The sequence below is a fragment of the Coregonus lavaretus genome (genome assembly GCF_964263955.1).
Source record: "Coregonus lavaretus genome assembly, contig: HAP1_SCAFFOLD_911, whole genome shotgun sequence".
NCBI classification, from domain to species: domain Eukaryota; kingdom Metazoa; phylum Chordata; class Actinopteri; order Salmoniformes; family Salmonidae; genus Coregonus; species Coregonus lavaretus.
In genome coordinates, this window is record NW_028163519.1 from 19,542 (window position 1) to 163,720 (window position 144,179).

The 144,179-nt window shown below is 46.3% G+C and overlaps 2 protein-coding genes and 4 long non-coding RNA genes across 6 annotated transcripts; 5 read left to right on the plus strand and 1 right to left on the minus strand.

Moving 5' to 3' along the window:
• The first annotated feature begins 3,320 nt into the window (after window positions 1-3,320).
• Window positions 3,321-10,985, plus strand: LOC311118035. The gene is made up of 4 exons (XR_014611747.1): window positions 3,321-3,398; window positions 10,435-10,515; window positions 10,674-10,746; window positions 10,935-10,985. It is a non-coding gene; the product is annotated as an uncharacterized lncRNA (long non-coding RNA).
• A 2,638-nt stretch (window positions 10,986-13,623) lies between these two features.
• LOC311118032 (uncharacterized protein) lies at window positions 13,624-67,620 on the plus strand (the record flags this gene model as incomplete). Its single annotated transcript, XM_084192914.1, has 31 exons — window positions 13,624-13,632; window positions 16,078-16,179; window positions 16,307-16,507; window positions 27,333-27,420; window positions 27,837-27,979; window positions 28,955-29,167; window positions 29,551-29,629; window positions 29,889-30,003; window positions 30,274-30,420; window positions 31,742-31,810; window positions 32,147-32,287; window positions 32,656-32,731; window positions 57,300-57,491; window positions 57,875-57,953; window positions 58,163-58,277; window positions 58,546-58,692; window positions 59,109-59,177; window positions 59,517-59,657; window positions 61,527-61,638; window positions 61,855-61,881; window positions 62,058-62,132; window positions 63,300-63,501; window positions 64,040-64,127; window positions 64,350-64,467; window positions 64,691-64,910; window positions 65,766-65,931; window positions 66,145-66,290; window positions 66,417-66,499; window positions 66,594-66,676; window positions 66,805-66,896; window positions 67,102-67,620. The coding sequence occupies 31 exons, from the start codon at window positions 13,624-13,626 to the stop codon at window positions 67,392-67,394; spliced, it is 3,831 nt and encodes a 1,276-aa protein (XP_084049040.1). The 3' UTR covers window positions 67,395-67,620.
• LOC311118041 lies at window positions 51,987-52,442 on the minus strand. The gene is made up of 3 exons (XR_014611749.1): window positions 52,408-52,442; window positions 52,171-52,274; window positions 51,987-52,028 (listed from the first exon to the last, which is right to left on the minus strand). It is a non-coding gene; the product is annotated as an uncharacterized lncRNA (long non-coding RNA).
• Window positions 67,621-69,372: 1,752 nt separating the features above from the next.
• On the plus strand, window positions 69,373-76,529 carry LOC311118033. The gene is made up of 3 exons (XR_014611745.1): window positions 69,373-69,449; window positions 73,950-74,032; window positions 76,500-76,529. It is a non-coding gene; the product is annotated as an uncharacterized lncRNA (long non-coding RNA).
• An 8,654-nt stretch (window positions 76,530-85,183) lies between these two features.
• On the plus strand, window positions 85,184-92,567 carry LOC311118034. Its single transcript, XR_014611746.1, has 4 exons — window positions 85,184-85,261; window positions 92,017-92,097; window positions 92,256-92,328; window positions 92,517-92,567. It is a non-coding gene; the product is annotated as an uncharacterized lncRNA (long non-coding RNA).
• Window positions 92,568-102,918: 10,351 nt separating this feature from the next.
• Window positions 102,919-114,363, plus strand: LOC311118038 (serine/threonine-protein phosphatase 6 regulatory ankyrin repeat subunit A-like; the record flags this gene model as incomplete). Its single annotated transcript, XM_084192915.1, has 21 exons — window positions 102,919-103,006; window positions 104,918-105,060; window positions 105,297-105,509; window positions 105,897-105,975; window positions 106,211-106,325; window positions 106,600-106,746; window positions 107,443-107,511; window positions 107,854-107,994; window positions 108,644-108,755; window positions 108,972-108,998; window positions 109,175-109,249; window positions 110,139-110,340; window positions 110,879-110,966; window positions 111,189-111,306; window positions 111,530-111,749; window positions 112,605-112,770; window positions 112,984-113,129; window positions 113,256-113,338; window positions 113,433-113,515; window positions 113,644-113,735; window positions 113,941-114,363. The coding sequence occupies 21 exons, from the start codon at window positions 102,919-102,921 to the stop codon at window positions 114,231-114,233; spliced, it is 2,700 nt and encodes an 899-aa protein (XP_084049041.1). The 3' UTR covers window positions 114,234-114,363.
• Window positions 114,364-144,179: the final 29,816 nt, after the last annotated feature.

The following is a 144,179-nucleotide window of genomic DNA, read 5'->3' on the forward strand; positions in this document are numbered from 1 at the left end:
CAACCTGGCAGCCAGAGACCTACTATCGTCTCTGGTAGAGACCATTGAGGACATGGATATCTCTGACATCCTCCGGGGCCCGTCGGCCATTTTGGAGGTGGCTGCTGTGATAAAGCACCCAGAGATGTCCACCTCGACAATATACAGATCTCTGCTTCTCGACTCATCTCTCGCCTCCTCTAAGATGGTCACTGAGAGCATTATCTTCAACAACCCATGCCCATCAGAGGAGAATGTGAGTATTCAGAAGGAGCTCCCTGCTGATAAAGTTGACATCCTCCATGGTCAACCAGTGGAGGAGTATATTGTCAAAGCTGAGCAATGCATCACTCAGGTCATTCAGGATGCAGCTGTGACATATACTGCTGCGCTGGATAAAACCGACACTTGTGGGAAACTGTCGGAAATCCTATCTGTCCATGTTTCCTCAGAGAATATTGAGGAGGCATCCTCTGATCTCTTTGGTGGAATTATTTCCGACCTGCTTGAGGTATATGAGGTCAATAAGGCCTCCAAGCGTACGAAATCAGGTCGCAAAATGTTCTGGGTGGAAGTGAGTTCAGGTTCCCAGAAGATTTATACCAAAACCCTGGACAAACTAAGGAAGCTGTTCACCTCCCACCATCTCACTGAGGGAAAAAATACTCCTGTGCAAATCGAGCTTTCTGCAACTGGACTACTTGTAACTGAGGCCACTGTGCAGGAATCTCCTGTAACTGAGGCCACTTTGGCAGTGTCTCCTGTACAGAAGACAAACAGTAAGACCCCTTCTAAGTCCTCAGCCTCAGCCTACCAGCTCACCCTCGACACCTGCACTAAAGGGGTAATCAAACAGGTGATCTCGGTGCTGAGGGTGGACACTTCAAAGGAAAACTGCTCCGCTTCCGTTGGGGAGAGCACGTCAAATTCATCCTTCGACTTCAACCAGAAGTTGGACTCGATAATTTCGAAATTGGAGGACCTCACCATTTCGAGTGATGTGACGTCAGCCGAGATTGCCACACTCACGCGATCTCTTAGTGCAGCCAGCAGAACCTCTAACATTTCTATCCAGAGCTTTCACAGTGCTGAGTTCCGAGCTAAGGCCAAACACATTGTGAATGAGACCATTCTCAGAGCTGCTAGCAAAGCCAGCCATTCTTTGCTACAGAGCATGCCTAGCACCACCTTCTCACACCATGCGGTTTCTACAGCCGAAGATATAGTAAATATTATCATGCAAGACCTTGAAAGTGTATCCCAGTACACTGTGGACGACGCAGACTCCTTCCCACTAGGAGAGAAAAAGCTGGAGTTCCAGCTCAAACCCAGAGTTGTCTTTGACAACTTATTGGATGCTGCTCAAACCATGTACCACAGAGTAAAGGATAGACTGAACATCTTTTTCTCTTTTCCACCAGTGTCAGTCACCACAGCCAAATATGTGCTGGACTCCACCCCTGTGGAGACACTCAGACGTTCTAAGTCCGCTGACACTGCTCTTGTTGAGGACAGGAGCCGCCCTCCGTCTGTGAGAAGTGAGAAGCCTTTGTCAAAAGTCTGTTTGGCTAAAAGGTCTAAAACCCTTCTGTCTTCGAGTGGCTCTTCAACAGACCACCATGTAATTGACACATGCAGTGAGGATGTCACTCTGCCCACCAGGAGTATGTCAGTTGTGAGCAACAACAGTTTGAAGAGAGCCTCTCCTCTCCACGGCAGTGGATTGAGTGAAAGTTGCAAACCTCTTGTGGCTCTAAAAGACGTAACAGTGGCAGTCAGCCAAGAAGGCTTTAGCAAAACTGCAAAGAAGACGCTCAGCTTGATCCTAAATGTGATCAAGTGTAGAGTGGCCAACTCTGAGAGTTCATCTGTTGGGCAGATTGCAAGTGAGGAGTGTCTGATAGCCACTAACATGTTAGACTCTGTACTGGAGAGCCTTGACCAGTTGCCTGACATGAGCGCTGCCGATGAGATCACAAGGACAGAATCCCATACCTCTATCGCAATGGACGAGACAGGTTCACGGTCAATGCTTGTGAGCCAACAAGAAATAAACATATCTGACACCAATATCATAGTTAAAACTATAATGGACACATTGAAGACGGACGACCCAGAGATGACTTCAGCAGAAGAACATCTGGATAGGCTCCTGTCAGTTGAAGCCCTTCAAGGTGCATCTGGCAACCTGATCGCAAAGGTCCATGGTCTCATTCAGGAGATAACCATAAACCGTCAGCTTCAATCCATGGTTGGCCACAGAAGCCTCTCTCAACCAGCGCTGCCTAAACCAGCCCTGAGGAAGCTGTCAAAGGACGATGCCTCAGAGCTCATTTACAACTTTGCCCAGACTTCTGTTAGGAGACTCCTGGGGCAGTGTATGGGAAGGCCTTTGCCACCATCAGCTGAAATGGTTTTGGATCAGGTCATCAAGTTGATGACAGACGTGGTGATGGACAGCCTGACTTATGTGTCCAAGTCTACAATGGAGGATGGTAAGTGAAAGTACCTATTTTCATCTGCATAGGACTTAATTGTAACATGATGCTCAATACATTGCGTTTTATGATGTAAAATTCACTGGTTGTGTCCAAAATGGCACCTTCTTCCATATTTAGTGCACTACTTTTGACCAGACCCTATGGGTCCTGGTCAAAAGTAGTGCACTATAAAGTGAAGAGAATGCCATTTGGGATGCAGTGACTGACTTCAATGGCTGCGTCCTCTTCTCCCAGTTATTGTACACAGGTCGGTCACACTAGCGTGCTCTTCTCACTCAGACACCAGCAATGCCACAAGTGACATCACTCATGGTGTTGTAGCTGACCTTAATGCTACTGAGGAATTCCCTGCCAGGAGCCTTAGCCCGGCTGATGTAAAGGCTGACGGCATGGCCCGCCTTCCCTCTGCCAGAGGGGAAGAGACTAAGAAGAACAGGAAGTGGCGTTTCCTACCGAAAATGCATAAGTTTCCAAAGATCATGATTAAGGTAGGGTGCTCTGTGTTTTGAGATTACATCTGTAAGGCAGGGCTGAATTTTACCCTACAGATTCACTACACCCCTATTGTCTCTCAGCATTAGAACAAAACTGTTGTCATTGTCTTTAGGAGGTTGAGTGAGGACGCTGTAATGCAATCCTAATACACATGGGAGAGAGTCAATGGCTATGTCCCAAATGGCACCCTATTCCCTATATAGTGCACTACTTTTTACCAGCGCTCTATGGGCCCTTTTCAAAAGTAGTGCCTTACGTAGCGAATAGGGTGCATTTTGGGATGCACACTCTGTATTTTACACAGGCTCAGTTGTCCTGATGTGTTTTGTCAACAGCTGTTCAAGACAAAAGGGGAACCGAAGAGCCACCCTAAACAGGATGCACTGCCTACCAAACGTCTCAGAGAGACTCATATTTCACAGGGTAAGTGATAAGCATCGATAATGTCATATTGATGTATCACCCTATGACAAGCTTGTTAAAACAGTGACAACAGATACAGGCAGACCGACGGACAGACAGGCAGACGGACAGGCAGGCAGACAGACAGACAGGCAGGCAGGCAGGCAGGCAGACGGACAGGCAGACAGACAGACAGACAGACAGACAGACAGACAGACAGACAGACAGGCAGACGGACAGGCAGGCAGACGGACAGGCAGGCAGACAGACAGACAGGCAGACAGGCAGGCAGACAGACGGACAGGCAGACGGACGGGCAGGCAGACAGACAGACAGGCAGGCAGGCAGACGGACAGGCAGGCAGACGGACAGGCAGGCAGACGGACAGACACAAACACACACATTCATTTTCTGATTATGAAATGTTCTTATGACAGATGCTGAGTGTGAGGTTCCAGAGGTTCCATCCACTTCCCCTCCCAAGGAGGACCTGACAACCACACCGGCCCCTGCTCCCCAGGAGTCCCAGTCCCGTAAACGCCCACTCATAGTCAGGGTGTTACACGCTCTCTCCAGAGCCATCTCCAAACCATTCAGAGGAGCTTCTGGGAAGAAGAATTAGCCAAATGCCTGATTTTATTAATATTATATTTTAATCAGAGCCTTTATTTAATAAAACATTACTGCATTGATTTCTGTCTATAGTAGTCTTCATGTATGTGCAAGATAACGGTAAAGTACTTCAAATCACATAGTCAAAAGTATTCATAGTGAAGTACCGTTTATGATTATTGATTGTGGAAATACACATAATACAGAAAAGTTGTTGTCACATACAAAGACAGACATAAAGGAGAACTCCGTAGACCAGTCACATTCTCAAGCCATAACTAAATCCATGAATGGATCTCCTATAAGATGACAGGAGAACATTTGTAACACTTTCTATGAATCCAGGCTCTGTCGCAGCCGGCCGCGACCGGGAGACTCATGGGCGGCGCACAATTGGCCCAGCATCGTCCAGGGTAGGGGAGGGAATGGCCGGCAGGGATGTAGCTCAGTTGATAGAGCATGGCGTTTGCAACGCCAGGGGAGTGGGTTCGTTTCCCACGGGGGGCCAGTAAAAAAAAATATATACATATATATATTTATTCACTAACTGTAAGTCGCTCTGGATAAGAGCGTCTGCTAAATAACAAAAAAAAAAAAAAAAAAAAAAAAAAAAAAGCCTATATCTATAATGCATACACTCAAGTCATTTACATTTTACATTTTAGTCATTTAGCAGAAGCTCTTATCCAGAGCGACTTACAGTTAGTGAGTGCATAATTTTTATTTTTTTTCATACTGTCATACACTCATAATGACTTAATTGAGTTAAGTGTTAAGTTAAGTGCAGTTATAAACACATAATGAGGGCTTATTATGTATTTCTTGCAATAAAAAAAGAAAAATGCTACTAGTTTATTAAATATTCATGACTGCTATTGCACGGCTCATGTCCACACTTCTGTACAATAGGGGGCAGTAATGCACCATAACGTTGGATGCCAACTGTCTATAAACCCCACTGAAGAAGAAAAAGCTACTCATGTAATGCATGCTGGAAAGCAGACAAAAACTAATGATTTGCAAGAGATCTAAACACGATTTATAAGCTACTGAACAACAAGTCCAAGAAAGCATTGCTAACCGCGTTTGCACTTTGAACAGATTTCTCGACAATAATAATGGAAGATGTGACTGGGGCTCAGCTCATTGCAGAGGCACTAAAAGCTCAGGTGAAGTGTGTGCAATTTATATAAAACAGTGTTATACTGTGTAACCGTGTTGCTAAGAATATATTAGTCGCTGATCATGTCCTTGGCAGTGAGAATGTAGCACTACGAGTTGTGAAAGTGTGCCATAGGTCATTGCACTGGTATAGCTAACTATTAATATTGTTGTAGAAAAACATTTAGATGTTTATGTGGAATAGCATATGTTAACATAGTGAGTTTTTGTCCTGGGTCCGCCTGGGTCCTGCAGTCGGTGAAAAGCAATTGCACTGCCTGCATCTCAGAACTGCGGCTGCCTTGATCTCATGAGGTTATCGTTGCCCGCGTGTGCATGACGTCAGAGAAAGTCGGGATCAAGTCGGACACAAATCTAACCAGCATGCATTGGGCGGTGATCGCTGGTAATCGATTCTGCGCAGACCTGGCTCATCTCAAATGGGCCTCTTGTCTATGATCTGTCGGCATGGTTATACTGGCCTGTGGCCTTCTTGGAGGCCTTGATGATATCGGAGGGGGGCTCCCATTTGAAGCAGGGCTCCAGATTGGCCATCTTTATGGTCATTATTGAGGACAGGGTGCCATCCAATGCTAGGCTGTTTCTTCTCTTGGTTTTGTTCAGTCCCACAACTGAAAACACCCTCTCAGCATCTGCGTTTGCATGGGGCAACACCAGGACAAGCTTGGCGACGGCAGCAAGCCTCTCGAATTCTTTGGCTCCTGTCACCTATGGAAAATGCACCAAAACACAATGGAAAAACATACCTTGATTTTTTATTGATTAATACTGTGAATATACTGTAGGTTGATCCATTAACAAAGTTCAGATAAAAACATGCATAATTTGAAACATGCATGACACATATATGCATGCAACAATTTTAAGCAACAGATGTAGCCAAGCCACACCTGCCAAAAGAAAAGACAAAAAAGGAAAAAAAAATTACATTATGCTTCCGGGTTGCCATTTCAGCCCAGAAGCTTTCCATTTCAGTTTAGTCCTGCAGGGATATCATTGGCATGGTCTGATAATTTAGAAACTCCTCACCCAGAAGGACATGCTCCTCTGGCCAATGGTATGGGAGGAGATGGGGAAACCTATTTATGAAAGTAGAGTTACAAGTTGTTACGTTTTAGGTATATAGTCATCAACCAGCAGCAGTTCATACACATCTTTGAGGAGAATAAGAATATCTCATGTGCAGTTTAGGAGTGAACACACCTCATCATAAAACACAGGGTATTTTAGCTAAGATGAAAGACAATAATTAGAGAAAAAAAACGAACCTTTCAACAAAGTACAGGACATCTTCGATGTCACTTTCAGCCCTCTGCCGTACATCTACAAATTGTGCGTGCTTGATCAGTGGCTCTTCCAGTGGCAGCTTCTTAAGTGCATAGTCCACAGCACTTGTTAGGAAACACAACACAGCTTCATGGAATGAATCCACCTGCTGTGGTGTGATGTCACCCTCGTCGAGTAATCTGTTAATTTTAGCCCTGGTTGTGAACCCAATACAGCATATCGGTATAATGTACAAGGCTAAATATCACATATCACAGTGTTTGATCATAATAATAGTCAAATACTAACCTGGTAAATGGTTTGCCTTTTCTTCAAAGGCAATTTCACAAGGCTCCTCATGGCACTGCAGAGCTGCTGGAACCATAAACTTGGAACATAGCTTGCGTACGAATTTCACCATCTATAACAGACATTTACAAAAATAGTAGGTGAAACCTGTTTTAGAGGACCCCTGCAGATATCAGCAAGAAACACAGAATGAAAAAAAACTGCAAAATCCAATCCCACCTCATCATGTAACAAAAATATTGATGACTGCTCTCTCTGAAGCAGCAAGTTGAAAGAAGTGAAAGTTGGTACGGTGGCTTGGAAGAACAGCAGGTACACTTCTGTCATGGGGACAGTGAATGTCTGCACAAGTCTCTTGAACCTGGCCTGATTTTCATCTTGAATCAATCAATAAATAACACAAAACAAGAGGTTGTCATTAATACAAGTATGTGACTAACAATCCATGTAGTTGCTGCATAATGAAATAGAAAATTGATGACCATACTAGCATATTTGTAGTAGCTGGCCAGAGGTTCATACAGCCTCAGGATCCTGGTCACACAACGTTCAAGGCTTAGCCAACGGACCGAGATATGCAGGAGGACCTCCATGTACTCCGCTTCATGGAGCTCACAAAACTCTGTTTTAGACATTAAATCCATATCATATATTTTCTACAGCTCAGCATTTCAGTATTACACTTAATAGTATCAAACATGCATACCTGACAGGTATCCTTTCCGATTTGTGCTACCCTTGAACCAGTAACCGATGTCCACTACCATATCCTCAAAATCAAAACCGGACACCTGCAATGCATAAATCAATCGTAACGCATTCAGTCAATGCACGTAATTAGGATACAAATAAAAAGTTACATGTAAAGATAAATCAGGCCTTAACTCACTTTAAAACATCTTTAAAAAATCCCACTCCTGCAGCTTTGGCGGTGTTATGTGCCACATGACAAGGATAACCATGAATATAGGTGTTGGGATGCTTCTGGAGCACCCTAGAGGCAATGGGATTACGTGGTCCAATGTTCACAGCTGCATTGTAAACTGAGAGACCAATGCAGTTCTCCCAAGGGATGCCATGCTCCTCTATGGTGGAGTTCATTTTGGCGAAGATCTCACTTGCTGGCCCACATCTCCTCCCACTTGTTGTGCACATATTTAAGAACTGGTGGACAACTTTGCTGCCCATGAAGACCCGGACAGTAAGCGGGTTCATCTTTTCCACTCCTATAATGACAAGTTAGAATCATACAGATGTTCATGTTATTAGATGTTTAAAAATACACAAAGCACATGTTTTGCAGATGAGAAAAATCTCAAATAGTTTGTGAAATACCAGTGTCATTCGACCCATCCGTAACAAGGGTATACAGGGCTTTTTTCATCTCCTTCACAAGCTCCTGTGTGAAATATGGTGCGAGTGCTTCATTGGTAATGCAGGATGACTTAGTCCTGGCACACCTGTACTCCTGCGCTGTCTTCGAATCTCCGAAACATTCTTTTAGGAGAGGCCCCAGGTGGTCCGCAAAGGCTAGGGGGACGTTGTGAACTACCAACCCAGCTGTCATTTTGACCTCAGCCCTTGTCTGTAAGAAATTAAAAATTATTAATCCTCCCAAAAGACCATAGTTTATTTAAAATAGACGCCTGCGATAATAGGGCACAGGTAAAAAACACATTCAGCAACTAAGATCTCAAATTAAGAAAACTGGACTGTACTACACTGAAATACAAACCACAAATTAGTCAAAACTATCAACCATGACTTTACCGTGATCAACTAGAACACAAAACTCTTGATTGAACCTTGACAGAATCATTACACATATCATACCTTAACCTCTTGTGCAGACATACCCCCAACAGATGGAACGGCCATTGCATATTGGGATATTGTGGCTGTGGACAGGAGAGCTCGTTGCTTATCTTGGTGGCCTTTTGCTTTTTATATGGCGCACTACATCTGTCACACCCTGGTGGCAACATGAGTTTTCAATACGGCAGACTGCACACCAGTAGTGCATGTTGAGGCTCCCTCTGGTAATAAATGGCCATGAAGAGGTCCACTCATTTTTGAAAATGGATCTATATGTTGCTGCTCCAGCCAGAGCACGACTCTTCTGGCCCTGCTGTTGGATTGGGGGGGTCTCTTCTTTCTGTCCCTCTGTGTCTTCTTCCATCTGCCCTGTTGGTTGTTCTATTTGTCCTGTCTGTTGCTCCTCTGCATGTGCGTCAATCTGTCCTGTCTGTTGCTCCTCTGCTTGTTTGTCAGTCTGTCCTGTCTCCTGCTCTCTCTGTCCTTTGTGTTGCTCCTCTGTCTGTTGTCCTGTCGTTTCTATCAATCGTTCTGGCTGTTCTGTCAGTGTGTTTGTCTGTCTTTTCTCACTTGGCTGGTTCTTTAAATAAAATAAAAGGTTTTGCTTTTGTCCTGGCAAAGGTCTCTTACGGGACATCTTTGAAACCTTAAACAATTAAAATGGTCATGTTGGTTTAATAACTCTACTCTCAGTTACAAAAACATACCTACTTCTATTGCACACATTTCCTGTATTTATGTTAAATTCTTTGGAATACATCTTACCTGTTCGAAATCAGCTGAGTTTACATTCACCACACTAAATCATGTTCACACGCACAAACAAATAATTTATTTCAAGATTTAAAGTTTAAGAGAGTGAGTATTCAATTGGACGACATTTCATTGTTACATACCTAGTCTCAGCTCAGCTTCTTATCAGACTTCTTCAGGGCGGCAGGTAGCTTAGTGGGTAAGAGCGTTGTGCCAGTAACCGAAAGGTTGCTGGTTCTAATCCCAGAGCCGACTAGGTGAAAAATCTGTCGATGTGCCCTTGAGCAAGGCACTTAACCCTAATTGCTCCTGTAAGTCGCTCTGGATAAGAGCGTCTGCTAAATGCCAAAAAAAAAAAAAAGGTAGTGACCTGCTCATCTTATGTTGACTTTCACGGCAATGGTATCTCTTCTTCTGTCGCTAACTTCGGGGTGCAGCACATATGGTTCATTGGCGCTCATCTACCGTCGGGGAGTTTGAAAAAACGAACGAACGAGTCTCTGCCGATTTTTTTTGCTTGAGAAATTGGATGTGTGGCGTGAGTGCATGTGAAAACAGGCAAAAACGTGTGTCACACGGCGAAAGCGTGAGAGTTGGCAGCTCTGTGTTAACACCCTTGTTGATGCATGCCAATGTGTGTGTCAATGCAAAGAAAATCTAAACTACATTGTAACAATTCATATACAATTCAGAATGAAAATGTATGCACTCACTAACTGTAAGTCGCTCTGGATAAGAGCGTCTGCTAAATGACTAAAAATGTTTTAAAAAATGTAAATATACTGTATCTACATGTATCTCTCTACAGAATGTAGAATATATGTTTGGAATAGTTGGTGTTCCAGTCATTGAAGTAGCTATGGCAGCTCAAGCCTCAGGAATCAAGTATGTGGGAATGCGCAATGAACAAGCCCTAAGCCACCTTTTTATTACTAAACCAGCTCTCCCCAAATCATGTGATATTAACTACCCTTACATAGACTACAGGAGCGTGTAGTGTGTGAGGGTCAGTTTCATAGCTTTTTTGCATTGCTAATTATGTCTGCCTGTCTGTCTGACCCTTTGTGTGTCTGTCTGCCTGTCTTCCTGTCTTTCCCTCTGTCTGTCTGTTCCTCTCCAGTCCAGGTGCATGTCTGGTTGTGTCTGGACCGGGACTCATCCATTCACTTGGTGCAATGGCCAATGCTAACATGAACTGCTGGTATGCTAGAACTCCACAAACAGAAGACCCTACTACTCATGTTCAGTGGCCTTTCAAAAGAAGGGATGCTATCCGCACACTGCAAAAAATGATCTGAGGACTCCAAACTATCTCAGCTTGTCAGTTGATGTCATTGTGTGATACCTCTCTCTCTGTAGGCCTGTGATTGTTATTGGAGGCTCCTCTGATCAAAACCAAGAGACCACTGGGGCGTTTCAAGAGTTTCCACAGGTACCGATTCAACCATGACATTTCTGACTATTGAACATTAGGGGATGGTATCCCGGGACACAGATTAAGCCTAGTCATGGCCTAAAAAGCAAACTCAATAGAGAATCTCTGTCTGGGAAACTGGCCCTAGCAGTTTAATTGCTGAAAGAGGAAATAATTTGTTATTTGTGGTCCTCTTTCTCTGTCAGGTGGAGGCATGCAGATTGTACAGTAAGTTCTCTGCTAGGTCTAGCAGTCTGGATATGATCTCCTCAGTGGTAGAGAAGGTATACAGTCTACTCTGACTCCCTCTGTGTAGTCCTCTTCATATCATTTGGTATCACCTGCAATTGTCTGTTTTCTGACCTCTAATTTTCCAGCTTAGCAAGGTACCTTAACTGCTTCATAAGAGCACAGCACAGCCTTAATTGATCTGAATGGAAGGGTGTTTGGTCTGTCTAAGGCAGCACGCACTAGCATGTATGGACGTCCAGGTGCTGTATACGTAGACATATCTGGGGACATGGTCAATGCTAAATTGGACAGGAGCAGAGCCAGGTTAGTGGCCATCACTGTCTTTCATCCATTTAAAATGTATACTAATGCGTTACTGTTGAATATGTATACCTCTGAATTCACATCACCGTAGTCATTTTTATTTTATTTTGTTATACCTTTTAACGTCTGAAGTGAACCAGAAATTAAATTACTTAGAAAATATAGCACTATATCAAAATATTCTCATCAGAGAATAGCAATAAGCCTCGATAGACCTTCATGATGTATTTACATATGCAATACAGTTGCTAGGTAACATGTTTAATGTTTGACCTATTATTTATTATTTCCTTTGTCAGAGAGGTGCCCTGTAGTCCACCTCCTCCTGTGAGTATGGCTGACCATATGGCGATCACAGAAGCACTGGCGGTCCTGAAAGGAGCCAAACGGCCTTTACTCATCATTGGCAAATGTAGGCATTGCTTTTTTAATAGCCAGATAATCTGGGGGAAACAGAACTAAAATGTTGCATAATTGCGTCAGATACTTGGTTAAGGTCTGGGGAGATGTTAAGAGAAAGATACTAACGCCACTTGCGAAGTTTCCACCCCCCTAAACGGAAACTCTCTGCAAGTTTCAGGCAAGTTTATGGGCCAAATGTCCCCTCCCCTTCTGAAATTGAAAAGATGCGAGTACCTGCGAAATCGTGATTTGTCCAAATGATTAGTGGTGAAAAATCAGCGTACCGGAACAAAGTTGTCACATCCCAGTCTGTTGACAGATGCTACTTCCAGTTATGTTACGTGCGTCTGTCCAGGAGAGATCAATAGCCAGGTGAGACGCACTGTAACACATATAGCACTGTACCACAGCCGGGGCGGCAAGTAGCTTAGTGGTTAAGAGCGTTGTGCCAGTAACCGAAAGGTCGCTGGTTCTAATCCCCGAGCCGACTAGGTGAAAAATCTGTTGATGTGCCCTTGAGTAAGGCACTTAACCCTAATTGCTCATGTAAGTCACTCTGGATAAGAGCGTCAGCTAAATGACTAAAATGTAAATGTACCACGGTTCAGTCGAAAATAGGGCCACGTTCAGTCGACAAATGTTGTTGACATGATTTCTCATTCTACCTGTCCGAGAGGCACGTTCGTTCTACATGCTATATTTCTATCTGAACGTTGCACAACGTTTTGCTCAGCTGAATGCATCCCAGTTGTGAAGGCCAGTCTGTTGAAATCCGTGTGGCAGTGCCCTCTGTCTGTGTCCCTCTGCAGGTGCAGCCCATGGAAGAGCAGAGGGGGCTCTGAAGGAGCTGGGGGAGGGGTGTGACCTTCCCTTCCTGCCCACCCCCATGGGTAAAGGGGTGCTGCCTGACAATCACCCCAACTGTGTTGCTGCTGCCCGCTCCAGGTCAGCCTCTCCTTCTCTCAGCTGGCATCATATTCATGTACAGACCATTGACTGTATAAGTAGGACCAAGAATTTCCCTGACCATTTGAACAGACCAGGAAATTCCTGAAATCCCTATCTATAACTAGTCTCTCCTGGCCAGGTCATGTCAATGTAAACTGGTGTCAATCAAACAACTACACTACTCCTATAACTAGCCTCTTTTCATTACATTTTGTTTTGTTCTATCTGATTGTGTTATTTTCCCTGCTCTCCTCCTCCTCTCTTCCTATCCTCCTCCTCCTCCTCCCTTCCTATCCTCCTCCTCCTCCTCCTCCTCCTCCTCCTCTCTTCCTATCCTCCTCCTCCTCCTCTCTTCCTATCCTCCTCCTCTCTTCCTATCCTCCTCCTCCTCCTCTCTTCCTATCCTCCTCCTCCTCCTCCTCCTCCTCCTCCTCCTCCTCCTCTCTTCCTATCCTCCTCCTCTCTTCCTCCTCCTCCTCTCTTTCTATCCTCCTTCTCCTCTTCCTCCTCCTCCTCCTCTTCCTATCCTCCTGGTTCTATGGTCTTGGTGGGGACTGCAGAGCTCTGCTCCAGTCTGATGTTGTGGTCCTCCTTGGTGCCAGGCTCAACAATATTCTTTTTTTAAGAAACAAGCATTGATTGTCCTGCAGCACAGCTATGTGAATTATTATATGGATTATAATTAATGGACATTTATGTAAGGGTCGATAGGGAAAATGAAGTCTGACATTTCTAAGAGTACAAACTTCAGAAGCCTTTTTAAACCTCAAATACACTACACGTTTTAAATGTCCTGCATTGCAGGAAAGTTCTCCTGCAACAAGGTGATCAAATTAAGATCCTACATCTGTACTCGATTCAGTTTGTTTCGTTTCTACTCCTCATCTTTACGTTCAGCTCCTGGAGTACGTTCACAAAGATGGCTGGAAGTATCCAGCTGATACAGAATGGTGGACCACGTTGAAAGAGAAGATGGTTGCTAACGCAACAATGACAAAGGTGTGTTGGTGTGTCCATCTGTGACCTGTGACCTAAGCAAGTTAGATTCTGCCTGTGTGTCTGTATTACTGACTCTTTGTTATCTGTGAAATAACTTGACTTAAATCCAACAGGTAGAATACATTATGGTACATATGTAGTATTGCTCATAAATCCAACAGGTAGAAGACATTATGGTACAGATGTATTCTGAGTCTTGTCATAGGCATGTATGATCCCGTCCGGTCAATTCCCTCCTATTTTTCCAGCACCCGGCCTGGGATTCGAACCGGCCACCTTTCGGCTACAGGTCCAACAGATAGGCAGCTGCCTGCAACGGTGTCCACTTCTCATTGTCCTGTAGGGAAGAGCAAAGAAGTGTTATAGCCATTTCATATTCAGCTAGTATGGATACAGGAATACATTTGATTTTAAATCGTACTAGTTTAGCAATACATTCTTATGGCTTGGATAATTCAGCTGGCAGCTGGATATTTATGGCTCTAACTAGCCTATACTGTAACTAGGCTACATACTGCAACTAGGCTACATACTGTAACTAGGCTACATACTGTAACTAGGCTACATACTGTAACTAGGCTACATACTGTAACTAGGCTACATACTGCAACTAGGCTACATACTGCAACTAGGCTACATACTGTAACTAGGCTACATACTGCAACTAGGCTACATACTGTAACTAGGCTACATACTGCAACTAGGCTACATACTGCAACTAGGCTACATACTGTAACTAGGCTACATACTGCAACTAGGCTACATACTGCAACTAGGCTACATACTGTAACTAGGCTACATACTGTAACTAGGCTACATACTGCAACTAGGCTACATACTGCAACTAGGCTACATACTGCAACTAGGCTACATACTGCAACTAGGCTACATACTGTAACTAGGCTACATACTGCAACTAGGCTACATACTGCAACTAGGCTACATACTGTAACTAGGCTACATACTGTAACTAGGCTACATACTGCAACTAGGCTACATACTGCAACTAGGCTACATACTGTAACTAGGCTACATACTGCAACTAGGCTACATACTGTAACTAGGCTACATACTGTAACTAGGCTACATACTGTAACTAGGCTACATACTGCAACTAGGCTACATACTGTAACTAGGCTACATACTGCAACTAGGCTACATACTGTAACTAGGCTACATACTGTAACTAGGCTACATACTGCAACTAGGCTACATACTGCAACTAGGCTACATACTGCAACTAGGCTACATACTGCAACTAGGCTACATACTGTAACTAGGCTACATACTGCAACTAGGCTACATACTGTAACTAGGCTACATACTGCAACTAGGCTACATACTGTAACTAGGCTACATACTGTAACTAGGCTACATACTGCAACTAGGCTACATACTGTAACTAGGCTACATACTGTAACTAGGCTACATACTGCAACTAGGCTACATACTGTAACTAGGCTACATACTGTAACTAGGCTACATACTGCAACTAGGCTACATACTGCAACTAGGCTACATACTGCAACTAGGCTACATACTGCAACTAGGCTACATACTGCAACTAGGCTACATACTGTAACTAGGCTACATACTGCAACTAGGCTACATACTGTAACTAGGCTACATACTGTAACTAGGCTACATACTGCAGGCACCCTATTCCCTACATAGTGCACTACTTTTGACCTGGGCCCTGGTCAGAAGTAGTGAGCTATAAAGGTAATAGGGTGTTGTTTTGGACATATCCTTTTCTGTACTCCAGCAATTTAAAGGATGTTGCCTCATCAACCCCAGTGGCCTAACTAACCCTATAGTCTCTGTCCCCTGTCGGTCTGTCCCCTGTCGGTCTGTCCCCTGTCGGTCTGTCCCCTGTCAGTCTGTCCCCTGTCGGTCTGTCCCCTGTCTGTCTGTCCCCTGTCGGTCTGTCCCCTGTCAGTCTGTCCCCTGTCGGTCTGTCCCCTGTCGGTCTGTCCCCTGTCGGTCTGTCCCCTGTCGGTCTGTCCCCCTGTCGGTCTGTCCCCTGTCAGTCTGTCCCCTGTCGGTCTGTCCCCTGTCTGTCTGTCCCCTGTCGGTCTGTCCCCTGTCGGTCTGTCCCCTGTCGGTCTGTCCCCTGTCGGTCTGTCCCCCTGTCGGTCTGTCCCCTGTCGGTCTGTCCCCCTGTCGGTCTGTCCCCTGTCAGTCTGTCCCCTGTCGGTCTGTCCCCTGTCGGTCTGTCCCCTGTCGGTCTGTCCCCCTGTCGGTCTGTCCCCTGTCGGTCGGTCCCCTGTCGGTCTGTCCCCTGTCGGTCTGTCCCCTGTCGGTCTGTCCCCTGTCGGTCCCCTGTCAGTCTGTCCCCTGTCGGTCTGTCCCCTGTCGGTCTGTCCCCTGTCAGTCTGTCCCCTGTCGGTCTGTCCCCTGTCGGTCTGTCCCCTGTCGGTCTGTCCCCTGTCGGTCCCCTGTCAGTCTGTCACCTGTTTTTCTGTCTGTGTCCCAGGAGCCAGAGTAAATGCCAAAGACAACAAGTGGCTCACTCCTCTGCACCGGGCCGTGGCTTCCTGCAGTGAGGTATGTGTACTGATACTGTCAGCCCTCACACACACTCCTGTGCATATGTGTTTGACTGTTAAGTGTGTTGTGATTTTTAAATGCACTTTAAACAAAGTTGAACATGATTTGAACTGTGTTCCTGTAGGAGGCTGTCCAGGTGTTATTGAAACACTCTGCTGATGTGAACGCCAGGGACAAGAACTGGCAAACGCCGCTCCACATCGCTGCGGCCAATAAGGCAGTCCGCTGTGCTGAGGCCCTGGTCCCTCTCCTCAGCAACGTGAACGTGTCAGACCGGGCCGGGCGCACGGCGCTGCACCATGCAGCCTTCAGTGGACACCAGGAGGTTAGCAATTAGCATGGACATGATTACACACTGTAGTCTACACTTTATACCTGTCCTATCCCCACGTTGAGCTTACTGTGCATCCGATTACTTACAATGGTTGTATGTAGGGCTGTGACGGTAATTGGATAACCGTGACATTGACGGTTTTGGATGAAGAACGCCATGAAAATAAAATTACCGTCAAAACCAAAAAGAAGTATGATTTTCTCTCCATAAAATGTTTTATCACCTTTATTTTAATGTAGATATACTTTATCCATAGCGGGAGTGTTAACTATTGATTATATGGTATTGTTTTGCTGACTTAGTTGGAGGAGATATAGACAGTTTAATAGATGGACTATCTTTTGATGCACCGCAATCACCAAATCTGCTCTATGCGCGAATAGGAGAGAATCTTTGAAGGTCAATTCAGGTTAATTGAAGAGGGGGGAGTGAGGTGAAAAGTGGGGACCGGGGGTAACTATAGTATCTCTAGATCTATAGCCTACAGGCTGGGGGTGGGTGGGTAGCCTCTGACCTCTGACCTTCACCTCTGACCTTTTTCATTGTTACAGTAGATCAGAGGAGTGAGGTGAAAAAGATGGCTCTCATTGCAAAAAAAACCCCATAACAACCTTGTTTGGGCACATTTCAGTTTCACACCTAACGACGATGGAGAACCAGATGACTTGGACCAGCCTGTTTGCAGAATATGCGCAAAACCCATAGGCTACCTACTAAGAATTCCAGCACCACAAACGGGACACCGATAAGTGGCGAGCACTGCCAGACACTGGAACTCGTTATTTAGTCATAGGAATGGTGCCTTTACGAACGGTGGAGAAACCCGCCTTCAAATAAATGCTCTGGAAATTTGACAGACTATACGAGTTACCGGGGAGAAAGTATTTGTCTCAAACAGCGGTCCCTACCTTGTTCAACAAGGTGAAGGGGGAGGTTCAGACAGAGCTAAAGGACGTAGATTTGTTTATTTTTGCACTGAATACGGACATGTGGTCAAGTGTAAATATGACTCCTTACATGAACCTAACAGTGCACTATCTGACGAAAGACTGGACACTGAAATCCAACTGTTTGGAAACAACCTACATTCCGGAATACCACACAGCCGACAAACTCTCCGAAGCCCTGCGTTCGGAATTCCTTGACTGGGCCCTTGACGAAAATCTAATGTCCTGTATCGCCACAGACAACAGGGCCAACATTGTGGCTGAAGTGAGGCAACTGAACTGGCCTTGGCTAAATTGCTTTGGCCACAATCTCCATCTCGCTGTCACCATCAATGTGAAGCCAGAGCACAGGCCGTGTTCTAGGCCTATGTAGAACTCTGGTGGGCACTTTTTAGCAGAGCTGGCGATTTAACAGGGGGACCTAGTAAGGCCCAGACCGAGCTGAACCTCCCAATTCACAACCTCATTCTTGTGAGAAATTAAGTTTTAATAACTAAGCTGTAGTAACCATTTATAGGCTATTCAATGTTAAAAGAATAAGCTATGCAAAATGATTGTTCATGAATAATTGTAATTCAGATGCCCGAGCAAATAAACAAACAAAATAGGCTAGTTTCCTTGAATCACTTAATGTTGCATTACCATAGGCCCATTGTTTTATTTAGCCAATCATACTCTAATTAAACCACTGATTATAATGAGAATATAGAACATATTCTGGGAATCCTACATGTTACGTGTGTATACTATACCAGAAAGCATGATCATTAGCTTCTTCTGGATTGTTTTAAATCGCGTAGCCTGTCGGAAGGCAGCGGGTGCGGCGAATAGGCTTCCAAATAGATGACTGTTGAGTTGTGAATGTCAGTGAAAGAGAGGCTCAACCAGGCATATCGCAATTTTTCAAAATACAATGGAGGGAAACAGTTTGGAAAGCAATTGGCTTATTGCTTCAAAGAGAAGAAGATGAAAATACTAATGTCTTTTTAATGATCAAAATCCTCAACTTAATTGAGGGAACAGTATTATTGGCATCGGCTATATCCCTGGTGAGTGTGCATATTCACTGTCTTTATCACTGGGTCAGTGCCACTTGAAAGTCGTGTTGAAAAAGATTCTGCTAATCTCTCTAGTCATATAAAGTGTAGTAGAATTGCGTGATTTTAAAATAATAAAAGGCCACATTTTTCCAGTGAAAAGAAACCTACTCCACCACCCGCTGCATTGAACAGCCTGTGATTGAGTTATATTATTAGCCTAAATTATGACTATCCAATTTACTAATCACATTAGGAATAGTCAGCTATTTTACATAAGTTCCGAGCTGGTCATGGGTGCACTTCAGCCACGCTCAAGGTCCTAAACGATATTATAACCGCGATTGATAATAGACAGTACTGTGCAGCCGTCTTCATCGACCTGGCCAAGGCTTTCGACTCTGTCAACCACCGCATTCTTATTGGCAGACTAAATAGCCTTGGTTTCTCAAATGACTGCCTCGCCTGGTTCACCAACTACTTCTCAGATAGAGTTCAGTGTGTCAAATCGGAGGGCCTGTTGTCTGGACCTATGGCAGTCTCTATGGGGGTGCCACAGGGTTCAATTCTTGGGCCGACACTTTTCTCCGTGTATATCAATGATGTCGCTCTTGCTGCTGGTGACTCTCAGATCCACCTCTACGCAGACGACACCATTTTGTATACATCTGGCCCTTCATTGGACACTGTGTTAACAAACCTCCAAACGAGCTTCAATGCCATACAACACTCCTTCAGTAGCCTCCAACTGCTCTTAAACACTAGTAAAACTAAATGTATGCTTTTCAATCGAACGCTGCTGGCACCCGCCCTCCCGACTAGAATCACCACTCTCGACGGGTCTGACCTAGAGTATGTGGACAACTACAAATACCTAGGTGTCTGGTTAGACTGTAAACTCTCCTTCCAGACTCACATAAAGAATCTCCAATCCAAAGTTAAATCTAGAATCGGCTTCCTATTTCGCAAACAAAGCCTCCTTCACTCATGCTGCCAAACATGCCCTCGTAAAACTGACTATCCTACCGATCCTTGACTTCGGCGATGTCATTTACAAAATAGCCTCCAACACTCTACTCAGCAAACTGGATGTAGTCTATCACAGTGCCATCCGTTTTGTCTCCAAAGCCCCATACACTACCCACCACTGTGACCTGTACGCTCTTGTTGGCTGGTCCTCACTACATGTTCGTCGTCAAACCCACTGGCTCCAGGCCATCTATAAATCACTGCTAGGCAAATCCCCGCCTTATCTTAGCTCATTGGTCACCATAGCAGCACCCACCCGTAGTCTGCGCTCCAGCAGGTATATCTCACTGGTCATTCCCAAAGCCAACACCTCCTTTGGCCGCCATTCCTTCCAGTTCTCTGCTGCCAATGACTGGAACGAATTGCAAAAATCTCTGAAGCTGGAGACTCTTATCTCCCTCACTAACTTTAAGCATCAGTTGTCAGAGCACCTTACCGATCACTGCACCTGTACACAGCCCATCTGAAATTAGGCCACCCAACTACCTCATCCCTATATTGTTATTTATTTTGCTCTTTTGCACCCCGGTATCTCTATTTGCACATAATCTCTTGCACATCTAGCATTCCAGTGTTAATACTATTGTAATTATTTTGCACTATAGCCTATTTATTGCCTTACCTCCATAACTTGCTACATTTGCACACACTGTATATATATTTTCTGTTGTATTTTTGACTTTATGTTTTTTTACCCCAAATGTAACTCTGTGTTATTTTTATCGCACTGCTTTGCTTTATCTTGGCCAGGTCGCAGTTGTAAATGAGAACTTGTTCTCAACTGGCTTACCTGGTTAAATAAAGGTGAATTTTTTATTTATTTTTAATAAGTTTGCAAATGTGATGATGCATGGAATGCTTGATATATTCTTCATGGAGAAAATTAGCTTCCCCAAACTTGAGAGCAAGACTGGCCTAAACGCGCTAATGTTTTCCTTTGCTAATGTGCGTCCCGCCCCCCTGTCAGCTGTCAGTTTTGTCGATGACCACGTACATAAGACACGCCAATCACCGACACCTGAAGTTCCATGACCATCACAGCCCTAGTTGTATGCTTGAGTTTGTTCAGAGGAGGCTTTGAATAAAATCCGATCTGAGTGTGAAATGCCTTACTGAGGGTAAATGGAAGCTCCTCTTGTGCCCGGCTCAGCCTTATACAGTTTAAGGTACTTTACCGTATCCATTTCAGTAAGGCCAGATTGTCCAAATTCTACCCAAATATTGATGGTACATGTGACAGGTGTAAAAGCTCCTTGGTGGACTTGACCCACATGTTCTGGTCCTGTCCCCGTCTGGCAGATTATTTGTCCACTATTTAAAACCCTTTCTGAAGCATTTGATATAAAGTTGCAGCCTAGTGCAGAAATTGCTATTTTTGGAGTACCAAACAACAATCCTTCTCTGACCAATAGACAGCTAGATGCCATTGCCTTTGCCTCCATGTTAGCCCGCAGAAGGATTTTATTGGATTGGAAATCTATCAATCCTCCCTTAGCCTCTCTTTGGCTCGAAGATCTGAAGCTGTTCCTAAAATGAGAAAAAATGAAGTTACCATTCGAGGGTCAACCAACTCATTTTATTCCTCCTGGGACCCGATGATATCCTATTTTGAACAGCTCCAAACACTTCCTCCAGATTAGTACTCTTGGCCCCACCTTGAGATTACTGCTATATAGGCCTATAAAATCACTTAATCACCTGAAATTGTTAGGCTATTACATTTTTGCTTGAAGTAACGTTGTTGTATACTTTTGTTTTGTTTTCTGACATGTAACTCAATTACTTTCCCTTTCTTTTTAAATGTGTTTGGAGGCATTCTGGGGGGAGGGGGAGGTCAAAGGGGGACTAAAAGGGGAGAAATGTACCATGTCTGTCATGGGCCTCTCACTCCACCGGGTTACCACCTTTATTTTCTTCCACTCTGCTCACCACTCTCTCTACTCAGCCTAACTAGCTCCACCTGTCCCTGCTCTGCTCTGCTCTAATTACTCTGCCAGCTGCGCTGCATTACCCACTACCTCTCCCAGTATTTAAGGCCCTGTCTTTCAGCTCTCCGGTGTCAGATCGTCTGCAAAGCTCACACCCGGAACCTGTTTGCTCGCGCTTCTGGCTCACCCTGGTTTTGTGACCCCGGACCTGCCTGTTTTTTGGATACTCTTCTGCCTCAGGAGATCCAGACCTGCTTCTGCCATTACGACTCCTGACTACTCTTCAATCCCGGTAACTCTGACCAGCCTTCTGCCTTGCTACTACGTATTTTGGATTTCCCTTGAACTGTACTGCTGCCTGGTTTCATTCCGCCCTGTTGTGTCTGTGTCTCCCCCCCCCAGGACTTCTGGACCACCCACCACCGGCTTCATAGGACGCATCGCTGCCACTGGGGGGGGCACAGACCCAGCGCATTGGACGGGATCCCTGTTACCCCTGGAGCCTTCATTCACTCCCTACTTCCCTTTTCCCTTAAGTTTAATAAACTTTCTGGTGTGACGCAATTGTGGTCCTCTGGTCGTCTGTCTGAACCGTGACAGTACGATCTGACCATTATGGACTCAGCGCACACTTTCCCCGACATGGAAACCGATGAGCATGAGCAGCAGTTCCAGCAGCAGCAACAACAACTCGCCATGATCATTCAACTCCTCACCAACCTTACCCCAGCCAGTCTGCCCACCAGCCCAGCCCCCGAGTTACCTGCCCCGGTCATTGCAGCCGCTGCTCCGGAACCCAAGATTGGAAACCCAGAGCGGTTCAACGGCGATTCAACCCAGGTCCGGCCATTCCTGACTAGCTGCCGACTTCAGTTCTCCTTGCAGCCAAGGACCTTCGCCACGGAGGGGGCTAAAGTTGGGTATGCCATCACTCACCTGACGGGCCGAGCTCGACTCTGGGGAACAGCAGAGTTCGAACGTCAAACCCCCGCATGTGCAACCTTCGACCTGTTTGCTGAGGAGATGCTGAAGGTGTTTGACCTGGATTCACCCACCGCAGAGGCGTCTCGTGAACTGTTCAGTATTCGACAAGGCAGACGTACAGTCGCAGACCATTCCATCGACTTCCGAACCCTGGCTAGACGAAGTTCTTGGAACACACCATCGTTGGTGGACGCGTTCTTCCATAGTTTGGCTGACTATATCAAGGACGAGTTGGTCTCCCATGAACTGCCTTCCACTCTTGATGAAGCCATCGCACTGACTGTCAGGATCGACAGAAGGATACAGACCCGTCGTCGTGAGAGGGGGCGCCAAGGTCCACCTACTACCGGCATTCGGAGAGATCCGACTGGGCTCCTGTCATCTACTGCCACTCACCCAGGTCAGCTTGATCAGTCTGAGCCTATGGAGATTGGGCGAGCCTCCCTCACTCCTGCAGAGCGCCAGCGCCGCTTCACCTCAAACCTCTGCCTCTATTGTGGAGGTGATGGACATCGTGTGGTAACCTGCCCTTTAAAGGGCCGAAGCTCACCGGGCATAGGGGGAGTCCGGTTGAGTTCAATGACCATCCAGTCCTCCGACCGCAAACCCCTGCTGCAAGTTCACCTCCGCCTCTCTGACTCAACTCACACCCTGGCTGCTCTGGTGGATTCTGGCGCCGAAGCCAACATAATGGACATCAAGCTGGCACGCCAACTGGGACTGGAGAACCTCCGTTTGACACCTCCTATTCCTGCCCGGGCACTGGACGGACACTTACTCGGATCGGTCACTCATGTCACGGCCCCGGTCTCGATGGGTCTGTCCGGAAACCATCAAGAAACTATCCAGTTTCACCTGCTCCCCTCTCCAGGCCAACCCCTCATCCTGGGTTACCCATGGCTCCGCCGGCACAATCCTCAGCTCGACTGGGTGACCGGGGTGATCAGGGAGTGGGGAGAGGACTGCCACCGAACCTGCCTGCTTGCTGCCGCACTACCCCCTCGGCCAGTACCTACTAACTCCGCTCCTGACCTCTCCAATGTCCCAGAATGCTACCATGGTCTCAGAGAGGTGTTTAACAAAGCAAGAGCCACATCTCTGCCCCCTCACCGACCGTACGACTGTGCCATCGACCTCCTCCCTGGAACAGCTCCTCCAAAGGGTCGTCTTTATTCGTTGTCTGCTCCTGAAAGAAAGTCCATGGAGGACTACATCAATGGCTCTCTGTCCGCAGGATTAATCCGTTCATCTTCATCTCCTGCTGGTGCTGGCTTCTTCTTTGTGGGGAAGAAGGACGGATCTCTTCGCCCCTGCATCGACTACAGGGGACTCAACGACATCACAGTGAAGAACCGTTACCCTCTGCCTCTGCTCACCTCTGCTTTTGAGTTGCTCCAGGGAGCCACTGTTTTTACCAAGTTGGATCTCAGAAACGCTTACCACCTAGTGCGGATCCGGGAGGGAGATGAATGGAAAACCGCATTCAATACACCAACAGGCCACTACGAGTATCTGGTTATGCCTTTTGGCCTCACCAATGCTCCTGCTGTGTTCCAGGCTCTAGTGAATGATGTACTGCGGGACATGTTAAACAAGTTTGTCTTCGTTTACCTGGATGACATCTTAATCTACTCCAGAAACCTGTCTGAACACACCCGCCATGTCCAGCAAGTCCTTCATCGTCTTCTGGAGAATTCCCTCTACGCCAAGGCAGAGAAATGTGAGTTTCACGTCAAGACAGTGGCCTTCCTGGGGTACATAGTGGCAGAGGGAAGTATCCAAATGGATCCTGCCAAAGTATCAGCAGTCACTTCATGGCCAGTTCCGGAGAACAGAAAGAAGCTGCAACAGTTTCTGGGGTTTGCTAACTTCTATAGGAAGTTTATCCGGAACTACAGTACCGTTGCTGCCCCTCTCACTGCTCTAACCAGCACCAAGCAACCCTTCACCTGGACCCCAGCAGCCGACAAAGCCTTCAGTACCCTCAAGGTGAGGTTCACCTCCGCTCCCATCCTCCAGATGCCTGATGTGGACCGGCAATTCATTGTGGAGGTGGACGCCTCGGATGTGGGAGTTGGTGCTGTGATTTCTCAGTGGGCTGCGGAGGATAGGAAGCTCCATCCCTGTGCCTTTTTCTCACGTCGGTTGTCCCCCTCTGAGTGCAATTACGACATAGGGAACCGTGAGCTGCTGGCTGTGAAGCTTGCCTTGGAGGAGTGGCGTCACTGGCTGGAGGGGTCCACCATTCCATTTCTCGTTTGGACCGATCATAAGAACTTGGAGTACATCCGCACGGCCAAACGGTTGAACTCCAGGCAGTCCCGCTGGGCCCTGTTCTTCACCAGGTTTAATTTCACTCTGTCATACCGGCCTGGATCACGCAACACCAAGCCAGACGCCCTCTCCCGTCAATTCCAGAAGGATGACACCCCCTCCAAGGACCCTGTGTCGATTCTGCCAAGTCCCTGCATCGTTGCAGCTCTGACCTGGGCTGTTGAGGAACAGGTGCTGGAGGCTCTCCGTAACCAGCCAGGTCCCAGCACTTGCCCAGCTGACCGCCTTTTTGTCCCCGAAGACCTGAGGTCCCAGGTCGTTCAGTGGGGACATGACTCCCGCCTAGCTTGTCACCCTGGCTCCACCCGCACTTACAACCTGCTCGCCCAGAGATTCTGGTGGCCCTCTCTGAGGAAGGATGTACGGGAATTCGTCCAAGCCTGCCCCATCTGCAACCAACACAAGTCGTCCTGCCAGCCCCCAGCCGGATTGCTGCAGCCCCTGCCTGTGCCCAGACGTCCCTGGTCTCACATCGCCCTTGACTTTGTCACGGGGCTGCCCCCTTCAAGTGGCATGACCGTCATTCTCACCATCGTTGACCGTTTCAGCAAGATGGCACACTTCATTCCCCTCCCCAAGCTCCCAACCGCCAAGGAGACCGCCCAGGTGGTCCTGGAACACGTCTTCCGGATCCACGGACTGCCAAAGGATGTAGTTTCTGACCGTGGTCCACAATTCTCCTCCGCTTTTTGGAAGGAGTTCTGTCACCTGCTGGGAGCCACAGTCAGTCTGACTTCCGGATTCCATCCCCAATCCAATGGGCAGTCAGAGCGGGCTAATCAGGAGCTCGAGAAGGCACTGCGATGCATGACTTCACGCAACCCCCACTCCTGGTCGCAGCAATTGACATGGGTGGAGTACGCACACAATTCTCTGACCTGCTCTGCCATCGGTATGTCCCCTTTCCAATGTGTTTATGGATACCAGCCTCCTCTATTTGCCAGCCAGGAAGAGGAGGTTACTTGCCCATCTGCACTTGCTTTTGCCCGTCGATGTCGCCGCACCTGGTCACAAGCCCGAGCCACACTCCTCAGATCCGTTGCCAGCTACACTACCGGGGCCAACCGTCGGAGAATTCCTGCTCCCACCTACCATGTTGGTCAAAGGGTGTGGTTGTCATCGAAGAACCTGCCACTCAGGGTGGAGTCGCAGAAGCTGGCACCTCGGTTCATTGGCCCATTCCCTATCATAAGAGTGATTATCCCAACTGCTGTCCGGCTCCAACTGCCTAATTCCCTGAGGGTGCACCCCACTTTCCATGTGTCTAAGATTAAGCCCATCCATGAGAGTCCGCTGGTCCCTGCTGCGCCTGGTCCTCCTCCTCCACGGCTCGTCGATGGTGGTCTGGTTTACACCGTCCGCCGCCTGCTTCGGTCCAGACGGAGGGGTAGGGGTCTCCAGTACCTCATTGACTGGGAGGGCTATGGACCTGAGGAAAGGACCTGGGTGCCAGCTAGTCGGATTGTGGATAGGACTCTCATCACCGCTTTCCACCAACGGCATCCTGATCAACCTGCAATCCGTAGGGGCCGCCCCAGAGGGGTCCCTAACCGTCCGGCCCGCTCAGCTTCCTGTCCTGTGCCTGATCCTGTCTCGGGACCTGTCCCATCTCCCGACCACGGCCCTCCGGCTTCCTCCGAGGATGAGGACGTTCACTCGGACCGTTCGGAGGAGTTCTAGCCCTCCTCCGGCTCCCCTCCTCCCGCCCGGCGTGGTGTTGCTCTTGGGACTTCTGGGGCCGTCCCTTGGGGGGGGGGTTCTGTCATGGGCCTCTCACTCCACCGGGTTACCACCTTTATTTTCTTCCACTCTGCTCACCACTCTCTCTACTCAGCCTAACTAGCTCCACCTGTCCCTGCTCTGCTCTGCTCTAATTACTCTGCCAGCTGCGCTGCATTACCCACTACCTCTCCCAGTATTTAAGGCCCTGTCTTTCAGCTCTCCGGTGTCAGATCGTCTGCAAAGCTCACACCCGGAACCTGTTTGCTCGCGCTTCTGGCTCACCCTGGTTTTGTGACCCCGGACCTGCCTGTTTTTTGGATACTCTTCTGCCTCAGGAGATCCAGACCTGCTTCTGCCATTACGACTCCTGACTACTCTTCAATCCCGGTAACTCTGACCAGCCTTCTGCCTTGCTACTACGTATTTTGGATTTCCCTTGAACTGTACTGCTGCCTGGTTTCATTCCGCCCTGTTGTGTCTGTGTCTCCCCCCCCCAGGACTTCTGGACCACCCACCACCGGCTTCATAGGACGCATCGCTGCCACTGGGGGGGGCACAGACCCAGCGCATTGGACGGGATCCCTGTTACCCCTGGAGCCTTCATTCACTCCCTACTTCCCTTTTCCCTTAAGTTTAATAAACTTTCTGGTGTGACGCAATTGTGGTCCTCTGGTCGTCTGTCTGAACCGTGACAATGTCTTTACATGTTATCTTTCATTCATTGTGAATACAAAATATATAATTTTAAAGGGAAGGCTTTGAAGCCAGATTTAGCGGATTTTGCTGTTTAGTTTTCCTCAACCTGTGTTTTGTTTCTCTCTCCTCTCCCTGTTAGATGGTGAGGCTGCTTCTCTCCAGAGGAGCCAACATTAATGCCTTTGACAAGAAGGATCGCCGAGCAATCCACTGGGCTGCTTACATGGGTGATGAGTTTACCACATCATTTACATTCTGACTAATGTCCTTTATACCAATGAATAAATGAATGAATGGACTGTGTGTTAGTCTCACAGCTCAGCTGTATGAGCCACGTCTAGTGTGTTATTATGTCAGAATCATGTACTAAGTAGGTTGATTAGATGTTTTCAGTTGTACTAACATGATGTAGGTGTTGCTTATGGTGCTGTGTACCACTGTAAACTAATCTATCTCTCCCTCTCTCTGCCTATCTCTCTGTGTTTGTATCTCTGTTTCTCTCTTAACCCCCTTACTATCTCCCTCCCCTTCTCTCTCTCTCTCTCTCTCTCTCTCTCTCTCTCTCTCTCTCTCTCTCTCTCTCTCTCTCTCTCTCTCTCTCTCTCTCTCTCTATTTATCCCTCCCTCTCTCTCTCTACCATAGGGCACATTGAGGTGGTGAAACTGCTGGCCTCTCATGGATCAGAGGTGTCCTGTAAAGACAAGAAGGCCTACACCCCTCTCCACTCTGCAGCCTCCAGTGGAATGATCAGTGTGGTCAAGTACCTCCTGGACCTTGGAGTGGATGTGAGTCAACACGCATTCAAATGTGTAGGGGGTTTTCATAATAGTAATGAAGAGAGAGAGGTTAGAGCCAGTGATTTGGACCAGGGGGTTTTCATAACCAAGTAATGAAGAGAGAGAGGTTGGACCAGGGGGTTTTCATAACCAAGTAATGAAGAGAGAGAGGTTGGACCAGGGGGTTTTCAGAACCAAGTAATGAAGAGAGAGAGGTTGGACCAGGGGGTTTTCATAACCAAGTAATGAAGAGAGAGAGGTTGGACCAGGGGGTTTTCAGAACCAAGTAATGAAGAGAGAGAGGTTGGACCAGGGGGTTTTCATAACCAAGTAATGAAGAGAGAGAGGTTGGACCAGGGGTTTTTCATAACCAAGTAATGAAGAGAGAGAGGTTGGACCAGGGGGTTTTCATAACCAAGTAATGAAGAGAGAGAGGTTGGACCAGGGGGTTTTCATAACCAAGTAATGAAGAGAGAGAGGTTGGACCAGGGGGTTTTCATAACCAAGTAATGAAGAGAGAGAGGTTGGACCAGGGGGTTTTCAGAACCAAGTAATGAAGAGAGAGAGGTTGGACCAGGGGGTTTTCATAACCAAGTAATGAAGAGAGAGAGGTTGGACCAGGGGGTTTTCAGAACCAAGTAATGAAGAGAGAGAGGTTGGACCAGGGGGTTTTCATAACCAAGTAATGAAGAGAGAGAGGTTGGACCAGGGGGTTTTCATAACCAAGTAATGAAGAGAGAGAGGTTGGACCAGGGGGTTTTCATAACCAGGTAATGAAGAGAGAGAGGTTGGACCAGGGGGTTTTCAGAACCAAGTAACGAAGAGAGAGAGGTTGGACCAGGGGTTTTTCATAACCAAGTGATGAAGAGAGAGAGGTTGGACCAGGGGGGTTTCAGAACCAAGTGACCTGATCAGGAATGTATTGTTTTGTTCCCCCCCCCCCCCTCTCTCTCTCCACTCTTTTCCCTCCCTTGCTCCCTCCAGATAAATGAGCCCAATGGTTACGGTAACACCCCCCTCCACGTGGCATGCTACAACGGGCAGGATGTGGTGGTGAATGAGCTGATCGAGTGTGGCGCCAACGTGAACCAGGTGAACGAGAAGGGTTTCGCCCCACTCCACTTCACGGCCGCCTTGCGCCATGGGGCGCTCTGCTTGGAGCTGCTGGTGGGCAACGGGGCCCTCGTCAACATCAAGGTGAGGAGACTGGATGACCAACACCGTGTCTGAACTAAATAACACCCTATTCCCTATGTAGTGCACTACTTTTGACCAGGGGCCCATAGAGCAAGGAGCCGTGATGACACTGCCTGTGTCCCAAATGGCACCCTGTTCCCTTTATAAGTACACTACTTTGGTTCAAAAAGTAGTGTACTTATAAATAGGGTGCCATTTGGGACGCCCACACTGACGCAGCACATGGCTTAGTATTTGGCCCTGGTCTACATTCAAATACCAATGGAATAGGCCTAACAATGCAAACTAAATGCAATCAAGCGCTCCTCCAATACGTGTTTGATTTTGCCTGTTGTCAGCAGCACAGACTGCCGTGTGAACCATCTTTGTCTTTCTATCTGCAGAGTAAAGATGGAAAGACCCCCCTCCACATGACGGCCATCCACGGACGCTTCTCCAGATCTCAAGCCATCATCCAGAATGGTGAGTCGCTGTGAATGCTCTCAACTGAATATATATGAACCAGTAGGCTCTTCAGCATTGTCTTTAGTCTTCAAACCATGATTCACTGGCACAGAGCAATGTTACTTGCAATGTGGTTGAACATGAAGCTTCATGAGGCCTCTAGGGTCAAGTGGTTGACGTGTGTGTGTGTCTGTGTGTGTGTATGTGTGTGTGTGTGTGTGTGTCTGTGTGTGTCTGTGTGTGTCTGTGTGTGTCTGTGTGTGTGTGTGTTCTGTAGGTGCTGAGATCGACTGTGAAGATAAGAATGGAAACACACCCCTGCACATCTCTGCTCGCTACGGCCACGAGTTACTCATCAATACACTCATCACGAACGGAGCTGACACAGCCAAGTGAGAACACACACACAGTTTCCAGCAATAATGCAACATGCATCTGCAATTCTGTCATTGACCGAATTCCCGCTTGGAGACTATGCTCAACACATTGTGGTGTGTGGGGGGTTGATAGACAGGGCATTGCAGCATTCTGATGTGTTGATCTGCTGTGGGGTTTAATGAGGACTGTGATGTGGTGCTGTTTCCAATCTTAGCTGAATCAACTGTAAGTCGCTCTGGATAAGAGTGTCTGCTTAAAGTCTAAAATGTAAAAATGTGTTGCAGGCGAGGCGTCCATGGGATGTTCCGCCTCCACCTGGCTGCTCTCAGTGGGTTCTCTGACTGCTGTCGGAAGCTCCTCTCATCAGGCTTTGATATAGACACCCCTGACGACTTTGGAAGGACCTGTTTACATGCTGCAGCAGCTGGAGGGTGAGTGGACTGGTCCAGGCTTTACACCAAGGAATATTTAGTTCATGAACTGGAAAGCCACCAGAAAGAACAAACACATATTCACACTCTTACATTTCACATGGTTTAGCAGTATTGTTTAGAGTTATTTAAAAAATCGTATAGATCATTAGTGCGGTATCATTTCTGTATAATGTGGTTCCATGCCATGGTGGTATTGACTTGAGCTCTGGTCTAAATTGTCTTTATATCTTCTTGAAAGAGAAGCCTGCAAACTGCTCTTGCTAGTATCACTTTTTATTATTGCTTTTAGTAGCATTATAAAAACAGTGATACTAGCAAGAGCAGTGTACGGGTTTCTCTTTTCTTTCAGGTTCTCATTGTTACCATCCACCTGATAGCTCAGATGAACGAGAGCCTTTCTGACCTTGATATCTTGTTACCATCCACCTGATAGCTCAGATGTACGAGAGCCTTTCTGAACTTGATATCTTGTTACCATCCACCTGATAGCTCAGATGTACGAGAGCCTTTCTGAACTTGATATCTTTTTACCATCCACCTGATAGCTCAGATGAACGAGAGCCTTTCTGAACTTGATATCTTGTTACCGTCCACCTGATAGCTCAGATGAACGAGAGCCTTTCTGAACTTGATATCTTGTTACCATCCACCTGATAGCTCAGATGTACGAGAGCCTTTCTGAACTTGATATCTTGTTACCATCCACCTGATAGCTCAGATGTACGAGAGCCTTTCTGAACTTGATATCTTGTTACCATCCACCTGATAGCTCAGATGTACGAGAGCCTTTCTGAACTTGATATCTTGTTACCATCCACCTGATAGCTCAGATGTACGAGAGCCTTTCTGAGCTTGATATCTTGTTACCATCCACCTGATAGCTCAGATGTACGAGAGCCTTTCTGAACTTGATATCTTTTTACCATCCACCTGATAGCTCAGATGAACGAGAGCCTTTCTGAACTTGATATCTTGTTACCGTCCACCTGATAGCTCAGATGAACGAGAGCCTTTCTGAACTTGATATCTTGTTACCATCCACCTGATAGCTCAGATGTACGAGAGCCTTTCTGAACTAGATATCTTGTTACCATCCACCTGATAGCTCAGATGTACGAGAGCCTTTCTGAACTTGATATCTTGTTACCATCCACCTGATAGCTCAGATGTACGATAGCCTTTCTGAACTTGATATCTTGTTACCATCCACCTGATAGCTCAGATGTACGAGAGCCTTTCTGAACTTGATATCTTGTTACCATTCACCTGATAGCTCAGATGTACGAGAGCCTTTCTGAACTTGATATCTTGTTACCAGGAACCTGGACTGTCTGAATCTGCTGCTCAACACAGGGGCAGACTTCAACAGAAAGGACAGCTTCGGAAGGTCTGTCTGTGGCATCAAATAACTTTCATATGTGATCTTTATGATAATGGGGAATATAGTATAGGGGCATATAGGAATTATTATGGGAAATATTGGGCGGCAGGTAGCCTAGCGGTTAAGAGCGTTGGGTCAGTAACCGAAAGGTTGCTGGTTCGAATCCCCTAGCCGACTAGGTGAAAAATCTATGTGCCCTGCAGAAAGGCACTTAACCCTAATTGCTCCTGTAAGTCGCACTGGATAAGAGTGTCTGCTAAATGACGTAAAATGTAAATGTTTTACAGCTCCAATAAGCTGTTTCTGTTGTTGATGTTGAATGGTTTCTGTGCGTTCTTCTAGGAGTCCTCTGCATTATGCGGCAGCCAATTGTAACTACCAGTGTCTGTTTGCCTTGGTGGGGTCTGGGGCCAGTGTGAACGATCTGGATAAAAGGGGTTGCACCCCGCTCCACTACGCTGCTGCCTCCGACACAGACGGAAAGTACGTCTCACACCTCTCTTACTGTTGTGTGTGTTGTGGTGCCATGACCTTTCACATTTCACTGTAGTCTGGAGAGTATGTTGTGGTGCCATGACCTTTCACATTTCACTGTAGTCTGGAGAGTATGTTGTGGTGCCATGACCTTTCACATTTCACTGTAGTCTGGAGAGTATGTTGTGGTGCCATGACCTTTCACATTTCATTGTAGTCTAGAGTATGTTGTTGGCCGTGTTTGAATGCATACTAGTGTTAAAATCTGCAGTGTGAAAGCTTGGCCACGTCTCCTTTGGGAAAGTGTCTCTGCTTGCTTATCTGTCTGTCTTGATGTTGGTATAATGATTAGTGAACTCTTGACCTCTGACCTCTAGGTGTCTGGAATATTTGCTGCGAAACGACGCTAACCCAGGGATCAGGGACAATCAGGGCTACAACGCAGTCCATTACGCGTCTGCGTAACAGGAAGTGGCGTTTCCTACCGAAAATGCATAAGTTTCCAAAGATCATGATTAAGGTAGGGTGCTCTGTGTTTTGAGATTACCTCTGTAAGGCAGGGCTGAATTTTACCCTACAGATTCACTACACCCCTATTGTCTCTCAGCATTAGAACAAAACTGTTGTCATTGTCTTTAGGAGGTTGAGTGAGGACGCTGTAATGCAATCCTAATACACATGGGAGAGAGTCAATGGCTATGTCCCAAATGGCACCCTATTCCCTATATAGTGCACTACTTTTTACCAGCGCTCTATGGGCCCTTTTCAAAAGTAGTGCCTTACGTAGCGAATAGGGTGCCTTTTGGGATGCACACTCTGTATTTTACACAGGCTCAGTTGTCCTGATGTGTTTTGTCAACAGCTGTTCAAGACAAAAGGGGAACCGAAGAGCCACCCTAAACAGGATGCACTGCCTACCAAACGTCTCAGAGAGACTCATATTTCACAGGGTAAGTGATAAGCATCGATAATGTCATATTGATGTATCACCCTATGACAAGCTTGTTAAAACAGTGACAACAGATACAGGCAGACCGACGGACAGACATGCAGACAGACAGGCAGGCAGACAGAAAGACAGGCAGGCAGGCAGGCAGGCAGACGGACAGGCAGACAGACAGACAGACAGACAGGCAGACGGACAGGCAGGCAGACGGACAGGCAGGCAGACAGGCAGACAGACAGACAGGCAGACAGGCAGACAGACGGACAGGCAGACGGACGGGCAGGCAGACAGACAGACGGACAGGCAGGCAGACGGACAGGCAGGCAGGCAGACGGACAGACACAAACACACACATTCATTTTCTGATTATGAAATGTTCTTATGACAGATGCTGAGTGTGAGGTTCCAGAGGTTCCATCCACTTCCCCTCCCAAGGAGGACCTGACAACCACACCGGCCCCTGCTCCCCAGGAGTCCCAGTCCCGTAAACACCCACTCATAGTCAGGGTGTTACACGCTCTCTCCAGAGCCATCTCCAAACCATTCAGAGGAGCTTCTGGGAAGAAGAATTAGCCAAATGCCTGATTTTATTAATATTATATTTTAATCAGAGCCTTTATTTAATAAAACATTACTGCATTGATTTCTGTCTATAGTAGTCTTCATGTATGTGCAAGATAACGGTAAAGTACTTCAAACCACATAGTCAAAAGTATTCATAGTGAAGTACCGTTTATGATTATTGATTGTGGAAATACACATAATACAGAAAAGTTGTTGTCACATACAAAGACAGACATAAAGGAGAACTCCGTAGACCAGTCACATTCTCAAGCCATAACTAAATCCATGAATGGATCTCCTATAAGATGACAGGAGAACATTTGTAACACTTTCTATGAATCCAGGCTCTGTCGCAGCCGGCCGCGACCGGGAGACTCATGGGCGACGCACAATTGGCCCAGCGTCGTCCAGGGTAGGGGAGGGAATGGCCGGCAGGGATGTAGCTCAGTTGATAGAGCATGGCGTTTGCAAGCAAAACCTCAAGACTTCCTTAGTATTTGATTTTGTGCACCAGCTGTTGTTTACAAATATACACAGACCGCCACCCCTTGTCTTACCGGAGTCAGCCGCTCTTTCCTGCCGATGTAGCGTATATCCCGTCAGCTGTATGTTGTCCATGTCGTCGTTCAGCCACGACTTGGTGAAACATAAGATATTACAGTTTTTAATGTCCCGTTGGTAGGATAACCGTAATCGTAGGTCTTCTAATTTATTTTCAAATGATTGAACATTGGCTAATAGGATTGATTGAAGAGGCAGTTTACTTGCTCGCCGTCGGATTCTTACAAGGCACCCTGACCTACGTCCACGATATCTCCGTCTCTTTCTCCTGCGAATGACGGGGATTTGGTCCTTGTCGGGTGTCTGTAGGATATCCTTCGCGTCCGACTCGTTGAAGAAAAAATCTTCGTCCAATATGAGGTGAGTAATCGCTATCCTGATATCCAGAAGCTCTTTCTGGTTATAAGAGACGATGACAGAAACATTATGTACAGAATAAATTACAAATAACGCGAAAAAACACACATTATAGTACAATTGGTTAGAGGGCTGTAAAACGGCAGCCATCTTCTCCGGCGCCATCTCCCCAGATGCCTTTAAACAGCTTGGAAAATCACCCCCACAGCATGATGCTGCCACCCCCGTGCTTCACGGTTGGGAGGGTGATCTTCGACTTGCAAGCAACCCCCTTTTTCCTCCAAACATAACAATGGTCATTATGGCCAAACAGTTCTATTTTTGTTTCATCAGACCAGAGGACATTTCTCCAAAAAGTACGATCTTTGTCCCCATATGCAGTTGCAAACCGTAGTCTGGCTTTTCTATGGCGGTTTTGGAGCAGTGGCTTCTTCCTTGCTGATTGACCTTTCAGTACCTTTTGTACCTGTTTCCTCCAGCATCTTCACAAGGTCCTTTACTGTTGTTCTGGGATTTATTTGCATTTTTCGCACCAAAGTACGTTCATCTCTAGGAGACAGAACGCGTCTCCTTCCTGAGCGGTATGACGGCTGCGTGGTCCCATGGTGTTTATACTTACGTACTATTGTTTGTACAGATGAACGTGGTACCTTCAGATGTTTGGAAATTGCTCCCAAGGATGAACCATACTTGTGTACGTCTACACATTTTTTTTTTGAGGTCTTGGCTGATTTCTTTTGATTTTCCCATGATGTCAAGCAAAGTGGCACAGAGTCTGAAGGTAGGCCTGGAAATATATCCACAGGTACACCTCCAATTGACTCAAACAATGTCAATTAGCCTATCAGAAGCGTCTAGCCATTTTCTGGAATTTTCCAAGCTGTTTAAAGGCACAATCAACTTAGTGTATGTAAACTTCTGACCAACTGGAATTGTGATACAGTGAATTATAAGTGAAATAATCAGTCTGTAAACAATTGTTGGAAAAATTACTTGTGTCATGCACAAATTAGATGTCCTAACCGACTTGCCAAAACTATAGTTTGTTAACATGAAATTTGTGGAGTTGTTGAAAAACGAGTTTTAATGACTCCAACCTAAGTGTATGTCAACTTCCGACTTCAACTGTATGTCTCCTTTACTATGTGACTAGCTCTCAGCACGTCTCAGATATCACTGGGGTAATAGAATAGGACTACACTACAAAAAGACTGAAAAGGAAATTGAAAGTGATGTCAGACAGATGACAGGAGGGATATTGTAAAGACATCAGCTCTGGGATACAAAGTCTCATCTTCTCAGAACTGGAGTCATAATATTTCACTTTACTGCTGAGGGTGCAGAGTGTTAAACACGCACGCACGGACGCACGGACGGACGGACGGACGGACGGACGGACGGGCGGGCGGGCGGGCGGGCGGGCGGGCGGGCGGACGGGCGGGCGGGCGGGCGGGCGGGCGGGCGGACGGACCACCAGTCAGAGACCACTATGATGACACAACAAATGATGACCACCAATCAGAGACCTCTATGATGACACACCAAATGATGACCACCAATCAGAGACCTCTATGATGACACACCAAATGATGACCACCAATCAGAGACCTCTATGATGACACACCAACTGATGACCACCAATCAGAGACCTCTAAAATGACACACCAAATGATGACCACCAATCACAGACCACTATGATGACACACCAAATGATGACCACCAATCAGAGACCACTATGATGACACACCAAATGATGACCACCAGTCAGAGACCACTATGATGACACACCAAATGATGACCACCAATCAGAGACCACTATGATGACACACCAAATGATGACCACCAATCAGAGACCACTATGATGACACACCAAATGATGACCACCAATCAGAGACCACTATGATGACACACCAAATGATGACCACCAATCAGAGACCACTATGATGACACACCAAATGATGACCACCAATCAGAGACCACTATGATGACACACCAAATGATGACCACCAATCAGAGACCACTATGATGACACACCAAATGATGACCACCAATCAGAGACCACTATGATGACACACCAAATGCGTTTGATGGATCCTTTTTGTGTTCTTCTAATGCCTCTTAAGGGGACAGTAATCAAAATGTAACTGAAAGTAATCAGATTACATTACTGAGTTTGGGTAATCCAAAAGTTACGTTACTGATTACAATTTTGGACAGGCAACAAGTAACTGACATCATCTTCTGCACATCTATCACTCCAGTGTTAATACTAAATTGTAATTATTTTGCACTATGGCCTATTTATTGCCTTACCTCCATAACTTACTACATTTGCACACACTGTATATAGATTTTCTATTGTGTTATTGACTGTACATTTTGTTTATCCCATATGTAACTCTGTGTTGTTGTTGTTTTTATCGCACTGCTTTGCTTTATCTTGGCCAGGTCGCAGTTGTAAATGAGAACTTGTTCTCAACTGGCTTACCTGGTTAAATAAAGGTGAAATAAAACAAAAAAAAAAGAACTGTAACACACACTATATTACAAACAAACACGATGAAACACTGCCACCTAGTGCTCATTAAACAGTTTAGCGGTATGAACAGACGCACTCTTGAACCATTCTATTGTCTGGTATGGACTTTAATCTATGGATTAATCTAAAATCCAAAATCAATGTGTAATCTATGGATAAAGATCAAGTTTGAGTAAGATAGTATCTCTCTCTCTCTCTCTCTCTCTCTCTCTCTCTCTCTCTCTCTCTCTCTCTCTCTCTCTCTCTCTCTCTCTCTCTCTCTCTCTCTCTCTCTCTCTCTCTCTCACTCTCTCTCTCTCCAGTCTATCTCTCTCCAGTCTATCTCTCTCCAGTCTCTAGAGAGAGAGAGAGAGAGAGAGAGAGACTGGAGAGATAGAGACTGGAGAGAGAGACAGAGAGAGAGAGAGAGAAAAAGAGAGAGAGAGAGAGAGAGAGAGAGAGAGAGAGAGATGGCGAGAGAGAGAGAAAGAGAGAGAGAGAAAGAGAGAGAGAGAGGGCGATTGAGAGAGAGAGAGAGAGAGAGAGAGAGAGAGAGAGAGAGAGAGAGAGAGAGAGAGAGAGAGAGAGAGAGAGAGGGAGAGGGAGAGGGAGAGGGAGAGAGAGAGAGATGGCAAGAGAGAGAGAGAGAGATACTATTCAAAAAATTTCAAATAGAGCAGCAGCTAATGAAAAAATGAGTTTTTAGAGTGAAGTACATCGGAAAAAAACCAAAAGAAAACTGCAAGACTGAATAAGAGACAAAACAAGCAACAAACAAAGAAGAAAGGCTTTTGAAAAAGTAACTATTTTTCATAAAACTGTACAGTTATCTTAGCTAGCTGAATTGTTTACCAGTTGCTAAGCAGTTGCTAGGGACTCTCCTGGAAGAAGCTAGCTAGCTAACAAAGAATATCTAGTTAACTGAAGAAAAGAAAGACAAAATAAGACAAAATAAGGACAGAAGACAAATGACATCAAAGTAAAACAGTCCTCTAAAAGACACAAGAGAGAATAATACAAGAAACAACGCTTCTATTGCAACATTGTGTGAAATTGTTTACCCACCAGACATCCAGACGGAGAAAGCTAAGAAAAGTTTCAAAGGTTTGATGATGGAACAGAACCATGAATGCCTGTTTGCAGATCTTACCAGTTGCAAAACAAGAGCAAATGTAATATTTAATACCAAACAAGGGCACATATGAAAAAGGGTTATTTGCAACAATTTCCCTTTCTCAAAAAAGAGAGGCATCAGCCAAGGATGTCAGATCAGCATTTTTGAAGAAGCTGACAAGAGCAACACGTATTAAACAGTAAACTTATATAATAATGGAACTGTATTGATACAAGGCAATGATTCAAGCCTCCAGGATTTTGAGAATATGTTTGCTACCCTAAAAGCAGAAGCTAAACTCATCTCAGAAACTGAGGAAAAAGTCAATGAGGGAGATGGAGAAAAGCAGGCCCCAACGGTCTCTGTGACACAGCAAGAAGCCCTCAGTGTCCCTCTACCTACCTCACCTGCAGCAGACAAAGCCAAGGACATGCCTACGACACCAAGAACACCTGCTATGCAATGTTTCCACAACACCCTCTCTCTAATTGAAGCAGAGGTCATATAATTCAAAGAGAGGGAGGAGGACACTGTCCAGAAACTAAAAGAAGAGATGAAACAGTTCAATCAGACAAATGATGACCTCAGAGACCATCTGAGCACAACAAGAAAGGAGCTAGAACAAAGAGAGAGGTACATTGAGACCCTCAACCAGCAGCTAGTCAATATGTCCTCTGCATCTAGAGAACATGTCCACCAGCCTGGTACAACACAAGCAGAACCTGAGACCAGCATGGCCTCCACCACACAGCCTGATGACACTGCACCCGCCTACCAGTCTGCTCCAGTCCAGATCAGCCAACCAGCATCCCACTCTGCTCTAGCCCAGGTCAGCCTACCTGCTTCCCAGTCTGCTCCAGCACAGTGTGCTCCAACCCAGGTCAGCCAACCAGCAAACCAGTCTGCTCCAACCCAGGTCAGCCAACCAGCCACCCAGTCTGCTCCAGCCCAGGTCAGCCAACCAGCCTCCCAGTCTGCTCCAGCCCAGGTCAGAATACCAGTCTCCCAGTCTGCTCCAGCCCAGGTCAGAATACCAGTCTCCCAGTCTGCTCCACCCAGACAGTCACCCACAACTGCAATCATTATTGATTCAAATGGGAAGTTCTTAGTCCAGGAAAGATTATTCCCTAGACACCAGGTGTATAAGTTCTGGTGTCCTACAACTGAGAGTGCAATGCAGCTACTCAGTCAGACCAGGATTGACACCCCCGACAACGTCATCATCCACACTTCCCAGGAAAGTTGATCGAAAAAATAAATCAACAGATCACTGTGGACTGTGCCTCACTGCTCAACGGCTCACCACCCCACTCTGACATGTGAACATTTATACGATAATGTACATCTTGATCAGGACAGTATCAGAACCTTTGCCAAGGACCTTAAGGATGCAACACTTGGCAGGGACCCACACACCCATCACCTCAGCAACAGAGCCCCCCCCCCCCCCCCACTCCCCCCGCCCCACCTTCTGAAACAACAGTACCCCCACCATCCCCAAGAGAGAATAGCCAGACACGGCTTATTACAGCACAGCTCTACAAGACCAGGCCCAACACAGCACAGATTTACCAGACCAGACCCGCCTCAGGACAGCACGACCAGACCCGTCCCATCACAACACAGCTCTACTAGACCTGGCCCATCACAACACAGCTCTACTAGACCCGGCCCATCACAACACAGCTCTACTAGACCTGGCCCATCACAACACAGCACTGCCCACTACTCCAGGGTCGGGCAGAACACTGTCCTTCAGAGAAGTACACCACATGATGCAGTCCACACCATGTATCATTCAGATCATCAGCCTACATATGCTGAGGTAACCTCTGGCAAAAGACACCTAGAACTATCAGAGATTGGAGAGGTGCGCCAACTACTGCATCTAATATGCATACTACTGGGATAAACAGACCCTTTCATTCACACGCACGCACACACGCACACACACAGACACAGGGTTGCAGATTGCTTTGTACTTATTTTTTGGGCCATTCTTATTAATTTGTTTACAACTATCCTTTATTTTAATGCCACTGGTATTTTAATAATAGTGATGTGTAATGGTGTGTGTGTGTGTATGTGTATATGTCACGTTCGTCGAGGAGTGAAGGAGACCAAGGCGCAGCGAGTGAAAAGAACATGTTGACTTTATTTACTTAAAGCAACCAAAAACAACAAACCAAAGCGACGAATGTGAAGTCCAACAGTACAAATACTGAAAACGGAACAAAAACCCACAACCCTCATGAGAACACAAACAGTTTAAATATGGCTCCCAATCAGAGATAACGAGCCGACAGCTGACACTCGTTACCTCCGATTGGGAGTCACACGACACCACAATTAACTCACCCAAAACACAACCAAACGAATACACCCTATACAACAAAACCCCACAACAAAACCCCACAAAACAAATACACCCTGGCTCAAATACAAAAGTCCCGGAGCCAGAGTGTCACAGTACCCCCCCCTAAAGGTGCGCACTCCGGGCGCACCAGCATACAGTCTAGGGGAGGGTCTGGGTGGGCGTCTGTCCACGGTGGCGGTTCTGGCCCTGGTCGTGGTCCCCACCCCACCTTAGTCACCACCCGCTTCCATAGCCTCCTCCACATGACCACCCTCCAACTTACCCCACCTGGATTTAGGGGCAGCACCGGGCTAAGGGACAGCACCTGGCTAAGGGGCAGCACCGGACTAAGGGACAGCATCGGGCTAAGGGACAGCCCCGGACTCGATGGCGGATCCTGGCTGGCTGGCTCTGGCGGATCCTGGCTGGACGGCTCTGGCGGATCCTGGCTGGACGGCTCATGGCTGGCTGAAAGATCTGGCTGCTCATGGCTGGCTGACGGATCTGGCTGCTCATGGCTGGCTGACGGATCTGGCTGCTCATGGCTGGCTGACGGATCTGGCTGCTCATGGCTGGCCGACGGATCTAGCTGCTCATGGCTGGCCGACGGATCTGGCTGCTCGTGGCTGGCCGACGGATCTGGCTGCTCATGGCTGGCTGAAGGATCTGGCTGCTCATGGCTGGCTGAAGGATCTGGCTGCTCATGGCCGGCGGAAGGCTCTGGCTGATCCTGTCTGGCGGAAGGCTCTGGCTGATCCTGTCTGGCGGAAGGCTCTAGCGGCTCCGGTCTGGCGGACGGCTCTGACGGCTCATGGCAGACGGGCGGCTTAAGCGCCTTTGGGCAGACGGGCAGTTCAGGCCCCGTAGGGCAGACGGCAGACTCTGGCCGTCTGAGGCGCACCGTAGGCCTGATGCGTGGTGCCGGAACTGGAGGTACCGGGCTGAGGACACGCATCTCCGGGCTAGTGCGGGGAGAAGCAACAGGGCATGCTGGACCCTGGGAACGCACATAAAGCCTAGTGCGGAGAGCCGGAACAGGGCATGCTGGACCCTGGGGACTCACATAAGGCCTAGTGCGGAGAGCAGCAACAGGGCATGCTGGACCCTGGGGACGCACATAAGGGCTAGTGCGGAGAGCCGGAACAGGGCATGCTGGACCCTGGGGACTCACATAAGGCCTAGTGCGGAGAGAAGCAACAGGGCATGCTGGACCCTGGGAACGCACATAAAGCCTAGTGCGGAGAGCCGGAACAGGGCATGCTGGACCCTGGGGACTCACATAAGGCCTAGTGCGGAGAGCAGCAACAGGACGCACAGGGCTCGGGGGACACACAGGAGGCTTGGTGCGTGGTGTAGGCACTGGTGGGAAAAGGCTGGAGACACGCACCATACAGCTAGTGCGTGGAGGAGACACAGGGCTCTGCAGACGTACAGGAAGCCTAGTGCGTGGTGTAGGCACTGGTGGTACTGGGCTGGAGCGGGGAGGTGGCGCCGGAAATACCGGACCGTGCAGGCTTACTGGCCCCCTTGAGCACTGAGCCTGCCCAACCTTACCCGGGTTGATGCTCCCCGTCGCCCGACCAGTACGGGGAGGTGGAATAACCCGCACCGGCCTATGTGGGCGAACCGGGGACACCATGCGTAAGGCTGGTGCCATGTAAGCCGGCCCGAGGAGACGCACTGGTGGCCAGATGCGTTGGGCCGGCTTCATGACATCCGGCTCAACGCTCAATCTAGCCCGGCCGATACGTGAAGCTGGAATGTACCGAACCGGGCTATGCCTGCGTACAGGAGACACCATGCGCTCTACTGCGTAACACGGTGTCTGCCCGTACTCTCGCTCTCCACGGTAAGTCCAGGGAGTAGGCGCAGGTCTCCTACCTGACTTCGCCACACTCCCTTTTAGCCCCCCCCCAAGAAATTTTTGGGTAGTACCCACGGGCTTCCAGCCTTGACTCCGTGCTGCCTCCTCATACCGCCTCCTCTCGGCTTTAGCTGCCTCCAGCTCTTCACGAGGGCGGCGATATTCTCCCGGTTGTGCCCAAGGACCCTTTCCATCCAGAATCTCCTCCCATGTCCATGAATCCTTGATAGGCGTCCATAAATCCTGTTGCCGCTTGACACGCTGCTTGGTCCTTTTATGGTGGGTTTTTCTGTCACGTTCGTCGAGGAGTGAAGGAGACCAAGGCGCAGCGAGTGAAAAGAACATGTTGACTTTATTTACTTAAAGCAACCAAAAACAACAAACCAAAGCGACGAATGTGAAGTCCAACAGTACAAATACTGAAAACGGAACAAAAACCCACAACCCTCATGAGAACACAAACAGTTTAAATATGGCTCCCAATCAGAGATAACGAGCCGACAGCTGACACTCGTTACCTCCGATTGGGAGTCACACGACACCACAATTAACTCACCCAAAACACAACCAAACGAATACACCCTATACAACAAAACCCCACAACAAAACCCCACAAAACAAATACACCCTGGCTCAAATACAAAAGTCCCGGAGCCAGAGTGTCACAGTATATGTATGTATATATGTGTATGTGTATATATGTATGTATATATATATGTGTATGTGTATATGTATGTATGTACAGTGGGGAAAAAAAGTATTTAGTCAGCCACCAATTGTGCAAGTTCTCCCACTTAAAAAGATGAGAGAGGCCTGTAATTTTCATCATAGGTACACGTCAACTATGACAGACAAAATGAGAAAAAAAATCCAGAAAATCACATTGTAGGATTTTTAATGAATTTATTTGCAAATTATGGTGGAAAATAAGTATTTGGTTAATAACAAAAGTTTCTCAATACTTTGTTATATACCCTTTGTTGGCAATGACACAGGTCAAACGTTTTCTGTAAGTCTTCACAAGGTTTTCACACACTGTTGCTGGTATTTTGGCCCATTCCTCCATGCAGATCTCCTCTAGAGCAGTGATGTTTTGGGGCTGTCGCTGGGCAACACGGACTTTCAACTCCCTCCAAAGATTTTCTATGGGGTTGAGATCTGGAGACTGGCTAGGCCACTCCAGGACCTTGAAATGCTTCTTACGAAGCCACTCCTTCGTTGCCCAGGCGGTGTGTTTGGGATCATTGTCATGCTGAAAGACCCAGCCACGTTTCATCTTCAATGCCCTTGCTGATGGAAGGAGGTTTTCACTCAAAATCTCACGATACATGGCCCCATTCATTCTTTCCTTTACACGGATCAGTCGTCCTGGTCCCTTTGCAGAAAAACAGCCCCAAAGCATGATGTTTCCACCCCCATGCTTCACAGTAGGTATGGTGTTCTTTGGATGCAACTCAGCATTCTTTGTCCTCCAAACACGACGAGTTGAGTTTTTACCAAAAAGTTATATTTTGGTTTCATCTGACCATATGACATTCTCCCAATCCTCTTCTGGATCATCCAAATGCACTCTAGCAAACTTCAGACGGGCCTGGATATGTACTGGCTTAAGCAGGGGGACACATCTCGCACTGCAGGATTTGAGTCCCTGGCGGCGTAGTGTGTTACTGATGGTAGGCTTTGTTACTTTGGTCCCAGCTCTCTGCAGGTCATTCACTAGGTCCCCCCGTGTGGTTCTGGGATTTTTGCTCACCGTTCTTGTGATCATTTTGACCCCACGGGGTGAGATCTTGCGTGGAGCCCCATATCGAGGGAGATTATCAGTGGTCTTGTATGTCTTCCATTTCCTAATAATTGCTCCCACAGTTGATTTCTTCAAACCAAGCTGCTTACCTATTGCAGATTCAGTCTTCCCAGCCTGGTGCAGGTCTACAATTTTGTTTCTGGTGTCCTTTGACAGCTCTTTGGTCTTGGCCATAGTGGAGTTTGGAGTGTGACTGTTTGAGGTTGTGGACAGGTGTCTTTTATACTGATAACAAGTTCAAACAGGTTCCATTAATACAGGTAACGAGTGGAGGACAGAGGAGCCTTAGTTAGTTAATCATTAGTCTAACAGTTGTTTTTCATTTTATTGTTTTCATTTATTTTATTTCTCACATTAAACAGACATTTGAGAAGGATTTGAGAAGAGAATTGCTTGCAGTTGTACCTATGACACACAGACACACTAAAGCTGTACAGTGTAGTTAGAAAAGTCAGTTTACATTATTTGCAGATGTGTTCCCTTTTATTTACAAATCGAAAAATGTAACATTTGAAATGAATGTGACAGAACAGTTAAGCCAAGAGTTCCTGTGGGAGTCTTCTCCTTCAGTCTTTTTGCCTCCTATGCCTCGTTTCCCATTAGATGGGATTTTCCCAATGCCAACTTCACCTGAGACAGCCACTATCCAGTGTCATGTGTTGCTGAATTACAGATCTCGCTATCCCAATGTCGCTGCTGTCCATGGTGCTGAAATATCCAATCTCGGCTATTTGCATACATAGGACCATCCACACTTGACACCACACACACAAGTTAATGCTTTTTCTCTCACACACTTTTGAACATTGCACAACCTGCAACAAGACACTGAAACAACACTTAATTTCAAGTTTGTTTTTTTCTGAATAAGATGAAATCAATGTGTGGAAGGAGATTGGACAATGTATAGGCATTCCCTATAGCTGTTTTTGACTGGAGCATGATCCGATTGCTTTGTTTGAGCCAGAATGGAAATTTGGTCTGAGAAACGACGCCCATTTTAGCATGACTATTTCAGACAAAATTAACTTTATGTTATATGTAAAAATATAAATAAGGCAATGTTTATATGTCACGCCCTGGCTCTGGGGACTATGTTATGTTGAGCCAGGGTGTGTAAGTCTATGTTTGTATATCTATGTTGGCCTGAGTGACTCCCAATCAGAGGCAACGAGTGTCAGCTGGTTGTCTCTGACTGGGAGCCATATTTAACTATCGGTCTTTTCACTTTGTGTTGTGGTTTCTTGTTCCGTTAAGGTTTGTTCGTGTTGTAACCTTAGACGTCACGCATCGTTGGTTATTGTTTTGATCGTGTTGATCAGTTAATAAATATATATTATGTTCACCTTCAACGCTGCGCATTGGTCCTCTCTCGTAGACGAGCGTGACATTATATGACCCCCTTTCAAACAGTCACTTATTTATCACTTTCTTGCAGATATACAGTGCATTCAGAAAGTATTCATACCCCTTAACTTATTCCACATGTTGCTTTCTTACAGCCTGAATTCAAAATGGATTCAATTATAACATTTTCTCTCACGCAGCTACACACAATACCCCATAATGACAAATTGAAAACACGCTTTTGAAATTTTTGCAAATGTATTGGAAATTACATACAGAAATATCTCATTTACATAAGTATTCCCACCCCTGAGTCGATTAAAGCTGTGTCTTACTTGATAAATCTCCAAGAGCTTTGCACAACTGGATTGTAAAATATATGCATTATACTATATATAGACAGACATTTTTTTTTTGCCATAGGTTTTCAAGCCGAATTAAGTCAAAACTGTAACTAAGCCACTCAGAAACATTCAATGTCGTCTTGGTAAGCAACTCCAGTGAATATTTGGCCTTGTGTTTTAGGTTATTGTCCTGCTGAAGAGGGAATTTGTCTCCCAGTGTCTGTTGGAAAGCAGACTGAACCAGGTTTTCCTCTAGGAATCTGCCTGTACTTAGCTCTATGCCGTTTATTTTTATCCTAAAAAAGTATCTAGTCCTTGCCAATGACATGCATACCCATAACATGATGCAGCCACCACCATGCTTGGAAATATGAAGAGTGGTACTCAGTGATGTGTTGTGTTGGATTTGCCCCAAACATTAGGCTTTGTATTCAGGGCATTAAGTTCATTTCTTTGCCACATTATTTGCAGTTTTACTTTAGTGCCTTATTGCAAACACAATGCATGTACAGGTTTCCTTCTTTTACATTTACATTTTAGTCATTTAGCAGACGCTCTTATCCAGAGCGACTTACAGTTAGTGAGTGCATACTCTGTCAATTAGGTTAGTATTGTGGAGTAACTACAATGTTGATGATTCATCCTCAGTTTTCTCCTATCAAAGCATTAAACTTTCTAACTGTTTTAAAGTCACAATTGGCCTCATGGTGAAATCCCTGAGCGTTTTCCTTCCTCTCTGGCAGCTGAGTTAGGATGGACACCTGTATTTTTGTGGTGACTGGGTGTATTGATACACCATCCAAAGCATAATTAATAACTTCACCATGCTCAAAGGAATATTCAATGTCTGCTTTATTTGTACCCATCTACCAAAAGGTGCCCTTCTTTGCGAGGCATTGGAAAACCTCCCTGGTCTTCATGGTTGAATCTATGTTTGAAATTCACTGCTCGACTGAGGGACCTAATAGATAATTGCATGTGTGGGGTACAGAGATTATGTATTCGTTCAAAAATCACTATTATTGCACACATAGTGAGTACATCTAACTGATTATGTGACTTGTTAAGCACATTTTTACTCCTGAGCTTATTTACACTTGCCATAACAAAGGGGTTGAAAACGAATTGATTAGATTACTAGATACTAGACTCTGTCAATATGTTTTTGGAAGTGGCTCTGCATTTCTTGCATACATATCATATTTATGTAAGGATTATGATGACTTTCTAAAAGGACAAAGCTGTTTATGTGTGTTCCCTTGTCTCCACTGTCACCACATCCCTCGATGCGTGCAAACAGAGCATCTATATCAGGGATGGGCAACTCCAGTCCTCGGGACCTGATTGGTGTTACACTTTTTCCCCAGCCCCAGCTAACACGTTTGACTCTAATAATCAAGTGCTCATGGGTTTCAGTTTAGAATGCAATAAGTTTAATCATCTGTGTTTGCTAGGGATGGGGAAAAAGTGTGACACCCCTCCGACCCCCAAGGACTGGAATTGTCCATCCCTGATCTATATGGTACAACCAGTACCAGACCTGAATGAATGTGTCTGTTTTGAATATTCACGGAGACAGAATGATGTGGTTGATAGCAGAGACGTCATGCCCAAAGGGGGCACAGGGTCACTTGCCCCCTCAGATTTGTGATGTTTAAATTTGTCTTGTTATATTTTCTCTGTCATACTACTAACCATGAAGTTGGCTTTAGCTAGCCCAGATAGGATCCCAATCTCCCAACCTAATAACTACACTGAACAAAAATATAAACGCAACATGTAAAGTGTTGGTCCCATGTTTCATGAGCTGAAATAAAAATCCCAGAAATGTTCCATTTGCACAAAAAGCTTATTTCTCTCAAATTGTGTACACACATTTGTTTACATCCCTGTAAGCAAGCATTTCTCCTTTGCCAAGATAATCCATCCACCTGACAAATATGGCATATCAAGAAGCTGATTAAACAGCATGATAATTACACAGGTGCACCTTGTGCTGAGGACAATAAAATGCCACTCTAAAATGTGCAGTTTTGTCACACAACACAATGCACAGATGTTTCAAGTTTTGAGGCAGCGTGCAATTGGCTTACAGACTGCAGGAATGTCCACCAGAGCTGTTAACAGATACTTTTATGTTAATTTCTCAACCATAAGCCAAGGCGGCTTTAGAGAATTTGGCAGTACTTCTAACTGGCCTCACGACTTCAGACCACTTGTAAAGCAGCGTATGGGCGAGCTGTTGGCTGATGTCAACGTTGTGAATGCTCCATGGTGGCAGTGGGGTTATGGTATGGGCAGGCATAAGCTACGGACAATGAACACAATTGCATTTATCGATGACAATTTGAATGCACAGATATACCGTGGGATAGTGTACGTGCACAAAGTGAGTTTGTAACATGTATATCATTCTTACTTGTTGTTCTTTATATTTACTACCATTGCCTATTGTAAGTTGCCTCTCTGTTTTACTGTGTTGTGTAATACTCCGCAGGTAGCATAATGCCATTAATACAGCTTTTCCTTTGTTAATAGCGTTGTTGCTCTACTTGTGCTATCAGATATTGTGCATATTCATTACCCCTGTTATCTGTCCATTACAGGACTACTATCATTCCACTACCTTTCCATGTCCATTTCATCCGTGTGTGTCAATAAAGTATCCTTGAATGTAACTCTGAAGTTGCCTTATTCCCCTCTTACCGGGGGAGGTGAAAGCGCAACCTGGTCTCAGAACATTTCGTATTATTCTGTATGTACAAAGCTGTGATCAAGGCAAAGGGTGGCTACTTTGAAGAATCTCAAATCTGAAATATATTTTGATATGTATAACACGTTTTTGGTTACTATATGATGCCATATGTGTTATTTAATAGTTTTGATGTCTTCACTATTATTCTACAATGTAGAAAATACACAAGACACAGAGGAGGAGAAACTATCCAACACCCTGGGAGAGAGAATGAGTGACCTCAGTCGAACTCACAGCCAGAAAGATGGGTTAGATACAGGAGAGGAGGAGGTTACCCCGGATGCCATCACCCCTGCTCCTGTGAACAAGGAATGAGAGGGGAAGCCTTCTAATCAGGCCAACGGGCAGGCGGAGCGAGAGGTCATAGTGATAGTGATTCACACCCAGAGAGAGACAGACAACCCATACAACCTCTTGGCTGAGATTAACCACACAGAGGTAGAGGCAGAGGGCCTTCAGGGCAAGCCAGTCAGCCTGCCTGCTCTGATCCTCAAGTCAATTGTATTTAAATTCATATTCATTAAAGATTTTTAGTCAAGACTTGAAAAGTGCCATTTATTTTAAATTATAATTATTCAGTGTCTGCAACCCTCAAGAACCAGGGTGAGTCTGGGTCCCCCTTTAACTGGGCAAACACAACTTGCATATTGTCATAGACTAGGCCGAAACGTTAATCTTTTAACCTTGCTTAAATAAAACAATGCATTTTTAATAGTGAGCAAGAGTTTTCTATGATGATTAAAGTTTTTTTGTCGCGCCCTCCACTTTTTTGTCAAATAATACATCTAAAAAAAATGTAATAAGTTAATTATTAAAAGCATTAAAATTGGGATTGGGATGTTTCCCACCTATTTATACAACCTACTCCACAAAGTTTAGAGAAATGTTCTGAAATTAATTAAGAATTAAACAGAAGAAAATCAGAATTGAAGGCAACTATAATGCAAAGAATTTAATGGTATATGGTTCAATCCTGTTTCTGGTCTAATGAATAATTAATATTGTTCCTCCTCTTCCTTGTGGCAAGCGCAGCAGCACACTGCCCTCCAAAGCCTGCAAAAAAAACGCTGGACTGCCCCTTTCCTCGCCCTGCATGGAACATCCAGGGTCACGTCCTTGGTGACGTGTGGGGTGACGTCCAGGGTGACCACAGCAACATCCTCTGGAAAGGGACAAAAGCGGGACAGAATGTAAATAAATGCAAACCGTAGGTTCTAAACACTGGCCAGTTGAATGGGATCTTTTATTTCAGCTCATGAAACATGGGACCAACACTTTACATGTTATCATGATGAACAGCACCTGTCAGAGTGCTTTCGATAAGTCTTACTCACCTGCTTGGATGTCAGATGGCAGAGTGGCGTAGACGGCCACCAAGAGAGGCTTTTCTTCAGGTGTGACGTCCTCAACCTCCAAGAGTGAAGAAGCAGGGTATGCATCTGTGTTAGGGGTGAGGTCCACAAGCTCCAGGCTGGAAGAAGCAGGATCTGCCTCTGTGTTTGGGGTGATGTCCACAACCTGTAGGTGGGAAGAAGCCGGGTCTGCATCTGTGTTAGGGGTGATGTCCGCAATCTCTAGGTGGGAAGAAGCCGGGTCTGCCTCTGTGTTTGGGGTGATGTCCACAAGCTCCAGGTGGGAAGAAGCCGGGTCTGTCTCTGTGTTAGGGGTAGTTTCCACAACCTCCTGATAGGAAGAAGCCGGGTCTAACTCTGTGTTAGGGGTGATGACCACAAACTTCAGGTGGGTAGAAGCAGTCTCAGCCTCTGTGTTAGGGGTGATGTCCACAACCTCCTTGTGGGAAGAAGCCAGGTGTGCCTCTTTGTTAGGGGTGATGTCCACAACCTCCAGGTGGGAAGAAGCAAGGTGTGCCTCTTTGTTAGGGGTGATGTCCACAACCTCCAGGTGAAAAGAAGTCGGGTCTGCCTCTGTGTTAGGGGTGATGTCCACAACCTCCAGGTGGGAAGATGCTGGGTCTGCCTCTGAGTTATGGTTGATGTCAACAACCATACGGTGGGAAGAAGCAGGGTCTGACTCTGTGTTAGGGGTGATGTCCACAAACTTCAGGTGGGTAGAAGCCGTCTCAGCCTCTGTGTTAGGGGTGACGTTCACAACCTCCAGGTGGGAAGAAGCCAGGTCTGCCTCTTTGTTAGGGTTGATGACCGCAATCTCTAGGTGGGAAGAAGCCGGGTCTGCCTCTGTGTTTGGGGTGATGTCCACAAGCTCCTGATGGGAAGAAGCCAGGTGTGCCTCTGTGTTAGGGGTGATGTCCTCAACTTCCAGGTGGTAAGATACCGGGTCTGCCTCTGTGCTACGGGTTTTGTCAGCAACCTCCAGGTGGGAAGAAGCCAGGTGTGCCTCTGTGTTAGGGGTGATGTCCAAAACCACTATGTGGGAAGAAGCCGGGTCTTCCTCTCTGATACGGGTGATGTCAACAACATCTAGGTGGGGAGAAGCTGGGTCAAACTCTGTGTTAGGGGTGAATCCCTCAACCTCCAGGTGGGCAGAAGCCGGGTCTTTCTCTGTGTTAGGGGTGATGTCCACAACCTCCGGGTGGGAAGAAATTGGGTCTGCCTCTGTGTTATGGGGGATTTCCACAACCTCCAGGTGGGAAGAAGCCTGGTCTGCATCTGTGTTAGCGGTGACAATTAAAATCCTGATTGGCTCTACTACTACAAGGCACCAGGATGTCATGACAAAAGGCATCTGTCAGAGTGCTTTCTATGAGTGCTACTCACCTGCTTGGATATCAGCTGGTAGTGTGGCGGAGAAGGCCACCACTAGGACAGGGGGAACTCGCAGGGTGTCTGCAGTAGGCTGGAAGTAGCTTTTCACCTCGTCCGCCACAAAGGCACAGACAGAGCTCATAAAAAAAGGGGTCTTGAGGTCATCCAGGGAGAAGGACTGGCTGATTCTCCCGAGGATCGACCTCACAGAGTCAAAAGCAGCAGCCCGGGAGAAAGGGGTGTGAGGAGAAGAGGCCTTCAACGTGTTGGAGAGCTTCTCCCCTACGGCCACCACCATACTCACAGCCATCCCGCTTAGGAGGATGGGGTGATCTGAATGGCCTTCCTCTGGCTGAAGCCACAGGGCCAGGAGGATCCTGGGCACCAGCTCCACCACCACCTGGGATGGGCTGAGCAGGTTGCTACAGGGCTTATTGGACAGCTTGTCCAGAATGCTCCTCACAGCTCTCTCCACGATGATGTGGACCTTGGGGTCGCTGAAATCAACAAAAAGCAGCAGAGAAAGCTAAACGATGTGCAATGTTCACACAGAGAAAACTGCCCTAGTTATTTTCTGCATAGCTCCAGATGTGTAGATGAATGGAGCAAGCTGTATGCAGGGCAGTACATGGAACTCACATGTCAGCGCCAGCTGGAGAGGTGGTGTGCATAGAGCGGCGAAGCTTGCAGACAGCCTTGTGCTCCATGTCAATCATTTTTAGGCAGGTGTTTACTTCCCAGGTCTGCCGTAAGAAACAGGAAGTCCCATTAGTGTAATTTCACAACAGATATATTCTGCTGTACTGACTAGTTGTTGAAAGGCGAGAAAGGAGCTCACTGACTGATAGTCTAAGTCTCTAACTCTCATTCTCTTACCAGCCGAGCGAGTTCGTTCCCCTCCTCCAGGGTTTCCTTCCACACCCTTCAAATAAAACACAAAGCATTTCAACTTTCTTGGCTTCCTATTTATCTGTTGTTTATTTTATCCACACCTCCTGGAGTGCTGCTGGTGACAGAGAATGGCAGTGAAGGTGAGAGCTGACGTGGTACTCACCTCTCCCTAAGGGATTTTTTGCCCTGAGACACCAGCCAGTCGCTCATGTGCTCCATGGTGACATGGGGCGAGACCTGGCCTCGACTCTGGAGCAGCAGATAGTGGACCATGAACTTCTTCTGCAAGATGAGGTAAGGTGTGAGACCGTGCCACTAAAGACCATATAATGTGCTTTCAGAAAGGCCTCCCGCAACATTTCACAACTGCTCATGTCTCACAATTTGCAAGTGATATTAAAAACTCTTATGACCATCTTCTCTAAACTGTCTTGAAATAAAACTCTTGTTTTGGGATTAAATCTATCTCTTTTTTTCTGTGGTTACTGTTTTTGTGGGATGAATCTTACCTGTTTATTATAATATGCTTCCTCCCAGCAGGCCTGCAGAGTCTGCAAATAAAGGCTGCTTCTACAGAATTCCTTTGAAGATAATTAAAATAATTATGCTTTATTAGGTACATTATGCACAGGCATTTACAGTATGCCAAAAGGAATATCTCCTAAGATTACCTTAGTGGGACCATAAGTGAACTCAGGAATGCTCCCAACCCTATCCATGGTCAGAGGGGGACGAAATGCAGCGCTATAAATATACGGGATGCTTTAGAGATAACAGGAATGATTTAAAGTCGCGAATGATCAATGCCTGTGGAGTCGTCCAATATGCTGCGCTGAGAATTGAGTTGTAGGCGATATTTGGATATGTTTGGCGCAATTTACATGTTTACATTCTATTGCCATGGAGAAATTGAGTTTCTAGAACCTGTTTTCTTCTATGTCTTTATTTCGTGAAATATTAAGATCTTTATTTTGTCATAATGTGTATATGAGGACGTTGGAGCCCGTTCCGATTCATGACGCGGTTATCCAGGTGCAAGTTGCATAGACCTACTAATCCAACCTTGGTTTACAAGTTAAATTAAATTAGTAGATATGCCTATACAAATCTATTGACCACATCCATTTAAATCAATGATTGTCAATTGAAAATGTGGTAGTTGTGTTATCCTGTTGTGCGTGTCAGGGCTCCTCTTAAGCACGTTATTCCAATATTTCCTAGAATTGACGCAGGTTACACTTTTGCAAAACTACTAGGTTAAAAATAAGAGCATGAATGACAATAAAGGTATGACTTGAATTATATGTGTAGTAGTGTGATGTTGTTCCCCTAGATTATGCACCAAATTGCACACAAGGACAGTTCAAGTAGGCCAGGTCAAGAGGGGATGTTAATAAGTTAATAATAATAATAATAATTCAATACGGTTTCTTTATTTAATTACAGCTGGATAGCTAATGTTATTTTTTGGTGTACAAACATTTTTATGTATCTATATTGCAAATACACCTAATTGTAAAAGTTGTGTATATTTTGGTTTTGTCCATCGCGGGTTATCTGTATTTATGTACCCTCTTATTGTTCTCTTTTGCCTGACCTTCAGCTAGCAAGGTATGTTGTCCTTGGCGCCGTAATCTGTCAATATAAAACTGTGGTAAAGTTACACAAAGTGCTGTTACGCAACTACAGGTTTTGTTACAATGTGGACAATATAAAGATGTATGTTAACAACTTTCACCGAGCTCGCTAATTAGGGTACCTATTGTAACTCGGGAGTATTTGGGGCAGTGTTTGAGTGAGTGTCTATGTGCTCACGCAGGTGCCCGAGAGCTGTGGCTGCACCAAGGGCTAAACTATTGTGTGTTGTCTCGTGGTGTGCAGTTATGTCTTTTATTTTGTCAGAATTATGTTGTATATCATTTTACTTGTATTGTATAGTGTGTTGTTAGGCACTGAATGTGTGCATGCAGCACCTGTTCTCTTTTGCCTGACCTTCAACTAGCAAGGTGCCCGAGAGCTGTGGCTGCACCAAGAGCTAACATATTGTGTGTTGTCTCTTCGTGTGCAGGTCGAATAAAAATGATCCAACCATCAGAATTCCAGTTGTGGCAGTGTCCTAATTACGTGACCTGCCGACTGGTCAGCTCAAGCCGACCGCCGGAGCTGTGCATGTGGATGAGGTGCACGACATGCGCATGTGAATTTGTTGATGGCTTACTGTAAGTGAATATATACTGTAAACAGTGAAAGTGAATGTAGCATATTCATTAGATACAGGTATTCGTGCTTATTTGTATGTTTTGGATGAATTTGTTTTTTGCATTTATTTTTTGGGGTATTTGAATGCACTAAATTACATTGTATTTTAGTGCTCTGTTGAGCCATGGAAGATTCTCAAATCCATAAGACATGTTATGCTGGGGATTTTAGTGTGGGTAGAGGGAGGGGTGTCCTTCCATTTACACCAATTGTACAGTCAGCTCCTGGGAGTAGAGTGTTTGCTAGTCCTGAGTTTGCAAGCACTGGGAGTGGTAGGCTGTTTGTTCCACCTGACCAGGGTATCCCACCTCTGTCTTTTGATGTACCATCATCCACAGTACTCAGTGATAATGGGACTAATCAAATGTTCTGGTTCTGTCCCCGTCTGGCAGATTAGTTGTCCACTATTTAAAACCCTTTCTGAAGCATTTGATATAAAGTTGCAGCCTAGTGCAGAAATTGCTATTTTTGGAGTACCAAACAACTATCCTTCTCTGACCAATAGACAGCTAGATGCCATTGCCTTTGCCTCCCTGTTAGCCCGCAGAAGGATTTTATTGGATTGGAAATCTATCAATCCTCCCTTAGCCTCTCTTTGGCTCAAAGATCTGAAGCTGTTCCTAAAATGAGAAAAAATGAAGTTACCATTCGAGGGTCAACCAACTCATTTTATTCCTCCTGGGACCCGATGATATCCTATTTTGAACAGCTCCAAACACTTCCTCCAGATTAGTACTCTTGGCCCCACCTTGAGATTACTGCTATATAGGCCTATAAAATCACTTAATCACCTGAAATTGTTAGGCTATTACATTTTTGCTTGAAGTAACGTTGTTGTATACTTTTGTTTTGTTTTCTGACATGTAACTCAATTACTTTCCCTTTCTTTTTAAATGTGTTTGGAGGCATTCTGGGGGGAGGGGGAGGTCAAAGGGGGACTAAAAGGGGAGAAATGTACCATGTCTTTACATGTTATCTTTCATTAATTGTGAATACAAAATATATAATTTTAAAGGGAAGGCTTTGAAGCCAGATTTAGCGGATTTTGCTGTTTAGTTTTCCTCAACCTGTGTTTTGTTTCTCTCTCCTCTCCCTGTTAGATGGTGAGGCTGCTTCTCTCCAGAGGAGCCAACATTAATGCCTTTGACAAGAAGGATCGCCGAGCAATCCACTGGGCTGCTTACATGGGTGATGAGTTTACCACATCATTTACATTCTGACTAATGTCCTTTATACCAATGAATGAATGAATGAATGGACTGTGTGTTAGTCTCACAGCTCAGCTGTATGAGCCACGTCTAGTGTGTTATTATGTCAGAATCATGTACTAAGTAGGTTGATTAGATGTTTTCAGTTGTACTAACATGATGTAGGTGTTGCTTATGGTGCTGTGTACCACTGTAAACTAATCTATCTCTCCCTCTCTCTGCCTATCTCTCTGTGTTTGTATCTCTCTCTCTCTCTCTCTCTCTCTCTCTCTCTCTCTCTCTCTCTCTCTCTCTCTCTCTCTCTCTCTCTCTCTCTTTATCCCTCCCCCTCTCTCTCTACCATAGGGCACATTGAGGTGGTGAAACTGCTGGCCTCTCATGGATCAGAGGTGTCCTGTAAAGACAAGAAGGCCTACACCCCTCTCCACTCTGCAGCCTCCAGTGGAATGATCAGTGTGGTCAAGTACCTGCTGGACCTTGGTGTGGATGTGAGTCAACACGCATTCAAATGTGTAGGGGGTTTTCATAATAGTAATGAAGAGAGAGAGGTTAGAGCCAGTGATTTGGACCAGGGGGTTTTCATAACCAAGTAATGAAGAGAGAGAGGTTGGACCAGGGGGTTTTCATAACCAAGTAATGAAGAGAGAGAGGTTGGACCAGGGGGTTTTCATAACCAGGTAATGAAGAGAGAGAGGTTGGACCAGGGGGTTTTCATAACCAAGTAATGAAGAGAGAGAGGTTGGACCAGGGGGTTTTCATAACCAAGTAATGAAGAGAGAGAGGTTGGACCAGGGGGTTTTCATAACCAAGTAATGAAGAGAGAGAGGTTGGACCAGGGGGTTTTCAGAACCAAGTAATGAAGAGAGAGAGGTTGGACCAGGGGGTTTTCAGAACCAAGTAATGACGAGAGAGAGGTTGGACCAGGGGGTTTTCAGAACCAAGTAATGAAGAGAGAGAGGTTGGACCAGGGGGTTTTCATAACCAAGTAATGAAGAGAGAGAGGTTGGACCAGGGGGTTTTCATAACCAGGTAATGAAGAGAGAGAGGTTGGACCAGGGGGTTTTCATAACCAAGTAATGAAGAGAGAGAGGTTGGACCAGGGGGTTTTCATAACCAAGTAATGAAGAGAGAGAGGTTGGACCAGGGGGTTTTCATAACCAAGTAATGAAGAGAGAGAGGTTGGACCAGGGGGTTTTCAGAACCAAGTAATGATGAGAGAGAGGTTGGACCAGGGGGTTTTCATAACCAAGTAATGAAGAGAGAGGTTGGACCAGGGGGTTTTCAGAACCAAGTGACCTGATCAGGAATGTATTGTTTTGTTCTCTCTCCCCCCCCCCCCCCCCCCCTCTCTCTCTCTCTCCACTCTTTTCCCTCCCTTGCTCCCTCCAGATAAATTAGCCCAATGGGTTCGGTAACACCCCCCTCCACGTGGCATGCTACAACGGGCAGGATGTGGTGGTGAATGAGCTGATCGAGTGCGGCGCCAACGTGAACCAGGTGTACGAGAAGGGTTTCGCCCCACTCCACTTCACGGCCGCCTCGCGCCATGGGGCGCTCTGCCTGGAGCTGCTGGTGGGCAACGGGGCCCTCGTCAACATCAAGGTGAGGAGACCGGATGACCAACACTGTGTCTGAACTAAATAACACCCTATTCCCTATGTAGTGCACTACTTTTGACCAGGGGCCCATAGAGCAAGGAGCCGTGATGACACTGCCTGTGTCCCAAATGTCACCCTGTTCCCTTTATAAGTACACTACTTTGGTTCAAAAAGTAGTGTACTTATAAATAGGTTGCCATTTGGGACTTACACACTGACGCAGCACATGGCTTAGTATTTGGCCCTGGTCTACATTCAAATACCAATGGAATAGGCCTAACAATGCAAACTAAATGCAATCAAGCACTCCTCCAATACGTGTTTGATTTTGCCTGTGGTCAGCAGCACAGACTGCCGTGTGAACCATCTTTGTCTTTCTATCTGCAGAGTAAAGATGGAAAGACCCCCCTCCACATGACGGCCATCCACGGACGCTTCTCCAGATCTCAAGCCATCATCCAGAATGGTGAGTCGCTGTGAATGCTCTCAACTGAATATATATGAACCAGTAGGCTCTTCAGCATTGTCTTTTGTCTTCAAACCATGATTCACTGGCACAGAGCAATGTTACTTGCAATGTGGTTGAACATGAAGCTTCATGAGGCCTCTAGGGTCAAGTGGTTGACGTGTGTGTGTGTCTGTGTGTGTGTCTGTGTGTGTGTGTGTGTTCTGTAGGTGCTGAGATCGACTGTGAAGAAAATAATGGAAACACACCTCTGCACATCTCTGCTCGCTACGGCCACGAGTTACTCATCAATACACTCATCACGAACGGAGCTGACACAGCCAAGTGAGAACACACACAGTTTCCAGCAAAAATGCAACATGCATCTGCAATTCTGTCATTGACCGAATTCCCGCTTGGAGACTATGCTCAACACATTGTGGTGTGTGGGGGGTTGATAGACAGGGCATTGCAGCATGCTGATGTGTTGATCTGCTGTGGGGTTTAATGAGGACTGTGATGTGGTGCTGTTTCCAATCTTAGCTGAATCAACTGTAAGTCACTCTGGATAAGAGTGTCTGCTTAAAGTCTAAAATGTAAAAATGTGTTGTAGGCGAGGCGTCCATGGGATGTTCCGCCTCCACCTGGCTGCTCTCAGTGGGTTCTCTGACTGCTGTCGGAAGCTCCTCTCATCAGGCTTTGATATAGACACCCCTGACGACTTTGGAAGGACCTGTTTACATGCTGCAGCAGCTGTTGGGTGAGTGGACTGGTCCAGGCTTTACACCAAGGAATATTTAGTTCATGAACTGGAAAGCCACCAGAAAGAACAAACACATATTCACACTCTTACATTTCACATTGTTTAGCAGTATTAAAAAATCGTATAGATCATTAGTGCGGTATCATTTCTGTATAATGTGGTTCCATGCCATGGTGGTATTGACTTGCGCTCTGGTCTAAATTGTCTTTATATCTTCTTGAAAGAGAAGAGAAACCTGCAAACTGCTCTTGCTAGTATCACTTTTTATTATTGCTTTTATTAGCATTATAAAAACAGTGATACTAGCAAGAGCAGTGTACGGGTTTCTCTTTTCTTTAAGGTTCTCATTGTTACCATCCACCTGATAGCTCAGATGTGAAAGGGCCTTTCTGAACTTGATATCTTGTTACCAGGAACCTGGACTGTCTGAATCTGCTGCTCAACACAGGGGCAGACTTCAACAGAAAGGACAGCTTCGGAAGGTCTGTCTGTGGCATCAAATAACTTTCATATGTGATCTTTATGATAATGGGGAATATAGTATAGGGGCATATAGGAATTATTATGGGAAAGATTGGGCGGCAGGTAGCCTAGCGGTTAAGAGCGTTGGGTCAGTAACCGAAAGGTTGCTGGTTCAAATCCCCTAGCTGACTAGGTGAAAAATGTGTCTATGTGCACTGCAGCAAGGCACTTAACCCTAATTGCTCCTGTAAGTCGCACTGGATAAGAGTGTCTGCTAAATGACGTAAATGTAAATGTTTTACAGCTCCAATAAGCTGTTTCTGTTGTTGATGTTGAATGGTTTCTGTGCGTTCTTCTAGGAGTCCTCTGCATTATGCGGCAGCCAATTGTAACTACCAGTGTCTGTTTGCCTTGGTGGGGTCTGGGGCCAGTGTGAACGATCTGGATAAAAGGGGTTGCACCCCGCTCCACTACGCTGCTGCCTCCGACACAGACGGAAAGTACGTCTCACACCTCTCTTACTGTTGTGTGTGTTGTGGTGCCATGACCTTTCACATTTCACTGTAGTCTGGAGAGTATGTTGTGGTGCCATGACCTTTCACATTTCACTGTAGTCTGGAGAGTATGTTGTGGTGCCATGACCTTTCACATTTCACTGTAGTCTGGAGAGTATGTTGTGGTGCCATGACCTTTCACATTTCACTGTAGTCTGGAGAGTATGTTGTGGTGCCATGACCTTTCACATTTCACTGTAGTCTGGAGAGTATGTTGTGGTGCCATGACCTTTCACATTTCACTGTAGTCTGGAGAGTATGTTGTGGTGCCATGACCTTTCACATTTCACTGTAGTCTGGAGAGTATGTTGTGGTGCCATGACCTTTCACATTTCACTGTAGTCTGGAGAGTATGTTGTGGTGCCATGACCTTTCACATTTCACTGTAGTCTGGAGAGTATGTTGTGGTGCCATGACCTTTCACATTTCACTGTAGTCTGGAGAGTATGTTGTGGTGCCATGACCTTTCACATTTCACTGTAGTCTGGAGAGTATGTTGTGGTGCCATGACCTTTCACATTTCACTGTAGTCTGGAGAGTATGTTGTGGTGCCATGACCTTTCACATTTCACTGTAGTCTGGAGAGTATGTTGTGGTGCCATGACCTTTCACATTTCACTGTAGTCTGGAGAGTATGTTGTGGTGCCATGACCTTTCACATTTCACTGTAGTCTGGAGAGTATGTTGTGGTGCCATGACCTTTCACATTTCACTGTAGTCTGGAGAGTATGTTGTGGTGCCATGACCTTTCACATTTCACTGTAGTCTGGAGAGTATGTTGTGGTGCCATGACCTTTCACATTTCACTGTAGTCTGGAGAGTATGTTGTGGTGCCATGACCTTTCACATTTCACTGTAGTCTGGAGAGTATGTTGTGGTGCCATGACCTTTCACATTTCACTGTAGTCTGGAGAGTATGTTGTGGTGCCATGACCTTTCACATTTCACTGTAGTCTGGAGAGTATGTTGTGGTGCCATGACCTTTCACATTTCACTGTAGTCTGGAGAGTATGTTGTGGTGCCATGACCTTTCACAGTTCACTGTAGTCTGGAGAGTATGTTGTGGTGCCATGACCTTTCACAGTTCACTGTAGTCTGGAGAGTATGTTGTGGTGCCATGACCTTTCACATTTCACTGTAGTCTGGAGAGTATGTTGTGGTGCCATGACCTTTCACATTTCACTGTAGTCTGGAGAGTATGTTGTGGTGCCATGACCTTTCACATTTCACTGTAGTCTGGAGAGTATGTTGTGGTGCCATGACCTTTCACATTTCACTGTAGTCTGGAGAGTATGTTGTGGTGCCATGACCTTTCACAGTTCACTGTAGTCTGGAGAGTATGTTGTGGTGCCATGACCTTTCACATTTCACTGTAGTCTGGAGAGTATGTTGTGGTGCCATGACCTTTCACATTTCACTGTAGTCTGGAGAGTATGTTGTGGTGCCATGACCTTTCACATTTCACTGTAGTCTGGAGAGTATGTTGTGGTGCCATGACCTTTCACATTTCACTGTAGTCTGGAGAGTATGTTGTGGTGCCATGACCTTTCACATTTCACTGTAGTCTAGAGTATGTTGTGGTGCCATGACCTTTCACATTTCACTGTAGTCTGGAGAGTATGTTGTGGTGCCATGACTTTTCACATTTCACTGTAGTCTAGAGTATGTTGTTGGCCGTGTTTGAATACATACTAGTGTTAAATCTGCAGTGTGAAAGCTTGGCCACGTCTCCTTTGGGAAAGTGTCTCTGCTTGCTTATCTGTCTGTCTTGATGTTGGTATAATGATTAGTGAACTCTTGACCTCTGACCTCTAGGTGTCTGGAATATTTGCTGCGAAACGACGCTAACCCAGGGATCAGGGACAATCAGGGCTACAACGCAGTCCATTACGCGTCTGCGTACGGACACCGCCTCTGTCTGGAGCTGGTGAGTCAGAACCACAGGGGACTAGACGCCCTGCATTCACAGACCATTTTGTCTGCGTCACAAATGGATGTAGGGCCCATAGGGCTCTGGTCAAACGTAATGCACTATATAGGGAATAGGGTGCCATTTGGGACAGACGTTGATATTCAGTAGGTTTTAAGGTGTGGTTGCATGTTTGTCGTGGCCGCATCGTCACTCTTGATGTTCTTTTTCCAGATTGCAAGTGAAACACCTTTAGATGTGGTAAGTACCAGTTGGTTACTTTTCCTCACACTAGCTTGTTTAAGATACGAATGCAACACCCCAGTATGTCTGCAGGGGCTGGTCACTGAGATTTACAACATGAAACATGCTACTAGACTAACCTTCAAAGTAAACATGTTACAAGTCTAAACTGGCCCGTCCTTGTCTTTCCCCAGCTAATGGAAACCTCAGGGACAGACATCCTGAACGACTCTGATGTCAGAGCTCCCATCAGCCCCCTACACTTAGCTGTGAGTAAAGCCTACCTGCTCCTGTAGGGGTCTCGCCACATGACAAATGGCACCCTCTTCCCTATTTAGTGCACTACTTTTGACCAGAACCTTATGGGCCCAGATCAAAAGTACTGCACTACATGGGAAATAGGGTGCTATCTGGGATGCAGGCATTGTGTTGTTTTTCCACGAAAAGTTGATTGTCCAGACACTCACACACCATGTTCCTATCTGTTCCTGATTAGTGTAAAATACATGCATATTTTGACACGGTGATGATGAGGATGATTTCCTTATTTTGCCATTTGAGTTAATCAACCTCCAACAGAGGAGTAGTAGTGTGTTTGTTTCTAAATCTCACGCTTGGCAGGGACCTTCGATGTTGATGCTGGGCGGGAGAAAAAATGGGCACCCGATTTGAGAGACACTGGTCTACTTTAGAGGTCTAGGACTGTTTCTGTTCAGGCATACCACTGGTCTACTATAGGACATTGATTATATTAAGAGTGTATATCTGTTCAGGCATACCACTGGTCTACTATAGGACATTGATTATATTAGGAGTGTATATCTGTTCAGGCATACCACTGGTCTACTATAGGACATTGATTATATTAAGAGTGTATATCTGTTCAGGCATACCACTGGTCTACTATAGGACATTGATTATATTAAGAGTGTATATCTGTTCAGGCATACCACTGGTCTACTATAGGACATTGATTATATTAAGAGTGTATATCTGTTCAGGCATACCACTGGTCTACTTTAGAGGTCTAGGACTGTTTCTGTTCAGGCATACCACTGGTCTACTATAGGACATTGATTATATTAAGAGTGTATTTCTGTTCAGGCATACCACTGGTCTACTATAGGACATTGATTATATTAGGAGTGTATATCTGTTCAGGCATACCACTGGTCTACTATAGGACATTGATTATATTAGGAGTGTATATCTGTTCAGGCATACCACTGGTCTACTATAGGACATTGATTATATTAGGAGTGTATATCTGTTCAGGCATACCACTGGTCTACTATAGGACATTGATTATATTAGGAGTGTATATCTGTTCTGGCATACCACTGGTCTACTATAGGACATTGATTATATTAGGAGTGTATATCTGTTCAGGCATACCACTGGACTTTGCTTCAGACTGTGTGTTTGTTTCCATTCAGGCGTACCACGGCCACCACCATGCTATGGAGGTCCTGGTTCAGTCTCTGCTGGATCTAGACGTGAGGAACAGCCAGGGGCGCACCCCTCTGGACCTGGCTGCCTTTAAAGGCCATGTGGAGTGTGTTGACGTCCTCATCAACCAGGGAGCCTCCATCCTGGTTAAAGACTTCACCCTGAAGAGGACCCCCATCCACGCTGCAGGTACGCATAGGATATCACGTAAGACCTAGAGATTCTGTAATTCAAAAGTTTTCCTTACCAAGATGGACATTTGTTTGGTCATGTTGCTAGGACGCCAATGTCCACTCTAGGGATATTATATAGCATAGTGTGAAAATGCCCTCTACACACTGATCTAAGGTCATTTTTTGTCATTATTGCTGAGGATCTGGGGAGGGTAAGCTGATCCTAGATCAGTGCACAGGGGAACTTCTATCCAGAGCCAGGTACACAGCTAGCAGGTGACAGGCTTCGAGGGCCTCAGCCCCAAAATGTTTTATTATCTGCTGTGTTAACATCCTGAGGATGTCATCTACCAATACCACTGTTATAGAAATCTGTCTGTTCATGTGAAGGTAATAGTCGTCCAGCAATCAGCTCATATCCTCTCTGTTTAGCCTCCTCTAGCTACCAACGGTCAATCATCTCACATTCTTATATCCTCTCTGTTTATCCTCCTCTAGCTACCAACGGTCATTCATCTCACATTCTTATATCCTCTCTGTTTATCCTCCTCTAGCTACCAACGGTGATTCGGAGTGTTTGCGTTTGCTGATTGGAAATGCTGACCTCCAGAGTGCAGTGGACGTTCAAGACGGGAATGGACAGTAAGTCAATTGGGCTTTGGATACAATTCCTGAAATAAAGAGATTTTGACACTAGGTCTACGTCCCAAATGGCACCCTATGCCCTACTTGGTGCACTACTTTAAACCAGAACCCTATGGGCTCAGGTCAAAATTAGTGTACCATATAGGGAATAGGTTGCCATTTGGGACTCAACCTGGTTATTACCAGTTTGTAATATGACCTTGTTGTCTTGTGTATCAGAACCCCTCTGATGCTGTCGGTGCTGAGCGGACACACAGACTGTTTGTACTCACTGCTCAACAAGGGAGCCAGCGTAGAAGCCAAAGACAAGTGGGGCAGAACAGCGCTACACAGAGGGGTGAGGAGGAGAGCTGGCTGTATACGCTCACACACAGAAAGAGACGGGGAGGCTCAAATATACATATTATCTTCAGAAAAGTAGTTGTCCATGGGTAGTGGTGTATTCATCCCTGTAGGGGGACCTGCCTCCAGACATCATTTGTAATAATTGATGATTCATTATTATATCATTGATTATTAGTTATTCAAATCCATTCTTGTCTCCCTGCCCTTCCTCCCAGGCGTTGACGGGTCATGAGGAGTGTGTGGAGGCCCTGCTGCAGCACAGCGCCAGCTTCCTGGTTCGGGACTGTAAGGGGCGGACCCCTGTCCACCTGGCGGCGGAATCCGGACACATCGGGGTGCTGGGGGGACTCCTACACGCCGCCCAGTCAGTGGAGACCCTCCCCGTCATCACAGACAACCAGGGCTACACGCCACTACACTGGGCCTGCTACAACGGTACGTACTGGACTAACGGAACACTAGATATTTTCTGATTTTCTCTCTTCAGCACCGTAAACATGTCCCTGAATTAGGCAGGCCATACAACTAGGGGTGTAACTATTCGATTTGTATCACGATTCGTGGTTGTCGATACGATTCAAGGACGATATTGGTTCATTTAGAACGATACGATCCGAAACGATTCAGTGACTTGAAATCGATTCAGTAACCTTTTAGCCAAAAATTCAACCAGTGTGACTGAAATAAATACCTGGATACTGGACAGTGCAGGTGAAGTTTCCTAGATTCCTGTTTCTTGTAAGGACCGCAATGGTGGCTTGATAATTTCTCGCTCGTCGGCTTCTCCTCTGTCGTCCGCCATGCTATGTTTTGTTGTCTTTGCGCCTTTGCGCTGCTGCTGGCGTGGGGCGATGACGTCACGGATAGGCAGACTGAATCGAGTAATGTTTAAAGCCTTTATCATTAAAAGTGCTAAGAAAAAACATCCATATAAAGTCTGACGTGCTTAAATCCAATGGGTTATTTCCTAGTATCGATACAATCGATTTATTACATTTTAAAACGATGTTAGAGTGATATATGTTGTCCAAAAGGCCAACTCACCGAGCACAGATCGATGTAGTTGGATCATAGGAATATAAATCGATACATCGATGTAGTAGATGGATCGTTACACCCCTACATACAACGGTACGTACTGACTAACTGGACTGTAGCTCTGTTCTCTCCTCCATGAAGTGTACACTCATTCACTCCCTCTTGTGGCTTGAAAAGCATTCGATTGGTGTGGACGGAGCCATGTGGGGGAATGAACAAGACTACAACAGAATTAGGGGTTATGACTCTCAGTGGAGGACCTTACACTGAAACAGGACTTTGTCATAGCATATGTCACCGAGGGCAACTCGTTCAGCCCCCTCCACTGTGCTGTGATCAATGACAACGAGGGGGCTGCAGAGATGCTGATTGACACTCTGGGGCCGGCCATTGTCAACGCCACTGACACCAAGAACCGGTAACTACAGCACATGACAAAGTCCTTTTCTTCTGGAGAATAATGTTGTCTTGGGAATAAAATGACCTCTGGGGTTGGATGAGGGATTGTAGATTACTTTTAATACATCTATTAGTGATTTTATATTTCTATGGTATAAACAGGGTTAATTGAACAAACTTGTTTATAACAGTCCTACATGATATCCGTGAAATAAGTTTCCTCTCTCTCCAGGACCCCCCTGCATGCGGCGGCTTTCACGGACCACGTGGAGTGTCTTCAGCTGCTGCTAGGCCACAACGCCCAGGTCAACTCCCCCGATGCCTCCGGGAAGACCTCCCTCATGATGGCTGCTGAGAACGGACAAACCAACGCTGTCGGTACGCAGCCCCCTCTCCTCCGCTTTGCCTCGCCCAGCCGGCTTAAGTTCAACATGTCTGTTTTACATTTTAATAAGTCGCTTCATTTCCTAATTGAGTTTCTTTATGTTTCTCTGTCTGTGTCAGAGCTGTTGGTGAGCAGTGCCAAAGCAGAGCTCACCCTGCAGGATGCAGTCAAGAACACTGCTCTTCATCTGGCCTGCAGTAAGGTGAGCATCCCCACATGAAGATGACGTTCATCTGAACAGTTGGCTCTCTCTGGTTGAAATTTTGGTCTGACATGTTTGACTCTGGTTTTTAAAGGGGCATGAAACCAGTGCTTTGTTGATATTGGAGAAGATTACAGACAGGAACCTCATCAACTCGACTAACGCAGCCTTACAGACGTACGTATGGTTCAGCTGTATTAATTGGGCCAGAAGAATTAGAAGAAGTGCACTATATAGGGAATAGTCTGGCATTTGGGAGGTATCCTCATTTGCTGCTGGCTAATCTGACGGTACTTTCTCCTCAGGCCGTTACACGTTGCAGCCAGAAATGGTCTGACGGTGGTGGTTCAGGAGCTACTAGTGAAGGGTGCTAGCGTGCTCGCAGTCGATGAGAATGGTAAGATCCATAACGCTAACACCGTTTTCTTCTGTACTTCTCTTCTCAATGTGTCCACAATTGTTTCTCTCTAGTCCACTGCTTGGTTATTGTCTTAACTTTGTATCTCCTAGCCTGCTGTTATTTCATGTTTTTCACCAAAAGTGTTATAGTAAACGGTGATGCTCCTGAAGTGACCCTCTGCTGTTCTGTTTGAACCCCTCAGGTTACACGCCTGCCTTGGCCTGCGCCCCCAACAAAGACGTGGCGGACTGCCTGGCGCTGATCCTGGCCACCATGATGCCCGTGTCCCCCTGCAACCCGGCGCCCAGCCTGTCCTTCAGTGCCATTAACCACTACACCACCAGCCCCTCCAAGAGTGTGACCTTCGACAGCCTGCCCGTGCTGCGCAGCGAGCACAGCTCCTACTGCAGCTTCAACAACATCGGCCACCGCGACCACGATGGAGGCTTCTACAAGGATGAGGAACTCAACGACTCAGACTCAGAGACATACTGAGGGGGGGGGTGGTCGCTGCCCAGGAGGGGAGCCAAGGGCAGGCGGATGGACAGTGAAGTGGGGCAGAGGCCACAAACAAATCCACACATACACACCGTGTCTTAAATCACCATAGCCAGCTTTGGGAGGGCACGAGCCGAGACAGTCCGCACAGGAGCCTTAAGAGTCCTGCAGATGGAGAGAGAGAAATGGAGGGAGGGAGGGAGGGAGAGGGGGAGGCACAACAGGCTGGCTGGCCACACTCATCCTCTCGTACCACCAGGTGTCCTTCCAGCAGATACTGGACTTCAGAGGAACTGCTGCTGCTATACCCCACCTTTACCTTTACCCACAAAGGTCCTAAACGGTAGAAACTGTCCAGCCAACAGACAGACGGACACCTTATGACGGCAATAACCTGTAGTCCAAGGGGATAGTAGCACTTCACTGAGTGAAAAACAGACATGGACCAAAAGATGTGGAAGAAGCCTTTTCAAAACCTGTTTTGACAGTAGAAATGGGATTGAGCGTTTTGGGCTGAGAAAAAACATAAGGAGTGATGTTTCATTTAAGTTTTATGAGAGTGATGGTCATGTTTATCCGCACACGAAGACAGTCAGAACGCACCTAGCCTCTTGTCTGTAATCCATGTGGGAGGAGGGGAAATCATTTATTTTTTATGAACAAACATTTTAATAACATCATTCATGTCTTAAGCTCCTGACCCTCTGTGGGAACCAAAAAATCGTAGTATTTGCTCTCATGAGTAATTTCAAAGAATTTCCATCCCCAATGGCACCCTATTCCCTTTATAGTACACTACTTAAGACCAGGGCCCATAGGGTTCTGGTCAAAAGTAGTGTATTCTATAAAGAATAGGGTGCCATTTAGGACGTAAAGTTTTGCATTTGTATGACAGGACTATTTACATTTGTGTTATTAAACCTACCTGTCCTTTGCGCTCTAGAAAATATTTTAGAAAGAATACATGAATGAATAATTTACTTTCTTGTGATATTTATGTCATCATTTTGTGCCTTCTTTAGTTACTGGGGGGAGGTTAGGAGAGTAGGGGCAGCTGTATGAGCGAAAACAATGATGCACACTAAGTACTACAACGTTTGTGAAAAGCACTGATACTATTCCGAGGCATACGAGGGGGAAAACATGCCTCCCTTGGAGAGGAGAAACACTGTAAACCAATGGTAGGACAGCAGCATTTAGATTTTCTTCTGTTGAAAAAAAAAAAATCTATATTATTTGTCTTGGTCTTATAATCAATGTATTTTGACAGGTTTTGCTTGCTTAACTTCTTCAAAAAAATGAAACCACTCAATCATTTTATGTGATTGCTTGTTCAAACCCCCGTTTTTGTATCTTTTTGAAAATCATTTTAACTGGAAATATGTACAATACATATGCTATGTTCGTCAAATCAGGAACAGGAGGTTCACAGTTTTTTTCGTGTCCTTTTTTTTTTATTTAAAAGGATGAAACTAGCATGTACATATGAAATAGTGACTGAATTCGAAACTCCCATGAATTCTTTCAGTATCTGAAGATTGCTGTATATTTTATGAGTAATAAAATAAAGAAATGAGTTATCTGTTGTATGTGACAACTGCAGTATCAATTTCTAGGTGACAGTGGTGCTAATCCCAAAAGAAAGGCTACATACAACAAGGAACAAGAAGTCTATTGGCAAAGTGATGAATATTGCATGTACCTTGGCCTAACGGTGTGGGTTATGTATTTTATTTTTCATGGCGTCCTCAACATTACAGTTTTAAGGGCAACAATAGCCTACATTTGTTTACAACTCGCAGGATTTCCATACATGAGCTTTCAACAACACAGAGTGTTGCATCAGCACGAGATCGAAAGTGCGTCAAATCTGTACAGGTCATTGTTACGTCATCACTGATAAACGTTGAAACTGATGAAAAACCGCTGGAGCAGTTCAGTCTAAACCTCCCTAGTGCTGGAGGATTGCGTTTGTTTTCGCTCTGGATGCGCGTTCATTTTGGCAAGGAAATGTGCTGATTTTGCAAGGAGATGGAGAATAAAGAGTTCAAGGTAGGCATGTTATTTATTTTTAAATCTTCAATTATATGAATTACTGTGGATTAAATATTGTTTAACAAATGAAATAGTGTGCTATTCATGCTGTAATATCAAACTAGAAAGTCTATGGCCGGGGAGTCATGAGAGTTGGCTAAAGGTACAGTAGGGTCAAATGGGGGTCAAAGGTTATGACAGCACCTTCATAAATTCGTCCAAAATGGCACCCTATTCCCTATGTAGGCTAGTGTACTACTTTTGACCAGGAGCCATAGAAGGGTTGGCTGACGTCACGAAAATGATGCTCGCGCATCGATGGCCGGAAGTCGTGTATCTTGTTATGATTCTGACCTCAGCTAACAACAAGCTGCCATGTGGGGAATCGTAGCTCTGTGGCATGTTTCAGCTTGTTGTATGGTGTTATTGATACCATGTCTTGTTTTGAGGTGTTTTGACTGATATCATGTCTATGCAATGACTCAAATTCGCTACCTAGCTAACCAACAACAACTGTAACAATGTATTTGAGACGAGTTCATTGTTCAAATGTATTTATGTTTGCATTAAACATTTAGAGACTAAATATAGTTTACATGTTGTCAACAGTCTAAGTCAAACCCTGTCTATTTTGCCCCATAGTTGCATGCCAGTTTTGTTGCTTAACAACCAACCCCTCTATAGAGTCCCACAGTGGAGGTGTGATAATACCCATAAAACCTAGCGGTCAAACAGGGACATGGTTCCAATCGTTTTTCCACCATTCATTTTCCCATAGGCGATTTTAGAAACACATAAAATAAGGGCTTTATTTCGTGTAGGCTTACCCTGGCGTGACGTTTTTGTAACCATGTAAATCTCTCTTGGACAAGTTGACTTTTATCAGTATATTTACATTTTACATTTATATCATTTAGCAGACGCTCTTATCCAGAGCGACTTACAATGGTGCATTCAACAATTGGTGCATTCAACTTATGATAGCCAGTGGGACAACCACTTATTTTTCTTCTTTAATTTTTTATGGGGGGGGGGGGGGGGGGGGGGTAGAAGGATTACTTTATACTATTCCAGGTATTCCTTAAAGAGGTAGGGTTTCAAGTGTCTCCGGAAGGTGGTCAGTGACTCTGCTGTCCTGGCGTCGTGGGGGAGCTTGTTCCACCATTGGGGTGCCAGAGCCTGAAGGTAAGGAGGTGCCGTTCCCCTCACAGCTCCGTAGGCAAGCACCATGGTCTTGTAGTAGATGCGAGCCTCAACTGAGCGGGGCGACATGAGAGAACTTGGGAAGGTGGAACACTAGACGGGCTGCGGCGTTCTGGATAAGTTGTAGGGGTTTAATGGCACAGGCAGGGAGCCCAGCCAACAGCGAGTTGCAGTAATCAAGATGGGAGATGACATGTGCCTGGATTAGGAACTGTGCCGCTTTCTGTGTAAGGTAGGGTCGTACTCTGCAAATGTTGTAGAGCATGAACCTGCAGGATCGGGTCACCGTTTTGATGTTAGCAGAGAATGACAGGGTGTTGTCCAGGGTCACGCCAAGGCTCTTTGCACTCTGGGAGGAGGACACAATGGAGTTGTCAACCGTGATGGCGAGATCATGGAACGGGCAGTCCTTCCCAGGGATGAAGAGCAGCTCCGTCTTGCAGAGGTTCAGCTTGAGGTGGTGATCCGACATCCACACTGATATGTCTGCCAGACATGCAGAGATGCGATTCGCCACCTGGTTATCAGAAGGGGGAAAGGAGAAAATTAATTGTGTGTCGTCTGCGTAGCAATGATAGGAGAGACCATGTGAGGATATGACAGAGCCAAGTGACTTGGTGTATAGAGAGAATAGGAGAGGGCCTAGTACTGAGCCCTGGGGGACACCAGTGGTGAGAGCACATGGTGCGGAGACAGATTCTCGCCACGCTACCTGGTAGGAGCGACCTGTCAGGTAGGACGCAATCCAAGAGTGAGCAGCGCCGGAGATGCCCAACTCGGAGAGGGTGGAGAGGAGGATCTGATGGTTCACAGTATCAAAGGCAGCGGATAGGTCTAGAAGGATAAGAGCAGAGGAGAGAGAGTTAGCTTTAGCAGTGCGGAGAGCCTCCATGACACAGAGAAGAGCAGTCTCAGTTGAATGACCAGTCTTGAAACCTGACTGGTTTGGATCAAGAAGGTCATTCTGAGAGTGATAGCAGGAGAGTTGGCTAGAGACGGCACGCTCAAGAGATTTGGAGAGAAAAGAAAGAAGGGATACTTATTTGTCTGAAGTTGTTGACATCGGAGGGATCGAGTGTAGGTTTTTTGAGGAGGGGTGCAACTCTCGCTCTCTTGAAGACGGAAGGGACATGGCCAGCGGTCAAGGATGAGTTGATGAGCGAGGTGAGGTAAGGGAGAAGGTCTCCGGAAATGGTCTGGAGAAGAGAGGAGGGGATAGGGTCAAGCGGGCAGGTTGTTGGGCGGCCGGCCGTCACAAGTCGCAAGATTTCATCTGGAGAGAGAGGGGAGAAAAAAGTCAAAGCATAGGGTAGGGCAGTGTGAGCAGGACAGGACCAGCGGTGTCATTTCACTTAATAAATGAGGATCGGATGTCGTCAACCTTCTTTTCAAAATGGTTGACGAAGTCATCCACAGAGAGGGAGGAGGGAGGGGGAGGAGGATTCAGCAGGGAGGAGAAGGTGGCAAAGAGCTTCCTAGGGTTAGAGGCATAGGCTTGAAATTTAGAGTGGTAGAAAGTGGCTTTAGCAGCGGAAACAGAGGAAGAGAATGTAGAGAGGAGGGAGTGAAAAGATGACAGGTCCGCAGGGAGTCTAGTTTTCCTCCATTTCCGCTCGGCTGCCCGGAGCCCTCTTCTGTGAGCTCGCAATGAGTCGTCAAGCCACGGAGCAGGAGGTGAGGACCGAGCCGGCCGGGAGGATAGGGGACATAGAGAGTCAAAATTTGCAGAAAGGGAGGAGAGGAGGGTTGAGGAGGCAGAATCAGGAGATCGGAGGGAGAAGGATTTAGCAGAGGGAAGAGATGATAGGATGGAAGAGGAGAGAGTAGCGGGAGAGAGAGAGCGAAGGTTGTGATGGCACATTACCCTCTGAGTAGGGGCAGAGTGAGTAGTGTTGGAGGAGAGCGAGAGAGAAAAGGATACAAAGTAGTGGTCGGAGACTTGGAGGGGAGTTGCAGTGAGATTAGTAGAAGAACAGCATCTAGTAAAGATGAGGTCAAGCGTATTGCCTGCCTTGTGAGTAGGGGGGGACGGTGAGAGGGTGAGGTCAAAAGAGGAAAGGAGTGGAAAGAAGGAGGCAGAGAGAAATGAGTCAAAGGCAGAGACGTAGGGAGGTTAAAGTCACCCAGAACTGTGAGGGGTGAGCCATCCTCAGGAAAGGAACTTATCAAGGCGTCAAGCTCATTGATGAACTCTCCAAGGGAACCTGGAGGGCGATAAATGACAAGGATGTTAAGCTTGAATGGGCTAGTGACTGTGACAGCATGGAATTCAAATGAGGAGATAGACAGATGGGTCAGGGGAAAAAGAGAGAATGTCCACTTTGGAGAGATGAGGATTCCTGTGCCACCGCCGCGCCGACCAGATGCTCTCGGGGTATGCGAGAACACATGGTTAGACGAGGAAAGAGCAGTAGGAGTAGCAGTGTTTTCTGTGGTAATCCATGTTTCCGTCAGCGCCAAGAAGTCGAGGGACTGGAGGGTAGCATAGGCTGAGATTAACTCTGCCTTGTTGGCTGCAGAACGGCAGTTCCAGAGGCTGCCAGACCACTAGGTTTTATGGGTATTATGACTCATACTGTGGGACTCTATAGGGCTCCAGCCAAAAGAAGTGCACTATATTGGAACTAGGGTGCTATTTCGGACACAAGCATAGATATGATGCATTATTATGTGACCATAGAAATAGAATCACTAGAAAGGATAGAGCCTCTGACCTTGGCAATTTGACTGGTAAACTGAACTGCACACCTGATATGATGTTCTGGTGATTCTATTTCTCTGAATATGATGCATTATGATGTGACAATGAGAGTTGGGTTAATGGTGCTCTCAAGGCAACTGGGAACTCGAAAAAAAATAACTAGGTCAAATCATGACGTCCGTGATCTTCAGGTCGGAAAGTCGGAGCTCTAGAAAGATGCCAGAGTTTCCGACTTGGAATTCCTTTTTACATTTTGTGGTGGTAATTTTATCCCCTTTTCTCCCCAATTTTTCGTGATATCCAATTGGTAGTTACGATCTTGTTACGATCTTGTCTCATCGCTGCAACTCCCCAGCGGGCTCGGGAGAGGTGAAGGTTGAGTCAGGCGTCCTCCAAAACATGACCCGCCAAGCCGCGCTGCTTCCGACTTGGAATTCCGAGTTGGATGACTGTTCAAAACGATTTTTCCCAGTCGGAGCTTGTTTTTTTTCTCCTATTTCCCAGTTGTCTTGAACGCACTGAAGTCGGAAGTCAGAGATTTCCCAGTTGTTTTGAACACGGCAAAAGGCGACACAGTAGGTGACATCTAAACATGACTTTGTGCTGTCTTTCAGAGGTCAGAGGTCAGTGGGAATGACCTCACCCTCATAGACCTGGATGACCCCATCAATGAAGCTGATGTTATGAAGGAAGTCAGGTAAGTGATTTACACTAATGACACATTTGTGACTGGTTACAGGATCACATAGGCCTACAGATACAGATTCAGTAGTAGGTCAAAGGTCACCGCCTATGGAGAGGTAGGCCCAGAGCCATGTATTTAGAGAGTTGGGACATTGAGATATAAACTCAGCAAAAAATGAAACGTCCTCTCACTGTCAACTGCGTTTATTTTCAGCAAACTTAACGTGTAAATAACGCATCTCCCGAGTGGCGCAGTGGTCTAAGGCACTGCATCGCAATGCTAGCTGTGCCACTAGAGATCCTGGTTCGAATCCAGGCTCTGTCGTAGCCGGCCGCGACCGGGAGACCCATGCGGCGGCGTACAATTGGCACAGCGTCGTCCAGGGTAGGGGAGGGAATGGCCGGCAGGGATGTAGCTCAGTTGGTAGAGCATGGCGTTTGCAACGCCAGGGTTGTGGGTTCGATTCCCACGGGGGTGGCAGTATGAAAAAAATATATATATATATATAAAAAAAGAATTAAAATAAAATAAAAAAATTAAAGAATGTATGCACTCACTAACTGTAAGTCGCTCTGGATAAGAGCGTCTGCTAAATGACTAAAATGTAAAAATGTAATGTAAATATTTGTATGAACATAACAAGATTCAACAACTGAGACATAAACTGAACAAGTTCCACAGACGTGTGACTAACAGAACAAAGGGGGGGGTCAAAATCTAAAGTAACAGTATCTGGTGTGGCCACCAGCTGCATTAAGTACTGCAGTGCATCTCCTCCTCATGGACTGCACCAGATTTGCCAGTTCTTGCTGTGATATGTTACCCCCTCGTCCACCAAGGCACCTGCAAGTTCCCAGACATTTCTGGGGGGAATGGCTAAATCCTAGCCCTCACCCTCCGATCCAACAGATCCAGGCTCTTCATGGCAGAACAATGACATTCCTGTCTTGCAGGAAATCACGCACAGAACGAGCAGTATGGCTGGTGGCATTGTCATGCTGGAGGGTCATGTCAGGATGAGCCTGCATTAAGGGTACCACATGAGGGAGGAGGATGTCTTCCCTGTAACGCACAGCGTTGAGATTTCCTGCAATGACAACAAGCGTAGTCCGATGATGCTGTGACACACCGCCCAAGACCATGACGGACCATCCACCTCCAAATCGATCCCGCTCCAGAGTACAGGCCTTGGTGTATCGCTCATTCCTTCGACGATAAACACGAATCCGACCATCACCCCTGGTGAGACAAAACCGCGACTCGTCAGTGAAGAGCACTTTTTTGCCAGTCCTGTCTGGTCCAGCGACGGTGTGTTTGTGCCCATAGGCGACGTTGTTGCCGGTGATGTCTGGTGAGGACTTGCCTTACAACAGGCCTACAAGCCCTCAGTCCAGCCTCTCTCAGCCTATTACGGACAGTCTGAGCACTGATGGAGGGATTGTGCGTTCCTGGTGTAACTCGGGCAGTTGTTGTTGCCATCCTGTACCTGTCCCGCAGGATGTTCCGATCCTGTGCAGATGTTGTTACACGTGGTCTGCCACTGCGAGGATGATCAGCTGTCCGTCCTGTCTCCCTGTAGCTCTGTCTTAGGCGTCTCACAGTACGGACATTGCAATTTATTGCCCTGGCCACATCTGCAGTCCTCATGCCTCCTTGCAGCATGCCTAAGGCACGTTCACGCAGATGAGCAGGGACCCTGGGCATTTTTCTTTTGGTGTTTTTCAGAGTCAGTAGAAAGGCCTCTTTAGGGTCCTACGTTTTCATAACTACCGTCTGTAAGCTGTTAGTGTCTTAATGACCGTTGCACAGGTGCATGTTCATTAATTGTTTATGGTTCATTGAACAACATTTTACATTTTAGTCATTTAGCAGACACTCTTATCCAGAGCGACTTACAGTTAGTGAGTGCATACATTTTCATACTGGCCCCCCGTGGGAAACAAACCCACAACCCTGGCGTTGCAAGCGCCATGCTCTACCAACTGAGCTACAGGGGACTAGCATGGGAAACAGTGTTTAAACCCTTTACAATGAAGATCTGTGAAGATATTTGGATTTTTACGAATTATCTTTGAAAGATCCTGAAAAAGGGACGTTTTCTTTTTTTGCTGAGTTTATGTATACATTACATGACACAGTAGATATCCATATTACAGCTTGCTCCCCATGGGCAATGTTGACATTTTAAACAATGCTATGTAACTGAACATCTATAATTAGAATTTACTTATAATGAAAGGATAAATGAAAGGCTCCAAGGCGCTAACATGGAGTCCTTTTAAAAGTTGGCAGAATTCTCTAAATATTTGGCTCTGGATAGGCCGAGTCATCTCAAGAGTATTGGAGCCATAGAATTTGAGTGATTCTATTCTAATTCTAGAATGATTCATTCTAATTCTGTGATTCTAATTCTATAATTACACATCCTCACACTCACATTATAGCAGTGACCTAAGAGAGATTCCTTTTCTCTATCTAGATCCCATAAAGATCACAGAGAGGCTGAGAGACTGACCAAGTTGGACGAGGCTGTTCTAGACACAGATACCCCAACTCAGTCACAGGAGGTTGAAGAAGAGAGTGAGTTGGACGAGGCTGTTGCCATCCCATCTCAGTCGCAGGAGGTTGAAGGAGAGAGTGAGTTGGACGAGGCTGTTGCCATCCCATCTGAGTCGCAGGACGATGAAGGAGATAGTGAGTTGGACGAGGCTGTTGCCATCCCATCTCAGTCGCAGGAGGTTGAAGGAGAGAGTGAGTTGGACGAGGCTGTTGCCATCCCATCTCAGTCGCAGGAGGTTGAAGGAGAGAGTGAGTTGGACGAGGCTGTTGCCATCCCATCTCAGTCGCAGGAGGTTGAAGGAGAGAGTGAGTTGGACGAGGCTGTTGCCATCCCATCTCAGTCGCAGGAGGTTGAAGGAGAGAGTGAGTTGGACGAGGCTGTTGCCATCCCATCTCGGTCGCAGGAGGTTGAAGGAGAGAGTGAGTTGGACGAGGCTGTTGCCATCCCATCTCGGTCGCAGCAGGTTGAAGGAGAGAGTGAGTTGGACGAGGCTGTTGCCATCCCATCTCGGTCGCAGGAGGTTGAAGTAGAGAGTGAGTTGGACGAGGCTGTTGCCATCCCATCTCAGTCGCAGGAGGTTGAAGGAGAGAGTGATTTGGACGAGGCTGTTGCCATCCCATCTCAGTCGCAGGAGGTTGAAGGAGAGAGTGAGTTGGACGAGGCTGTTGCCATCCCATCTCAGTCGCAGGAGGTTGAAGGAGAGGGTGAGTTGGACGAGGCTGTTGCCATCCCATCTCAGTCGCAGGAGGTTGAAGGACAGAGTGAGTTGGACGAGGCTGTTGCCATCCCATCTCAGTCGCAGGAGGTTGAAGGAGAGAGTGATTTGGACGAGGCTGTTGCCATCCCATCTCAGTCACAGGAGGTTGAAGGAGAGAGTGAGTTGGACGAGGCTGTTGCCATCCCATCTCAGTCACAGGAGGTTGAAGGAGAGAGTGATTTGGACGAGGCTGTTGCCATCCCATCTCAGTCACAGGAGGTTGAAGGAGAGAGTGATTTGGACGAGGCTGTTGCCATCCCATCTCAGTCGCAGGAGGTTGAAGGAGAGGGTGAGTTGGACGAGGCTGTTGCCATCCCATCTCAGTCGCAGGAGGTTGAAGGAGAGAGTGAGTTGGACGAGGCTGTTGCCATCCCATCTCAGTCGCAGGAGGTTGAAGGAGAGGGTGAGTTGGACGAGGCTGTTGCCATCCCATCTCAGTCGCAGGAGGTTGAAGGAGAGAGTGAGTTGGACGAGGCTGTTGCCATCCCATCTCAGTCGCAGGAGGTTGAAGGAGAGGGTGAGTTGGACGAGGCTGTTGCCATCCCATCTCAGTCGCAGGAGGTTGAAGGAGAGAGTGAGTTGGACGAGGCTGTTGCCATCCCATCTCAGTCACAGGAGGTTGAAGGGGAGAGTGAGTTGGACGAGGCTGTTGCCATCCCATCTCAGTCACAGGAGGTTGAAGGAGAGAGTGAGTTGGACGAGGCTGTTGCCATCCCATCTCAGTCACAGGAGGTTGAAGGAGAGAGTGAGTTGGACGAGGCTGTTGCCATCCCATCTCAGTCGCAGGAGGTTGAAGGAGAGAGTGATTTGGACGAGGCTGTTGCCATCCCATCTCAGTCACAGGAGGTTGAAGGAGAGAGTGAGTTGGACGAGGCTGTTGCCATCCCATCTCAGTCACAGGAGGTTGAAGGAGAGAGTGAGTTGGACGAGGCTGTTGCCATCCCATCTCAGTCGCAGGAGGTTGAAGGAGAGAGTGATTTGGACGAGGCTGTTGCCATCCCATCTCAGTCACAGGAGGTTGAAGGAGAGAGTGAGTTGGACGAGGCTGTTGCCATCCCATCTCAGTCACAGGAGGTTGAAGGAGAGAGTGAGTTGGACGAGGCTGTTGCCATCCCATCTCAGTCGCAGGAGGTTGAAGGAGAGAGTGAGTTGGACGAGGCTGTTGCCATCCCATCTCAGTCGCAGGAGGTTGAAGGAGAGGGTGAGTTGGACGAGGCTGTTGCCATCCCATCTCAGTCGCAGGAGGTTGAAGGAGAGAGTGAGTTGGACGAGGCTGTTGCCATCCCATCTCAGTCACAGGAGGTTGAAGGAGAGAGTGAGTTGGACAAGGCTGTTGCCATCCCATCTCAGTCACAGGAGGTTGAAGGAGAGAGTGAGTTGGACGAGGCTGTTGCCATCCCATCTCAGTCACAGGAGGTATGATGTATTTTTCTATTACATGGATGACATTTCATTGAGATATTTTGTGTTTTAATGACGCAAAATTGAATTCCAGCCTAACTCTGCTTTCTGTTGTCGCCATCAGGCTGCAGTGGTGACCTTCACTACCGTGACCCATAAGGATGAAACTTCCCAGACCAGCCTCACCCTCAGCAGGGGAAAGAGAAGCTACCCAGACCTACACACCTTTGTGCAGGACATGAAGGACGAGTAAGTTGCTCTTTGGCTTCCCCATGCATCCCCTAGATATGTTCCCTATCTCAATTGCATACTCCTCGTGTCCTCTCTTCTCAAAACCCATTGGATGAGAAAGCCAGAGGTCCCGCCCTTCTGACCTTCTCATCCAATGGGTTTTGAGGAGGAGGTGAGGAGATTGAGAGTCTCCCATAGTCTCGGGCCAATACAAAGGACTCAACGGACCAAATAACCAATCAGGGATGTCTGGGTGTGGCCTAGTACCATAGAGGTCCATCCTTAACGTAGTCTAAGATAATAGAGGTAATGTCCATCCATAACGTAATCTAAGATAATAGAGGTAATGTCCATCCATAACGTAATCTAAGATAATAGAGGTAATGTCCATCCATAACGTAATCTAAAATAATAGAGGTCATGTCCATCCATAACGTAGTCTAAGATAATAGAGGTAATGTCCATCCATAACGTAGTCTAAAATAATAGAGGTAATGTCCATCCATAACGTAGTCTAAGATAATAGAGGTAATGTCCATCCATAACGTAGTCTAAAATAATAGAGGTAATGTCCATCCATAACGTAATCTAAAATAATAGAGGTCATGTCCATCCATAACGTAGTCTAAGATAATAGAGGTAATGTCATGTAGTTCATTGTGTACTTGCATTTATTTACTTTTCAGCCATTGGAATCTGCTGAGTGAGAATATGCGTGCCGGGGTGAGTTATAGTCACCTCTAAAGTAGTTAATGTTGGTAAAATGGACCAAACATTCATTTGTGGAAATCCTGCAGGACCTTTAATCCTGAACCACTGCTTTAATTGACTAGCTTGAGTAAATGGTTCTACGTTTTATATCAGTGCAGCCCCTTTAACAAACTAACTCTGGATGGTCTTTTAACATTGCAGATGAGCAGACATGAGTTTAGTGCCAAGTGCATGGATATTGTAGCATGGGTGATGGAGTCTACATCCACTGTGGTTGTTCCCGCCCTTGACCTCACCATGCAGATAGAGCTCTCTGATTCGCCAAGCTCTTCTGGATCAGGAAGTAATGAGGCAGGAGAGGTGACCTCTCTTGGCCGCAGCGTCAGATTCAGCTGTAGTGGAGGACCCAGCAGGTGCACCAGCGCCAGAACCGCCTGCAGCACACGCACTCCCACGCCTTTCCCCTCCTCTCACAGGTACCTAGCCCTATCCCCTCCTCTCACAGGTACCTACCCCTATCCCCTCCTCTCACAGGTACCTACCCCTCTCCCCTCCTCTCACAGCTACCTAGCCCTATCCCCTCCTCTCACAGGTACCTAGCCCTATCCATGCCTCTCACAGGTACCTAGCCCTATCCCCTCCTCTCACAGGTACCTAGCCCTATCCCCTCCTCTCACAGGTACCTAGCCCTATCCCCTCCTCTCACAGATACCTAGCTCTATTTTCTCCTCTTTTTGCAGGTCTTTCCTGTTATAGGTACAAATATCCATTCCAGATCCACTTAGTGAGAAATACTACTTAGATACTACACAACCACTCTAAAAAGTTTACTCTAAATGTTAATGTTTGGACTGAGTGTGGTTTGAGATGGTTCACAATGCTTCCTTTGAATAACAATAACAAGGTTGAGTTTGTGTCCCAAATTCTTGGATCATATTTTTTTATTTTGTTACCATGTATTATTCATTTCTATTGTGCATTCTGCAGGTGTTTGACCTCTTTGCTGAGTGAGGACAATGAGCGATATGTCTCCTCACCTGAGGGTGGCGATAGAGAGATGAGACACAGACCACACTCAGCACCACTGAGATCTGTGTTTGGCATCTCTGAGGACTCTGTCTTCGACATGGTCCAGAGCGGCCAGTCGCAGGGTGACATCGTACCGCCGCCCAAACGGAGTAGACAGGAGAAATACAGACCTAGCAAAATGTCAACGGACGGCAAGTTTATGATGGGTATTGTCGAGTTGGTTATAAACCTTCTCAACTCCAGATGGGCTGAGCTAATGCGAAGTGTCAGTCAGGGAACTCTAGTTCTGCTGACTGGAAGTATCTCAGCAAGTCAACAGTTTGCCCAAGAGATGCTAAGCATGGCGACTTCTAAGATGTATTCCCATGCCATAGAGCATATTGCGCTCGGCCACAAGTCTCCCCTTGAGTTAGAGAGGGAGCTTGAGGCCATCTTGGGTCCTCTGGCTGGACAGGTCATAGTCATCATCATAGATAGCATCATCAAGGCTAAAACCAACGGAGGAAATGAGGGGAGAGCGACCAGCCCCTTGACCTATTTTCTAACTGCCATTTCGGCAGAAATACAAAGCCTAGTGGTTCACAGATCGGCTAGCAGACCATCCACCAGACTGTCCAACAACGACCCACTGCTGAACATTTCCAAGTCGAAGGTCTAAGATCAGTTCTGCTCAAAATGGCAGAGCTCTTTGGCCAAGGTCCAAGTGAAACATGTCTAGTTCCACTAGTCCAGAGTCAGTCCAACAACTCCATTTGCGACTGGACTGTGAATGCAGGCACCATTCATCCAAGTACATTTCTGTCCGACAACAGAATGATAGAAGTGTCATCCGATGTTGTGGATCTTGTACTTGAGGTTTTTTGGATAACAGGATTTTTGGATAACAGGAACCCGTCAAGGCCACAGAGTGCCTGCTCCCACAACTCAGCTAGTGGAGCAATAGATATGAGAGCTCTTGCTGGGGACTTGGTCAGACAGGTGTCTGTCAAACTCAGCCCGTTTGTCTCTGAGAGTCAACTCTCCACCATGTCCATGACAGATCTGTCATCATCTTTTTCTGACTCCACCTTGAAGCAGTTGTGTTCTCGCTCTGTTGTTGCTCTGGTAACTGCCTGTCAAGCAATCAAAACAGAGCTCGAGAACCAGAGACCTACCAACCTGGCAGCCAGAGACCTACTATCGTCTCTGGTAGAGACCATTGAGGACATGGATATCTCTGACATCCTCCGGGGCCCGTCGGCCATTTTGGAGGTGGCTGCTGTGATAAAGCACCCAGAGATGTCCACCTCGACAATATACAGATCTCTGCTTCTCGACTCATCTCTCGCCTCCTCTAAGATGGTCACTGAGAGCATTATCTTCAACAACCCATGCCCATCAGAGGAGAATGTGAGTATTCAGAAGGAGCTCCCTGCTGATAAAGTTGACATCCTCCATGGTCAACCAGTGGAGGAGTATATTGTCAAAGCTGAGCAATGCATCACTCAGGTCATTCAGGATGCAGCTGTGACATATACTGCTGCGCTGGATAAAACCGACACTTGTGGGAAACTGTCGGAAATCCTATCTGTCCATGTTTCCTCAGAGAATATTGAGGAGGCATCCTCTGATCTCTTTGGTGGAATTATTTCCGACCTGCTTGAGGTATATGAGGTCAATAAGGCCTCCAAGCGTACGAAATCAGGTCGCAAAATGTTCTGGGTGGAAGTGAGTTCAGGTTCCCAGAAGATTTATACCAAAACCCTGGACAAACTAAGGAAGCTGTTCACCTCCCACCATCTCACTGAGGGAAAAAATACTCCTGTGCAAATCGAGCTTTCTGCAACTGGACTACTTGTAACTGAGGCCACTGTACAGGAATCTCCTGTAACTGAGGCCACTTTGGCAGTGTCTCCTGTACAGAAGACAGACAGTAAGACCCCTTCTAAGTCCTCAGCCTCAGCCTACCAGCTCACCCTCGACACCTGCACTAAAGGGGTAATCAAACAGGTGATCTCGGTGCTGAGGGTGGACACTTCAAAGGAAAACTGCTCCGCTTCCGTTGGGGAGAGCACGTCAAATTCATCCTTCGACTTCAACCAGAAGTTGGACTCGATAATTTCGAAATTGGAGGACCTCACCATTTCGAGGGATGTGACGTCAGCCGAGATTGCCACACTCACGCGATCTCTTAGTGCAGCCAGCAGAACCTCTAACATTTCTATCCAGAGCTTTCACAGTGCTGAGTTCCGAGCTAAGGCCAAACACATTGTGAATGAGACCATTCTCAGAGCTGCTAGCAAAGCCAGCCATTCTTTGCTACAGAGCATGCCTAGCACCACCTTCTCACACCATGCGGTTTCTACAGCCGAAGATATAGTAAATATTATCATGCAAGACCTTGAAAGTGTATCCCAGTACACTGTGGACGACGCAGACTCCTTCCCACTAGGAGAGAAAAAGCTGGAGTTCCAGCTCAAACCCAGAGTTGTCTTTGACAACTTATTGGATGCTGCTCAAACCATGTACCACAGAGTAAAGGATAGACTGAACATCTTTTTCTCTTTTCCACCAGTGTCAGTCACCACAGCCAAATATGTGCTGGACTCCACCCCTGTGGAGACACTCAGACGTTCTAAGTCCGCTGACACTGCTCTTGTTGAGGACAGGAGCCGCCCTCCGTCTGTGAGAAGTGAGAAGCCTTTGTCAAAAGTCTGTTTGGCTAAAAGGTCTAAAACCCTTCTGTCTTCGAGTGGCTCTTCAACAGACCACCATGTAATTGACACATGCAGTGAGGATGTCACTCTGCCCACCAGGAGTATGTCAGTTGTGAGCAACAACAGTTTGAAGAGAGCCTCTCCTCTCCACGGCAGTGGATTGAGTGAAAGTTGCAAACCTCTTGTGGCTCTAAAAGACGTAACAGTGGCAGTCAGCCAAGAAGGCTTTAGCAAAACTGCAAAGAAGACGCTCAGCTTGATCCTAAATGTGATCAAGTGTAGAGTGGCCAACTCTGAGAGTTCATCTGTTGGGCAGATTGCAAGTGAGGAGTGTCTGATAGCCACTAACATGTTAGACTCTGTACTGGAGAGCCTTGACCAGTTGCCTGACATGAGCGCTGCCGATGAGATCACAAGGACAGAATCCCATACCTCTATCGCAATGGACGAGACAGGTTCACGGTCAATGCTTGTGAGCCAACAAGAAATAAACATATCTGACACCAATATCATAGTGAAAACTATAATGGACACATTGAAGACGGACGACCCAGAGATGACTTCAGCAGAAGAACATCTGGATAGGCTCCTGTCAGTTGAAGCCCTTCAAGGTGCATCTGGCAACCTGATCGCAAAGGTCCATGGTCTCATTCAGGAGATAACCATAAACCGTCAGCTTCAATCCATGGTTGGCCACAGAAGCCTCTCTCAACCAGCGCTGCCTAAACCAGCCCTGAGGAAGCTGTCAAAGGACGATGCCTCAGAGCTCATTTACAACTTTGCCCAGACTTCTGTTAGGAGACTCCTGGGGCAGTGTATGGGAAGGCCTTTGCCACCATCAGCTGAAATGGTTTTGGATCAGGTCATCAAGTTGATGACAGACGTGGTGATGGACAGCCTGACTTATGTGTCCAAGTCTACAATGGAGGATGGTAAGTGAAAGTACCTCTTTTCATCTGCATAGGACTTAATTGTAACATGATGCTCAATACATTGCGTTTTATGATGTAAAATTCACTGGTTGTGTCCAAAATGGCACCTTCTTCCATATTTAGTGCACTACTTTTGACCAGACCCTATGGGTCCTGGTCAAAAGTAGTGCACTATAAAGTGAAGAGAATGCCATTTGGGATGCAGTGACTGACTTCAATGGCTGCGTCCTCTTCTCCCAGTTATTGTACACAGGTCGGTCACACTAGCGTGCTCTTCTCACTCAGACACCAGCAATGCCACAAGTGACATCACTCATGGTGTTGTAGCTGACCTTAATGCTACTGAGGAATTCCCTGCCAGGAGCCTTAGCCCGGCTGATGTAAAGGCTGACGGCATGGCCCGCCTTCCCTCTGCCAGAGGGGAAGAGACTAAGAAGAACAGGAAGTGGCGTTTCCTACCGAAAATGCATAAGTTTCCAAAGATCATGATTAAGGTAGGGTGCTCTGTGTTTTGAGATTACATCTGTAAGGCAGGGCTGAATTTTACCCTACAGATTCACTACACCCCTATTGTCTCTCAGCATTAGAACAATACTGTTGTCATTGTCTTTAGGAGGTTGAGTGAGGACGCTGTAATGCAATCCTAATACACATGGGAGAGAGTCAATGGCTATGTCCCAAATGGCACCCTATTCCCTATATAGTGCACTACTTTTTACCAGCGCTCTATGGGCCCTTTTCAAAAGTAGTGCCTTACGTAGCGAATAGGGTGCCTTTTGGGATGCACACTCTGTATTTTACACAGGCTCAGTTGTCCTGATGTGTTTTGTCAACAGCTGTTCAAGACAAAAGGGGAACCGAAGAGCCACCCTAAACAGGATGCACTGCCTACCAAACGTCTCAGAGAGACTCATATTTCACAGGGTAAGTGATAAGCATCGATAATGTCATATTGATGTATCACCCTATGACAAGCTTGTTAAAACAGTGACAACAGATACAGGCAGACCGACGGACAGACAGGCAGACGGACAGGCAGGCAGACAGACAGACAGGCAGGCAGGCAGGCAGACGGACAGGCAGACAGACAGACAGACAGACAGACAGACAGACAGACAGACAGACAGACAGACAGACAGACAGACAGACAGACAGGCAGACCGACGGACAGACAGGCAGACGGACAGGCAGGCAGACAGACGGACAGGCAGGCAGGCAGACAGACAGGCAGACGGACAGGCAGGCAGACGGACAGGCAGGCAGACAGACAGACAGGCAGGCAGGCAGGCAGGCAGGCAGGCAGGCAGACGGACAGGCAGGCAGACAGACAGACAGGCAGGCAGGCAGACGGACAGGCAGACAGGCAGACAGACAGACAGGCAGGCAGGCAGGCAGACGGACAGGCAGGCAGGCAGACGGACAGGCAGGCAGACAGACAGACAGGCAGGCAGGCAGACGGACAGGCAGACAGGCAGACAGACAGACAGGCAGGCAGGCAGACGGACAGGCAGACAGGCAGACAGACAGACAGGCAGGCAGGCAGGCAGACGGACAGGCAGGCAGGCAGACGGACAGACACAAACACACACATTCATTTTCTGATTATGAAATGTTCTTATGACAGATGCTGAGTGTGAGGTTCCAGAGGTTCCATCCACTTCCCCTCCCAAGAAGGACCTGACAACCACACCGGCCCCTGCTCCCCAGGAGTCCCAGTCCCGTAAACGCCCACTCATAGTCAGGGTGTTACACGCTCTCTCCAGAGCCATCTCCAAACCATTCAGAGGAGCTTCTGGGAAGAAGAATTAGCCAAATGCCTGATTTTATTAATATTATATTTTAATCAGAGCCTTTATTTAATAAAACATTACTGCATTGATTTCTGTCTATAGTAGTCTTCATGTATGTGCAAGATAACGGTAAAGTACTTCAAACCACATAGTCAAAAGTATTCATAGTGAAGTACCGTTTATGATTATTGATTGTGGAAATACACATAATACAGAAAAGTTGTTGTCACATACAAAGACAGACATAAAGGAGAACTCCGTAGACCAGTCACATTCTCAAGCCATAACTAAATCCATGAATGGATCTCCTATAAGATGACAGGAGAACATTTGTAACACTTTCTATGAATCCAGGCTCTGTCGCAGCCGGCCGCGACCGGGAGACTCATGGGCGGCGCACAATTGGCCCAGCATCGTCCAGGTTAGGGGAGGGAATGGCCGGAAGGGATGTAGCTCAGTTGATAGAGCATGGCGTTTGCAACGCCAGGGGAGTGGGTTCGTTTCCCACGGGGGGCCAGTAAAAAAAAATATATACATATATATATTTATTCACTAACTGTAAGTCGCTCTGGATAAGAGCGTCTGCTAAATGACAAAAAAAAAAAAAAAAAAAAAGCCTATATCTATAATGCATACACTCAAGTCATTTACATTTTACATTTTAGTCATTTAGCAGAAGCTCTTATCCAGAGCGACTTACAGTTAGTGAGTGCATAATTTTAAATTTTTTTCATACTGTCATACACTCATAATGACTTAATTGAGTTAAGTGTTAAGTTAAGTGCAGTTATAAACACATAATGAGGGCTTATTATGTATTTCTTGCAATAAAAAAAGAAAAATGCTACTAGTTTATTAAATATTCATGACTGCTATTGCACGGCTCATGTCCACACTTCTGTACAATAGGGGGCAGTAATGCACCATAACGTTGGATGCCAACTGTCTATAAACCCCACTGAAGAAGAAAAAGCTACTCATGTAATGCATGCTGGAAAGCAGACAAAAACTAATGATTTGCAAGAGATCTAAACACGATTTATAAGCTACTGAACAACAAGTCCAAGAAAGCATTGCTAACCGCGTTTGCACTTTGAACAGATTTCTCGACAATAATAATGGAAGATGTGACTGGGGCTCAGCTCATTGCAGAGGCACTAAAAGCTCAGGTGAAGTGTGTGCAATTTATATAAAACAGTGTTATACTGTGTAACCGTGTTGCTAAGAATATATTAGTCGCTGATCATGTCCTTGGCAGTGAGAATGTAGCACTACGAGTTGTGAAAGTGTGCCATAGGTCATTGCACTGGTATAGCTAACTATTAATATTGTTGTAGAAAAACATTTAGATGTTTATGTGGAATAGCATATGTTAACATAGTGAGTTTTTGTCCTGGGTCCGCCTGGGTCCTGCAGTCGGTGAAAAGCAATTGCACTGCCTGCATCTCAGAACTGCGGCTGCCTTGATCTCATGAGGTTATCGTTGCCCGCGTGTGCATGACGTCAGAGAAAGTCGGGATCAAGTCGGACACAAATCTAACCAGCATGCATTGGGCGGTGATCGCTGGTAATCGATTCTGCGCAGACCTGGCTCATCTCAAATGGGCCTCTTGTCTATGATCTGTCGGCATGGTTATACTGGCCTGTGGCCTTCTTGGAGGCCTTGATGATATCGGAGGGGGGCTCCCATTTGAAGCAGGGCTCCAGATTGGCCATCTTTATGGTCATTATTGAGGACAGGGTGCCATCCAATGCTAGGCTGTTTCTTCTCTTGGTTTTGTTCAGTCCCACAACTGAAAACACCCTCTCAGCATCTGCGTTTGCATGGGGCAACACCAGGACAAGCTTGGCGACGGCAGCAAGCCTCTCGAATTCTTTGGCTCCTGTCACCTATGGAAAATGCACCAAAACACAATGGAAAAACATACCTTGATTTTTTATTGATTAATACTGTGAATATACTGTAGGTTGATCCATTAACAAAGTTCAGATAAAAACATGCATAATTTGAAACATGCATGACACATATATGCATGCAACAATTTTAAGCAACAGATGTAGCCAAGCCACACCTGCCAAAAGAAAAGACAAAAAAGGAAAAAAAAATTACATTATGCTTCCGGGTTGCCATTTCAGCCCAGAAGCTTTCCATTTCAGTTTAGTCCTGCAGGGATATCATTGGCATGGTCTGATAATTTAGAAACTCCTCACCCAGAAGGTCATGCTCCTCTGGCCAATGGTATGGGAGGAGATGGGGAAACCTATTTATGAAAGTAGAGTTACAAGTTGTTACGTTTTAGGTATATAGTCATCAACCAGCAGCAGTTCATACACATCTTTGAGGAGAATAAGAATATCTCATGTGCAGTTTAGGAGTGAACACACCTCATCATAAAACACAGGGTATTTTAGCTAAGATGAAAGACAATAATTAGAGAAAAAAAACGAACCTTTCAACAAAGTACAGGACATCTTCGATGTCACTTTCAGCCCTCTGCCGTACATCTACAAATTGTGCGTGCTTGATCAGTGGCTCTTCCAGTGGCAGCTTCTTAAGTGCATAGTCCACAGCACTTGTTAGGAAACACAACACAGCTTCATGGAATGAATCCACCTGCTGTGGTGTGATGTCACCCTCGTGGAGTAATCTGTTAATTTTAGCCCTGGTTGTGAACCCAATACAGCATATCGGTATAATGTACAAGGCTAAATATCACATATCACAGTGTTTGATCATAATAATAGTCAAATACTAACCTGGTAAATGGTTTGCCTTTTCTTCAAAGGCAATTTCACAAGGCTCCTCATGGCACTGCAGAGCTGCTGGAACCATAAACTTGGAACATAGCTTGCGTACCAATTTCACCATCTATAACAGACATTTACAAAAATAGTAGGTGAAACCTGTTTTAGAGGACCCCTGCAGATATCAGCAAGAAACACAGAATGAAAAAAAACTGCAAAATCCAATCCCACCTCATCATGTAACAAAAATATTGATGACTGCTCTCTCTGAAGCAGCAAGTTGAAAGAAGTGAAAGTTGGTACGGTGGCTTGGAAGAACAGCAGGTACACTTCTGTCATGGGGACAGTGAATGTCTGCACAAGTCTCTTGAACCTGGCCTGATTTTCATCTTGAATCAATCAATAAATAACACAAAACAAGAGGTTGTCATTAATACAAGTATGTGACTAACAATCCATGTAGTTGCTGCTGGTATTTCACAAACTATTTGAGATTTTTCTCATCTGCAAAACATGTGCTTTGTGTATTTTTAAACATCTAATAACATGAACATCTGTATGATTCTAACTTGTCATTATAGGAGTGGAAAAGATGAACCCGCTTACTGTCCGGGTCTTCATGGGCAGCAAAGTTGTCCACCAGTTCTTAAATATGTGCACAACAAGTGGGAGGAGATGTGGGCCAGCAAGTGAGATCTTCGCCAAAATGAACTCCACCATAGAGGAGCATGGCATCCCTTGGGAGAACTGCATTGGTCTCTCAGTTTACAATGCAGCTGTGAACATTGGACCAGTGTCATTCGACCCATCCGTAACAAGGGTATACAGGGCTTTTTTCATCTCCTTCACAAGCTCCTGTGTGAAATATGGTGCGAGTGCTTCATTGGTAATGCAGGATGACTTAGTCCTGGCACACCTGTACTCCTGCGCTGTCTTCGAATCTCCGAAACATTCTTTTAGGAGAGGCCCCAGGTGGTCCGCAAAGGCTAGGGGGACGTTGTGAACTACCAACCCAGCTGTCATTTTGACCTCAGCCCTTGTCTGTAAGAAATTAAAAATTATTAATCCTCCCAAAAGACCATAGTTTATTTAAAATAGACGCCTGCGATAATAGGGCACAGGTAAAAAACACATTCAGCAACTAAGATCTCAAATTAAGAAAACTGGACTGTACTACACTGAAATACAAACCACAAATTAGTCAAAACTATCAACCATGACTTTACCGTGATCAACTAGAACACAAAACTCTTGATTGAACCTTGACAGAATCATTACACATATCATACCTTAACCTCTTGTGCAGACATACCCCCAACAGATGGAACGGCCATTGCATATTGGGATATTGTGGCTGTGGACAGGAGAGCTCGTTGCTTATCTTGGTGGCCTTTTGCTTTTTATATGGCGCACTACATCTGTCACACCCTGGTGGCAACATGAGTTTTCAATACGGCAGACTGCACACCAGTAGTGCATGTTGAGGCTCCCTCTGGTAATAAATGGCCATGAAGAGGTCCACTCATTTTTGAAAATGGATCTATATGTTGCTGCTCCAGCCAGAGCACGACTCTTCTGGCCCTGCTGTTGGATTGGGGGGGTCTCTTCTTTCTGTCCCTCTGTGTCTTCTTCCATCTGCCCTGTTGGTTGTTCTATTTGTCCTGTCTGTTGCTCCTCTGCATGTGCGTCAATCTGTCCTGTCTGTTGCTCCTCTGCTTGTTTGTCAGTCTGTCCTGTCTCCTGCTCTCTCTGTCCTTTGTGTTGCTCCTCTGTCTGTTGTCCTGTCGTTTCTATCAATCGTTCTGGCTGTTCTGTCAGTGTGTTTGTCTGTCTTTTCTCACTTGGCTGGTTCTTTAAATAAAATAAAAGGTTTTGCTTTTGTCCTGGCAAAGGTCTCTTACGGGACATCTTTGAAACCTTAAACAATTAAAATGGTCATGTTGGTTTAATAACTCTACTCTCAGTTACAAAAACATACCTACTTCTATTGCACACATTTCCTGTATTTATGTTAAATTCTTTGGAATACATCTTACCTGTTCGAAATCAGCTGAGTTTACATTCACCACACTAAATCATGTTCACACGCACAAACAAATAATTTATTTCAAGATTTAAAGTTTAAGAGAGTGAGTATTCAATTGGACGACATTTCATTGTTACATACCTAGTCTCAGCTCAGCTTCTTATCAGACTTCTTCAGGGCGGCAGGTAGCTTAGTGGGTAAGAGCGTTGTGCCAGTAACCGAAAGGTTGCTGGTTCTAATCCCCGAGCCGACTAGGTGAAAAATCTGTCGATGTGCCCTTGAGCAAGGCACTTAACCCTAATTGCTCCTGTAAGTCGCTCTGGATAAGAGCGTCTGCTAAATGCCAAAAAAAAAAAAAAGGTAGTGACCTGCTCATCTTATGTTGACTTTCACGGCAATGGTATCTCTTCTTCTGTCGCTAACTTCGGGGTGCAGCACATATGGTTCATTGGCGCTCATCTACCGTCGGGGAGTTTGAAAAAACGAACGAACGAGTCTCTGCCGATTTTTTTTGCTTGAGAAATTGGATGTGTGGCGTGAGTGCGTGTGAAAACAGGCAAAAACGTGTGTCACACGGCGAAAGCGTGAGAGTTGGCAGCTCTGTGTTAACACCCTTGTTGATGCATGCCAATGTGTGTGTCAATGCAAAGAAAATCTAAACTACATTGTAACAATTCATATACAATTCAGAATGAAAATGTATGCACTCACTAACTGTAAGTCGCTCTGGATAAGAGCGTCTGCTAAATGACTAAAAATGTTTTAAAAAATGTAAATATACTGTATCTACATGTATCTCTCTACAGAATGTAGAATATATGTTTGGAATAGTTGGTGTTCCAGTCATTGAAGTAGCTATGGCAGCTCAAGCCTCAGGAATCAAGTATGTGGGAATGCGCAATGAACAAGCCCTAAGCCACCTTTTTATTACTAAACCAGCTCTCCCCAAATCATGTGATATTAACTACCCTTACATAGACTACAGGAGCGTGTAGTGTGTGAGGGTCAGTTTCATAGCTTTTTTGCATTGCTAATTATGTCTGCCTGTCTGTCTGACCCTTTGTGTGTCTGTCTGCCTGTCTTCCTGTCTGTCCCTCTGTCTGTCTGTTCCTCTCCAGTCCAGGTGCATGTCTGGTTGTGTCTGGACCGGGACTCATCCATTCACTTGGTGCAATGGCCAATGCTAACATGAACTGCTGGTATGCTAGAACTCCACAAACAGAAGACCCTACTACTCATGTTCAGTGGCCTTTCAAAAGAAGGGATGCTATCCGCACACTGCAAAAAATGATCTGAGGACTCCAAACTATCTCAGCTTGTCAGTTGATGTCATTGTGTGATACCTCTCTCTCTGTAGGCCTGTGATTGTTATTGGAGGCTCCTCTGATCAAAACCAAGAGACCACTGGGGCGTTTCAAGAGTTTCCACAGGTACCGATTCAACCATGACATTTCTGACTATTGAACATTAGGGGATGGTATCCCGGGACACAGATTAAGCCTAGTCATGGCCTAAAAAGCAAACTCAATAGAGAATCTCTGTCTGGGAAACTGGCCCTAGCAGTTTAATTGCTGAAAGAGGAAATAATTTGTTATTTGTGGTCCTCTTTCTCTGTCAGGTGGAGGCATGCAGATTGTACAGTAAGTTCTCTGCTAGGTCTAGCAGTCTGGATATGATCTCCTCAGTGGTAGAGAAGGTATACAGTCTACTCTGACTCCCTCTGTGTAGTCCTCTTCATATCATTTGGTATCACCTGCAATTGTCTGTTTTCTGACCTCTAATTTTCCAGCTTAGCAAGGTACCTTAACTGCTTCATAAGAGCACAGCACAGCCTTAATTGATCTGAATGGAAGGGTGTTTGGTCTGTCTAAGGCAGCACGCACTAGCATGTATGGACGTCCAGGTGCTGTATACGTAGACATATCTGGGGACATGGTCAATGCTAAATTGGACAGGAGCAGAGCCAGGTTAGTGGCCATCACTGTCTTTCATCCATTTAAAATGTATACTAATGCGTTACTGTTGAATATGTATACCTCTGAATTCACATCACCGTAGTCATTTTTATTTTATTTTGTTATACCTTTTAACGTCTGAAGTGAACCAGAAATTAAATTACTTAGAAAATATAGCACTATATCAAAATATTCTCATCAGAGAATAGCAATAAGCCTCGATAGACCTTCATGATGTATTTACATATGCAATACAGTTGCTAGGTAACATGTTTAATGTTTGACCTATTATTTATTATTTCCTTTGTCAGAGAGGTGCCCTGTAGTCCACCTCCTCCTGTGAGTATGGCTGACCATATGGCGATCACAGAAGCACTGGCGGTCCTGAAAGGAGCCAAACGGCCTTTACTCATCATTGGCAAATGTAGGCATTGCTTTTTTAATAGCCAGATAATCTGGGGGAAACAGAACTAAAATGTTGCATAATTGCGTCAGATACTTGGTTAAGGTCTGGGGAGATGTTAAGAGAAAGATACTAACGCCACTTGCGAAGTTTCCACCCCCCTAAACGGAAACTCTCTGCAAGTTTCAGGCAAGTTTATGGGCCAAATGTCCCCTCCCCTTCTGAAATTGAAAAGATGCGAGTACCTGCGAAATCGTGATTTGTCCAAATGATTAGTGGTGAAAAATCAGCGTACCGGAACAAAGTTGTCACATCCCAGTCTGTTGACAGATGCTACTTCCAGTTATGTTACGTGCGTCTGTCCAGGAGAGATCAATAGCCAGGTGAGACGCACTGTAACACATATAGCACTGTACCACAGCCGGGGCGGCAAGTAGCTTAGTGGTTAAGAGCGTTGTGCCAGTAACCGAAAGGTCGCTGGTTCTAATCCCCGAGCCGACTAGGTGAAAAATCTGTTGATGTGCCCTTGAGTAAGGCACTTAACCCTAATTGCTCATGTAAGTCGCTCTGGATAAGAGCGTCAGCTAAATGACTAAAATGTAAATGTACCACGGTTCAGTCGAAAATAGGGCCACGTTCAGTCGACAAATGTTGTTGACATGATTTCTCATTCTACCTGTCCGAGAGGCACGTTCGTTCTACATGCTATATTTCTATCTGAACGTTGCACAACGTTTTGCTCAGCTGAATGCATCCCAGTTGTGAAGGCCAGTCTGTTGAAATCCGTGTGGCAGTGCCCTCTGTCTGTGTCCCTCTGCAGGTGCAGCCCATGGAAGAGCAGAGGGGGCTCTGAAGGAGCTGGGGGAGGGGTGTGACCTTCCCTTCCTGCCCACCCCCATGGGTAAAGGGGTGCTGCCTGACAATCACCCCAACTGTGTTGCTGCTGCCCGCTCCAGGTCAGCCTCTCCTTCTCTCAGCTGGCATCATATTCATGTACAGACCATTTAAGTATAAGTAGGACCAAGAATTTCCCTGACCATTTGAACAGACCAGGAAATTCCTGAAATCCCTATCTATAACTAGTCTCTCCTGGCCAGGTCATGTCAATGTAAACTGGTGTCAATCAAACAACTACACTACTCCTATAACTAGCCTCTTTTCATTACATTTTGTTTTGTTCTATCTGATTGTGTTATTTTCCCTGCTCTCCTCCTCCTCTCTTCCTATCCTCCTCCTCCTCCTCCCTTCCTATCCTCCTCCTCCTCTCTTCCTATCCTCCTCCTCCTCCTCCTCCTCCTCTCTTCCTATCCTCCTCCTCCTCCTCTCTTCCTATCCTCCTCCTCTCTTCCTATCCTCCTCCTCTCTTCCTATCCTCCTCCTCCTCCTCCTCCTCCTCCTCCTCCTCCTCCTCCTCCTCTCTTCCTATCCTCCTCCTCTCTTCCTCCTCCTCCTCTCTTTCTATCCTCCTTCTCCTCTTCCTCCTCCTCCTCCTCTTCCTATCCTCCTGGTTCTATGGTCTTGGTGGGGACTGCAGAGCTCTGCTCCAGTCTGATGTTGTGGTCCTCCTTGGTGCCAGGCTCAACAATATTATTTTTTTAAGAAACAAGCATTGATTGTCCTGCAGCACAGCTATGTGAATTATTATATGGATTATAATTAATGGACATTTATGTAAGGGTCGATAGGGAAAATGAAGTCTGACATTTCTAAGAGTACAAACTTCAGAAGCCTTTTTAAACCTCAAATACACTACACGTTTTAAATGTCCTGCATTGCAGGAAAGTTCTCCTGCAACAAGGTGATCAAATTAAGATCCTACATCTGTACTCGATTCAGTTTGTTTCGTTTCTACTCCTCATCTTTACGTTCAGCTCCTGGAGTACGTTCACAAAGATGGCTGGAAGTATCCAGCTGATACAGAATGGTGGACCACGTTGAAAGAGAAGATGGTTGCTAACGCAACAATGACAAAGGTGTGTTGGTGTGTCCATCTGTGACCTGTGACCTAAGCAAGTTAGATTCTGCCTGTGTGTCTGTATTACTGACTCTTTGTTATCTGTGAAATAACTTGACTTAAATCCAACAGGTAGAATACATTATGGTACATATGTAGTATTGCTCATAAATCCAACAGGTAGAAGACATTATGGTACAGATGTATTCTGAGTCTTGTCATAGGCATGTATGATCCCGTCCGGTCAATTCCCTCCTATTTTTCCAGCACCCGGCCTGGGATTCGAACCGGCCACCTTTCGGCTACAGGTCCAACAGATAGGCAGCTGCCTGCAACGGTGTCCACTTCTCATTGTCCTGTAGGGAAGAGCAAAGAAGTGTTATAGCCATTTCATATTCAGCTAGTATGGATACAGGAATACATTTGATTTTAAATCGTACTAGTTTAGCAATACATTCTTATGGCTTGGATAATTCAGCTGGCAGCTGGATATTTATGGCTCTAACTAGCCTATACTGCAACTAGGCTACATACTGCAACTAGGCTACATACTGCAACTAGGCTACATACTGCAACTAGGCTACATACTGCAACTAGGCTACATACTGCAACTAGGCTACATACTGTAACTAGGCTACATACTGCAACTAGGCTACATACTGTAACTAGGCTACATACTGCAACTAGGCTACATACTGTAACTAGGCTACATACTGCAACTAGGCTACATACTGCAACTAGGCTACATACTGTAACTAGGCTACATACTGTAACTAGGCTACATACTGTAACTAGGCTACATACTGCAACTAGGCTACATACTGCAACTAGGCTACATACTGTAACTAGGCTACATACTGCAACTAGGCTACATACTGCAACTAGGCTACATACTGCAACTAGGCTACATACTGCAACTAGGCTACATACTGCAACTAGGCTACATACTGTAACTAGGCTACATACTGCAACTAGGCTACATACTGTAACTAGGCTACATACTGCAACTAGGCTACATACTGCAACTAGGCTACATACTGTAACTAGGCTACATACTGTAACTAGGCTACATACTGCAACTAGGCTACGTACTGTAACTAGGCTACATACTGCAACTAGGCTACATACTGCAACTAGGCTACATACTGTAACTAGGCTACATACTGCAACTAGGCTACATACTGCAACTAGGCTACATACTGTAACTAGGCTACATACTGCAACTAGGCTACATACTGCAACTAGGCTACATACTGTAACTAGGCTACATACTGTAACTAGGCTACATACTGCAACTAGGCTACATACTGCAACTAGGCTACATACTGCAACTAGGCTACATACTGTAACTAGGCTACATACTGCAACTAGGCTACATACTGCAACTAGGCTACATACTGTAACTAGGCTACATACTGTAACTAGGCTACATACTGCAACTAGGCTACATACTGCAACTAGGCTACATACTGCAACTAGGCTACATACTGCAACTAGGCTACATACTGCAACTAGGCTACATACTGCAACTAGGCTACATACTGCAACTAGGCTACATACTGCAACTAGGCTACATACTGCAACTAGGCTACATACTGCAACTAGGCTACATACTGTAACTAGGCTACATACTGCAACTAGGCTACATACTGCAACTAGGCTACATACTGTAACTAGGCTACATACTGCAACTAGGCTACATACTGTAACTAGGCTACATACTGCAACTAGGCTACATACTGTAACTAGGCTACATACTGCAGGCACCCTATTCCCTACATAGTGCACTACTTTTGACCTGGGCCCTGGTCAGAAGTAGTGAGCTATAAAGGTAATAGGGTGTTGTTTTGGACATATCCTTTTCTGTACTCCAGCAATTTAAAGGATGTTGCCTCATCAACCCCAGTGGCCTAACTAACCCTATAGTCTCTGTCCCCTGTCGGTCTGTCCCCTGTCAGTCTGTCCCCTGTCGGTCTGTCCCCTGTCGGTCTGTCCCCTGTCGGTCTGTCCCCTGTCGGTCTGTCCCCTGTCGGTCCCCTGTCGGTCTGTCCCCCTGTCGGTCTGTCCCCTGTCAGTCTGTCCCCTGTCGGTCTGTCCCCTGTCGGTCTGTCCCCTGTCGGTCCCCTGTCGGTCTGTCCCCTGTCAGTCTGTCCCCTGTCGGTCTGTCCCCCTGTCGGTCTGTCCCCTGTCAGTCTGTCCCCTGTCGGTCTGTCCCCTGTCGGTCTGTCCCCTGTCGGTCTGTCCCCCTGTCGGTCTGTCACCTGTTTTTCTGTCTGTGTCCCAGGAGCCAGAGTAAATGCCAAAGACAACAAGTGGCTCACTCCTCTGCACCGGGCCGTGGCTTCCTGCAGTGAGGTATGTGTACAGATACTGTCAGCCCTCACACACACTCCTGTGCATATGTGTTTGACTGTTAAGTGTGTTGTGATTTTTAAATGCACTTTAAACAAAGTTGAACATGATTTGAACTGTGTTCCTGTAGGAGGCTGTCCAGGTGTTATTGAAACACTCTGCTGATGTGAACGCCAGGGACAAGAACTGGCAAACGCCGCTCCACATCGCTGCGGCCAATAAGGCAGTCCGCTGTGCTGAGGCCCTGGTCCCTCTCCTCAGCAACGTGAACGTGTCAGACCGGGCCGGGCGCACGGCGCTGCACCATGCAGCCTTCAGTGGACACCAGGAGGTTAGCAATTAGCATGGACATGATTACACACTGTAGTCTACACTTTATACCTGTCCTATCCCCACGTTGAGCTTACTGTGCATCCGATTACTTACAATGGTTGTATGTAGGGCTGTGACGGTAATTGGATAACCGTGACATTGACGGTTTTGGATGAAGAACGCCATGAAAATAAAATTACCGTCAAAACCAAAAAGAAGTATGATTTTCTCTCCATAAAATGTTTTATCACCTTTATTTTAATGTAGATATACTTTATCCATAGCGGGAGTGTTAACTATTGATTATATGGTATTGTTTTGCTGACTTAGTTGGAGGAGATATAGACAGTTTAATAGATGGACTATCTTTTGATGCACCGCAATCACCAAATCTGCTCTATGCGCGAATAGGAGAGAATCTTTGAAGGTCAATTCAGGTTAATTGAAGAGGGGGGAGTGAGGTGAAAAGTGGGGACCGGGGGTAACTATAGTATCTCTAGATCTATAGCCTACAGGCTGGGGGTGGGTGGGTAGCCTCTGACCTCTGACCTTCACCTCTGACCTTTTTCATTGTTACAGTAGATCAGAGGAGTGAGGTGAAAAAGATGGCTCTCATTGCAAAAAAAAACCCATAACAACCTGTTTGGGCACATTTCAGTTTCACACCTAACGACGATGGAGAACCAGATGACTTGGACCAGCCTGTTTGCAGAATATGCGCAAAACCCATAGGCTACCTACTAAGAATTCCAGCACCACAAACGGGACACCGATAAGTGGCGAGCACTGCCAGACACTGGAACTCGTAATTTAGTCATAGGAATGGTGCCTTTACGAACGGTGGAGAAACCCGCCTTCAAATAAATGCTCTGGAAATTTGACAGACTATACGAGTTACCGGGGAGAAAGTATTTGTCTCAAACAGCGGTCCCTACCTTGTTCAACAAGGTGAAGGGGGAGGTTCAGACAGAGCTAAAGGACGTAGATTTGTTTATTTTTGCACTGAATACGGACATGTGGTCAAGTGTAAATATGACTCCTTACATGAACCTAACAGTGCACTATCTGACGAAAGACTGGACACTGAAATCCAACTGTTTGGAAACAACCTACATTCCGGAATACCACACAGCCGACAAACTCTCCGAAGCCCTGCGTTCGGAATTCCTTGACTGGGCCCTTGACGAAAATCTAATGTCCTGTATCGCCACAGACAACAGGGCCAACATTGTGGCTGAAGTGAGGCAACTGAACTGGCCTTGGCTAAATTGCTTTGGCCACAATCTCCATCTCGCTGTCACCATCAATGTGAAGCCAGAGCACAGGTCGTGTTCTAGGCCTATGTAGAACTCTGGTGGGCACTTTTTAGCAGAGCTGGCGATTTAACAGGGGGACCTAGTAAGGCCCAGACCGAGCTGAACCTCCCAATTCACAACCTCATTCTTGTGAGAAATTAAGTTTTAATAACTAAGCTGTAGTAACCATTTATAGGCTATTCAATGTTAAAAGAATAAGCTATGCAAAATGATTGTTCATGAATAATTGTAATTCAGATGCCCGAGCAAATAAACAAACAAAATAGGCTAGTTTCCTTGAATCACTTAATGTTGCATTACCATAGGCCCATTGTTTTATTTAGCCAATCATACTCGAATTAAACCACTGATTATAATGAGAATATAGAACATATTCTGGGAATCCTACATGTTACGTGTGTATACTATACCAGAAAGCATGATCATTAGCTTCTTCTGGATTGTTTTAAATCGCGTAGCCTGTCGGAAGGCAGCGGGTGCGGCGAATAGGCTTCCAAATAGATGACTGTTGAGTTGTGAATGTCAGTGAAAGAGAGGCTCAACCAGGCATATCGCAATTTTTCAAAATACAATGGAGGGAAACAGTTTGGAAAGCAATTGGCTTATTGCTTCAAAGAGAAGAAGATGAAAATACTAATGTCTTTTTAATGATCAAAATCCTCAACTTAATTGAGGGAACAGTATTATTGGCATCGGCTATATCCCTGGTGAGTGTGCATATTCACTGTCTTTATCACTAGGTCAGTGCCACTTGAAAGTCGTGTTGAAAAAGATTCTGCTAATCTCTCTAGTCATATAAAGTGTAGTAGAATTGCGTGATTTTAAAATAATAAAAGGCCACATTTTTCCAGTGAAAAGAAACCTACTCCACCACCCGCTGCATTGAACAGCCTGTGATTGAGTTATATTATTAGCCTAAATTATGACTATCCAATTTACTAATCACATTAGGAATAGTCAGCTATTTTACATAAGTTCCGAGCTGGTCATGGGTGCACTTCAGCCACGCTCAAGGTCCTAAACGATATTATAACCGCGATTGATAATAGACAGTACTGTGCAGCCGTCTTCATCGACCTGGCCAAGGCTTTCGACTCTGTCAACCACCGCATTCTTATTGGCAGACTAAATAGCCTTGGTTTCTCAAATGACTGCCTCGCCTGGTTCACCAACTACTTCTCAGATAGAGTTCAGTGTGTCAAATCGGAGGGCCTGTTGTCTGGACCTATGGCAGTCTCTATGGGGGTGCCACAGGGTTCAATTCTTGGGCCGACACTTTTCTCCGTGTATATCAATGATGTCGCTCTTGCTGCTGGTGACTCTCAGATCCACCTCTACGCAGACGACACCATTTTGTATACATCTGGCCCTTCATTGGACACTGTGTCAACAAACCTCCAAACGAGCTTCAATGCCATACAACACTCCTTCAGTAGCCTCCAACTGCTCTTAAACACTAGTAAAACGAAATGTATGCTTTTCAATCGAACGCTGCTGGCACCCGCCCTCCCGACTAGAATCACCACTCTCGACGGGTCTGACCTAGAGTATGTGGACAACTACAAATACCTAGGTGTCTGGTTAGACTGTAAACTCTCCTTCCAGACTCACATAAAGAATCTCCAATCCAAAGTTAAATTTAGAATCGGCTTCCTATTTCGCAAACAAAGCCTCCTTCACTCATGCTGCCAAACATGCCCTCGTAAAACTGACTATCCTACCGATCCTTGACTTCGGCGATGTCATTTACAAAATAGCCTCCAACACTCTACTCAGCAAACTGGATGTAGTCTATCACAGTGCCATCCGTTTTGTCTCCAAAGCCCCATACACTACCCACCACTGTGACCTGTACGCTCTTGTTGGCTGGTCCTCACTACATGTTCGTCGTCAAACCCACTGGCTCCAGGCCATCTATAAATCACTGCTAGGCAAATCCCCGCCTTATCTTAGCTCATTGGTCACCATAGCAGCACCCACCCGTAGTCTGCGCTCCAGCAGGTATATCTCACTGGTCATTCCCAAAGCCAACACCTCCTTTGGCCGCCATTCCTTCCAGTTCTCTGCTGCCAATGACTGGAACGAATTGCAAAAATCTCTGAAGCTGGAGACTCTTATCTCCCTCACTAACTTTAAGCATCAGTTGTCAGAGCACCTTACCGATCACTGCACCTGTACACAGCCCATCTGAAATTAGGCCACCCAACTACCTCATCCCTATATTGTTATTTATTTTGCTCTTTTGCACCCCGGTATCTCTATTTGCACATAATCTCTTGCACATCTAGCATTCCAGTGTTAATACTATTGTAATTATTTTGCACTATAGCCTATTTATTGCCTTACCTCCATAACTTGCTACATTTGCACACACTGTATATATATTTTCTGTTGTATTTTTGACTTTATGTTTTTTTACCCCAAATGTAACTGTGTTGTTTTTATCGCACTGCTTTGCTTTATCTTGGCCAGGTCGCAGTTGTAAATGAGAACTTGTTCTCAACTGGCTTACCTGGTTAAATAAAGGTGAACAATTATTTTTTTTAAAAATAAGTTTGCAAATGTGATGATGCATGGAATGCTTGATATTTTTCATGGAGAAAATTAGCTTCCCCAAACTTGAGAGCAAGACTGGCCTAAACGCGCTAATGTTTTCCTTTGCTAATGTCCGTCCCGCCCCCCTGTCAGCTGTCAGTTTTGTCGATGACCACGTACATAAGACACGCCAATCACCGACACCTGAAGTTCCATGACCATCACAGCCCTAGTTGTATGCTTGAGTTTGTTCAGAGGAGGCTTTGAATAAAATCCGATCTGAGTGTGAAATGCCTTACTGAGGGTAAATGGAAGCTCCTCTTGTGCCCGGCTCAGCCTTATACAGTTTAAGGTACTTTACCGTATCCATTTCAGTAAGGCCAGATTGTCCAAATTCTACCCAAATATTGATGGTACATGTGACAGGTGTAAAAGCTCCTTGGCGGACTTGACCCACATGTTCTGGTCCTGTCCCCGTCTGGCAGATTATTTGTCCACTATTTAAAACCCTTTCTGAAGCATTTGATATAAAGTTGCAGCCTAGTGCAGAAATTGCTATTTTTGGAGTACCAAACAACAATCCTTCTCTGACCAATAGACAGCTAGATGCCATTGCCTTTGCCTCCATGTTAGCCCGCAGAAGGATTTTATTGGATTGGAAATCTATCAATCCTCCCTTAGCCTCTCTTTGGCTCGAAGATCTGAAGCTGTTCCTAAAATGAGAAAAAATGAAGTTACCATTCGAGGGTCAACCAACTCATTTTATTCCTCCTGGGACCCGATGATATCCTATTTTGAACAGCTCCAAACACTTCCTCCAGATTAGTACTCTTGGCCCCACCTTGAGATTACTGCTATATAGGCCTATAAAATCACTTAATCACCTGAAATTGTTAGGCTATTACATTTTTGCTTGAAGTAACGTTGTTGTATACTTTTGTTTTGTTTTCTGACATGTAACTCAATTACTTTCCCTTTCTTTTTAAATGTGTTTGGAGGCCTTCTGGGGGGAGGGGGAGGTCAAAGGGGGACTAAAAGGGGAGAAATGTACCATGTCTTTACATGTTATCTTTCATTCATTGTGAATACAAAATATATAATTTTAAAGGGAAGGCTTTGAAGCCAGATTTAGCGGATTTTGCTGTTTAGTTTTCCTCAACCTGTGTTTTGTTTCTCTCTCCTCTCCCTGTTAGATGGTGAGGCTGCTTCTCTCCAGAGGAGCCAACATTAATGCCTTTGACAAGAAGGATCGCCGAGCAATCCACTGGGCTGCTTACATGGGTGATGAGTTTACCACATCATTTACATTCTGACTAATGTCCTTTATACCAATGAATGAATGAATGAATGGACTGTGTGTTAGTCTCACAGCTCAGCTGTATGAGCCACGTCTAGTGTGTTATTATGTCAGAATCATGTACTCTTTTCTTTCCAAAACTATTGAGCGTGCCGTCTTTAGCCAACTCTCTTGCTATCTCTCTCAGAATGACCTTCTTGATCCAAACCAATCAGGTTTCAGGACTGGTCATTCAACTGAGACTGCTCTTCTCTGTGTCACGGAGACTCTCCGCACTGCTAAAGCTAACTCTCTCTCCTCTGCTCTTGTCCTTCTAGACCTGTCTGCTGCCTTTGATACTGTGAACCATCAGATCCTCCTCTCCACCCTCTCCGAGATGGGCATCTCCGGCGCGGCTCACTCCTGGATTGCGTCCTACCTGACCGGTCGCTCCTACCAAGTGGCGTGGCGGGAAGCTGTCTCCGCACCACGTGCTCTCACCACTGGTGTCCCCCAGGGATCGGTTCTGGGCCCTCTCCTTTTCTCCCTATACACCAAGTCACTTGGCTCTGTCATATCCTCACATGGTCTCTCCTATCATTGCTACGCTGACGATACACAACTAATCTTCTCCTTTCCCCCTTCTGATAACCAGGTGGCGAATCGCATCTCTGCATGTCTGGCAGACATATCAGTATGGATGACGGATCACCACCTCAAGCTGAACCCTGGCAAGACGGAGCTGCTCTTCCTCCCGGGGAAGGACTGCCCGTTCCATGATCTCGCCATCACGGTTGACAACTCCGCTGTGTCCTCCTCCCAGAGTGCGAAGAGCCTAGGCGTGACCCTGGACAACACCCTGTCGTTCTCCGCCAACATCAAGGCGGTGACCCGCTCCTGCAGGTTCATGCTCTACAACATTCGGAGAGTGCGACCCTGCCTTACACAGGAAGCGGCGCAGGTCCTGGTCCAGGCACTTGTCATCTCCCGTCTGGACTACTGCAACTCGCTGTTGGCTGGGCTCCCTGCCTGTGCCATTAAACCCCTACAACTCATCCAGAATGCCGCAGCCCGTCTGGTGTTCAACCTTCCCAAGTTCTCTCACGTCACCCCCCTCCTCCGCACACTCCACTGGCTTCCAGTTGAAGCTCGCATCCGCTACAAGACCATGGTGCTTGCCTATGGAGCAGTGAGGGGAACGGCACCTCTGTACCTTCAGGCTCTGATCAGTCCCTACACCCAAACGAGGACATTGCGTTCATCCACCTCTGGCCTGCTGGCTCCCCTTCCTCTGCGGAAGCACAGCTCCCGCTCAGCCCAGTCAAAACTGTTCGCTGCTCTGGCACCCCAATGGTGGAACAAGCTCCCTCACGACGCCAGGACAGCGGAGTCACTCACCACCTTCCGGAGACATTTGAAACCCCACCTCTTTAAGGAATACCTGGGATAGGATAAAGTATTCCTTCTAACCCCCCCCCCCCCCCCCCAAATTGTAAAGTGGTTATCCCACTGGCTATAGGGTGAACGCACCAATTTGTGAGTCGCTCTGGCTAAGAGCGTCTGCTAAATGACGTTAATGTGCCCTTGAGCAAGGCACTTAACCCTAATTGCTCCTGTAAGTCGCTCTGGTTAAGAGCGTCTGCTAAATGACTAAAATGTAATGTAATGATGTACTAAGTAGGTTGATTAGATGTTTTCAGTTGTACTAACATGATGTAGGTGTTGCTTATGGTGCTGTGTACCACTGTAAACTAATCTATCTCTCCCTCTCTCTGCCTATCTCTCTGTGTTTGTATCTCTGTTTCTCTCTTAACCCCCTTACTATCTCCCTCCCCTTCTCTCTCTCTCTCTCTCTCTCTCTCTCTCTCTCTCTCTCTCTCTCTCTATTTATCCCTCCCCCTCTCTCTCTACCATAGGGCACATTGAGGTGGTGAAACTGCTGGCCTCTCATGGATCAGAGGTGTCCTGTAAAGACAAGAAGGCCTACACCCCTCTCCACTCTGCAGCCTCCAGTGGAATGATCAGTGTAGTCAAGTACCTCCTGGACCTTGGAGTGGATGTGAGTCAACACGCATTCAAATGTGTAGTCACTGTTCAATTACAACTCAATGAAAATACAGAGCTCTAGTGGGTTGGCGAATGATTTCCTTTCAAGTAATGAAGAGATGGAGGTTGGAGCCAGTGTTTTGGGCCAGGGGGTTTTCAGAACCAAGTGACCTGATCAGGAATGTATTGTTTTGTTCCCCCCCCCCCCTCTCTCTCTCTCCACTCTTTTCCCTCCCTTGCTCCCTCCAGATAAATGAGCCCAATGGTTACGGTAACACCCCCCTCCACGTGGCATGCTACAACGGGCAGGACGTGGTGGTGAATGAGCTGATCGAGTGCGGCGCCAACGTGAACCAGGTGAACGAGAAGGGTTTCGCCCCACTCCACTTCACGGCCGCCTTGCGCCATGGGGCGCTCTGCCTGGAGCTGCTGGTGGGCAACGGGGCCCTCGTCAACATCAAGGTGAGGAGACCGGATGACCAACACTGTGTCTGAACTAAATAACACCCTATTCCCTATGTAGTGCACTACTTTTGACCAGGGGCCCATAGAGCAAGGAGCCGTGGTGACACTGGCTGTGTCCCAAATGGCACCCTGTTCCCTTTATAAGTACACTACTTTGGTTCAAAAAGTAGTTCACTATGAAGAGAATAGGGTGCCATTTGGGACGCACACACTGACGCAGCACATGGCTTAGTATTTGGCCCTGGTCTACATTCAAATACCAATGGAATAGGCCTAACAATGCAAACTAAATGCCATCAAGCGCTCCTCCAATACGTGTTTGATTTTGCCTGTGGTCAGCAGCACAGACTGCCGTGTGAACCATCTTTGTCTTTCTATCTGCAGAGTAAAGATGGAAAGACCCCCCTCCACATGACGGCCATCCACGGACGCTTCTCCAGATCTCAAGCCATCATCCAGAATGGTGAGTCGCTGTGAATGCTCTCAACTGAATATATATGAACCAGTAGGCTCTTCAGCATTGTCTTTTGTCTTCAAACCATGATTCACTGGCACAGAGCAATGTTACTTGCAATGTGGTTGAACATGAAGCTTCATGAGGCCTCTAGGGTCAAGTGGTTGACGTGTGTGTGTGTCTGTGTGTGTGTATGTGTGTGTGTGTGTGTGTCTGTGTGTGTCTGTGTGTGTGTGTTCTGTAGGTGCTGAGATCGACTGTGAAGATAAGAATGGAAACACACCCCTGCACATCTCTGCTCGCTACGGCCATGAGTTACTCATCAATACACTCATCACGAACGGAGATGACACAGCCAAGTGAGAACACACACACACACAGTTTCCAGCAATAATGCAACATGCATCTGCAATTCTGTCATTGACCGAATTCCCGCTTGGAGACTATGCTCAACACATTGTGGTGTGTGGGGGGTTGATAGACAGGGCATTGCAGCATGCTGATGTGTTGATCTGCTGTGGGGTTTAATGAGGACTGTGATGTGGTGCTGTTTCCAATCTTAGCTGAATCAACTGTAAGTCACTCTGGATAAGAGTGTCTGCTTAAAGTCTAAAATGTAAAAATGTGTTGCAGGCGAGGCGTCCATGGGATGTTCCCCCTCCACCTGGCTGCTCTCAGTGGGTTCTCTGACTGCTGTCGGAAGCTCCTCTCATCAGGCTTTGATATAGACACCCCTGACGACTTTGGAAGGACCTGTTTACATGCTGCAGCAGCTGGAGGGTGAGTGGACTGGTCCAGGCTTTACACCAAGGAATATTTAGTTCATGAACTGGAAAGCCACCAGAAAGAACAAACACATATTCACACTCTTACATTTCACATTGTTTAGCAGTATAAAAAAATCGTTTAGATCATTAGTGCGGTATCATTTCTGTATAATGTGGTTCCATGCCATGGTGGTATTGACTTGCGCTCTGGTCTAACTTGTCTTTATATCTTCTTGAAAGAGAAGAGAAACCTGCAAACTGCTCTTGCTAGTATCACTTTTTATTATTGCTTTTATTAGCATTATAAAAACAGTGATACTAGCAAGAGCAGTGTACGGGTTTCTCTTTTCTTTAAGGTTCTCATTGTTACCATCCACCTGATAGCTCAGATGTACGAGAGCCTTTCTGAACTTGATATCTTGTTACCATCCACCTGATAGCTCAGATGTACGAGAGCCTTTCTGAACTTGATATCTTGTTACCATCCACCTGATAGCTCAGATGAACGAGAGCCTTTCTGAACTTGATATCTTGTTACCATCCACCTGATAGCTCAGATGTACGAGAGCCTTTCTGAACTTGATATCTTGTTACCATCCACCTGATAGCTCAGATGTACGAGAGCCTTTCTGAACTTGATATTTTGTTACCATCCACCTGATAGCTCAGATGTACGAGAGCCTTTCTGAACTTGATATCTTGTTACCAGGAACCTGGACTGTCTGAATCTGCTGCTCAACACAGGGGCAGACTTCAACAGAAAGGACAGCTTCGGAAGGTCTGTCTGTGGCATCAAATAACTTTCATATGTGATCTTTATGATAATGGGGAATATAGTATAGGGGCATATAGGAATTATTATGGGAAAGATTGGGCGGCAGGTAGCCTAGCGGTTAAGAGCGTTGGGTCAGTAACCGAAAGGTTGCTGGTTCAAATCCCCTAGCTGACTAGGTGAAAAATCTATGTGCCCTGCAGAAAGGCACTTAACCCTAATTGCTCCTGTAAGTCGCACTGGATAAGAGTGTCTGCTAAATGACGTAAATGTAAAATGTAAATGTTATACAGCTCCAATAAGCTGTTTCTGTTGTTGATGTTGAATGGTTTCTGTGCGTTCTTCTAGGAGTCCTCTGCATTATGCGGCAGCCAATTGTAACTACCAGTGTCTGTTTGCCTTGGTGGGGTCTGGGGCCAGTGTGAACGATCTGGATAAAAGGGGTTGCACCCCGCTCCACTACGCTGCTGCCTCCGACACAGACGGAAAGTACGTCTCACACCTCTCTTACTGTTGTGTGTGTTGTGGTGCCATGACCTTTCACATTTCACTGTAGTCTGGAGAGTATGTTGTGGTGCCATGACCTTTCACATTTCACTGTAGTCTGGAGAGTATGTTGTGGTGCCATGACCTTTCACATTTCACTGTAGTCTGGAGAGTATGTTGTGGTGCCATGACCTTTCACATTTCACTGTAGTCTGGAGAGTATGTTGTGGTGCCATGACCTTTCACATTTCACTGTAGTCTGGAGAGTATGTTGTGGTGCCATGACCTTTCACATTTCACTGTAGTCTGGAGAGTATGTTGTGGTGCCATGACCTTTCACATTTCACTGTAGTCTGGAGAGTATGTTGTGGTGCCATGACCTTTCACATTTCACTGTAGTCTGGAGAGTATGTTGTGGTGCCATGACCTTTCACATTTCACTGTAGTCTGGAGAGTATGTTGTGGTGCCATGACCTTTCACATTTCACTGTAGTCTAGAGTATGTTGTTGGTCGTGTTTGAATACATACTAGTGTTAAATCTGCAGTGTGAAAGCTTGGCCACGTCTCCTTTGGGAAAGTGTCTCTGCTTGCTTATCTGTCTGTCTTGATGTTGGTATAATGATTAGTGAACTCTTGACCTCTGACCTCTAGGTGTCTGGAATATTTGCTGCGAAACGACGCTAACCCAGGGATCAGGGACAATCAGGGCTACAACGCAGTCCATTACGCGTCTGCGTACGGACACCGCCTCTGTCTGGAGCTGGTGAGTCAGAACCACAGGGGACTAGACGCCCTGCATTCACAGACCATTTTGTCTGCGTCCCAAATGGCTGTAGGGCCCATAGGGCTCTGGTCAAAAGTAATGCACTATATAGGGAATAGGGTGCCATTTGGGACAGACGTTGATATTCAGTAGGTTTTAAGGTGTGGTTGCATGTTTGTCGTGGCCGCATCGTCACTCTTGATGTTCTTTTTCCAGATTGCAAGTGAAACACCTTTAGATGTGGTAAGTACCAGTTGGTTACTTTTCCTCACACTAGCTTGTTTAAGATACGAATGCAACACCCCAGTATGTCTGCAGGGGCTGGTCACTGAGATTTACAACATGAAACATGCTACTAGACTAACCTTCAAAGTAAATATGTTACAAGTCTAAACTGGCCCGTCCTTGTCTTTCCCCAGCTAATGGAAACCTCAGGGACAGACATCCTGAACGACTCTGATGTCAGAGCTCCCATCAGCCCCCTACACTTAGCTGTGAGTAAAGCCTACCTGCTCCTGTAGGGGTCTCGCCACATGACAAATGGCACCCTATTCCCTATTTAGTGCACTACTTTTGACCAGAGCCTTATGGGCCCAGATCAAAAGTACTGCACTACATGGGAAATAGGGTGCTATCTGGGATGCAGGCATGGTGTTGTTTTTCCACGAAAAGTTGATTGTCCAGACACTCACACACCATGTTCCTATCTGTTCCTGATTAGTGTAAAATACATGCATATTTTGACACGGTGATGATGAGGATGATTTCCTTATTTTGCCATTTGAGTTAATCAACCTCCAACAGAGGAGAAGTAGAGTGTTTCTAAATCTCACGCTTGGCAGGGACCTTCGATGTTGATGCTGGGCGGGAGAAAAAATGGGCACCCGATTTGAGAGACACTGGTCTACTTTAGGGGTCTAGGACTGTTTCTGTTCAGGCATACCACTGGTCTACTATAGGACATTGATTATATTAAGAGTGTATTTCTGTTCAGGCATACCACTGGTCTACTATAGGACATTGATTATATTAGGAGTGTATATCTGTTCAGGCATACCACTGGTCTACTATAGGACATTGATTATATTAGGAGTGTATTTCTGTTCAGGCGTACCACTGGTCTACTATAGGACATTGATTATATTAGGAGTGTATATCTGTTCTGGCATACCACTGGTCTACTATAGGACATTGATTATATTAGGAGTCTATATCTGTTCAGGCATACCACTGGTCTACTATAGGACATTGATTATATTAGGAGTGTATTTCTGTTCAGGCATACCACTGGTCTACTATAGGACATTGATTATATTAGGAGTGTATATCTGTTCAGGCATACCACTGGACTTTGCTTCAGACTGTGTGTTTGTTTCCATTCAGGCGTACCATGGCCACCACCATGCTATGGAGGTCCTGGTTCAGTCTCTGCTGGATCTAGACGTGAGGAACAGCCAGGGGCGCACCCCTCTGGACCTGGCTGCCTTTAAAGGCCATGTGGAGTGTGTTGACGTCCTCATCAACCAGGGAGCCTCCATCCTGGTTAAAGACTTCACCCTGAAGAGGACCCCCATCCACGCTGCAGGTACGCATAGGATATCACGTAAGACCTAGAGATTCTGTAATTCAAAAGTTTTCCTTACCAAGATGGACATTTGTTTGGTCATGTTGCTAGGACGCCAATGTCCACTCTAGGGATATTATATAGCATAGTGTGAAAATGCCCACTACACACTGATCTAAGGTCATTTTTTGTCATTATTGCTGAGGATCTGGGGAGGGTAAGCTGATCCTAGATCAGTGCACAGGGGGACTTCTATCCAGAGCCAGGTACACAGCTAGCAGGTGACAGGCTTCGAGGGCCTCAGCCCCAAAATGTTTTATTATCTGCTGTGTTAACATCCTGAGGATGTCATCTACCAATACCACTGTTCTAGAAATCTGTCTGTTCATGTGAAGGTAATAGTCGTCCAGCAATCAGCTCATATCCTCTCTGTTTAGCCTCCTCTAGCTACCAACGGTCAATCATCTCACATTCTTATATCCTCTCTGTTTATCCTCCTCTAGCTACCAACGGTCATTCATCTCACATTCTTATATCCTCTCTGTTTATCCTACTCTAGCTACCAACGGTCATTCGGAGTGTTTGCGTTTGCTGATTGGAAATGCTGACCTCCAGAGTGCAGTGGACGTTCAAGACGGGAATGGACAGTAAGTCAATTGGGTTTTGGATACAATTCCTGAAATAAAGAGATTTTGACACTAGTTCTACGTCCCAAATGGCACCCTATGCCCTACTTGGTGCACTACTTTAAACCAGAACCCTATGGGCTCGGGTCAAAAGTAGTGTACCATATAGGGAATAGGTTGCCATTTGGGACTCAGCCTGGTTATTACCAGTTTGTAATATGACCTTGTTGTCTTGTGTATCAGAACCCCTCTGATGCTGTCAGTGCTGAGCGGACACACAGACTGTGTGTACTCACTACTCAACAAGGGAGCCAGCGTAGAAGCCAAAGACAAGTGGGGCAGAACAGCGCTACACAGAGGGGTGAGGAGGAGAGCTGGCTGTATACGCTCACACACAGAAAGAGACGGGGAGGCTCAAATATACATATTATCTTCAGAAAAGTAGTTGTCCATGGGTAGTGGTGTATTCATCCCTGTAGGGGGACCTGCCTCCAGACATCATTTGTAATAATTGATGATTCATTATTATATCATTGATTATTAGTTATTCAAATCCATTCTTGTCTCCCTGCCCTTCCTCCCAGGCGTTGACGGGTCATGAGGAGTGTGTGGAGGCCCTGCTGCAGCACAGCGCCAGCTTCCTGGTTCGGGACTGTAAGGGGCGGACCCCTGTCCACCTGGCGGCGGAATCCGGACACATCGGGGTGCTGGGGGGACTCCTACACGCCGCCCAGTCAGTGGAGACCCTCCCCGTCATCACAGACAACCAGGGCTACACGCCACTACACTGGGCCTGCTACAACGGTACGTACTGGACTAACGGAACACTAGATATTTTCTGATTTTCTCTCTTCAGCACCGTAAACATGTCCCTGAATTAGGCAGGCCATACAACTAGGGGTGTAACTATTCGATTTGTATCACGATTCGTGGTTGTCGATACGATTCAAGGACGATATTGGTTCATTTAGAACGATACGATCCGAAACGATTCAGTGACTTGAAATCGATTCAGTAACCTTTTAGCCAAAAATTCAACCAGTGTGACTGAAATAAATACCTGGATACTGGACAGTGCAGGTGAAGTTTCCTAGATTCCTGTTTCTTGTAAGGACCGCAATGGTGGCTTGATAATTTCTCGCTCGTCGGCTTCTCCTCTGTCGTCCGCCATGCTATGTTTTGTTGTCTTTGCGCCTTTGCGCTGCTGCTGGCGTGGGGCGATGACGTCACGGATAGGCAGACTGAATCGAGTAATGTTTAAAGCCTTTATCATTAAAAGTGCTAAGAAAAAACATCCATATAAAGTCTGACGTGCTTAAATCCAATGGGTTATTTCCTAGAATCGATACAATCGATTTATTACATTTTAAAACGATGTTAGAGTGATATATGTTGTCCAAAAGGCCAACTCACCGAGCACAGATCGATGTAGTTGGATCATAGGAATATAAATCGATACATCGATGTAGTAGATGGATCGTTACACCCCTACATACAACGGTACGTACTGACTAACTGGACTGTAGCTCTGTTCTCTCCTCCATGAAGTGTACACTCATTCACTCCCTCTTGTGGCTTGAAAAGCATTCGATTGGTGTGGACGGAGCCATGTGGGGGAATGAACAAGACTACAACAGAATTAGGGGTTATGACTCTCAGTGGAGGACCTTACACTGAAACAGGACTTTGTCATAGCATATGTCACCGAGGGCAACTCGTTCAGCTCCCTCCACTGTGCTGTGATCAATGACAACGAGGGGGCTGCAGAGATGCTGATTGACACTCTGGGGCCGGCCATTGTCAACGCCACTGACACCAAGAACCGGTAACTACAGCACATGACAAAGTCCTTTTCTTCTGGAGAATAATGTTGTCTTGGGAATAAAATGACCTCTGGGGTTGGATGAGGGATTGTAGATTACTTTTAATACATCTATTAGTGATTTTATATTTCTATGGTATAAACAGGGTTAATTGAACAAACTTGTTTATAACAGTCCTACATGATATCGGTGAAATAAGTTTCCTCTCTCTCCAGGACCCCCCTGCATGCGGCGGCTTTCACGGACCACGTGGAGTGTCTTCAGCTGCTGCTAGGCCACAACGCCCAGGTCAACTCCCCCGATGCCTCCGGGAAGACCTCCCTCATGATGGCTGCTGAGAACGGACAAACCAACGCTGTCGGTACGCAGCCCCCTCTCCTCCGCTTTGCCTCGCCCAGCCGGCTTAAGTTCAACATGTCTGTTTTACATTTTAATAAGTCGCTTCATTTCCTAATTGAGTTTCTTTATGTTTCTCTGTCTGTGTCAGAGCTGTTGGTGAGCAGTGCCAAAGCAGAGCTCACCCTGCAGGATGCAGTCAAGAACACTGCTCTTCATCTGGCCTGCAGTAAGGTGAGCATCCCCACATGAAGATGACGTTCATCTGAACAGTTGGCTCTCTCTGGTTGAAATTTTGGTCTGACATGTTTGACTCTGGTTTTTAAAGGGGCATGAAACCAGTGCTTTGTTGATATTGGAGAAGATTACAGACAGGAACCTCATCAACTCGACTAACGCAGCCTTACAGACGTACGTATGGTTCAGCTGTATTAATTGGGCCAGAAGAATTAGAAGAAGTGCACTATATAGGGAATAGTCTGGCATTTGGGAGGTATCCTCATTTGCTGCTGGCTAATCTGACGGTACTTTCTCCTCAGGCCGTTACACGTTGCAGCCAGAAATGGTCTGACGGTGGTGGTTCAGGAGCTACTAGTGAAGGGTGCTAGCGTGCTAGCAGTCGATGACAATGGTAAGATCCATAACGCTAACACCGTTTTCTTCTGTACTTCTCTTCTCAATGTGTCCACAAATGTTTCTCTCTAGTCCACTGCTTGGTTATTGTCTTAACTTTGTATCTCCTAGCCTGCTGTTATTTCATGTTTTTCACCAAAAGTGTTATAGTAAACGGTGATGCTCCTGAAGTGACCCTCTGCTGTTCTGTTTGAACCCCTCAGGTTACACGCCTGCCTTGGCCTGCGCCCCCAACAAAGACGTGGCGGACTGCCTGGCGCTGATCCTGGCCACCATGATGCCCGTGTCCCCCTGCAACCCGGCGCCCAGCCTGTCCTTCAGTGCCATTAACCACTACACCACCAGCCCCTCCAAGAGTGTGACCTTCGACAGCCTGCCCGTGCTGCGCAGCGAGCACAGCTCCTACTGCAGCTTCAACAACATCGGCCACCGCGACCACGATGGAGGCTTCTACAAGGATGAGGAACTCAACGACTCAGACTCAGAGACATACTGAGGGGGGTGGTGGTCGCTGCCCAGGAGGGGAGCCAAGGGTAGGCGGATGGACAGTGAAGTGGGGCAGAGGCCACAAACAAATCCACACATACACACCGTGTCTTAAATCACCACAGCCAGCTTTGGGAGGGCACGAGCCGAGACAGTCCGCACAGGAGCCTTAAGAGTCCTGCAGATGGAGAGAGAGAAATGGAGGGAGGGAGGGAGAGGGGGAGGCACAACAGGCTGGCTGGCCACACTCATCCTCTCGTACCACCAGGTGTCCTTCCAGCAGATACTGGACTTCAGAGGAACTGCTGCTGCTATACCCCACCTTTACCTTTACCCACAAAGGTCCTAAACGGTAGAAACTGTCCAGCCAACAGACAGACGGACACCTTATGACGGCAATAACCTGTAGTCCAAGGGGATAGTAGCACTTCACTGAGTGAAAAACAGACATGGACCAAAAGATGTGGAAGAAGCCTTTTCAAAACCTGTTTTGACAGTAGAAATGGGATTGAGCGTTTTGGCCTGAGAAAAAACATAAGGAGTGATGTTTCATTTAAGTTTTATGAGAGTGATGGTCATGTTTATCCGCACACTAAGACAGTCAGAACGCACCTAGCCTCTTGTCTGTAATCCATGTGGGAGGAGGGGAAATCATTTATTTTTTATGAACAAACATTTTAATAAAATCATTCATGTCTTAAGCTCCTGACCCTCTGTGGGAACCAAAAAATCGTAGTATTTGCTCTCATGAGTAATTTCAAAGAATTTCCATCCCCAATGGCACCCTATTCCCTTTATAGTACACTACTTTTGACCAGGGCCATAGGGTTCTGGTCAAAAGTAGTGTACTCTATAAAGAATAGGGTGCCATTTAGATTTTGCATTTGTATGTGAGCGACAGGACTTTTTACATTTGCGTTATTAAACCTACCTGTCCTTTGCCCTCTAGAAAATATTTTAGAAAGTAAATTATTAATTCATATATTCTTTCTTGTGATATTTATGTCATCATTTTGTGCCTTCTTTAGTTACTGAGGGGAGGTTAGGAGAGTAGGGGCAGCTGTATGAGCGAAAACAATGATGCACACTAAGTACTACAACGTTTGTGAAAAGCACTGATACTATTCCGAGGCATACGAGGGGGAAAACATGCCTCCCTTGGAGAGGAGAAACACTGTAAACCAATGGTTTTGTCTCTTTTTTAAAATAATTTAAACTGGAAATATGTACAATACATATGCTATGTTCGTCAAATCAGGATCAGGAGGTTCACAGGTTTTTTCGTGTCCTTTTTTTCTTTAAAAGGATGAAACTAGCATGTACATATGAAATAGTGACTGAATCGAAACTCCCATGAATTCTTTCAGTATCTGAAGATTGCTGTATATTTTATGAGTAATAAAATTGTCATGGGTCTCTCACTCCACCGGGTTACCACCTTAATTTTCTTCCACTCTGCTCACCACTCTCTCTACTCAGCCTAACTAGCTCCACCTGTCCCTGCTCTGCTCTGCTCTAATTACTCTGCCAGCTGCGCTGCATTACCCACTACCTCTCCCAGTATTTAAGGCCCTGTCTTTCAGCTCTCCGGTGTCAGATCGTCTGCAAAGCTCACACCCGGAACCTGTTTGCTCGCGCTTCTGGCTCACCCTGGTTTTGTGACCCCGGACCTGCCTGATTTTTGGATACTCTTCTGCCTCAGGAGATCCAGACCTGCTTCTGCCATTACGACTCCTGACTACTCTTCAATCCCGGTAACTCTGACCAGCCTTCTGCCTTGCTACTACGTATTTTGGATTTCCCTTGAACTGTACTGCTGCCTTGTTTCATTCCGCCCTGTTGTGTCTGTGTCTCCCCCCCCCAGGACTTCTGGACCACCCACCACCGGCTTCATAGGACGCATCGCTGCCACTGGGGGGGGCACAGACCCAGCACATTGGACGGGATCCCTGTTACCCCTGGAGCCTTCATTCACTCCCTACTTCCCTTTTCCCTTAAGTTTTAATAAACTTTCTGGTGTGACGCAATTGTGGTCCTCTGGTCGTCTGTCTGAACCGTGACAAAAATAAAGAAATGAGTTATGTTATTTAATAATGAACTATGGGTTATCTGTTTTATGTGACAACCGCAGTATCAATTTCTAGGTGACAGTGGTGCTAATCCCAAAAGAAAGGCTACATACAACAAGGAACAAGAAGTCTATTGGCAAAGTGATGAATATTGCATGTACCTTGGCCTAACGGTGTGGGTTATGTATTTTATTTTTCATGGCGTCCTCAACATTACAGTTTTAAGGGCAACAATAGCCTACATTTGTTTACAACTCGCAGGATTTCCATACATGAGCTTTCAACAACACAGAGTGTTGCATCAGCACGAGATCGAAAGTGCGTCAAATCTGTACAGGTCATTGTTACGTCATCACTGATAAACGTTGAAACTGATGAAAAACCGCTGGAGCAGTTCAGTCTAAACCTCCCTAGTGCTGGAGGATTGCGTTTGTTTTCGCTCTGGATGCGCGTTCATTTTGGCAAGGAAATGTGCTGATTTTGCAAGGAGATGGAGAATAAAGAGTTCAAGGTAGGCATGTTATTTATTTTTAAATCTTCAATTATATTAATTACTGTGGATTAAATATTGTTTAACAAATGAAATAATGTGCTATTCATGCTGTAATATCAAACTAGAAAGTCTATGGCCGGGGAGTCATGAGAGTTGGCTAAAGGTACAGTAGGGTCAAATGGGGGTCAAAGGTTATGACAGCACCTTCATGAATTCGTCCAAAATGGCACCCTATTCCCTATGTAGGCTAGTGTACTACTTTTGACCAGGAGCCATAGAAGGGTTGGCTGACGTCACGAAAATGATGCTCGCGCATCGATGGCCGGAAGTCGTGTATCTTGTTATGATTCTGAACCTCAGCTAACAACAAGCTGCCATGTGGGGAATCGTAGCTCTGTGGCATGTTTCAGCTTGTTGTATGGTGTTATTGATACCATGTCTTGTTTTGAGGTGTTTTGACTGATATCATGTCTATGCAATGACTCAAATTCGCTACCTAGCTAACCAACAACAACTGTAACAATGTATTTGAGACGAGTTCATTGTTCAAATGTATTTATGTTTGCATTAAACATTTAGAGACTAAATATAGTTTACATGTTGTCAACAGTCTAAGTCAAACCCTGTCTATTTTGCCCCATAGTTGCATGCCAGTTTTGTTGCTTAACAACCAACCCCTCTATAGAGTCCCACAGTGGAGGTGTGATAATACCCATAAAACCTAGCGGTCAAACAGGGACATGGTTCCAATCGTTTTTCCACCATTCATTTTTCCCATAGCCGATTTTAGAAACACATAAAATAAGGGCTGTATTTCGTGTAGGCTTACCCTGGCGTGACGTTTTTGTAACTATGTAAATCTCTCTCGGACAAGTTGACTTTTATCAGTATATTTACATTTTACATTTATATCATTTAGCAGACGCTCTTATCCAGAGCGACTTACAATGGTGCATTCAACAATTGGTGCATTCAACTTATGATAGCCAGTGGGACAACCACTTATTTTTCTTATTTTTTTTTTTATGGGGGGGAGGGGGGGGTAGAAGGATTACTTTATACTATTCCAGGTATTCCTTAAAGAGGTAGGGTTTCAAGTGTCTCCGGAAGGTGGTCAGTGACTCCGCTGTCCTGGCGTCGTGGGGGAGCTTGTTCCACCATTGGGGTGCCAGAGCCTGAAGGTAAGGAGGTGCCGTTCCCCTCACAGCTCCGTAGGCAAGCACCATGGTCTTGTAGTAGATGCGAGCCTCAACTGAGCGGGGTGACATGAGAGAACTTGGGAAGGTCGAACACCAGACGGGCTGCGGCGTTCTGGATAAGTTGTAGGGGTTTAATGGCACAGGCAGGGAGCCCAGCCAACAGCGAGTTGCAGTAATCAAGACGGGAGATGACATGTGCCTGGATTAGGAACTGTGCCGCTTTCTGTGTAAGGTAGGGTCGTACTCTGCAAATGTTGTAGAGCATGAACCTGCAGGATCGGGTCACCGTTTTGATGTTAGCAGAGAATGACAGGGTGTTGTCCAGGGTCACGCCAAGGCTCTTTGCACTCTGGGAGGAGGACACAATGGAGTTGTCAACCGTGATGGCGAGATCATGGAACGGGCAGTCCTTCCCAGGGATGAAGAGCAGCTCCGTCTTGCAGAGGTTCAGCTTGAGGTGGTGATCCGACATCCACACTGATATGTCTGCCAGACATGCAGAGATGCGATTCGCCACCTGGTTATCAGAAGGGGGAAAGGAGAAAATTAATTGTGTGTTGTCTGCGTAGCAATGATAGGAGAGACCATGTGAGGATATGACAGAGCCAAGTGACTTGGTGTATAGAGAGAATAGGAGAGGGCCTAGAACTGAGCCCTGGGGGACACCAGTGGTGAGAGCACATGGTGCGGAGACAGATTCTCGCCACGCTACCTGGTAGGAGCGACCTGTCAGGTAGGACGCAATCCAAGAGTGAGCAGCGCCGGAGATGCCCAACTCGGAGAGGGTGGAGAGGAGGATCTGATGGTTTACAGTATCAAAGGCAGCGGATAGGTCTAGAAGGATAAGAGCAGAGGAGAGAGAGTTAGCTTTAGCAGTGCGGAGAGCCTCCATGACACAGAGAAGAGCAGTCTCAGTTGAATGACCAGTCTTGAAACCTGACTGGTTTGGATCAAGAAGGTCATTCTGAGAGTGATAGCAGGAGAGTTGGCTAGAGACGGCACGCTCAAGAGATTTGGAGAGAAAAGAAAGAAGGGATACTTACTTGTCTGTAGTTGTTGACATCGGAGGGATCGAGTGTAGGTTTTTTGAGGAGGGGTGCAACTCTCGCTCTCTTGAAGACGGAAGGGACATGGCCAGCGGTCAAGGATGAGTTGATGAGCGAGGTGAGGTGAGGTGAGGTAAGGGAGAAGGTCTCCGGAAATGGTCTGGAGAAGAGAGGAGGGGATAGGGTCAAGCGGGCAGGTTGTTGGGCGGCCGGCCGTCACAAGTCGCAAGATTTCATCTGGAGAGAGAGGGGAGAAAAAAGTCAAAGCATAGGGTAGGGCAGTGTGAGCAGGACCAGCGGTGTCATTTCACTTAATAAATGAGGATCGGATGTCGTCAACCTTCTTTTCAAAATGGTTGACGAAGTCATCCACAGAGAGGGAGGAGGGTGGGGGAGGAGGATTCAGCAGGGAGGAGAAGGTGGCAAAGAGCTTCCTAGGGTTAGAGGCATAGGCTTGACATTTAGAGTGGTAGAAAGTGGCTTTAGCAGCGGAAACAGAGGAAGAGAATGTAGAGAGGAGGGAGTGAAAAGATGACAGGTCCGCAGGGAGTCTAGTTTTCCTCCATTTCCGCTCGGCTGCCCGGAGCCCTCTTCTGTGAGCTCGCAATGAGTCGTCAAGCCACGGAGCAGGAGGGGAGGACCGAGCCGGCCGGGAGGATAGGGGACATAGAGAGTCAAAAGATGCAGAAAGGGAGGAGAGGAGGGTTGAGGAGGCAGAATCAGGAGATCGGAGGGAGAAGGATTTAGCAGAGGGAAGAGATGATAGGATGGAAGAGGAGAGAGTAGCGGGAGAGAGAGAGCGAAGGTTGTGATGGCACATTACCATCTGAGTAGGGGCAGAGTGAGTAGTGTTGGAGGAGAGCGAGAGAGAAAAGGATACAAAGTAGTGGTCGGAGACTTGGAGGGGAGTTGCAGTGAGATTAGTAGAAGAACAGCATCTAGTAAAGATGAGGTCAAGCGTATTGCCTGCCTTGTGAGTAGGGGGGGACGGTGAGAGGGTGAGGTCAAAAGAGGAAAGGAGTGGAAAGAAGGAGGCAGAGAGAAATGAGGCAGAGACGTAGGGAGGTTAAAGTCACCCAGAACTGTGAGGGGTGAGCCATCCTCAGGAAAGGAACTTATCAAGGCGTCAAGCTCATTGATGAACTCTCCAAGGGAACCTGGAGGGCGATAAATGACAAGGATGTTAAGCTTGAATGGGCTAGTGATGTGACAGCATGGAATTCAAATGAGGAGATAGACAGATGGGTCAGGGGAAAAAGAGAGAATGTCCACTTTGGAGAGATGAGGATTCCTGTGCCACCGCCGCGCCGACCAGATGCTCTCGGGGTATGCGAGAACACATGGTTAGACGAGGAAAGAGCAGTAGGAGTAGCAGTGTTTTCTGTGGTAATCCATGTTTCCGTCAGCGCCAAGAAGTCGAGGGACTGGAGGGTAGCATAGGCTGAGATTAACTCTGCCTTGTTGGCTGCAGAACGGCAGTTCCAGAGGCTGCCAGACCACTAGGTTTTATGGGTATTATGACTCATACTGTGGGACTCTATAGGGCTCCAGCCAAAAGAAGTGCACTATATTGGAACTAGGGTGCTATTTCGGACACAAGCATAGATATGATGCATTATTATGTGACCATAGAAATAGAATCACTAGAAAGGATAGAGCCTCTGACCTTGGCAATTTGACTGGTAAACTGAACTGCACACCTGATATGATGTTCTGGTGATTATATTTCTCTGAATATGATGCATTATGATGTGACAATGAGAGTTGGGTTAATGGTGCTCTCAAGGCAACTGGGAACTCGAAAAAAATAACTAGGTCAAATCATGACGTCCGTGATCTTCAGGTCGGAAAGTCGGAGCTCTAGAAAGATGCCAGAGTTTCCGACTTGGAATTCCTTTTTACATTTTGTGGTGGTTATTTTATCCCCTTTTTCTCCCCAATTTTTCGTGATATCCAATTGGTAGTTACGATCTTGTTACGATCTTGTCTCATCGCTGCAACTCCCCAGCGGGCTCGGGAGAGGTGAAGGTTGAGTCAGGCGTCCTCCAAAACATGACCCGCCAAGCCGCGCTGCTTCCGACTTGGAATTCCGAGTTGGATGACTGTTCAAAACGATTTTTCCCAGTCGGAGCTTGTTTTTTTTTCCTATTTCCCAGTTGTCTTGAACGCACTGAAGTCGGAAGTCAGAGATTTCCCAGTTGTTTTGAACACGGCAAAAGGCAACACAGTAGGTGACATCTAAACATGACTTTGTGCTGTCTTTCAGAGGTCAGAGGTCAATGGGAATGACCTCACCCTCATAGACCTGGATGACCCCATCAATGAAGCTGATGTTATGAAGGAAGTCAGGTAAGTGATTTACACTAATGACACATTTGTGACTGGTTACAGGATCACATAGGCCTACAGATACAGATTCAGTAGTAGGTCAAAGGTCACCGCCTATGGAGAGGTAGGCCCAGAGCCATGTATTTAGAGAGTTGGGACATTGAGATATAAACTCAGCAAAAAAAGAAACGTCCTCTCACTGTCAACTGCGTTTATTTTCAGCAAACTGAACGTGTAAATAACGCATCTCCCGAGTGGCGCAGTGTTCTAAGGCACTGCATCGCAGTGCTAGCTGTGCCACTAGAGATCCTGGTTCGAATCCAGGCTCTGTCGTAGCCGGCCGCGACCGGGAGACCCATGGGGCGGCGCACAATTGGCACAGCGTCGTCCAGGGTAGGGGAGGGAATGGCCGGCAGGGATGTAGCTCAGTTGGTAGAGCATGGCGTTTGCAACGCCAGGGTTGTGGGTTCGATTCCCACGGGGGGGCAGTATGAAAAAAAAAAATATATATATAAAAAAAGAATAAAAATAAAATAAACAAATAAAACAATGTATGCACTCACTAACTGTAAGTCGCTCTGTAGCTCAACTGGTAGAGCACGGCGCTTTGTAACGCCAAGGTAGTGGGTTCGATCCCCGGGACCACCCATACACAAAAATGTATGAACGCATGACTGTAAGTCGCTTTGGATAAAAGCGTCTGCTAAATGGCATATTATATTATTATTATTATAAGAGCGTCTGCTAAATGACTAAAATGTAAAAATGTAATGTAAATATTTGTATGAACATAACAAGATTCAACAACTGAGACATAAACTGAACAAGTTCCACAGACGTGTGACTAACAGAACAAAGGGGGGGGTCAAAATCTAAAGTAACAGTATCTGGTGTGGCCACCAGCTGCATTAAGTACTGCAGTGCATCTCCTCCTCATGGACTGCACCAGATTTGCCAGTTCTTGCTGTGATATGTTACCCCCTCGTCCACCAAGGCACCTGCAAGTTCCCAGACATTTCTGGGGGGAATGGCTAAATCCTAGCCCTCACCCTCCGATCCAACAGATCCAGGCTCTTCATGGCAGAACACTGACATTCCTGTCTTGCAGGAAATCACGCACAGAACGAGCAGTATGGCTGGTGGCATTGTCATGCTGGAGGGTCATGTCAGGATGAGCCTGCAGGAAGGGTACCACATGAGGGAGGAGGATGTCTTCCCTGTAACGCACAGCGTTGAGATTTCCTGCAATGACAACAAGCGTAGTCCGATGATGCTGTGACACACCGCCCAAGACCATGACGGACCATCCACCTCCAAATCGATCCCGCTCCAGAGTACAGGCCTTGGTGTATCGCTCATTCCTTCGACGATAAACACGAATCCGACCATCACCCCTGGTGAGACAAAACCGCGACTCGTCAGTGAAGAGCACTTTTTTGCCAGTCCTGTCTGGTCCAGCGACGGTGTGTTTGTGCCCATAGGCGACGTTGTTGCCGGTGATGTCTGGTGAGGACTTGCCTTACAACAGGCCTACAAGCCCTCAGTCCAGCCTCTCTCAGCCTATTACGGACAGTCTGAGCACTGATGGAGGGATTGTGCGTTCCTGGTGTAACTCGGGCAGTTGTTGTTGCCATCCTGTACCTGTCCCGCAGGATGTTCCGATCCTGTGCAGATGTTGTTACACGTGGTCTGCCACTGCGAGGATGATCAGCTGTCCGTCCTGTCTCCCTGTAGCTCTGTCTTAGGCGTCTCACAGTACGGACATTGCAATTTATTGCCCTGGCCACATCTGCAGTCCTCATGCCTCCTTGCAGCATGCCTAAGGCACGTTCACGCAGATGAGCAGGGACCCTGGGCATTTTTCTTTTGGTGTTTTTCAGAGTCAGTAGAAAGGCCTCTTTAGGGTCCTACGTTTTCATAACTACCGTCTGTAAGCTGTTAGTGTCTTAATGACCGTTGCACAGGTGCATGTTCATTAATTGTTTATGGTTCATTGAACAACATTTTACATTTTAGTCATTTAGCAGACACTCTTATCCAGAGCGACTTACAGTTAGTGAGTGCATACATTTTCATACTGGCCCCCCGTGGGAAACAAACCCACAACCCTGGCGTTGCAAGCGCCATGCTCTACCAACTGAGCTACAGGGGACTAGCATGGGAAACAGTGTTTAAACCCTTTACAATGAAGATCTGTGAAGATATTTGGATTTTTACGAATTATCTTTGAAAGATCCTGAAAAAGGGACGTTTTCTTTTTTTGCTGAGTTTATGTATACATTACATGACACAGTAGATATCCATATGACAGCTTGCTCCCCATGGGCAATGTTGACATTTTAAACAATGCTATGTAACTGAACATCTATAATTAGAATTTACTTATAATGAAAGGATAAATGAAAGGCTCCAAGGCGCTAACATGGAGTCCTTTTAAAAGTTGGCAGAATTCTCTAAATATTTGGCTCTGGATAGGCCGAGTCATCTCAAGAGTATTGGAGCCATATAATTTGAGTGATTCTATTCTAATTCTAGAATGATTCATTCTAATTCTGTGATTCTAATTCTATAATTACACATCCTCACACTCACATTATAGCAGTGACCTAAGAGAGATTCCTTTTCACTATCTAGATCCCATAAAGATCACAGAGAGGCTGAGAGACTGACCAAGTTGGACGAGGCTGTTCTAGACACAGATACCCCAACTCAGTCACAGGAGGTTGAAGAAGAGAGTGAGTTGGACGAGGCTGTTGCCATCCCATCTCAGTCGCAGGAGGTTGAAGGAGAGAGTGAGTTGGACGAGGCTGTTGCCATCCCATCTGAGTCGCAGGACGATGAAGGAGATAGTGAGTTGGACGAGGCTGTTGCCATCCCATCTCAGTCGCAGGAGGTTGAAGGAGAGAGTGAGTTGGACGAGGCTGTTGCCATCCCATCTCAGTCGCAGGAGGTTGAAGGAGAGAGTGAGTTGGACGAGGCTGTTGCCATCCCATCTCAGTCGCAGGAGGTTGAAGGAGAGAGTGAGTTGGACGAGGCTGTTGCCATCCCATCTCAGTCGCAGGAGGTTGAAGGAGAGAGTGAGTTGGACGAGGCTGTTGCCATCCCATCTCGGTCGCAGGAGGTTGAAGGAGAGAGTGAGTTGGACGAGGCTGTTGCCATCCCATCTCGGTCGCAGCAGGTTGAAGGAGAGAGTGAGTTGGACGAGGCTGTTGCCATCCCATCTCGGTCGCAGGAGGTTGAAGTAGAGAGTGAGTTGGACGAGGCTGTTGCCATCCCATCTCAGTCGCAGGAGGTTGAAGGAGAGAGTGATTTGGACGAGGCTGTTGCCATCCCATCTCAGTCGCAGGAGGTTGAAGGAGAGAGTGAGTTGGACGAGGCTGTTGCCATCCCATCTCAGTCGCAGGAGGTTGAAGGAGAGGGTGAGTTGGACGAGGCTGTTGCCATCCCATCTCAGTCGCAGGAGGTTGAAGGACAGAGTGAGTTGGACGAGGCTGTTGCCATCCCATCTCAGTCGCAGGAGGTTGAAGGAGAGAGTGATTTGGACGAGGCTGTTGCCATCCCATCTCAGTCACAGGAGGTTGAAGGAGAGAGTGAGTTGGACGAGGCTGTTGCCATCCCATCTCAGTCACAGGAGGTATGATGTATTTTTCTATTACATGGATGACATTTCATTGAGATATTTTGTGTTTTAATGACGCAAAATTGAATTCCAGCCTAACTCTGCTTTCTGTTGTCGCCATCAGGCTGCAGTGGTGACCTTCACTACCGTGACCCATAAGGATGAAACTTCCCAGACCAGCCTCACCCTCAGCAGGGGAAAGAGAAGCTACCCAGACCTACACACCTTTGTGCAGGACATGAAGGACGAGTAAGTTGCTCTTTGGCTTCCCCATGCATCCCCTAGATATGTTCCCTATCTCAATTGCATACTCCTCGTGTCCTCTCTTCTCAAAACCCATTGGATGAGAAAGCCAGAGGTCCCGCCCTTCTGACCTTCTCATCCAATGGGTTTTGAGAAGGAGGTGAGGAGATTGAGAGTCTCCCATAGTCTCGGGCCAATACAAAGGACTCAACGGACCAAATAACCAATCAGGGATGTCTGGGTGTGGCCTAGTTCCATAGAGGTCCATCCTTAACGTAGTCTAAGATAATAGAGGTAATGTCCATCCATAACTTAATCTAAGATAATAGAGGTAATGTCCATCCATAACGTAATCTAAAATAATAGAGGTAATGTCCATCCATAACGTAATCTAAAATAATAGAGGTAATGTCCATCCATAACGTAATCTAAAATAATAGAGGTAATGTCCATCCATAACGTAGTCTAAGATAATAGAGGTCATGTCCATCCATAACGTAGTCTAAGATAATAGAGGTAATGTCATGTAGTTCATTGTGTACTTGCATTTATTTACTTTTCAGCCATTGGAATCTGCTGAGTGAGAATATGCGTGCCGGGGTGAGTTATAGTCACCTCTAAAGTAGTTAATGTTGGTAAAATGGACCAAACATTCATTTGTGGAAATCCTGCAGGACCTTTAATCCTGAACCACTGCTTTAATTGACTAGCTTGAGTAAATGGTTCTACGTTTTATATCAGTGCAGCCCCTTTAACAAACTAACTCTGGATGGTCTTTTAACATTGCAGATGAGCAGACATGAGTTTAGTGCCAAGTGCATGGATATTGTAGCATGGGTGATGGAGTCTACATCCACTGTGGTTGTTCCCGCCCTTGACCTCACCATGCAGATAGAGCTCTCTGATTCGCCAAGCTCTTCTGGATCAGGAAGTAATGAGGCAGGAGAGGTGACCTCTCTTGGCCGCAGCGTCAGATTCAGCTGTAGTGGAGGACCCAGCAGGTGCACCAGCGCCAGAACCGCCTGCAGCACACGCACTCCCACGCCTTTCCCCTCCTCTCACAGGTACCTAGCCCTATCCCCTCCTCTCACAGGTACCTACCCCTATCCCCTCCTCTCACAGGTACCTACCCCTCTCCCCTCCTCTCACAGCTACCTAGCCCTATCCCCTCCTCTCACAGGTACCTAGCCCTATCCATGCCTCTCACAGGTACCTAGCCCTATCCCCTCCTCTCACAGGTACCTAGCCCTATCCCCTCCTCTCACAGGTACCTAGCCCTATCCCCTCCTCTCACAGATACCTAGCTCTATCCCCTCCTCTTTTTGCAGGTCTTTCCTGTTATAGGTACAAATATCCATTCCAGATCCACTTAGTGAGAAATACTACTTAGATACTACACAACCACTCTAAAAAGTTTACTCTAAATGTTAATGTCTGGACTGAGTGTGGTTTGAGATGGTTCACAATGCTTCCTTTGAATAACAATAACAAGGTTGAGTTTGTGTCCCAAATTCTTGGATCATATTTTTTTATTTTGTTACCATGTATTATTCATTTCTATTGTGCATTCTGCAGGTGTTTGACCTCTTTGCTAAGTGAGGACAATGAGCGATATGTCTCCTCACCTGAGGGTGGCGATAGAGAGATGAGACACAGACCACACTCAGCACCACTGAGATCTGTGTTTGGCATCTCTGAGGACTCTGTCTTCGACATGGTCCAGAGCGGCCAGTCGCAGGGTGACATCGTACCGCCGCCCAAACGGAGTAGACAGGAGAAATACAGACCTAGCAAAATGTCAACGGACGGCAAGTTTATGATGGGTATTGTCGAGTTGGTTATAAACCTTCTCAACTCCAGATGGGCTGAGCTAATGCGAAGTGTCAGTCAGGGAACTCTAGTTCTGCTGACTGGAAGTATCTCAGCAAGTCAACAGTTTGCCCAAGAGATGCTAAGCATGGCGACTTCTAAGATGTATTCCCATGCCATAGAGCATATTGCGCTCGGCCACAAGTCTCCCCTTGAGTTAGAGAGGGAGCTTGAGGCCATCTTGGGTCCTCTGGCTGGACAGGTCATAGTCATCATCATAGATAGCATCATCAAGGCTAAAACCAACGGAGGAAATGAGGGGAGAGCGACCAGCCCCTTGACCTATTTTCTAACTGCCATTTCGGCAGAAATACAAAGCCTAGTGGTTCACAGATCGGCTAGCAGACCATCCACCAGACTGTCCAACAACGACCCACTGCTGAACATTTCCAAGTCGAAGGTCTTAAGATCAGTTCTGCTCAAAATGGCAGAGCTCTTTGGCCAAGGTCCAAGTGAAACATGTCTAGTTCCACTAGTCCAGAGTCAGTCCAACAACTCCATTTGCGACTGGACTGTGAATGCAGGCACCATTCATCCAAGTACATTTCTGTCCGACAACAGAATGATAGAAGTGTCATCCGATGTTGTGGATCTTGTACTTGAGGTTTTTTGGATAACAGGATTTTTGGATAACAGGAACCCGTCAAGGCCACAGAGTGCCTGCTCCCACAACTCAGCTAGTGGAGCAATAGATATGAGAGCTCTTGCTGGGGACTTGGTCAGACAGGTGTCTGTCAAACTCAGCCCGTTTGTCTCTGAGAGTCAACTCTCCACCATGTCCATGACAGATCTGTCATCATCTTTTTCTGACTCCACCTTGAAGCAGTTGTGTTCTCGCTCTGTTGTTGCTCTGGTAACTGCCTGTCAAGCAATCAAAACAGAGCTCGAGAACCAGAGACCTACCAACCTGGCAGCCAGAGACCTACTATCGTCTCTGGTAGAGACCATTGAGGACATGGATATCTCTGACATCCTCCGGGGCCCGTCGGCCATTTTGGAGGTGGCTGCTGTGATAAAGCACCCAGAGATGTCCACCTCGACAATATACAGATCTCTGCTTCTCGACTCATCTCTCGCCTCCTCTAAGATGGTCACTGAGAGCATTATCTTCAACAACCCATGCCCATCAGAGGAGAATGTGAGTATTCAGAAGGAGCTCCCTGCTGATAAAGTTGACATTGTGGTGTTATTTTATGTATCATGAAGGCAAGTGTAGGGAAAGGTCAATAATATTAGTAATAAGCATGGATATGTTGTAAAATTGAAAATCTATATGCCTTGGAGTGTTTATGGATTGAGAGCCAGTTGAATTCAGAGCAGAGATAATTATGTGTTTTTCATGAAAACTCCTGCAGCTGGTTTAGGAGTGTCAATGACGTGATGGCTGTGGAGATAGAAGTAACAATGGAGCTAGTGTTTGCGTTTCTTTATGTTTATGACCTTATGACCTGACACATGGCCACATGCATATCATCTCAGGGGCTGAGAGGATGATGAATGATAAATGTTTTATAATGTATTATGAAATGATAATGGTGAAACAGAATGAACATGTTTGATATTTTATAATTCAGATATATGTTTAAATAATGAATATAGATATTAAGTATATGATGTGTTCTTTCAAATGGGTTTTTTAAACTGAGGCCATGGGGTTGTTCTAGACATCTGGTTTGCATTTACATTAGTTTTTTAAGAAGGGGCTTTTGAGAAGGGGCCTAGGCACGCAGCCAATAGAATGATCGAATAAGAGGGGTGGTGCTAACTAAAAAAAGTTAGGAATGTTTTTTCATGTGTATATAATTGAGCTCTTGGCCAAAAAGGGACAGTCTTTGTCTCTTTGGAAAAAGGCTCGGCTTTGTTTTTTAAATAAAGTCTAAATTCTTAAATTCACAGGCTCTGATGTCTTGAGAGATATTTTTGAGTTAATTATCTAGTCAAATGTTTCTACAACAACATCCTCCATGGTCAACCAGTGGAGGAGTATATTGTCAAAGCTGAGCAATGCATCACTCAGGTCATTCAGGATGCAGCTGTGACATATACTGATGCGCTGGATAAAACCGACACTTGTGGGAAACTGTCGGAAATCCTATCTGTCCATGTTTCCTCAGAGAATATTGAGGAGGCATCCTCTGATCTCTTTGGTGGAATTATTTCCGACCTGCTTGAGGTATATGAGGTCAATAAGGCCTCCAAGCGTACGAAATCAGGTCGCAAAATGTTCTGGGTGGAAGTGAGTTCAGGTTCCCAGAAGATTTATACCAAAACCCTGGACAAACTAAGGAAGCTGTTCACCTCCCACCATCTCACTGAGGGAAAAAATACTCCTGTGCAAATCGAGCTTTCTGCAACTGGACTACTTGTAACTGAGGCCACTGTGCAGGAATCTCCTGTAACTGAGGCCACTTTGGCAGTGTCTCCTGTACAGAAGACAGACAGTAAGACCCCTTCTAAGTCCTCAGCCTCAGCCTACCAGCTCACCCTCGACACCTGCACTAAAGGGGTAATCAAACAGGTGATCTCGGTGCTGAGGGTGGACACTTCAAAGGAAAACTGCTCCGCTTCCGTTGGGGAGAGCACGTCAAATTCATCCTTCGACTTCAACCAGAAGTTGGACTCGATAATTTCGAAATTGGAGGACCTCACCATTTCGAGGGATGTGACGTCAGCCGAGATTGCCACACTCACGCGATCTCTTAGTGCAGCCAGCAGAACCTCTAACATTTCTATCCAGAGCTTTCACAGTGCTGAGTTCCGAGCTAAGGCCAAACACATTGTGAATGAGACCATTCTCAGAGCTGCTAGCAAAGCCAGCCATTCTTTGCTACAGAGCATGCCTAGCACCACCTTCTCACACCATGCGGTTTCTACAGCCGAAGATATAGTAAATATTATCATGCAAGACCTTGAAAGTGTATCCCAGTACACTGTGGACGACGCAGACTCCTTCCCACTAGGAGAGAAAAAGCTGGAGTTCCAGCTCAAACCCAGAGTTGTCTTTGACAACTTATTGGATGCTGCTCAAACCATGTACCACAGAGTAAAGGATAGACTGAACATCTTTTTCTCTTTTCCACCAGTGTCAGTCACCACAGCCAAATATGTGCTGGACTCCACCCCTGTGGAGACACTCAGACGTTCTAAGTCCGCTGACACTGCTTTTGTTGAGGACAGGAGCCGCCCTCCGTCTGTGAGAAGTGAGAAGCCTTTGTCAAAAGTCTGTTTGGCTAAAAGGTCTAAAACCCTTCTGTCTTCGAGTGGCTCTTCAACAGACCACCATGTAATTGACACATGCAGTGAGGATGTCACTCTGCCCACCAGGAGTATGTCAGTTGTGAGCAACAACAGTTTGAAGAGAGCCTCTCCTCTCCACGGCAGTGGATTGAGTGAAAGTTGCAAACCTCTTGTGGCTCTAAAAGACGTAACAGTGGCAGTCAGCCAAGAAGGCTTTAGCAAAACTGCAAAGAAGACGCTCAGCTTGATCCTAAATGTGATCAAGTGTAGAGTGGCCAACTCTGAGAGTTCATCTGTTGGGCAGATTGCAAGTGAGGAGTGTCTGATAGCCACTAACATGTTAGACTCTGTACTGGAGAGCCTTGACCAGTTGCCTGACATGAGCGCTGCCGATGAGATCACAAGGACAGAATCCCATACCTCTATCGCAATGGACGAGACAGGTTCACGGTCAATGCTTGTGAGCCAACAAGAAATAAACATATCTGACACCAATATCATAGTGAAAACTATAATGGACACATTGAAGACGGACGACCCAGAGATGACTTCAGCAGAAGAACATCTGGATAGGCTCCTGTCAGTTGAAGCCCTTCAAGGTGCATCTGGCAACCTGATCGCAAAGGTCCATGGTCTCATTCAGGAGATAACCATAAACCGTCAGCTTCAATCCATGGTTGGCCACAGAAGCCTCTCTCAACCAGCGCTGCCTAAACCAGCCCTGAGGAAGCTGTCAAAGGACGATGCCTCAGAGCTCATTTACAACTTTGCCCAGACTTCTGTTAGGAGACTCCTGGGGCAGTGTATGGGAAGGCCTTTGCCACCATCAGCTGAAATGGTTTTGGATCAGGTCATCAAGTTGATGACAGACGTGGTGATGGACAGCCTGACTTATGTGTCCAAGTCTACAATGGAGGATGGTAAGTGAAAGTACCTCTTTTCATCTGCATAGGACTTAATTGTAACATGATGCTCAATACATTGCGTTTTATGATGTAAAATTCACTGGTTGTGTCCAAAATGGCACCTTCTTCCATATTTAGTGCACTACTTTTGACCAGACCCTATGGGTCCTGGTCAAAAGTAGTGCACTATAAAGTGAAGAGAATGCCATTTGGGATGCAGTGACTGACTTCAATGGCTGCGTCCTCTTCTCCCAGTTATTGTACACAGGTCGGTCACACTAGCGTGCTCTTCTCACTCAGACACCAGCAATGCCACAAGTGACATCACTCATGGTGTTGTAGCTGACCTTAATGCTACTGAGGAATTCCCTGCCAGGAGCCTTAGCCCGGCTGATGTAAAGGCTGACGGCATGGCCCGCCTTCCCTCTGCCAGAGGGGAAGAGACTAAGAAGAACAGGAAGTGGCGTTTCCTACCGAAAATGCATAAGTTTCCAAAGATCATGATTAAGGTAGGGTGCTCTGTGTTTTGAGATTACATCTGTAAGGCAGGGCTGAATTTTACCCTACAGATTCACTACACCCCTATTGTCTCTCAGCATTAGAACAAAACTGTTGTCATTGTCTTTAGGAGGTTGAGTGAGGACGCTGTAATGCAATCCTAATACACATGGGAGAGAGTCAATGGCTATGTCCCAAATGGCACCCTATTCCCTATATAGTGCACTACTTTTTACCAGCGCTCTATGGGCCCTTTTCAAAAGTAGTGCCTTACGTAGCGAATAGGGTGCCTTTTGGGATGCACACTCTGTATTTTACACAGGCTCAGTTGTCCTGATGTGTTTTGTCAACAGCTGTTCAAGACAAAAGGGGAACCGAAGAGCCACCCTAAACAGGATGCACTGCCTACCAAACGTCTCAGAGAGACTCATATTTCACAGGGTAAGTGATAAGCATCGATAATGTCATATTGATGTATCACCCTATGACAAGCTTGTTAAAACAGTGACAACAGATACAGGCAGACCGACGGACAGACAGGCAGACGGACAGGCAGGCAGACAGACAGACAGGCAGGCAGGCAGGCAGGCAGACGGACAGGCAGACAGACAGACAGACAGACAGACAGACAGACAGACAGACAGACAGACAGACAGACAGACAGGCAGACAGACAGACAGACAGGCAGACGGACAGGCAGGCAGACGGACAGGCAGGCAGACAGACAGACAGACAGGCAGACAGGCAGACAGACGGACAGGCAGACGGACGGGCAGGCAGACAGACAGACAGGCAGGCAGGCAGACGGACAGGCAGGCAGACGGACAGGCAGGCAGACAGGCAGGCAGGCAGGCAGGCAGACGGACAGGCAGGCAGACGGACAGACACAAACACACACATTCATTTTCTGATTATGAAATGTTCTTATGACAGATGCTGAGTGTGAGGTTCCAGAGGTTCCATCCACTTCCCCTCCCAAGGAGGACCTGACAACCACACCGGCCCCTGCTCCCCAGGAGTCCCAGTCCCGTAAACGCCCACTCATAGTCAGGGTGTTACACGCTCTCTCCAGAGCCATCTCCAAACCATTCAGAGGAGCTTCTGGGAAGAAGAATTAGCCAAATGCCTGATTTTATTAATATTATATTTTAATCAGAGCCTTTATTTAATAAAACATTACTGCATTGATTTCTGTCTATAGTAGTCTTCATGTATGTGCAAGATAACGGTAAAGTACTTCAAACCACATAGTCAAAAGTATTCATAGTGAAGTACCGTTTATGATTATTGATTGTGGAAATACACATAATACAGAAAAGTTGTTGTCACATACAAAGACAGACATAAAGGAGAACTCCGTAGACCAGTCACATTCTCAAGCCATAACTAAATCCATGAATGGATCTCCTATAAGATGACAGGAGAACATTTGTAACACTTTCTATGAATCCAGGCTCTGTCGCAGCCGGCCGCGACCGGGAGACTCATGGGCGACGCACAATTGGCCCAGCGTCGTCCAGGGTAGGGGAGGGAATGGCCGGCAGGGATGTAGCTCAGTTGATAGAGCATGGCGTTTGCAAGCAAAACCTCAAGACTTCCTTAGTATTTGATTTTGTGCACCAGCTGTTGTTTACAAATATACACAGACCGCCACCCCTTGTCTTACCGGAGTCAGCCGCTCTTTCCTGCCGATGTAGCGTATATCCCGTCAGCTGTATGTTGTCCATGTCGTCGTTCAGCCACGACTTGGTGAAACATAAGATATTACAGTTTTTAATGTCCCGTTGGTAGGATAACCGTAATCGTAGGTCTTCTAATTTATTTTCAAATGATTGAACATTGGCTAATAGGATTGATTGAAGAGGCAGTTTACTTGCACGCCGTCGGATTCTTACAAGGCACCCTGACCTACGTCCACGATATCTCCGTCTCTTTCTCCTGCGAATGACGGGGATTTGGTCCTTGTCGGGTGTCTGTAGGATATCCTTCGCGTCCGACTCGTTGAAGAAAAAATCTTCGTCCAATATGAGGTGAGTAATCGCTATCCTGATATCCAGAAGCTCTTTCTGGTTATAAGAGACGATGACAGAAACATTATGTACAGAATAAATTACAAATAACGCGAAAAAACACACATTATAGTACAATTGGTTAGAGGGCTGTAAAACGGCAGCCATCTTCTCCGGCGCCATCTCCCCAGATGCCTTTAAACAGCTTGGAAAATCACCCCCACAGCATGATGCTGCCACCCCCGTGCTTCACGGTTGGGAGGGTGATCTTCGACTTGCAAGCAACCCCCTTTTTCCTCCAAACATAACAATGGTCATTATGGCCAAACAGTTCTATTTTTGTTTCATCAGACCAGAGGACATTTCTCCAAAAAGTACGATCTTTGTCCCCATATGCAGTTGCAAACCGTAGTCTGGCTTTTCTATGGCGGTTTTGGAGCAGTGGCTTCTTCCTTGCTGATTGACCTTTCAGTACCTTTTGTACCTGTTTCCTCCAGCATCTTCACAAGGTCCTTTACTGTTGTTCTGGGATTTATTTGCATTTTTCGCACCAAAGTACGTTCATCTCTAGGAGACAGAACGCGTCTCCTTCCTGAGCGGTATGACGGCTGCGTGGTCCCATGGTGTTTATACTTACGTACTATTGTTTGTACAGATGAACGTGGTACCTTCAGATGTTTGGAAATTGCTCCCAAGGATGAACCATACTTGTGTACGTCTACACATTTTTTTTTTGAGGTCTTGGCTGATTTCTTTTGATTTTCCCATGATGTCAAGCAAAGTGGCACAGAGTTTGAAGGTAGGCCTGGAAATATATCCACAGGTACACCTCCAATTGACTCAAACAATGTCAATTAGCCTATCAGAAGCGTCTAAAGCCATTTTCTGGAATTTTCCAAGCTGTTTAAAGGCACAATCAACTTAGTGTATGTAAACTTCTGACCAACTGGAATTGTGATACAGTGAATTATAAGTGAAATAATCAGTCTGTAAACAATTGTTGGAAAAATTACTTGTGTCATGCACAAATTAGATGTCCTAACCGACTTGCCAAAACTATAGTTTGTTAACATGAAATTTGTGGAGTTGTTGAAAAACGAGTTTTAATGACTCCAACCTAAGTGTATGTCAACTTCCGACTTCAACTGTATGTCTCCTTTACTATGTGACTAGCTCTCAGCACGTCTCAGATATCACTGGGGTAATAGAATAGGACTACACTACAAAAAGACTGAAAAGGAAATTGAAAGTGATGTCAGACAGATGACAGGAGGGATATTGTAAAGACATCAGCTCTGGGATACAAAGTCTCATCTTCTCAGAACTGGAGTCATAATATTTCACTTTACTGCTGAGGGTGCAGAGTGTTAAACACACACGCACGCACGCACGCACGCACGGACGGACGGACGGACGGACGGACGGACGGGCGGACGGACGGGCGGGCGGGCGGGCGGGCGGACGGACGGACGGACGGACGGACCACCAGTCAGAGACCACTATGATGACACAACAAATGATGACCACCAATCAGAGACCTCTATGATGACACACCAAATGATGACCACCAATCAGAGACCTCTATGATGACACACCAAATGATGACCACCAATCAGAGACCACTATGATGACACACCAAATGATGACCACCAATCAGAGACCACTATGATGACACACCAAATGATGACCACCAATCAGAGACCACTATGATGACACACCAAATGATGACCACCAATCAGAGACCACTATGATGACACACCAAATGATGACCACCAATCAGAGACCACTATGATGACACACCAAATGATGACCACCAATCAGAGACCACTATGATGACACACCAAATGCGTTTGATGGATCCTTTTTGTGTTCTTCTAATGCCTCTTAAGGGGACAGTAATCAAAATGTAACTGAAAGTAATCAGATTACATTACTGAGTTTGGGTAATCCAAAAGTTACGTTACTGATTACAATTTTGGACAGGCAACAAGTAACTGACATCATCTTCTGCACATCTATCACTCCAGTGTTAATACTAAATTGTAATTATTTTGCACTATGGCCTATTTATTGCCTTACCTCCATAACTTACTACATTTGCACACACTGTATATAGATTTTCTATTGTGTTATTGACTGTACATTTTGTTTATCCCATATGTAACTCTGTGTTGTTGTTGTTTTTATCGCACTGCTTTGCTTTATCTTGGCCAGGTCGCAGTTGTAAATGAGAACTTGTTCTCAACTGGCTTACCTGGTTAAATAAAGGTGAAATAAAACAAAAAAAAACTGTAACACACACTATATTACAAACAAACACGATGAAACACTGCCACCTAGTGCTCATTAAACAGTTTAGTGGTATGAACAGACGCACTCTTGAACCATTCTATTGTCTGGTATGGACTTTAATCTATGGATTAATCTAAAATCCAAAATCAATGTGTAATCTATGGATAAAGATCAAGTTTGAGTAAGATAGTATCTCTCTCTCTCTCTCTCTCTCTCTCTCTCTCTCTCTCTCTCTCTCTCTCTCTCTCTCTCTCTCTCTCTCTCTCTCTCTCTCTCACTCTCTCTCTCTCCAGTCTATCTCTCTCCAGTCTATCTCTCTCCAGTCTCTAGAGAGAGAGAGAGAGAGAGAGAGAGACTGGAGAGATAGAGACTGGAGAGAGAGACAGAGAGAGAGAGAGAGAAAAAGAGAGAGAGAGAGAGAGAGAGAGATGGCGAGAGAGAGAGAAAGAGAGAAAGAGAGAGAGAGATGGCGATTGAGAGAGAGAGAGAGAGAGAGAGAGAGAGAGAGAGAGGGAGAGGGAGAGGGAGAGGGAGAGGGAGAGGGAGAGGGAGAGGGAGAGGGAGAGAGAGAGAGAGAGAGAGAGATGGCAAGAGAGAGAGAGAGAGATACTATTCAAAAAATTTCAAATAGAGCAGCAGCTAATGAAAAAATGAGTTTTTAGAGTGAAGTACATCGGAAAAAAAACAAAAGAAAACTGCAAGACTGAATAAGAGACAAAACAAGCAACAAACAAAGAAGAAAGGCTTTTGAAAAAGTAACTATTTTTCATAAAACTGTAGTTATCTTAGCTAGCTGAATTGTTTACCAGTTGCTAAGCAGTTGCTAGGGACTCTCCTGGAAGAAGCTAGCTAGCTAACAAAGAATATCTAGTTAACTGAAGAAAAGAAAGACAAAATAAGACAAAATAAGGACAGAAGACAAATGACATCAAAGTAAAACAGTCCTCTAAAAGACACAAGAGAGAATAATACAAGAAACAACGCTTCTATTGCAACATTGTGTGAAATTGTTTACCCACCAGACATCCAGACGGAGAAAGCTAAGAAAAGTTTCAAAGGTTTGATGATGGAACAGAACCATGAATGCCTGTTTGCAGATCTTACCAGTTGCAAAACAAGAGCAAATGTAATATTTAATACCAAACAAGGGCACATATGAAAAAGGGTTATTTGCAACAATTTCCCTTTCTCAAAAAAGAGAGGCATCAGCCAAGGATGTCAGATCAGCATTTTTGAAGAAGCTGACAAGAGCAACACGTATTAAACAGTAAACTTATATAATAATGGAACTGTATTGATACAAGGCAATGATTCAAGCCTCCAGGATTTTGAGAATATGTTTGCTACCCTAAAAGCAGAAGCTAAACTCATCTCAGAAACTGAGGAAAAAGTCAATGAGGGAGATGGAGAAAAGCAGGCCCCAACGGTCTCTGTGACACAGCAAGAAGCCCTCAGTGTCCCTCTACCTACCTCACCTGCAGCAGACAAAGCCAAGGACATGCCTACGACACCAAGAACACCTGCTATGCAATGTTTCCACAACACCCTCTCTCTAATTGAAGCAGAGGTCATATAATTCAAAGAGAGGGAGGAGGACACTGTCCAGAAACTAAAAGAAGAGATGAAACAGTTCAATCAGACAAATGATGACCTCAGAGACCATCTGAGCACAACAAGAAAGGAGCTAGAACAAAGAGAGAGGTACATTGAGACCCTCAACCAGCAGCTAGTCAATATGTCCTCTGCATCTAGAGAACATGTCCACCAGCCTGGTACAACACAAGCAGAACCTGAGACCAGCATGGCCTCCACCACACAGCCTGATGACACTGCACCCGCCTACCAGTCTGCTCCAGTCCAGATCAGCCAACCAGCATCCCACTCTGCTCTAGCCCAGGTCAGCCTACCTGCTTCCCAGTCTGCTCCAGCACAGTGTGCTCCAACCCAGGTCAGCCAACCAGCAAACCAGTCTGCTCCAACCCAGGTCAGCCAACCAGCCACCCAGTCTGCTCCAGCCCAGGTCAGCCAACCAGCCTCCCAGTCTGCTCCAGCCCAGGTCAGAATACCAGTCTCCCAGTCTGCTCCAGCCCAGGTCAGAATACCAGTCTCCCAGTCTGCTCCACCCAGACAGTCACCCACAACTGCAATCATTATTGATTCAAATGGGAAGTTCTTAGTCCAGGAAAGATTATTCCCTAGACACCAGGTGTATAAGTTCTGGTGTCCTACAACTGAGAGTGCAATGCAGCTACTCAGTCAGACCAGGATTGACACCCCCGACAACGTCATCATCCACACTTCCCAGGAAAGTTGATCGAAAAAATAAATCAACAGATCACTGTGGACTGTGCCTCACTGCTCAACGGCTCACCACCCCACTCTGACATGTGAACATTTATACGATAATGTACATCTTGATCAGGACAGTATCAGAACCTTTGCCAAAGACCTAAAGGATGCAACACTTGGCAGGGACCCACACACCCATCACCTCAGCAACAGAGCCCCCCCCCCTCCCCCCTCCCCCCGCCCCACCTTCTGAAACAACAGTACCCCCACCATCCCCAAGAGAGAATAGCCAGACACGGCTTATTACAGCACAGCTCTACAAGACCAGGCCCAACACAGCACAGATTTACCAGACCAGACCCGCCTCAGGACAGCACGACCAGACCCGTCCCATCACAACACAGCTCTACTAGACCTGGCCCATCACAACACAGCTCTACTAGACCCGGCCCATCACAACACAGCTCTACTAGACCTGGCCCATCACAACACAGCTCTACTAGACCCGGCCCATCACAACACAGCTCTACTAGACCTGGCCCATCACAACACAGCACTGCCCACTACTCCAGGGTCGGGCAGAACACTGTCCTTCAGAGAAGTACACCACATGATGCAGTCCACACCATGTATCATTCAGATCATCAGCCTACATATGCTGAGGTAACCTCTGGCAAAAGACACCTAGAACTATCAGAGATTGGAGAGGTGCGCCAACTACTGCATCTAATATGCATACTACTGGGATAAACAGACCCTTTCATTCACACGCACGCACACACGCACACACACAGACACAGGGTTGCAGATTGCTTTGTACTTATTTTTTGGGCCATTCTTATTAATTTGTTTACAACTATCCTTTATTTTAATGCCACTGGTATTTTAATAATAGTGATGTGTAATGGTGTGTGTGTGTGTATCTGTATATGTCACGTTCGTCGAGGAATGAAGGAGACCAAGGCGCAGCGGGTGAAAAGAACATGTTGACTTTATTTACTTAAAGCAACCAAAAACAACAAACCAAAGCGACGAATGTGAAGTCCAACAGTACAAATACTGAAAACGGAACAAAAACCCACAACCCTCATGAGAACACAAACAGTTTAAATATGGCTCCCAATCAGAGATAACGAGCCGACAGCTGACACTCGTTACCTCCGATTGGGAGTCACACGACACCACAATTAACTCACCCAAAACACAACCAAACGAATACACCCTATACAACAAAACCCCACAACAAAACCCCACAAAACAAATACACCCTGGCTCAAATACAAAAGTCCCGGAGCCAGAGTGTCACAGTACCCCCCCCTAAAGGTGCGCACTCCGGGCGCACCAGCATACAGTCTAGGGGAGGGTCTGGGTGGGCGTCTGTCCACGGTGGCGGTTCTGGCCCTGGTCGTGGTCCCCACCCCACCTTAGTCACCACCCGCTTCCATAGCCTCCTCCACATGACCACCCTCCAACTTACCCCACCTGGATTTAGGGGCAGCACCGGGCTAAGGGACAGCACCTGGCTAAGGGGCAGCACCGGACTAAGGGACAGCATCGGGCTAAGGGACAGCCCCGGACTCGATGGCGGATCCTGGCTGGCTGGCTCTGGCGGATCCTGGCTGGACGGCTCTGGCGGATCCTGGCTGGACGGCTCATGGCTGGCTGAAAGATCTGGCTGCTCATGGCTGGCTGACGGATCTGGCTGCTCATGGCTGGCTGACGGATCTGGCTGCTCATGGCTGGCTGACGGATCTGGCTGCTCATGGCTGGCCGACGGATCTGGCTGCTCGTGGCTGGCCGACGGATCTGGCTGCTCATGGCTGGCTGAAGGATCTGGCTGCTCATGGCTGGCTGACGGATCTGGCTGCTCATGGCCGGCGGAAGGCTCTGGCTGATCCTGTCTGGCGGAAGGCTCTGGCTGATCCTGTCTGGCGGAAGGCTCTAGCGGCTCCGGTCTGGCGGACGGCTCTGACGGCTCATGGCAGACGGGCGGCTTAAGCGCCTTTGGGCAGACGGGCAGTTCAGGCCCCGTAGGGCAGACGGCAGACTCTGGCCGTCTGAGGCGCACCGTAGGCCTGATGCGTGGTGCCGGAACTGGAGGTACCGGGCTGAGGACACGCATCTTATTATTTTATTATTATATTATATTATTATATATCTCCGGGCTAGTGCGGGGAGAAGCAACAGGGCATGCTGGACCCTGGGAACGCACATAAAGCCTAGTGCGGAGAGCCGGAACAGGGCATGCTGGACCCTGGGGACTCACATAAGGCCTAGTGCGGAGAGCAGCAACAGGGCATGCTGGACCCTGGGGACGCACATAAGGGCTAGTGCGGAGAGCCGGAACAGGGCATGCTGGACCCTGGGGACTCACATAAGGCCTAGTGCGGAGAGAAGCAACAGGGCATGCTGGACCCTGGGAACGCACATAAAGCCTAGTGCGGAGAGCCGGAACAGGGCATGCTGGACCCTGGGGACTCACATAAGGCCTAGTGCGGAGAGCAGCAACAGGACGCACAGGGCTCGGGGGACACACAGGAGGCTTGGTGCGTGGTGTAGGCACTGGTGGGAAAAGGCTGGAGACACGCACCATACAGCTAGTGCGTGGAGGAGACACAGGGCTCTGCAGACGTACAGGAAGCCTAGTGCGTGGTGTAGGCACTGGTGGTACTGGGCTGGAGCGGGGAGGTGGCGCCGGAAATACCGGACCGTGCAGGCTTACTGGCCCCCTTGAGCACTGAGCCTGCCCAACCTTACCCGGGTTGATGCTCCCCGTCGCCCGACCAGTACGGGGAGGTGGAATAACCCGCACCGGCCTATGTGGGCGAACCGGGGACACCATGCGTAAGGCTGGTGCCATGTAAGCCGGCCCGAGGAGACGCACTGGTGGCCAGATGCGTTGGGCCGGCTTCATGACATCCGGCTCAACGCTCAATCTAGCCCGGCCGATACGTGAAGCTGGAATGTACCGAACCGGGCTATGCCTGCGTACAGGAGACACCATGCGCTCTACTGCGTAACACGGTGTCTGCCCGTACTCTCGCTCTCCACGGTAAGTCCAGGGAGTAGGCGCAGGTCTCCTACCTGATTTCGCCACACTCCCTTTTAGCCCCCCCCCAAGAAATTTTTGGGTAGTACCCACGGGCTTCCAGCCTTGACTCCGTGCTGCCTCCTCATACCGCCTCCTCTCGGCTTTAGCTGCCTCCAGCTCTTCACGAGGGCGGCGATATTCTCCCGGTTGTGCCCAAGGACCCTTTCCATCCAGAATCTCCTCCCATGTCCATGAATCCTTGATAGGCGTCCATAAATCCTGTTGCCGCTTGACACGCTGCTTGGTCCTTTTATGGTGGGTTTTTCTGTCACGTTCGTCGAGGAGTGAAGGAGACCAAGGCGCAGCGAGTGAAAAGAACATGTTGACTTTATTTACTTAAAGCAACCAAAAACAACAAACCAAAGCGACGAATGTGAAGTCCAACAGTACAAATACTGAAAACGGAACAAAAACCCACAACCCTCATGAGAACACAAACAGTTTAAATATGGCTCCCAATCAGAGATAACGAGCCGACAGCTGACACTCGTTACCTCCGATTGGGAGTCACACGACACCACAATTAACTCACCCAAAACACAACCAAACGAATACACCCTATACAACAAAACCCCACAACAAAACCCCACAAAACAAATACACCCTGGCTCAAATACAAAAGTCCCGGAGCCAGAGTGTCACAGTATATGTATGTATATATGTGTATGTGTATATATGTATGTATATATATATGTGTATGTGTATATGTATGTATGTACAGTGCGGAAAAAAAGTATTTAGTCAGCCACCAATTGTGCAAGTTCTCCCACTTAAAAAGATGAGAGAGGCCTGTAATTTTCATCATAGGTACACGTCAACTATGACAGACAAAATGAGAAAAAAAATCCAGAAAATCACATTGTAGGATTTTTTATGAATTTATTTGCAAATTATGGTGGAAAATAAGTATTTGGTCAATAACAAAAGTTTCTCAATACTTTGTTATATACCCTTTGTTGGCAATGACACAGGTCAAACGTTTTCTGTAAGTCTTCACAAGGTTTTCACACACTGTTGCTGGTATTTTGGCCCATTCCTCCATGCAGATCTCCTCTAGAGCAGTGATGTTTTGGGGCTGTCGCTGGGCAACACGGACTTTCAACTCCCTCCAAAGATTTTCTATGGGGTTGAGATCTGGAGACTGGCTAGGCCACTCCAGGACCTTGAAATGCTTCTTACGAAGCCACTCCTTCGTTGCCCAGGCGGTGTGTTTGGGATCATTGTCATGCTGAAAGACCCAGCCACGTTTCATCTTCAATGCCCTTGCTGATGGAAGGAGGTTTTCACTCAAAATCTCACGATACATGGCCCCATTCATTCTTTCCTTTACACGGATCAGTCGTCCTGGTCCCTTTGCAGAAAAACAGCCCCAAAGCATGATGTTTCCACCCCCATGCTTCACAGTAGGTATGGTGTTCTTTGGATGCAACTCAGCATTCTTTGTCCTCCAAACACGACGAGTTGAGTTTTTACCAAAAAGTTATATTTTGGTTTCATCTGACCATATGACATTCTCCCAATCCTCTTCTGGATCATCCAAATGCACTCTAGCAAACTTCAGACGGGCCTGGATATGTACTGGCTTAAGCAGGGGGACACATCTCGCACTGCAGGATTTGAGTCCCTGGCGGCGTAGTGTGTTACTGATGGTAGGCTTTGTTACTTTGGTCCCAGCTCTCTGCAGGTCATTCACTAGGTCCCCCCGTGTGGTTCTGGGATTTTTGCTCACCGTTCTTGTGATCATTTTGACCCCACGGGGTGAGATCTTGCGTGGAGCCCCATATCGAGGGAGATTATCAGTGGTCTTGTATGTCTTCCATTTCCTAATAATTGCTCCCACAGTTGATTTCTTCAAACCAAGCTGCTTACCTATTGCAGATTCAGTCTTCCCAGCCTGGTGCAGGTCTACAATTTTGTTTCTGGTGTCCTTTGACAGCTCTTTGGTCTTGGCCATAGTGGAGTTTGGAGTGTGACTGTTTGAGGTTGTGGACAGGTGTCTTTTATACTGATAACAAGTTCAAACAGGTTCCATTAATACAGGTAACGAGTGGAGGACAGAGGAGCCTTAGTTAGTTAATCATTAGTCTAACAGTTGTTTTTCATTTTATTGTTTTCATTTATTTTATTTCTCACATTAAACAGACATTTGAGAAGGATTTGAGAAGAGAATTGCTTGCAGTTGTACCTATGACACACAGACACACTAAAGCTGTACAGTGTAGTTAGAAAAGTCAGTTTACATTATTTGCAGATGTGTTCCCTTTTATTTACAAATCGAAAAATGTAACATTTGAAATGAATGTGACAGAACAGTTAAGCCAAGAGTTCCTGTGGGAGTCTTCTCCTTCAGTCTTTTTGCCTCCTATGCCTCGTTTCCCATTAGATGGGATTTTCCCAATGCCAACTTCACCTGAGACAGCCACTATCCAGTGTCATGTGTTGCTGAATTACAGATCTCGCTATCCCAATGTCGCTGCTGTCCATGGTGCTGAAATATCCAATCTCGGCTATTTGCATACATAGGACCATCCACACTTGACACCACACACACAAGTTAATGCTTTTTCTCTCACACACTTTTGAACATTGCACAACCTGCAACAAGACACTGAAACAACACTTAATTTCAAGTTTGTTTTTTTCTGAATAAGATGAAATCAATGTGTGGAAGGAGATTGGACAATGTATAGGCATTCCCTATAGCTGTTTTTGACTGGAGCATGATCCGATTGCTTTGTTTGAGCCAGAATGGAAATTTGGTCTGAGAAA